Source organism: Raphanus sativus, chromosome 9 (assembly GCF_000801105.2).
Source record: "Raphanus sativus cultivar WK10039 chromosome 9, ASM80110v3, whole genome shotgun sequence".
Classification (NCBI taxonomy): domain Eukaryota; kingdom Viridiplantae; phylum Streptophyta; class Magnoliopsida; order Brassicales; family Brassicaceae; genus Raphanus; species Raphanus sativus.
Genome location: NC_079519.1, coordinates 866,203 through 971,791, shown reverse-complemented (window position 1 = coordinate 971,791; position 105,589 = coordinate 866,203). Strand labels below are relative to the sequence as shown.

The following is a 105,589-nucleotide window of genomic DNA, read 5'->3' as shown; positions in this document are numbered from 1 at the left end:
TACATTAATTCAAATGTAGAATGTGGTTTGAAATTTTTAAACTAAAGGAAAGAGTATAAACTTCAGTATATAGAGCACTTACCGAAAACTCATTATTTTAGAAAGGGGTTAACCCACGGATTTTGGAAAAATTTCAAAAATTTTTAAAATCTGGTTTTAGTGTATAGTTTCATCGAGCACTAACATAAGATGATGGTCAAAGAGTTTAGAACCTCTGTTGTCTCCGTTTCTCTAGATAATGAAGATTTTATAATGCTAATTCCACTAATCTAGGCAGTATATGAAATTTTAGTAAACTAAATATTAAAAAATTAGAATGATTCCTATACCATGAAAGATAGTTTAGAATACATTAATTCAAATGTCGAATGTGGTTTGAAATTTTTTAAACTAAAGAAAGAGTATAAACTTCAGTATATAGAGCATTTACCGAAAACTCATTATTTTAGAAGGGGTTAACCCACGGATTTTGGAAAATTTTTAAAAATATGAAAATCTGGTTTTAGTGTATAGTTTCATCGAGCACTAACATAAGATGATGTTCAAAGAGTTTAGAACCTCTGTTGTCTTCATTTCTCTAGATAATGAAGATTTTATAATGTTAATTCCACTAATCTAGGCAGTATATGAAATTTTAGTAAACTAAATATTAAAAAATTAGAATGATTCATATATACCATGAAAGATAGTTTAGAATACATTAATTCAAATGTAGAATGTGGTTTGAATTTTGTAAACTTAAAGGAAAGAGTATAAACTTCATATTATAGATCACTTTACCAAAACTCATTATTTTAAGAGGGGTTAACCCACGGATTTTGGAAAAATTTTCAAAAATATGAAAATCTTGTTTTAGTGTATAGTTTCATCGAGCACTAACATAAGATGATGTTCAAAGAGTTTAGAACCTCTGTTGTCTCCGTTTCTCTAGATAATGAAGATTTTATAATTCTAATTCCACTAATCTAGGCAATATAAGAAATTTTAGTAAACTAAATATTAAAAAATTAGAATAATTCCTATATACCATGAAAGATAGTTTAGATTACATTAATTCAAATGTAGAATGTGGTTTGAACTTTTAAACTAAAAGAAGAGTATAAACTTCAGTATATAGAGAACTTACCGAAATCTCATTATTTTAGAAAGGGGTTAACCCACGGATTTTGGAAAAATTTCAAAAATTTAAAATCTGGTTTTAGTGTATAGTTTCATCGAGCACTAACATAAGATGATGGACAAATAGTTTAGAACCTCTGTTTTCTCCGTTTCTCTAGATAATGAAGATTTTATAATGCTAATTCCACTAATCTATGCAGTATATGAAATTTTAGTAAACTAAATATTAAAAAATTAGAATGATTCCTATATACCATGAAAGATAGTTTAGAATACAATTAATTCAAATGTCGAATGTGGTTTGAAATTTTTTAAACTAAAGAGAAAGAGTATAAACTTCAGTATATAGAGCATTACCGAAAAACTCATTATTTTAGAAGGGTTAACCCACGGATTTTGGAAAATTTTAAAAAAATATGAAAATCTGGTTTTAGTGTATAGTTTCATCGAGCACTAACATAAGATGATGTTCAAAGAGTTTAGAACCTCTGTTGTCTTCATTTCTCTAGATAATGAAGATTTTATAATGTTAATTCCACTAATCTAGGCAGTATATGAAATTTTAGTAAACTAAATATTAAAAAATTAGAATGATTCCTATATACCATGAAAGATAGTTTAGAATACATTAATTCAAATGTAGAATGTGGTTTGAATTTTTTAAACAAAGGAAAGAGTATAAACTTCAGTATATAGAGCACTTACCGAAAACTCATTATTTTAGAAGGGGTTAACCCACGGATTTTGGAAAAATTTTCAAAAATATGAAAATCTTGTTTTAGTGTATAGTTTCATCGAGCACTAACATAAGATGATATTTCAAAGAGTTTAGAACCTCTGTTGTCTCCGTTTCTCTAGATAATGAAGATTTTATAATGCTAATTCCACTAATCTAGGCAGTATATGAATTTTAGTAAACTAAATATTAAAAAATTAGAATGATTCCTATATACCATGAAAGATAGTTTAGAATACATTAATTCAAATGTAGAATGTGGTTTGAATTTTTTAAACTAAAGGAAAGAGTATAAACTTCAGTATATAGAGCACTTACCGAAAACTCTTTATTGTATAGTTTCATTAGGCACTAACATAAGATGATGGTTCAAAGAGTTTATAACCTCTGTTGTCTCCGTTTTTCCGTTTCTAGATAATGAAGATTTTATAATGCTTATTCCACTAATCTAGGCAGTATATGAAATTTTGGTAAACTAAATATTAAAAAATTAGAATGATTCCTATATACCATGAAAGATAGTTTAGAATACATTAATTCAAATGTAGAATGTGGTTTAAAATTAAACAAAAGAAAGAGTATAAACTTCAGTATATAGAGCACTTACCGAAAACTCATTATTTTAGAAGGGGTTAACCCACGGATTTTGAAAAAAAATTTTCAAAAATATGAAAATCTGGTTTTAGTGTATAGTTTCATCGAGCACTAACATAAGATGATGTTCAAAGAGTTTAGAACCTCTGTTGTCTTCGTTTTTCTTGATTAATGAAGATTTTTTATTAATGATTAATTTAATGCTTATTTTTTTTAAAACAAAAAGCAGAAGAGTATAAACTTCAGTATATAGAGCACTTACCGAAAACTCATTATTTTAGAAAGGGTTAACCCACAGATTTTGGAAAATTTCAAAAATATAAAAATCTGGTTTTAGTATATAGTTTCATAGAGCACTAACATAAGATGATGTTCAAAGAGTTTAGAACCTCTGTTGTCTCTATTTCTCTAGATAATGAAGATTTTATAATGCTAATTCCACTAATCTAGGCAGTATATGAAATTTTTGTAAACTAAATATTAAAAAATTAGAATGATTCATATATACCATGAAATATAGTTTAGAATACATTAATTCAATGTAGAATGTGGTTTTAATTTTTTTAAACAAAAGGAAAGAGTATAAACTTCAGTATATAGAGCATTTACCGAAAACTCATTATTTTAGAAGGGTTATTAGCCCACGGATTTTGGAAAATTTTCAAAAATATGAAAATCTGGTTTTAGTGTATAGTTTCATAGAGCACTAACATAAGATGATGTTCAAAGAGTTTAGAACCTCTGTTGTCTCCGTTTCTCTAGATAATGAAGATTTTATAATGCTTATTCCACTAATCTAGGCAGTATATTAAATTTTAGTAAACTAATTATTAAAAAATTAGAATGATTCCTATATACCATGAAAGATAATTTAGAATACATTAATTCAAATGTGAATGGTTTAATATAGCAGTATATAGTTTAGAATACATTAGTTTTGGAAAAATTTCAAAAATTTGAAAAATCTAGTTTTAGTGTATAGTTTCATCGAGCACTAACATAAGATGATGTTCAAAGAGTTTAGAACCTCTGTTGTCTCCGTTTCTCTAGATAATGAAGAATTTATAATGCTTTTCCATTAATCTAGGCAGTATATTAAATTTTGGTAAACTAATTATTAAAAAATTAGAATGATTCCTATATACCATGAAAGATAATTTAGAATACATTAATTCAAATGTGGAATGTGGTTTTAATTATTTAGTTCAGTATATAGTTTAGAATGCATTAGTTTGGAAAAAATTTCAAAAATATGAAAATCTGGTTTTAGTGTATAGTTTCATAGAGCACTAACATAAGATGATGTTCAAAGAGTTTAGAACCTCTGTTGTCTCCGTTTCTCTAGATAATGAAGATTTTATAATGCTTATTCCACTAATCTAGGCAGTATATTAAATTTTAGTAAACTAATTATTAAAAATTAGAATGATTCCTATATACCATGAAAGATAGTTTAGAATACATTAATTCAAATGTGGAATGTGGTTTTAAATTTTTTAAACAAAAGCAAAGAGTATAAACTTCAGTATATAGAGCACTTACCGAAAACTCATTATTTTAGAAGGGGTTAACCCACGGATTTTGGAAAAATTTCAAAAATATAAAAAATCTGGTTTTAGTGTATAGTTTCATAGAGCACTAACATAAGATGATGTTCAAAGAGTTTAGAACCTCTGTTGTCTCCATTTCTCTAGATAATGAAGATTTTTTAATGCTAATTCCACTAATCTAGGCAGTATATGAAATTTTAGTAAACTAAATATTAAAAAATTAGAATAATTCATATATACCATGAAAGATAGTTTAGAATACATTAATTCAAATGTAGAATGTGGTTTGAATTTTTAAACTAAAGGAAAGAATATAAACTTCAATATAGAGCATTTACCAAAAACTCATTATTTTAGAAGGGGTTAACCCACGGATTTTGAAAAAATTTCAAAAATATGAAAGTCTGGTTATAGTGTATAGTTTCATCGAGCACTAACATAAGATGATGTTCAAAGAGTTTAGAACCTTTGTTGTCTCCATTTCTCTAGATAATGAAGATTTTATAATTCTAATTCCACTAATCTAGGCAATATAAGAAATTTTAGTAAACTTAATATTAAAAAATTAGAATAATTCCTATATACCATGAAAGATAGTTTAGATTACATTAATTCAAATGTAGAATGTGGTTTGCACTTTTTAAACTAAAAGCAAGAGTATAAACTTCAGTATATAGAGAACTTACCGAAATCTCATTATTTTAGAAGGGGTTAACCCACGGATTTTGGAAAAATTTCAAAATTTTTAAAATCTGGTTTAGTGAATAGTTTCATCGAGCACTAACATAAGATGATGGACAAATAGTTTAGAACCTCTGTTTTCTCCGTTTCTCTAGATAATGAAGATTTTATAATGCTAATTCCATTAATCTATGCAGTATATGAAATTTTGGTAAACTAAATATTAAAAAATTAGAATGATTCCTATATACCATGAAAGATAGTTTAGAATACAATAATTCAAATGTCGAATGTGGTTTGAAATTTTTTAAACTAAAGAGAAGAGTATAAACTTCAGTATATAGAGCATTTACCGAAAACTCATTATTTTAGAAGGGGTTAACCCACGGATTTTGGAAAAATTTTAAAAATATGAAAATCTGGTTTTAGTGTATAGTTTTCATCGAGCACTAAAATAAGATGATGTTCAAAGAGTTTAGAACCTCTGTTGTCTTCATTTCTCTAGATAATGAAGATTTTATAATGTTAATTCCACTAATCTAGGCAGTATATGAAATTTTAGTAAACTAAATATTAAAAACATTAGAATGATTCATATTTACCATGAAAGGTAGTTTAGAATACATTAATTCAAATGTAGAATGTGGTTTGAATTTTTGTAAACTTAAGGAAAGAGTATAAACTTCAGTATATAGATCACTTACCAAAAACTCATTATTTTAGAAGGGGTTAACCCACGGATTTTGGAAAATTTTCAAAAATATGAAAATCTTGTTTTAGTGTATAGTTTCATCGAGCACTAACATAAGATGATGTTCAAAGAGTTTAGAACCTCTGTTGTCTCCATTTCTCTAGATAATGAAGATTTTATAATTCTAATTCCACTAATCTAGGTAATATAAGAAATTTTAGTAAACTTAATATTAAAAAATTAGAATAATTCCTATATACCATGAAAGATAGTTTAGATTACATTAATTCAAATATAGAATGTGGTTTGCACTTTTTAAACTAAAAGAAAGAGTATAAACTTCAATATATAGAGAACTTACCGAAATCTCATTATTTTAGAAGGGGTTAACCCACGGATTTTGGAAAAATTTCAAAAATTTTAAAATCTGGTTTAGTGAATAGTTTCATCGAGCACTAACATAAGATGATGGACAAATAGTTTAGAACCTTTGTTTTCTCCGTTTCTCTAGATAATGAAGATTTTATAATGCTAATTCCATTAATCTATGCAGTATATGAAATTTTGGTAAACTAAATATTAAAAAATTAGAATGATTCCTATATACCATGAAAGATAGTTTAGAATACAATAATTCAAATGTCGAATGTGGTTTGAAATTTTTAAACTAAAGAGAAGAGTATAAACTTCAGTATATAGAGCATTTACCAAAAAACTCATTATTTTAGAAGGGGTTAACCCACGGATTTTGGAAAAATTTTAAAAATATGAAAATCTGGTTTTAGTGTATAGTTTCATCGAGCACTAAAATAAGATGATGTTCAAAGAGTTTAGAACCTCTGTTGTCTTCATTTCTCTAGATAATGAAGATTTTATAATGTTAATTCCACTAATCTAGGCAGTATATGAAATTTTAGTAAACTAAATATTAAAAACATTAGAATGATTCATATATACCATGAAAGATAGTTTAGAATACATTAATTCAAATGTAGAATGTGGTTTGAATTTTTTAAACTTAAGGAAAGAGTATAAACTTCAGTATATAGATCACTTACCAAAAACTCATTATTTTAGAAGGGGTTAACCCACGGATTTTGGAAAATTTTCAAAAATATGAAAATCTTGTTTTAGTGTATAGTTTCATCGAGCACTAACATAAGATGATATTTAAAGAGTTTAGCACATCTGTTGTCTCCGTTTCTCTAGATAATGAAGATTTTATAATGCTAATTCCATTAATCTAGGCAGTATATGAATTTTAGTAAACTAAATATTAAAAAATTAGAATCCTTCATATATACCATGAAAGATAGTTTAGAATACATTATTTCAAATGTAGAATGTGGTTTGAATTTTTTAAACTAAAGGAAAGAGTATAAACTTCAGTATATATAGCACTTACCGAAAACTCTTTATTTTAGAAAACTCTTTATTTTAGAAAGGGTTAACCCACGGATTTTGGAAAAAATTCCAAAATATGAAAATATGGTTTTAGTGTATAGTTTTATTGAGCACTAACATAAGATGATGGTCAAATAGTTTAGAAATTATGTTGTCTTCATTTCTCTAGATAATGAAGATTTTATAATGTTAATTCCACTAATCTAGGCAGTATATGAAATTATAGTAAACTAAATATTACAAAAATTAGAATGCTTCGTATATACCATGAAGGATAATTTAAAATACATTAATTCAAATGTATAATGTGGTTTTAATTTTTTAAACTTAAGGAAAGAGTATAAACTTCAGTATATAGAGCACTTACCGAAAACTCTTTATTTTAGAAGGGGGTTAACCCACAGATTTTGGAAAAAATTTAAAAATATGAAAATATTGTTTTAGTGTATAGTTTCATCGAGCACTAACATAAGATGATGTTCAAAGAGTTTAGAACCTCTGTTGTCTCTGTTTCTCTAGATAATGAAGATTTTATAATGCTTATTCCACTAATCTATGCGGTATATGAAATTTTAGTAAACTAAATATTAAAAAAATAGAATGATTCATATATACCATGAAATATAGTTTAGAATACATTAATTCAAATGTAGAATGTGGTTTGAATTTTTTAAACTTAAGGAAAGAGTATAAACTTTAGTGTATAGAGCATTTATCGAAAACTCATTATTTTACAAGGGTAACACCCACGGATTTTGGAAAATTTTCAAAAATATGAAAATCTAGTTGTAGTGTATAGTTTCATCGAGCAGTAACATAAATGATGGTCAAATAGTTTAGAACTTCAGTTGTCTCCATTTCTCTAGACAATGATGATTTTAAAGTGGATCCTCTTGCCAAGGTGGTCTCTGGCTCCGCCACCTCCATGGTGAAAACACCTTCTCTTCTTGACAAGATCCTCTCTTCTCTGTTTGAATGTTTTAACACCACATCTCTTGTGTACCTTGTTGTTTTGGCTTCTGGTGTTTAGAAGAGCCGCCAATCAGAGCCATATTATGAAACCCTTGAGACATATCAAGGCCTGCCTTGTCCTTATGGTGGCTACTGTGGATTCTACTATCCTGTGTAGGTTCTTTGATCAAAAGGGATCAATATAACCTGCCTAGCTTTCAGACCAAGTACGAAGAAGCAATGTTCTTTGTGATAAAATCTTATCGCGAAGACGACATTCACAAGAGCATCAAGTACAGTGTTTGGTCTAGTACTCTAAATGGGAACAAGAAGCTAGACAGTGCGTATCAAGAATCTCAAAAGAAGGTTGCAGAGAAAAGTGGAACGTGCCATGTCTTCCTTTTCTTCTCGGTAAATGAAGTATACAATTTTTCATTTTTGCTGACATCTCTTTGGTTTGGTCTCTGATGTGGTTTTATTGGGGAATGCAGGTGAATGCAAGTGGTCAGTTCTGCGGTGTAGCTGAGATGACTGGGAGAGTTGATTACGAGAAGAGCATGGACTTTTGGCAGCAAGACAAGTGGACTGGCTATTTTCCGGTCAAGTGGCACATAATCAAAGATGTTCCAAATCCGCAGTTAAGGCATGTAATACTAGAGAACAATGAGAACAAGCCTGTAACGAATAGCAGAGACACACAAGTTAAAAACAGTGTTTTAGTGAATGATCATTGTCACAAGAAACAATTAATTCTCATGCTGTTTAAACATTACATAGGTGAGGTTGCTACAAGGGAGTGAAGTGTTGAACATATTCAAGAACTATGTGGCAAAGACATCTATATTAGATGATTTCGAATTTTACGAAAATAGAGAGAAGGTTATGGTTCAGAAGAAGCTGAGGTTTCCCCCGGTTCAGATAAAGGTCCTATTTAGATCTTGTAGTCATCTTCACTTTGTTCTATGTATGTTTAATTCTGACTAGCCACTTTCTCCCTATACGCTTTTGATCACAGAAGAAAGAAGAAGACTTGGTTGCTGATTTCCAAACAGTGGAGATATCAAAGAGCGAAAAACATACAATGACAGAAACTGTGAAGTAACTAAAAGAAGCTGTTGTGTTTTTTGGTTTGGTTTTTTTCTTTAGTTCACCATAAAACGATTCCATTGTTTCGGATAGCTTTGATTTTTATAACAAGTGATTGTTTTTTTTGTTCATTACTAATATAAGTAGAAAAGATTGCAATAATTGGCAATGATAAAATTTGGTTTAATAGTCAAAAAGGCTTTAGACATGAAAATGAGTTCTCTACGATCTCTTCAAGGAGCCTGCATGGCTAACTCAGAACAAACCTAGAACAGATCACGGCTGGCTCGGCGGTGGTCCACGTCCACCACGTTGGGTTCGGCCACCACGAGTAAGTAGCACTCGATTGCCTCCTCGAGTGTTCACAATTCGACCACGACCTCTAGGAGCGGGTGGTGAAGGAGCACGGTTGGCTGGTGAAGGAGTTCGGGTCCCTCCTAGAGTAGCAGCTACTCCGGCTTGTCTTATAGCTGCTTTCTCCTTTGCTTTATCAGCTATATTAATAGTCCTACTTGGCGACGCTGCTCTTTTCGTTTCTTCAGTTTCTGGAGTTTCGCTCGCACCTGCAGATGCTGGAGTGGTAGATGCAGAGACAGTTGTAGCTACTTTGGTCTCTGCTACTTGAGATCGGTTTCTTTTCGTTTCTTCAGTTTCTGGAGTTTCGACCGGACTTGCAGATGCTGGAGTAGAGGAAGTGGGTGGAGTGGCAGATGCAGATGCAGATGCAGTTGTAACTACTGTGCTCTCGGGCTTGAGATCGGCTTCTGCTACTTGTTGATTCTTACCATCGTTGGGCTTATCAGAGGCTTCTTCAGCAGCTACATCACCTCCTTCATCGTCCTTAACATCATCTAGTGGTGGCTCAATGGTTGTTTCAGCTTCCTCCATAGTTGTCTCCATCCTAATAGGTGACTGCATGGGTGTAGTCGCTACATCAGTAGTCTCTTCGAGATCTTCCAGTGTATCTAGATCGAGCTCTCCTTCTTCTTTATCAAACTCCGCGTCTGTCGGAAGATCTTGATTCTCTTGTTCGGTCTGATCCTTCAACTCTTCTTCGGTCTGGGTTGGATTTTCTTCTACCGGTTCGTCATCAATTTTATCCTGCCCTTCTTCAGGTTCATTTTCTTGTTGTGCTTCCACAGTTTCCTCATCTGCAGTCTCAGCTTCTGTTTCTTCATTATCATCTTCGGCGGCAAGGGTAGCATCCATGGTTTCATCCACGTCTGGCTCTTTGGAGAGGTTTTCACCTTCGGCAGTATCAGGTTCATTCTCAGATCCTTTCGACTTCTTAGACGCAGGTGGTACAATCTCGGTACTAGCTTCCCCTTGAGTCGCTTGCGGTGGCTCAGAAGTCAACGAATCAGCTTGGCGTTTACGGACTTGTGTCTGAACAGGCGGTACAACGGTGGTTCCTTGACTCTCTGTGACATTGGAGGAAGGCTGTTTTCCTTCACCACCAGCTACTTCAGCTTCTGGCATCTCAGCATCAACTTGCGGAGGTTCCTCTAGTTTGCCAAGCTGGGGACGAATAATCCTCCCTCTGCGGAGTTCAGTGTTTGGTTTCTGCAAAGTCAATCTCTTCACTTTGGGTGGCTGCTGGGTAGTTGCCACCGGTGCTTTTGACGAAGAAGCTCTGGCAATGGCTGAAGACTCAACTATAGCAGGGGAAGCTTCAGTAACCATATCGGTAGAACTGGTGTTGCCTTGAGAATTGAGGACAAAAGTACGAGCCATGCGTTCAAAAGACTCAACAGCTGATACGTAGGCAGCGGCTTGGTCATTCAATACGCTTCCAGAGAGAACCTGGACAGCCGAAGTACCCTATTGAGAAAGAAAAAAGTTAAGAACACAGTTAATGAGTGAACATGATATAATATACGTGGATGCATATGTAAACATATTTACAAAATACGAAGTAAAAAAACGTAAACTATAATATATTATACACTCAAGAGAAATATATAAACTTGTTACCTCTGGAAGATTTCCATCTGCTTGCTTCAATTTGTCCAATTCTTCAGAGAGATTAGCCAATGCCGTCTGATACCTCTCGAGCTTAACAAGCTCTTCATCCACTTTTGTTTTCTCCTGAGAAACAGGTAGGGAACTGGGTAAGGATTTTTTATTTGGAAGAACCAAGTTTCTAAAAATGCCACAAGACGTGAGTGACAAGACACACTAGTGAGGCTGGAGAAAACCGAACCTCTTTAATTTTGGCCAAGGAGTCTCCAAGTATCTTCTCAACAGACTTGCGTTCTGTTTTCTCTTTTGTTAATTCGTCATCCTTCTTCTTCAGGTCATCTTTCAGTGAATGAAGATACTTATCCAATATCTGCAGCAAAAGTTCATACGCATTTAAGAAGACAAATAAACTCAGGGAGCTACAAACTGAATACGATTTGTCTAATAATACCTGAATTTTTTGTTCCTTTTCATCTCTCTCCTTGACGGCCTGCTCCACCGTAGCATCAGTTGCTGTTCTCTTTCCAGCTTTTGGCACCAACAGATAACATGAGCAAATACCAAATAGAAACTTGCCCAAATACTATCATTTGAAAAAGTAACGATAATTACCCTCTTTGGCTTCCCCTAACTGTTTAGAGAGTGACTGATTATCACTGTTCAAATCGTCCCTTTCTTTTTCGAGCTTTTTCTTCATGAAGGTGTAAGATTTCCTAATCCTTGTGATATCTGCTTTCAGCTTCTCAGTCTCTGACTGCATAGTCGCCTGACAAAAAGTACAGCGATAGGGTTAGCAGATCTACATGTACGGTATTTTTCATTCTACATGTAACAACTAAGTTTCCCTCAATAGAGATAGTTCTCATTCTACCTCTGCTTGCTGAGCAGCGTCTAATTTCTTCTCCCTCTCACTCACTTCTGCTTTGCATTTTGTTAGATCCTTCTCCCTCTCGCTCAGTTCGTTTTTACAGTTTGCTAGATCCTTCTCTAGTAGCGCTATCTTATTCTGCTTCTCTAACAGAAGCTTCTTGAAAACTTCAATATGGTCATCTTTCGCTTTCAGCTTATCCTGATCATATCAAAACAGTATCGCATCAGCGTCATTCGTACACTAACATATAGTTCACCAGAAAATCTCGCCAGTTACAAAGACAGTTATATCCTACACTAAAATTTGATAGGCGTTTGATGATCGAAATGCCATTGTTTAATCAGCGTCAAAGGTAAGAAACAAAAGGAGACAAAGAGACTTCCTAGACAGCTTCATAACCAGGAAAGACGATGATAACTAACTGTCTAGATATAGAATCCCTTAATAAACGACCTTTAGCAGACAAGATATCGTTTCATGAATTGACATAGCTAGGGTATCATTTCGTGAAACAGGGATATCCACACCGTGCACACCTCTGAAAAGGCCATGACTACTGCAGATTTCAACAATGCCAAATTAATTTAGAGGCATACCTCGAGTTGCCGCACTTCATCTTTGAGGCGATTGTAGTCAGCAACATCAATGTTTTTATACGTCTCCCTCAACTGCAAGAAACGGAAAACAGTTTTAAGTATGCATAAATAAATATAAAGCTTTTAATCTGAAAGGGCTTAGAGTTACAGACATTTTACAAAATTTCCTTTGAAAAATTTAACATTGTTTCAAAGAAAAAAAGAAATGGCTTACCTCATCAACCCTCTTCTTTTCAAGATCTGAGTCCTTCCTTAGCCTTTCCATCTCTCTTATACACAAGTCTAACTCGGTTTGCTTTTGCTTCAATAGATTTTCAAAGTTTTCGGAATCCGTCTTAGCCTTTTGAGCTACCTCACGCAATCTCTGAAGTTTCAAAAATGTTTTATCAGCTCTCTCTAAGACAGTTAGGAGGATCAGGTGGTGCAAGGGAGTTTAGTTACTCGAGCCATATAAAGCAGAAGAAATTTTCCTGAAAGTTCCACTACGAACCTGGCACTCCTCAAAATTGTGTTTGTTTTCTTCTCTGAGTTGCATGTTGCTTTCACGGAGCAAGTTCACCTCACTAACCTGCAAGGAGAACTTTGAAGTTAGCGAAGTTAAAAGTTTCACTCCAACCTTGGCTAGGGAACCAAAAAGACGAACTCCAAGCAGAAAGTATTGAATTGAGGAACTGAAGAAGTAAGTTTATTAGTTCGTATTCAACTTTACCTGGAGCTGAAGAGATTTGATTTCATCTTCACTCAATAATGAGGCCCTTGTACTGGCACGCTCAGCATTAAGTGAACCCCGGGCAGATTCCGCCATCTTCAAGGCACTCTCAAGCTAGACAATGACAGTGTTGCAAGAAAATTCATAATGCAGCCAAAACTATAAAAAAATATACAGGATTTTTCTCTTTGCATGTGTGCGTGTATTGAGAAGGGTGTTGCTTAAAAATAGATGTTTTAGCAAAATTAGGATAACGATAAAATACAACAACTTACTTGCGATTGCAACCGTAATTTTTCCTGTCTCATAAGTGATATTTCTGTTTCAGCCTGTCCACAAAGATGCACAAAATTTAGATTACGTCACAGTACGCAGACGAGCAAAAATGAAAAGAAAGAAATCCTAAATATGAAACTTCTCTTACTATTTCCTTTGTTTTGCGCAAATAATTAACTACACTTTGTAAACCAGAATCTCCAAGTTGATCCGAGTCAGTGCTTCCAGATGATAGGTTTCCAGAACGGCTATCTTTCTCAGCCGAGCGAAGATGCATAGCCTCAAGTCGGCTATGGAGTAATTTGTTCTGATGCAGAGAACGATTAAGATGAGTGGAAAATTCGTAACAAAAACATCAACTGAAACTCTAAATAATCCTCACAATATATGATAGGAATAGACAGAACACACTAAATAACACCAAATAGATACTCGACGAGAGGTGCCAAATTCGTATTGCTTATGTCATATGCAACGAAAGCAATAAAATTGCCAAAACGTAAAAGTCAGAGAGCAGTAGCTACCTGTTCATTAAGTTCATGATACATCTTCTCCGCTTGATTCTTTTGCTGCTCTAGCATACATTTCTCTTCACTCCACTTGGAGTTAAGCTCGGACTAAAAAATAAACATAAAAGATAATTAAATCGTTTCTGGAATCAGCACTTTAGTTTATGTTTCCCGACAATAACTGTGGAAGATTTAAAAGTAATAATGAAGTTTTAAAGAGTATTACAATTTCCGTTCCCCTCGAATCAGCCAATTTACGTAGTTCAGATGCCTCCTCTTGAAGGGAAGCCAAAGCCTGCGAAGTTTTCGTCAGCTCTTGAATAGTTTCAGACTGTAGAATAACCTGTGCGTTCAAGAGAGCAGAGAAACAAGATAGGTCATTAAAATGTATGGAATCAAAATCTAGAAGTTACCTAACAAGCATTTCATGAAAACATCTGAAATGTTATAATAAGACAGAGGTGCTATAAAATAGAGTTTTCAGAAACCACTGTTAATGAAATGGAGCAACAAGATGAGGTTGAAGTATTTCAGTTTCAAGAATTATCCAATAAAACCCAACGTTATAGCCAGCGACGTGAATATGCATGATGGTGAATATCTTTTTTAAAATAGAGAGAGCCTTCACAAACCTGTCTTTCATAATTTGTCTGAGCAACACGCCATTTCTCATGTTCCTTCTCCAAGTCATCCTTCAAAGTGGACATTTGGATATTCATTGCTTCGATTTGGGAACTGCATTCAATTTCATGATGTCAATTTAAAGACTATGTGTATGCAGGTGGGTCAAAAGATACGTTTGCCAAATAATAGAACATGTACCTTTTAACTAAGCTTTCTTCTCTCAGGCTTGCAATTTCAGCTGATGCTGATACAAGAGCATCTTCTTTTCCTGCAGCAGCATTGGCTATCTGCTCAGATTTTTGTAGACAGTCGTTTTCAAGTTCTGACACCCTTTCCCTAAGAGAAACAAGCTCTGCTTCCAATGTTTCCTGTCTCTTTTCAGCCTATAAATAGCCATCAGGTTAAAAACTAAACCATACAACAGATCTACTTCTATCACAAAGGAAATAGTTGCACAGCTAGATAAGATCATTGTTTCCGGACAATCATCAATACCTCAAGTCTGAAGTTCTCATGGGCAGATTCCATTTGCCTCAACGCAGTTTCGTTCACCTGTGCTATACTCTTGTACTGCAAGATAATCCACATCGTCAGTTGCTAGTGGTGAGGAATATCAAAACTAACAAAGCAAATTCAGCAATTACCTGAAGCATGTGGCTTTTGCTAGATTCTACATCTCCCCTCAGCTTTTCCATTTCTTCCTTTGCAGTACGCAGTTCTACGGACATCTAGCAACAAGTAAAAGGTAAACTAAAAATAATTGCTTAAGCGAAAGTCTCAAATCTGCTTATTCAACTCTCTGTTGGGTAATACATAATGCAAATCCTAACTTCTATCCGAGACGCATGTTCAACTTCAAGAAAGTTTTCACCTTATCGTACAAAAAATCAACATCTTCTACAGTTTTTACAAAAAGATTACAACCAATTACGTAATTTAATAACTCAAAACAAAATATTGCTGAAGGACTTCACTGACCTCATTATCAGAAAGAGAGACGACCCCACCACTGTCCATATCAAGGCCCTAGAGTGCGAAAACAGAATTCATTACAAAAGATATTACTAATTGCAAATTCCATTCAGGACTTGCCGTTTGAAGTAACCCCACAAGTCAATTATCAAGAAAATTATAACGTTTACCTTAGGATCTGAAGACCTTATCTTCTTCTCCAAATCAGAAAGTCTAGCCTAATTTTACACATTTAAACAAATAATCAACGACAATAACCAGCCAAAATTGCGCATGCCAATTGCCAATATAAGTATGGACTTAAAAGAGTACCTCAGCCACAGAAGCCCTTGACTCTGCTGCCGTGACAGCCTTCAAGGCATTAGCCAATTCTTTTCCCATTTCTTCGACCTGCATAACAGCATTGTTCAAAGTTTGATTGCGGTCCGAAGTGCTATTTCGCGAATTGCTCCTTTCTTCTTGCAATTCTTTTTTAGCTTCAGCCCATTCTTTCTGAGAAAACACCGTCCAAAAAATCAGTAAATTTTCTACATAGAGAAAGCGCCAGCAAAAGAATTATTAAATATGCTACAGACCTCAAGTTGCTTGATATGCTCCTCTTGTTTCCTTCTCTCGGCAGCTCTTGCTTCCTGAGATTTTTGGTAAAGATACCAAATTTCAATCAGTATTACCTCCTCGTAACAAATAAGTAAATTAAAACCAAAGGTGGTTTTGTTACCTCACGAACTTCCTCTGTACTCTGTATAGTATCCAAGGTAGCCTGCAGAAAATTAGGTTAGCAAAAAGAAAATGAACATGCACTATTTAAGAAAGAATTTGCACTACTCATGCTTCCAACCTGAAGACGATAAACTCTCTGAGATAGAGCAGAAACTTCATCAGAAGCTCGTTTTTCAGCACTGGATAACACCTCTTTTTCTTGTTTTAGAACCGAAACCTATAACACAGATTATTGTTAGTTTTAAAGCACAGAAGATCATAAAATTGACGTGTGTGATTGATAACTACCTCCATTGATAATTTTCGAGAAATCTCTTCCGCTGCATGCAGAGACTCAGAACTCTCACGTAACTTCCTTTGGTGGTCGATGATCAGCTGCGAGAACTCTATGTTTCTTGCCAAAACACCGTTCATTTCTTCTCTCTGATACAAGATATATAAGATGAAGAAAGCACAATCCACACAAGCAGGTTGATGATATAAATTTGAGACAAATATTAAAGATCACCTTGCGTTCAGATTCTTTCATGATGCCTTCTAGTTTTTCCCTAACAAAATTTGCCTCCATGGCCAACTTATCCCGTTCAGACCTTATCGCTATTATCTCACTCCTAGCCTTCGCTAAATCTTCTTCCAGATTTCGGATGCGTTCAAAAGTTTTTTCTTGGGCTCTTTTCGTAGCTTCCTAGAACACGCAATCCAGTCAACAAGTGAGTCTCAAACAACTACATTGATGCGCCGAAAGAGATAATAATAAATAAAGGTAAAGAACCAAAATACCTGTGAATCCTCAAGCAGGTGTAAAAAGTTATTCCTTCCTGGCACTACAGCAAACAAAATAATAGTCAAGCCATTTTGAAGCTTATACAACCGAGCTACAAGGTAAAGCATCGTGAGCACACTTAAATTCCAGATGCTTCCTAACCTAGTTTTTAATTTCAGAGTTGTGCCGACTATATCAATATTTCTTGCCTACCTACTCAACCATTTGTAATAAGATTTTGGTAAGGATTATAGTTCAAAGATCAACTAAAACCTCATTTAGTTAAACTTATAATTGAGGGTATGAGGAACACATAGTCACTATATAGAGCTCAAACCTGGAGGCAAATCTGAAGAACGAGAATTAGATGAATAACGTTTTTGTTCCTCTTCATATAGTCGTTTATACATTGCAACCTGAAAAGAACAAAATGTACAAGAAAAATCATTGATTTGAAATCCAACATCATTTAAGCAAGTGCAGTTGAGAAGGGAACCACCGTAACTGAAGAGTCGAAAGACTTACAGATGTGTGAAGTGCTTCAATCATTTGACCCTGCTCTTCAGCTCTTTTGAGCACGATGGCTACTTTGGAAGAAGCTTCATCAGTCTTTTTCTTTAGTTCTGTCTCAAACATTTCCTGAGATTCCAAAAATACTTATTAAAACGTCACTGAACTGAAGGAAAAACCAGAAAAAAATCCGTCATACCTTGAGCTCCATTTCCCTACTTTCAATCTGCTCTGAGAGACTACGAACAAGGTTTCGGAGCTTAACATTCTGCTCAACTAGTCCATTTATATCTTTAAACTTCAACTGAAAATTCATCCCAACAAGTGTACAAGCATTAGTCATCCACAAATTATTTCACAAGTGAATTCTACATGAAAAAGAAATAAACTTACAAGATGCTCTGAAATAATTTTATCAGCTTCAGATTCCATATCCATCTCAACATCAGAAAGCTGAGTATCATCTTCTTCATCATCCCTGGCAGCTCCACAGCGGAGTTGGACATCACGGCACTCCTTCAGTAGTATCGTTACCTAAATCATGTATACAAACACAAAGTAGGAATTAATAAGGCAACCAAGTAATATAACTGTGAGCTAAGGTATACCTATTAATATTGCAAATCATCTAAGCCAAGAAACTGAAGACAACAACAAACATGCAGAAAAAAAAGCATCGCATGCTGAACAAAGGAGAATAGATTGTCAAGTAACCTGCTTCTGTAAGTCAGATATATCTTTCTGAGATAGAATATTTTCACGTTCCCGTCTCCTCAAGTCAGCCTATCAATAAAATAAATATATGAGAACGGCACAAATATGCATACTAAACAGCCATTATGATAATACCAAGTACCTTTAGCTCCATGATGTACTTCTCCATATTTGATTGCTCAGATACAGAATCCTGAAGTTTTTGATTGACTAGTGAATAAGCTTCAACCAAACGCTCATGCTCACCTGGAAACAGATAAATAAATTTTCTGCACCGATGAAAGAAATCTTGGGAAGCACATAAATGAATCATACCTCTTTCATCTTGGATAAATTCAGCTTTCTCTTCTAATTCGGATAAAACCTAAAACGCAGGATTCAAGGCCAACATTCTAGTTAAAAGATCAAATTCAGACACAGCTCTGGCGAGAAGGAAACTTTTAATGTATCCATCAGGTATTGACCTGTCAAGCCCACGAGTCTAGCATAATTTGAAAGGAAAAGAAAAGAAAAAGGAACTGCAGTTGGAAAAGTAGTAGCCAAATAAAGACAAAAAGAGACAAAACAAGAGTTAACATCTAAATAAATACGGTTAAGTAGTTCATACCCGTTGTAGTATCAACTCAGCTTCCTTTCGACCTAATTGCTCATGTCTCATTGCATCAACAGCCTCTTGATACTTCTCATAAATTTTGGCCAACTACAGAAACCAAAAAAAAATGATATTTACGCACTAATAGAGTTGAAATACTGATAAAATGGACTAATATAGTAAAACTGAAACTCACACTCCACCCATCACGTAAGAGTGAAGCTGCCAGTGCCGTTCCTGACACACCAGCAGGAACCTTGGAAATTATTGCATGGCTTTCCTCTATCATGTTGCTGGTCCCTGAATCGTCTGCCCCTCTAGAAAAAAAAAGAATTTCAAAAGAAACATCATAAAATTTTCTCGTTACATGAACGCCAGGGTCTAAGCTCTAGGGCAATCAAAAACCATATTTTAATGCCGTTATAACCAACTTACATGGATCAAACACTCTTAAGAAAATCACTTCACTGTAAACCCCGTAAAGTCTTCAAGCAACTATAATTTTCTACCAACAGCTAGGAATTTAAAAACTTCCTTACGTTTTGGTCAAAAGATCTACAGGTCGGTAGTACCAGGGATCATAGGCGAGATCTATATAATTCTTAATGAAAGTACATCTCTTGAAGCAACCAATATCACTAATCCCTACTTCTACATGTTTTGGCTCTATTTCATAAGCAAATATAGCAAAAAAATGGCAGGAACACACAAAAAACGTCACTTTAAGCCTTTGCGTGGCTGTACAAAGGTTCATAAAAAATGAGCAATATCTTGTTCCCAGAAAGGTGAATTATACCTTGTGAAACTGCTGAAAGGTAAAAGCGTTAGCTCATTTGTTTTCCTAGTTTTCTCAATCTCTGCTTCAAGCTTCTCATGTTTTTGTTTAAGGTCTTGGTTCTCCTGAAAATGAAGATAACAAAAAGTAATTATCTGTCTAGAAAATAAATAAAAATACACAAAAGGTGAGAACTCGTAGATCCAAAGGGTATACCAATTATTGAAGAAAGAACTTCTCAAAAAACATATTAAAATTAAGATTATAGGAAACTACTCCTGCTATTTGAAGACAGAACTAACTAATTGATTTTAGACAACAATGGTTCAAGTTACCATATCTGATTACAAAGTTAACTGAAGCAGTACCGTAACAGCCATGTTTTCCTACAGGCAACACTCTCAATACAAGTTGAAAAGAATGCCACCACTTAACTAGTTACCGGAGCACGTAACAGATGTTATAAATAATAGAAAAAAATGTCTCAGTACCTTCTCTAGCTGCTGGTTTGTAGACATTTCTTTCTCAAGACTATCTTTGTACCCACTCTCGACTTGGTTCAAGCGTGCCTGATTAGTCATGATTTAAACTCAGATGGCGAGCATACAGACACAAAAGCTACAATCAATTCCCTCTAAATTGTTACAGCTAACTTACCTCTAAGGCCTTAACGACACCTTCAAGTTCGCCCGCCTTTCTGGACCATTCCTCCGAACTTTCCTTGTACAGCTCAACAAGCTTGTTCGCCTAGGTCAACAGCCAAGTAATCGATTAGATTGAACTAAACAACAACTAGGGATATTTACATTTAAAACATGAAATGCCTGAAAAGGATTTATATAGTTAGCTCTCCTTCAAGGTTTGAAAACAAAAGAATTTGAAAACTCACAGTAGAAAGTTCAGCATTGTATTGCTCTTCAGTGGCCGCTGCTGCAACTCTGCACGAGCTGAGCTCCTTTGAACACGAAGAAAAACAAGTAAATGTCATAAAGCACGAAATGATAAGTTAACAAGTGATTTTATCCCATGCTTGCATACCTCTTGTAATGAAGTAACCTTAGCTTCCAGCTCTCTCAGTCTTTCCTTATGCCAATTTAACGAACTAGAGCACTCATTGTAATTTTTCTCAACCTGATAATCGATGATAATGAAATTGAAGTAAAGGAACAGAACTTTAAGAAAATCAAAGCAGAGCATTAGAAATAAGCTCTCACATCCACAAGCTTCGCTGACATTTCAGCCTCGAGATCAGAATGCCTCCTACGGAGTTCAGCATAACTATCAACTTTGGCTGTTAACTCCTCATCAAGCCATTTAGTATGCCTCTCCATGAGCTCTTTCTCCTGAGATAAACGACTGCACATAGCTTGTGAACGCGCCAACTCTGCGCCTGCTTCAGCATATCTGGACTCCTTCTCCGAACTAGCGTCAGTCAACTTAACCTGATAATTACAATAAAAAAATATTAATTAGGGTTGAAACTAAATGTCAGCAAATAAGCAGCCTCACTCACAATTTTATCCAAATAGCTTTTGATATTCGAATTCTTCTCGCTAATCTCGGAATCTTTCTGCTCTAGCAACTCCATCAGCTGCCTCTTGGACTTGTGTAGCTCAGACATCTCCGTAGTCATCCTCTCTAACTCTCCATCCTTCTCAATCTGCATCAAACAAAGCATCTCCCTCAAAATCACACAAAAAAGCTCAAAAAAAAACACCACACGAAATCACAAGAACTGTACCGATTGCAAATGAAGCTGGTGCTTCTCCGCCTGAGACTGCGCGAGCTCAGCCAATCTACCATCGAGATCAGACTGAAGCTTCGCGTTCTGAGATTCGAGCGACGCGAAATCGTGAGAGAGCGAGAGGTACTTCTGCTCGAGAAGCGAGCACGTCTGCTCCGCGGTGATGGAAGCAGCATCAGCCTTGGCGCGGACGCTGTCAAGCTCGGCGTAGAGCTTGCGGATGTACTCGTCGGCTCTCTCGGCGACCACCACCGAGGCGGCGTCGCTGCTAGAGAGCCGCGCGAGCTCGTCGTCGGGCATAAACAAGGGCATAGTTTCGTGCCCTAGTTTCTAGAAATAACCGAGGCTGTATATAATATATATCTAACGTTGGAGACGAGACGACACTTACGAACACTCTCTTTTTTTTGTTCTTCTCCCTGGCGATTTTGAGAGAGAACGCAACGAAATCGATTCGGGAAAGCGATGAATGATGAAATGCTCGAGAAACCTCAAGGGGTGTTTATACGTCGTGTTAAATAAACGACGTCGGTTACTGTGTTGAGCCCAATACTCGTCATTGTTTGGGCTGATTTGATACTAGCTCACTTGCTGGGCTTATAGATACCTGTATTTAGTTTTTGGTCTTGTGTTTTACTATGAACTAATCCGCCTAAACTTGAGGATATTTATATTTAATTTTTAATTTTTATTTGTATTACATAGTTTCTTTTTTTTAAACTTGATCCAAATCATAGATTATTCTAATATAAATTCAGTTATCGTAATTAAAATAGTACTAGGTTTTGACCCGCACTTTAAAAGTGCGGGACCTTTTGTTATAATTTAGTACAAAAAAATTCAAAGATGATTTTTATAAACATTTTTATTACTATATTGAAACTGTGATATGGATTGTCGATATCAAAATCAAAATGAGTTTTTCCTACCATATATCTTAAAAGTGGGCACTTTGGTTATCTTCTCAGTTCAGTTCGGGTTGGTTTGTTTAGTTTGGTTCTAGTAATTTCCAACCGAAAGAAATCATAGTTAGTTTGGTTCGGTTTCTCGGTTCGGCTCGGTTTCAAACCGAACCATCCAGGTTGGAAAAATCTTCAGTCGAATTATTTGAAAAAGATTTCGGTTCGGTTTGAAATGGTATCGGTTCAGTTTGACTCGGTTCAGTTTGACTTTTTTGTCCACCCTTAATATATCTAAACCGAGTATTTCTTGAAATATCTTATCGTGGTAACCGATGATCCGTACTTTAAAAGCAATGTTATTTTGTTTGTACATTTTAATTTGAAAATATAAATATAAAAATAAATATATCGCATATTCAAATTTTATTAAAGATACAAAGTTTGAACTCACTGAAAAATAATTCCAATATTCAAATTTTATATTTTAATTATTTTTCAGTGAGTTCAAACTTTGTATCTTTAATAAAATTTGAATATGCGATATATTCATTTTTTCCAGCTTAAAGTTGGATGAGTAATCATTTATTAGAAATGTTATTTTCTGTCTTATTATAATTATAAAATATTGTTTTCAATTTTTACTTAAAAATAGAATGGAACACTTATTTTGGAATTTGTAAAAATAAATATAATAGTATAATATATAGTATCGAATACAATTTGAAAGTTATTTCATATAATAAAATGTATATGTATCGTTCTTTTGTTTGAATTTAACTAATTGGGTATGTGCATTAAAGTGTCATCACTAAGTTATGTTATAATCATATTAAACCCCACCTATCTATGTTAGTTATGATAATAATATATAATCGTAGGAAAAATGTAAGTTAACGTAGGAAAAAAACGTCTATGTACTATCACATATACAAATAAAAATGTAACTATTTAATTCAAATTCTATGTGAAACTATATTAGGCTAAATATTGTTTGTTCAGATTTTCTAAAGATCTCTCCAATATATTTTAGGTAATTTAAATATTAAATATTTAATATATTTCAATGGCATTCCTGTAAATAGTTTAAAAACTAAGGGAATGTCTGAAAAATGTCTGTTGTTTTAATTGTATTGATAGGAGTGGATCATGATGTTTTCGAATTCCAAATATTTAAAATTTCTATATAATCACGGATCAAGTTCTACCAATAAACAAACAATAACAACGTGAGATTTTTTTTTAACAATTCTATTTAAATAGAAATTTTAAATATTTACCACACATAGCCATAAGACATTTGTTGTCAAAGTGATGAACACAAACAAACTTGGTATATCTCTTTACTTACCTCCAATGATGTTGATGTTGTAATTCTCAAGCCCGAGCTCAGTTCCATTTCCGCACTATCAAAAAATGAAGTTAATGCCTTTGACACATGTGGTCTTGTCCAGTCTTGTAGTTTTACTAAAAAAAAAGAAAAACAGAATGAGTTTTTCAACTTTGGGACAAAGAAAAGGTTTCTCCTCAGTCCTCACCTAGGTGGCTTAAGAGCCAGTGAAATACATGTAACTCCAGAGGAAGGAACAAGCTCAGAAAGCCTTAGCCATTATGGCTTAAGCAATGCACAATCACACGTTCTTGGTTACCCGCAAGGAGCTAAGCTAAGCTGTGATGAGATGATTCCTTTGCTGTTGGAGGAGGTGGGTGTGGTGGACCAGGGTTCTGCTGATCATACACAAATATGAAAGAAAACCATTCAAGAATAAGGACAGCAAGCAAAACTTCTACATTGATGCGCCGAAAGAGAGAATAATAAATAAATGTAAGGGAAAAAAAACCTGTGAATCATCAAGCAGATGTAAGAAGTTATTCCTTCCTGGCACTACTACAGCAAACAAAATACATCTCAGTCAAGCCATTTTAAAGCTTATACAGCCGAACCTATCTATACTATTAAAGTACAAGCATGTTTTTGATTTTTACTCTTTTTACCCCTACCGAAGAACCTTTCCTTTGTATTCATTAAGGGTATTCTGGACATTCTACGCCAATTTCTTCTTAATTAATTTTTGATTTGTCATTAATCACCGGTTTCCTAATTTAATTTCGGCCTGCGATTATTTCTTTGTTTGATACTGCATCGATTATTTCCATGTTTGATACTTTTATTAACCACCGGTTTTTTAATTCTAAAATTATTAATTTTGACAACAATCATTATCATTTAGAACGATTTTGAAAAATATAAATATATTTTAAACAAATTTCCAACTTATGATCACCGAATTTGTCTTATCATTAGAAAAATCACAATATTAAAAATACCGGGTTACAAACCGGTAATTCGTTCAACCGCAGGTCCGAGTCGGGTTTCAAAACACCGATCAAAACTATAAAATTCTTATATTGATTTATATTTAAAATATCTAATTCAAAATTAAAAACCTAAAAATACATGTACAATATAGTTTTAACCGAACATAAACCTGGATATAAAACACATATATGAGACGGGTTATATAAATGCATATATAAGACGGATTATATAAATGTGATTATATAAAATTTTCACCAAATATAAACCCGCGCTTTGAAAGCGCGGGTCAAAATCTAGTGTATCTATTATATTAAAAGAGAAGTCATGACTTCTCATTTATGTGTGATTTTAAGTAAATGGACTCTTACTAGAAAATAAAATTTCATTTAACTCTAACTAACATTTTGGTATCATTAAAATATCACATCTTATATACTCAACATATATAACAACTTCACCTATAAAACTGTTTTAATTTTATTTTTAATTATAGCAAGTTTATTGACAAAAAATCTAACAAAATCCTACTAAAAATTAAATATTTTGATATAACAATGCATCAGTTAATTTCGTAATTAGCAGCATAATATTATTCAAATTAGTTTTAATTAAGATTTTAACAAAATTTTAAAATTTGTATGCTATTTTCATAAACTTTATAATCATAGTCTATACTATATTAAAATATAAGTACTATATGAACTAAATAGAAAACTATATAGAATTAATAGATTAACTTATTTATTTTTTAAAAAAATCTTTCATTTAGAATATCATAAGGTATTTATATTCGTAAACCATGTATAAAATTTAATGAAATAATAACTTCAATTATTTAAACATAAAAATATATTTACTTATAAAATCCTGATATACACTAAAAATATACATGCTAAAGTGTACATATGTGTTTTTCCGAAAAAAATCAGTTCCTATACTTTTGGACACAAGAATTGAACACTAATTAATAATGATCCATTTGATATATTAGATTACTATATTGACCCATTTATAAGATGTATATTGTTTTAATAGATAAGAAGATTTCAATATTTATGTAAATCCCAATTTAAATTTACATATGTTTGAATTATATTAAAACTTATGTTCTAATATATACCTTCAAATCTAACATATTAAAAAGTATCAAATTTTATTTAATACTCAATATTTTATTTTATCATATCTATAGATATCTAATACTAAATGCTTAAAGATTAGTGTATCTAAATATTTTAAAATTATTATAAATTTCAAATAAAAATACAAAATAATAATTATTTTTATTATTACTTAAATTTAAATTGAGAAATACATGTAATATTATTTTTAATAATATATAAAAAGTATAAAATAATTAATAAATTGTTGAACTTTGCATATATTAGTTTATTAAAAACAAATCCAACAAAACATATATAAAATAAGAAACAACACATACGTGTGAGTTTTAATTAAAAAAACAGAAAAACTATACAATTTATTGTATTTGAAAAAATATATAAATAATTAAATAAAAACATAAAATGAAAATAAAAACCCGCACGGTTGTGCGGATCCATATCTAGTTTCAAATTATGAGCAAAGCAAAAAAAACCTGTGAAGCTTCTTTACTTTTCAGGAAACTCATGAGATTTTCAGGAAAAGCTAATTTATGTTTAAAAGCCAAAATTATTTTTTTTGCTAAATGGTAAATATCATTAATGAAAATGATGGTTCGGTTACAAACTATGTTGAGACCACAATCTGCTTAGAAGCTGATCTGATCTTAGAGGTCGCAAAAAAAAAAAAAACCCCCTAAGATACACAAGATTGATTTCAAACTTCTAACAAGAGAAAGCTTGAAAGCAATAGGAAATAAGATCAATATAGCAACAATTTAACACCCTTAACAAAGCCTTCTCGCTGCATCTGAATGAATCAAAAGAGCAAGAGAATAGCCGGGATAAGTTCAGTCGAGAACTCACCGAAGTGGCTCCGAGCAGGCATCGACGGAAGCGCCTGGCTTACGCCCCGGAGCTCCGCTGGAGGAGGACTTCAACCAACAATTATTGATCCAAAATTATTGATCCATAAGTTTCTTTTATCATTTGACACTTTTTGTGAATCGAAAATAATGAAAAGTTGTACTGTCTCTTGATTCCCACTTGCTCGGATTTATACTTGAAGTGCCTAGACTTGCAACACGTTCTCACTTGATCACCTCGTCTCTTCATCAAGATTTTCACATCTATCAATCCATGCAACACGTTTGTATTGTCAAAACTTGAGCATTAACAAGTTCATCTTATTTCGTTCTCTCCAAACAAAACGACCATACACATTTCGATCAAAACGACCAAACACATTTTGATCACACTTTTCTCTCATGTGCTATTCATCTCACCAAACAAAACAACCAAACACATTTTCATCTAATAAACAAGTTCATGTTCTCTCCTTCTCTTGATCACAAATTTTTATCACAAAACAATCAAAAACAATTTCTATATGGCTCGGATGCTTCTTTCAAAATTTTGTCGTTTTTTTACTAATTTTTGTTTTTAAGTTTTTCCATATTAATCTATGTTTTAAATGTTATCTTTTTATAATGTTTTATTTAATAAATAATTTTTATCTTTATTTAAACATTTTAAGAAAAAAAACCTAAATAAGAAATTTGCATTGAAGGACATAAATATTCGGATCTCTTAAATATGTCTCTTAACCTCACATTTACTACTAATATTATTAAAAAAAATATTAGGGCATCTTCATCCCAACTCCAAACAAAAAATAAATGCATTACTCCATTTATAGAGTAATGCTTTTATTTTTTGTTCATTACTCAATTTCTCACACAATTTATTCTATAAATGGAATAGAATATGGAGTGGAGATGGAGATGCTCTTAAGAGACTCATTAAGAGATTCATTTTGAGTCTTTGGGATAAAAATGCTCTAAGGGGATTTCCACATAATAAATCGATTAATCTCGCACATGTTTTGTTCTCTGTTACGAGAAGAACACCCAACTACAGCGTGGCTACCAATATATAAATAAGACTCTTGATTATAAACAGAGGATGTAATCATACAATGTAGATTGTAAAACACTAATCAAAATGTCCAATAAGAACACCTAATAACGCTAAAATAATAATTAAAGAATCAAAATCATTATTAGTTTTAACAACAAACATGGCTATAAAACAATGAAGGACGCACCATCTATGAACATCATACAATAAATTACCAAAACACAAGAGAATATTTTAATCAATTCATCAGAATCAATGGTGAAGAAAGCTGTATTGATAGGGATCAATTATCCTGGAACCGAAGGAGAGCTGTTGGGCTGCATCAATGACGTCAAGAGGATGCACAAATCACTCATCGAACTGTACGGGTTCTTGGAGGAGAACATCGTTGAGATGATTGATACAGACACGTCAAAAACCCAACCCACCGGCAAGAACATTCGACAGGCGTTGTGGGGTCTTGTTGGGTCGGCAAAGTCAGGTGATGTTCTCGTTGTTCATTACAGTGGACACGGGACTAGGTTGCCACCGGAGACAGGAGAAGACGATGATACTGGCTTTGACGAGTGTATAGTTCCCTCCGATATCAACTACATCACCGGTAAAACTATTATATATTTTTCCTTTTGCGTTATTTTGTTTATCTTGTGAGAGAATTCAAAACCAAGTTATCTCCCCCCCCCCCCCCTTTTTTATAATAAGTTCATTCTAAAGTAAGATTGGTATAAGCTGAACCAAATAAAAGAAATGTAATAAGAAATCTTCAGTTATTTTTTTATTTTTTCACTATCGAAAAAAACAAAACTTCGATCCAATTTATCATATTATTTATCAACTGTTTAAAAGTCAAAAGAATCATGTAGTTTAAAACGAAACTAATAATACATGTTGTGGTTCTAATATAAGGGACTACCAATCTCGTCAGGCCTTTATGGAACTAAAAACAAAATAATAGAGTTAAAGAAAAATTATGCTAATCAAATCCATTTTAGATTATTATACTCATACTTAGAAGTCTTTTTTTTCAAGCTTGTCTAATTATTTGTTGTGTGTGGGGGTTGGTTATGTTACAGATGATGATATCAAAGAAATTGTGAGTCATGTGCCCAAGGACTGTTCCTTTACATTCGTCTCCGACTCTTGTCATAGTGGTGGTCTTATTGACTCAGCCAAGGAGCAAATAGGAGAGAGCTTTAAAAAGAAGTCCAATAAAAAGTTCAAATGCCTTTTTGGACTCTTTTGTTCCAAAGGTACAACAAGTAAGGCTGCATCAAAAGAAGAAACATCCATCGAGATTGAACAAGAAGGTGGTGAAAACAATGTCAATGGCAGAAACAGATTTCTACCACTACAGACTTCGATCAATATGTTGAAGCAAGCTACAGGAATAGATGATATCAAAGAGGGGAATATCAGGACGACCCTTTTCGATTTGTTTGGAGAAGATGCATCCCCAAAGGTGAAGAAGTTCATGAAGGTGATACTGAGCAATATGCAAGAGAGTACTGGTGAGGGTTTGATGTTGGGGACACTTGGGAAACAAGCAATAATTTTTCTGAAGGATAAGTTAAATGATGAAGACTATTTGAAACCTGCGATGGAGACACAAGTCAAGAGCAAGAAAGAGGTCTATGGAGGGGCTATTAATGGAGGACTTAGAAGCAATGGTATTCTGCTTAGTGGGTGCCAAACTAATCAAGTTTCTGCTGACGTTGGCTCTAAAGACAAGGCCTATGGAGCATTCACGAATTCATTACAGATCATACTTGCTGAGACAAAAGGTAAGATCGGTTACAAAGAGTTGGTTTTAAAGTCCAGGAAGTATCTTGAAAAACAGGGTTATCCTCAACGACCAGGGTTGTATTGTAGCGACAGTTACGTGAATGCTCAGTTCATATGTTGAGAAAAACTTTGACATGTTTGTAATTTTCTTCAGATACATTTGGTTTGATGTTGAACAAGTATTCATGTGATTTATATTTTGTTTGTTATAAACTCGAGTTTAATACAGGTACAAGCAACTCTTAGGATTAGTCTCATCTTCTCTCGTTATGCTGAAAAAAATAAGCACCAGGTTTAATGACTGGGTACGTAAAAGGCTAATTCGAAAACTCTTAACGCCTCTGGTAATCAAAATTATTAATCTTAATAGTTACTTAGGTTGTTTAATTGTCAAGCCGTCTTAGCTCAGTGGTAGAGCGCGTGACTTTTAATCCCGTGGCCGTGGGTTCGATCCCCACAGACGGCGTTTTCGTATTTACCGTTTTGTGAGTGCTCCATTTATATGTTAACTCTCACTACAAAAAAAAGACTGTATTACATCACTTAAATTGTATCACAAAAACAATTGATATAAGTTTGAATTACTTATTAAAAAATGATGTAGAATATTTGTTTCAGTATCAGTTATAGTAACCGATGTGTTTTTAAATCTATATAACATCATTTTCACTGCAACTGATACAAATCTATACTAGTTTACGTCATTTCAAACAATTGATACAGAATAAAAGTTTACATCACTTAAATAACTGATGCATGTATTAATTTGTGTTAATATCAGTTAGAGAAATGATTTAAAGCAACATTGTTTATAATAAATGATGCAACTTTGATATTAAAAATAAGTTTGTTTACAGTATATATATATATGTATATTTAAAGCTTATTTTGACGATTTTTTTTGTTTGGATACATTTGACGATTCTAAAGCTTATTTTTATAAATTAGAATATTCAATATTGATTGTATAAAAATATAAAATTTATATATTTTCTGGCTATCTTTTAAAAAATTTTGATTAACCAATCAACCTGAAAATTAAATTATGTAAAACATATATAACTGATTTTTTACATCCAAGTATATGTAACTGATTATAAATACATAATTATTCAAAAAAAAAAAACTAGAAAAAAGAGTTTACGAGGGATATGCTAAAATTTTACCTGAAATAAATGCTAATAGTTAATTAACATTTATGGTTTTGTTTTTAGTTTGTTAAGAAAATTGATCTCCTTTTTTATCTCACCCACAAACTCACATTCCTCTTATCACGTCAAGAACTTCTCTCACACTCACAACACTTCGAAAACTTTCAACCACTTTTTCCAAAGTTAAAATTCTGATTACTGATCATCTTCTACTCATCTTCTAAAATCTTCAAAGACTTTATTATTTTGTATTACTACATGTTTTGTTTTCATTTCTTCACCTATTGGTTTCTGTTTGCTATTTGGAATGATATTTACGTTCCTAACAATTATTAATAGATTAAAATGAAGATATGGTAAACTTCATCTCCAAAAGTTTTCTACAGGAGAAACAGTACAGGTATTTTAAAAATATATGCTATTCACATTTATAGATAATTATTTTCTCTCAAACAGAAATCATCAAAGGTCTCTATTAAATTTAATTTTGATTTTCTTTAAGTTTTACAGGACAAAAGTATCTATTCAAATATGATGATACTCAAAGAATCTTCACCATGAACAGTTTACAATCCATCGCAGAAATAGAGCATGTGACCTGTACAAGAAGGAACTAAGAACAAGGAACAATGTTTTGATGAAGCTATCATCAGTAGATGCGTTTGATATGTGTTGTTTTATCTTTTTTTTTGTAAATTATTTTTCAATCGTGATGTAGATTCTGAAAAAAAAATATAATGAAAGTTTTTAATTTTAGTTCTGTTATTGAAATCTTAACTGATATTGAAAAAAAGATATTGTTGTTTTGTAATATATCATTAATTAATAAAAAATTATTTATTAAATCAAATAATTTTTTATATTGTCGTAATTATTATAATAATTTAATTTAATTTTAACATCATTTATTTATAAACTGAAATAAATATTTAACATCAATTATAATTTATGATGTAAATGGTAACATCATTTCTAACAATTGACACATACTAACATCACTTAAATAATTGATAGAAATATTTACTATTTTTACATCAGTTTTCAACAAAATGATACAAATTATTTGCATCACCAAAAACTAAGTCATTTATTTAAGTGATGTAAAATGTTTTTGCATCATTTATAAGTAATACAAATATATAAAATAAATGATTTAAACTAGCCATTTTTTTGTAGTGTCTGGTGATACACTGATACTAATTGAGTAGAGCCACTTTCATTCATGACTTTTCTGGCATCAATGTTTGTGAGTTTTTGTGTATGGTAATATGAATGTAATTTTATATGAGGTAATAAATTTGATTTGTTGAAGTGGATTTAATAAAATACTAGATTTTGACCCGCGCTTTCAAAGCGCGGGTTTATGTTAGGTGAAAATTTTATATAATCACATTTATATAATTCGTTTTGTATATGTGTTTATATAATTCGTCTCATATATGTATTTTATATCCAGATTTATGTTTGATAAAACTATATTATACATGTATTTTTAGGTTTTTAATTTTGAATTAGATATTTTAAATATAAACCAATATAACAGTTTTATAGTTTTGATCGGTGTTTTGAAATTCGACTTAGACCTGCGGTTGAACGGATTACCGGTTGATCAAAGATAAATTCAGTTCGGGTTTGAAAAAAAAAAAATTAAAAAATCCAATAAAAACTATTAAAATCGAAATCCGGTTACCGGTTGAACCACTGGTTGAACCAATAAACAATTTTTATTTTTTATAAATAATTTTTGTTAGATAGTTGGGATTATATTTAGGAAAAAGCAGTTTAAAACCAAACCATTAAATAGTTTGAGAAAAAACGATGCAGTTTCAAACATGTCCGGTTGGAAAAATATTAAAATGATGCAGTATCAAACACGGAATAATCACATACCAAAATTGAATTAGGAAACCGGTGGTTAATAACAAACCAAAAACAATTAAAAAAGAAACCAATACAGAATGTCCAAAATATCATTAATGAATACAAAAGAAAGCTTCTTTAATAGGGGTAAACTGAGTAAAAATCCAAATGTGCTTGTACTTTAATAGTATAGATATATGATTTACTCGAGTAGACTAAGGTTTATCATCAAAATTTAATCATCCACTACAGCCACTAGGCCCACTACATATACTTTAATATTATAGATATATGATTTACTCGAGTAGACTAAGGTTTATCATCAAAATTTAATCATCCACTACAGCCACTAGGCCCACTACATATACTTTAATCATCCACATGCTTTCGTGGCTGTCATTTTGATGATAAACCTTAATTTAAAGATTGAGTAAACTCTAGTACTAAGAGCATCTCCAAGATTTCACTCTATTTTTTACTCTAAAATAGAGTGACTCTATAATAGAGATGGAGTTTGCTCTAATGATACTCTATTTTAGAGTAAAAAATAGAGTGATGAATAAAAAAAACAATTTACTCTATATTTGGAGTAAACCTATTTTTCACTCTATTATAGAGTAAAAAATAGAGTACCATTGGAGCATTTCTTACACTAAATTCTATTTTAGAGTAAAAAATAGAGTGGGGTTGAAGATGCTCTAAGAGCATCTCCAACAACCCTTCATCCCTTCATTTTTTAAAGGTTTTTGCTCTCCAACAGCCCTTTATCCCTTCAAATTTTAAAGGGGTGAACAGTACACCTCCAAATATGAAGGGGCACTGTACAGGCCTTTAAAACACTGTTTACTTTTCACTTTAGTCCTCCTTCTATTTATATATGTTTAATGATTGTGTACTTATTGTTTCTTATTTGGCATTCTACTATTATAATTATATTGACACTTAAATATTATGATTTTGGTCTTATAAAATTATTTTTAAATAATAATAATATTACACATTAAATATATCTTACAATACTAATATTCAGATAAATCCATAAGCTGAAAAGTTATTACTAATATTAAGGTAAATTTGGTCTTGAACCTCCAAAATCACCAAAGTATTCTCGATATAAATTTTGAGCATTCTCTTCGGTTTGTTGTTGCTGAGTTCATTTTTGTATGATTCTTGCTTGTTCAGCTCAGATAAACTCGCGAGTGTTAATATCATCAATGGAGTTTAGATTTTTCAATAGGATTTTATTTTCAGCCTCCATTTCTTTCAATAGGATTTTATTATTTGGCTGATGGTATATATCCTAAAAAATAAGGATGCTCATTTAGCACTTAAAAATGCTTTGATTGAGCATATTTGGGAGCATTACGGAAATAATTATATTGATTAGTTTTGTATTTTTAATATATATATATATATATATATATATATATAGTAATTTGAATTGTTTATGTTTATTATTATGTGTAATTTTATGTTATTATGTTTTTTATCTTTTATTATAAGTAATTTGATGTTATAATTAAATATTTTTACTAATTATGTCAATAATAAATATTAATATGTGTTTACTGTTAAGTTATAAAATTTTAGTGACTATAATGAACTATTACTGAAATTGAGGACTAAAGTGTAAAATATAAGTTTTCAAGAAAAAAAATTTGAAGGTCACCATTGGAGAATCACCCCTTCAACCCTTTATTTTAAAGGTGGACCTTACAAAAAATGAAGGGGCTTGTTGGAGATGCTCTAAGGTTCTGTTTTTTGTTCGTTGTAATGTGAACATCAACTGTATATTTATACCAATGATAATTTTATCAGCAAGTGGGGTTTAATTATTATTATTATATACATAGAATGATGTTTGAACTCTTCAGCTTAATAAAATTAAATATAGAGATATCTTCTACTTTTTATAATTTTTATATGTGCATTATATAAAAATCTAATTTATTTGTTTTCTCATAGAATAAAATGTTAGAGAAATAAAAACTAGTTTAAGAAAATTGTAAAATATTCAAATTTGTTTGTTTAAAATAGATTCCACCTTTTCGTTTGTGTGCAAAGACTATAAAGTTCCATTGACTTCGGATACAAGGAATCAAATAGACTTAGTCTTATTGGCTTGTACGACAGAAGAAAAAAACTCATAATAATTGGTTTCACAAAAGCGACGTGCTTATAACGTGCCATTGCTTGCCCTATCACGAAAGGGATTCAACTAGTAATAATAGAGTTTTTTCTTCTGTCGTACAAGCCAATAAGACTAAGTCTAAGACCTAAATATAAAATTATTGGACTAGTTCTTACAAGCGATCTAAGTCTTGTACGTTTTAGTTATTAACTCCACTTGACCGGGGAAAAGAGTACTCTCATCTTTCATACACACATTATAGTAGAAAACAATGTTATGTTTGTGTTAAAAAGACGTGAGCTTATAGTTCATTTATTGTAATTTTCCTCAAGTCATACAAAAATGTGACATAGGCAAGGTCCCGGAAAAGAAACAATAGGTTTCATTAGTTTAATAATAATACGATGATTATATAAACCATCAAAGATGGATCACTACAGGATCATAAAATTTATCAAAGTGAGTTTGAAAATATCATATCATCAATGGCTAAGAGAGCAGTACTGATAGGGATCAACTACGTAGGCACGAAGGCTGAGCTACGAGGCTGCGTCAACGACGTCCGTCGTATGCATGTAAGCCTCGTCGAACGTTACGGATTCTCCGACAAGAATATCAAACTGTTGATCGATACTGATAGCTCTACGATCAAACCGACCGGCAAGAACATCCGACAGGCGTTGTTGGATCTGGTTCAGCCAGCTAAACCGGGCGATGTTCTCTTCGTCCATTACAGTGGACATGGGACGAGGTTGCCGGCTGAAACTGGAGAAGACGATGATACTGGTTACGATGAGTGTATTGTTCCTTCTGATATGAATCTTATCACCGGTAAGTAAAAAAAGATAAGAAGCTTATATGCAGGCGATTGTGAGAGTTATAAATAATTTAATAAACAAGATTGATAAATGTTTCACTTAGCTAACCGGCCATGAATTATGTGGAATTTTTAAAAGGGTTATTATGTTACGGTTCTGAATTAATCAAGTTATTCGTATAAGGAAAACTTTGCATATCATGAGATCGTTATGAATATATTTGGATACCTTTATGTTGAAATATAAATTTTCTTGTGTGACGACTATGTTTACAGATGATGATTTTAGGGATCTTGTGGATATGGCACCAAAGGACTGTCCCATTACAATAGTTTCAGACTCTTGTCACAGTGGTGGTCTCATAGATGAAGCCAAAGAGCAGATTGGTGAGAGCACAAAGAAGAAGAAAAAAGACTCTGGAGAATCTTCGAGAACCAACAAGGAGACAGGAGTAGAAGAGACAGAGAGCAAGGATATTACTGATTTGGGGAGCAGATCTCTCCCAATAGAGACTTTGATCGATATGTTGAAGCAAGAAACAGGAAAAGATGATATCGAAGTAGGAAAAATCAGAACAACTCTATTCGATATGTTTGGAGAAGATTCAAGCCCAAAGGTGCAGAAGTTCATGAATGTAATTCTAAGCAACCTACAAGAGACTACTACTACTGGTCAAACTAGTCAAGGTGATATATTGGGATCAATTGAAAACCTAACTCAAGAGTTTCTTGAGCAGAAGATAAATGATGTTGTGATACCTGCGATCCAAGAGGTCTATGCTGGTGCAATCAGTGGTGCACTTCCTGATAACGGTATACTGATCAGTGGTTGCCAAACTGATCAAACTTCTGCTGATGCTAGCCCACCAGGTCATCCAGAACAGGCTTATGGAGCACTAACCAATGCTATACAGATCATACTTAAAGAGACTAATGGTAAGATTAGTAACAAGGATCTTGTTTTGAAGGTTAGGAAACTTCTTAGGAAACAGGGGTTTGAACAACGACCTGGACTGTATTGCAGCGATGATTATGTGAATAATCAGTTTACATGTTGAAAGAAGTTTCGAGGGTTTTGTTGTTTGTTGGTTTGGTTTCGTGTGGAACACGTTTTCTGCTTTGATGCTGTGTTGTATTGTAACTTTGAATTTGAATAAAGTGTAACTTTTGTGTTGTTTAATATTGGTTGTTGGTTGAAATTTCTCATTTATTTTCGTAAGTTATTGGTTTATTAGAGGATCTCCAATAATGCTTCATTTTTTTCACATTTTCATTAACTTTTTGTTTTAGTGGTACTTCATTTTTTCTCCGTTTCTTCATTGTAGAAATACTGTTCAATTCTCTTTTCTCGATGGTGAGGAGGAAGAAGCTGAGGAAGGGTCTCTCCTGAAGAACCTCTTAACATGGAGATACACCTGGTTTCCTATATCCAAAAAAATCCACAAAATTTCCCTCACTTGAGATAATCCTTTTAGCTGCAGTCTACGTAGACTAACCATTTTATGATGATTAAACAAAGTGGACAAAAGGTGTCAGAAACTACTGACGAACCGAAGTGGTTACAAAAATGGTCAGTAATTTCTGACGAAGTCTTCACTACTTTAATGTCGTCAAAAAAATGATCAGAAAATGATTAGAAAATGGTCAGCTATTTTTGATAAAACTTAAACCATTTTTCCATTTTTTTGTGGTGGTCGGAAAATGGTCAAAAACGGTGTAGTAGATATGGTTAATAAAGTCAAATATCTTAATCTAATTTACACTTTCTTTAATGTCTTCTTCTCACCTCAGCGGCGGAAATCTCTCTATCCACACTGAATCTCAGAAGATGACTACTCAAGCGCAACAGGTAATGTTTCTTTTATATAATTAGTTGATTTGCAATGACTTATAGGTTTAACTATTATATAGAATTTTTCAAGTAAATTTTCATTGAGTTTGCTTCTTTCTTACCCAGACAGAGATCAACACTTCTAGTTTTCATGGTAAGTTAGTTTTCATAGTTATCAATTTTTTTTCTTATATACTTCTGATTTACAGGAAACTATGACATTAAAGATCACCATTTTGGATTGGAATAATACCAGATCCAGGACAAGTGCGTTCAGCTAGTTTCATGTCTAAGACAAGAAGCACAATTAAGGATTACAAACAGAAGACAACAATAGTAGATTAGAAGATTGTTATGGCACATAAGGTTGTGACTAAAATTTCAGAATTGCTTGGTGTAGTTGAAGACAGTATTATATATGCTTGCGTTTTGTAGCTTTCTTTGTTTGTTTTAAAACTTTTTGTAAGTATTATGTTAAACTATTTCAGTGTTAATGATTTAGATTTCAACTTTAAACGATATTTGATTTAGTCATTTGTATTTTAAATACAGATTATTGATTAATAAATTTAATTGAAAAAATTAGATAAAATTATTAATAAATGGTTAGAATTAACATAAATTGGTCAGGAAATGGTCAGGAACATTGTGACCACTTTTTGACAACATTTCCGACGAATCTCCTGACCACTTATATGGTCAAGAATTAATGACCACTTTCTGACCAAAAGTCATTTCTGATGGAGCTTTTTTGACGACTATAAATGGTTAGAAATTGGAAAAAACAGAGTGTTTCTGACCACTTCCAGACGAATATAGTAGTCAAAATTTGAAGTTTTTCTTGTCAAAACAAACAAAATTATTCATGATACATTACGATAAAGGATAATGTATTCATCTGATATATTTTGAGGAATTGTCAAAACTACCACATTTCTAATACCACTTTTCATGTTTACTTTAACCATATTTATTTTTTATTTTAAAGAGGTAATATACACTTATTATCTTAGGGTTACCTAAAAATTTTTAAAAATACATTCAAAAAAAAATCAAATTTCTAAACGAAAATTTGCAAACAAAAATCAAAAGAAAATATTTATAAAAAAATTTCAAATTCGAAAAATTTATGATTCGAAAGCTATGAACATTCTTTTATCTTTTTATTTTTAAATAATAATTTATATTTCTATATTTATAAGAATGATATAAGAACTTTTTGCCTCTTTAATGATAAAGATATTTTTAAAATATCACTTTAATAAATGTAAAAGTGTTTAATGGTACTAATAATGTGGTAAAAAATAATTTTTCTTTACATTTGAGTCTTTTGTTAGAGCATCTCTATCAATTGGTTTTCATTGAGTATCTTAACAATAAAATTAAGAAAATCAATGTAAAACCAGATTTATACCGATTTTGTAAATCACATTAATGATTCTGCATTCATGTGAACGACACGACGAGAGACGGTTAATCAGTTAATTCCTGATATTTTGTGCTAGACCATTAATTTTGATTGGATAATTAAATTAATGTTTAAAGAATGATACTTTTAGTTTAAATCTCCTATTTGAGAAACTTACCAATAATATTGCTTTTTTGCATCTCGCCGTTTAAAACGCCGAACTCAGTTTACCAAATTCCAAACAAAATTTTACAAGGTCACTAAACAAGTGATCGACGAATCAGATTTGATCTGAAATCATAAACACGGTTATAGTGATCAAAACATGTGTGTCATGAAGTTGTCTTGTAAAGATATCAGCATCAGTGAACCTGCAAGAGAGATTTTAAAATGTATTTTTTTTCTGTTTGATTATCTTTTTTTTAGAAAAAAATAATCAAACCAATCGTGGACCGCCACGTATCGTGGAATCCACGAAACAGTGTTGATATCGTCTCTTCTCAGTGACCTTCAGCAACACAGGTTCATCAGATCTGTATTTTTTTAATATTTTTTTGGGGGGATTTGTGTGATCCCCACATCAACCTTCAATGTGGGTGTGGGTGCTCTAATAGGTAGTTTTAATTGTTGATTTATATTCCACAATACAAAGACTCGACTAAATATGTCGTTTAGTGAAAAAGGAAATGAACGAGGGGCTTATATAAAAAATGGTACTAAATCCAAGGTAAGCGGAAAAAAGTTTCACAATAAGAGAGAATAATTGTCCGTAGAATAATTTGAGAATGTCTATCTACTTTAAAAATATTGTATACTGTAAACACTCTATAAATTAATATTTAATAATTAACAAATACCATAAATTAATATGTTTCATAAATTAATATATTTTTCGATCGGTCGATTCAAAATTTAACATAGATAAAATAATGAAGATAATATTTTTTCAGAAATTATGTGTAAATATATAGTCTCATTAAAATTATAAATTAGTAATATATATCTGTAGATACTTTTTATAAGTGAAAACCAACCATTACATTGTTAGTTTTATATTCACAATAAAATTATTATATTTTTAGCATTTAATATATTCTAATGATATTTAGTATAGTTATATGTAAAAATACATTTAAATTCTATGAAACATATTTTATACACACCAAATAATTTAATAAAACTAATAAGAATGTAGAATTTCAAAATGTTAATTAATGTATATACATTAAAATCAAAATATTTTACTTACTTTAGAAAATATCCAGAGATTTGGTTTTGTACATTAACCCAATAGAGGATAATCGATCACATCTGATTTGCTAAGGAAAGAAAAAAAATACGTTGCGAGTGGATATGGTAAAAGAACAAGATTTTTCATCTATTTTTGGATTTTCCGAAAAAGGTAAATATATATTAAAATAGAAAAATCTATTCTTTTTAAAAAAAATAACTCTACAAATTAATAAAATATTAAAATATTAATATTATTAATTTATAGAATTTCTACTGTATTTCATTAAATGAAACTCGATTATGTATTGAATGAATATTGCTGGCGTTTTGGATATATTTGGATAATTAGAACATAGTTTTCTCTTAATTTCTTAAATATTCTGTAATTAATTGCATTAAGATAAGATTAATTTACAAAATATACATGGAATGGAATTATGATTGAAGAAAACAAGTTTTTATAATTAAGAGTTGTTTTTGTTTTTGGCAACATTATCAAATGCTTCTTTCATGTGAAAAAAAAAAATCCAATGCTTCTTTCATTTAATGGTAATAAATCTTGGTATCTTTTTTTTCTCTGAGAAAAAAATCTTGGTATCTTTGACCAGAACATTTGTATAAAAGTGTGAAGAGGGACAAGGTGTGACGTCTCACGATAAAAATAAAAGAAGAAGAATTTTAAAGCAAAACTTTTGAGGTAACATCAATGGCTAAGAAAGCGGTATTGATAGGAATCAACTATCCTGGAACTAAGGCGGAGTTACGAGGCTGCGTCAACGATGTTCGGAGGATGCACAGATGTCTAGTCCATCGGTTCGGATTCTCCGAGTGTAACATCACTGAGCTGATTGATACTGACGACTCTTACACCAAACCTACCGGTAAGAACATTAGACGGGCGTTGTTGAATTTAGTTGAGACGGCTAGATCAGGCGATGTTCTCGTCGTTCATTACAGTGGACACGGGACGAGGTTGCCTGCGGAGACCGGTGAAGATGATGAAACTGGTTACGATGAGTGTATCGTTCCATGCGATATGAATCTTATCACCGGTACGTAAAACATTATACGTTGAAAACTGACTTGTAATTTGTTCCTTGATTTTGTTCTGTTAAGTCCCTTGATTTTGTTCTGGTTTAGACTCACAGGAGGTAGGTGGTAGCCTTGTAATTTGGTTTTTTGAATAAATAAAGGAAATTTAAAGGAAAAAAAAAAATTTGACTTTTACTTTGTGTTGCTTTGGTGAGAAGTTGAGCTTGTTGTTTATCACTTTGATCGATTTTAAATTGGTGAGAAAGATTGGGACTGGAGGAGTAGAATCTCCTATGGTCAGGGTCCAATCTCATGTTGGAATCTTATGAACTTAAGCATGCAGGGCTTAGTGTTTTTATGTGGTCTAAGTCAAATGAAATTTCTCATCAATATTCATTTCAAAGAAAGTTATACTCTTTCGTTTAAGTGTGGTTTTAGTTTTATTACAAACTTCTTTTACATTTCTAATATCTAACTTACTAATTAATAGAATCAAACAAAATAATATTTTTTCTTGATTAACCTGGACTATCCAAATCCATGGAAAAGACCAGACTAAAATAATATATTAAACGAAAAAATAAAATAGAAAATCTAAGGCAACCACATCAGTTAGAACTATCTTAAAACTAATGTTTAGTAATTTAATTAAAAATATAGTAACCAGTAAGAACTTAGCCAAATGGTAGAAGATCTTCTGATCTTAAGAGTAAAGTATCTTTGCAGAGGTACAGACAGATACCTTGGCTCTTTTTCTTTCATTTTTTATATACTGGTGAAAAACTAGCGTTATGAAAGTGGTCTAATAATTTTCTTAGTCTATGTAGAAAATCTTAAAAACATTTATTATAAAATGAAGACAACCATGATAATTCTTACTATTACAATATATAGTTTTTTCATATAGGTTTTAGCTTCACTCTTTTTCGTCTAAATATTATTTTCTGTTGTGGTTATATTCTCAGATGATGAATTTAGGGAACTTGTGGAGAAGGTTCCAAAAGACGCACACATTACAATCATCTCAGACTCTTGTCATAGTGGTGGTCTCATCGATGAAGCTAAGGAGCAGATAGGAGAGAGCACAAAGAAGAAGAAGAAGAAGCCAAAGAAAGAATCTGGAGGCTCTTCAAGACTTGGAATCAAAGACTTCGTGCTTGAAACTGTGGAAGAAGAAGAAGAAGAAGAAGAAACCAATATTAAAGAGAATATTGAGCTAGAAAATGGGGAGAAAGTCCATGTCGGAAACAAATCTCTACCTATACAGACCCTAATTGATATCCTCAAGCACGACATGGGTAACGATGATATCGAAGTTGGTAAAATAAGACCAACACTTTTCAACATGTTTGGAGAAGATGCATCTTCAAAGGTGAAGAAGTTCATGAAAGTGCTTCTAACAAATCTGCAAGAAGGTGAAAATGATCAAGGTGGTCTAATGGGAATGATTGGGAAACTAGCACAAGATTTTATTGAACACAAGCTCAACGACAATGAAGAGTACGTTGGGAGAAAGCAAGAGGTCTACGCAGGTGCAACCAATGATTCTATTGCGGGTAACGGTATTTTGATTAGTGGTTGTCAAACTGATCAAACTTCAGCAGACGCAAGTCCTGTAGGTCAACCTGAACTGGCGTATGGAGCATTCACCAATGCTGTACAGATCATACTCGAGGAGACTAATGGTAAGATTACATATAAAGAACTTGTTATGAAGGCAAGAAAGCTTCTTAAGAAACAGGGCTTTACGCAACGACCTGGGCTGTACTGTAGCGATGGTTACGTGAATGCTCCGTTTATTTGTTGATCATTGTAATATTCTCAAAATGTATTTGGAGTTCCGTGTTGGATAAGTTATGTGATTTCTTTGTTGTTTTGTTGTTGTAACTTGGATTAGAATGCCAAGTGTGCAAGTGTTACAAAAAAAAAAGAATGCCAAGTGTTATTTTGGTTATTATCTTTTGTATTCAAAATGTTTAAACACACCTAATGCAAATGTTAGTTGGTCATTGGCTATGCATTTATCGTACCTTTTTAGTTGTTGACTTGGTGACCTGTTAATATTTACTTCCGATTTTCTTAGGATGTGTAATAAATATTTATCAACCTTCCCTTTATAATCTACCTAATAACCAACTATTACCCGATTTTTACAGTCGATTTGTAGCATCTAATACTATAAAACATGGAGTATCCCTCCTGCTGTGACAGCTAGGATGCCATGTCACAAATTCATTTGTTGTCAGGGTGACATGTGTCCTGGCCACCAAAATAATGCGTTTCATTTAAATTGCATCGTGATGGGCTTATGTTCCCTTTATCAAAAAACAAATGTGTTTCATGTATTGACTATTTTTAATGGGCCACATTTTGTGAGCTTTCTTTTTTTATTCAACCCGATATCGATGCACGCTTATCGTCTTCACCGAAGTTGAATCTGAAATTTAGGTTCGTGTTCTTCTTCATTTCTGACACATTCTTTTTCTTACACCAACAATGGAGTTTCGAGATATTTAGTGAGTCAAATCAATGTGAAGAATCTATGTGTTACTTTCCAATCGTGTTGTTTTGTTTCCTGTTTTAAATTCTGACCCTCCGAACCGTTCCGAGTTGATGATCAGTGCCGGCTTAAAACTATTTTGGACCTATGTACAAATTTTTTTTATGTATTATAGTTAGTTAAGCATAAATTTATGGACCCAAATATCTCCACAGGGGAAGAAGCTATAGTCAAAATATGGTGAGACGTAAACTGTTTGGCTCATCACCTTTTTTTCCAACCTCTAACTCTCACCGTCTTAGGCTCTACAAATTCTCCCTTCGGAACGGCTACTCTGAGCTTTTACACCAACTAATTATTCTCTCATTTATGTCTTTCAAACCTGAGTACCCACTACGTATTCATTAATTAACCTTACACCTTCTCTGTGATTCTCAAATTCTAATACTATAAATAGTGATGCAGAATACACCCAAATCTCATCTCTCTCCTCACTTCTTTGCTTACTATTTTTTTTATTTAGCTTTTAGTCACATGTTACTAGAATCGTAGCCATTTCGTTAAAAATACCAACTGTAGCAAAGTTTTTAGTTTCAGTGACTTCTAGCCTTAGCTTTTGCGTACGACTAAGGATTTTCGATTCTATTGGATCAGTTTTGGATTCAGTTTCATCTTCTCCATATAAACTTTTTAATTTATTTTCTACTCAGCTTGAGATGAAGCAGTGATTTTGTTTTAGTATCTTTTCTAATATCAAGTACTCGCAAAAGGTGTTGCTGATGGGTGGGGCGAAGCTGTGATCTATCTCTCTGGGTTCAATAAGGTCGATGATCTTATGGAAATTTTCTTTGAGATTAGGAAGCAAAGGTATCTTGATTCTCCAGATCAGAATGATTATTCTTTTAATTTCTTTCTTGATTGAATGATTTGGCTATGTTCTTCTCTGAATTAATGATATTGTTTGTATGTTTATTTCAGATACGACAAAGCAAAAGCTACTGAAATATTAGCCAAAGATCTAAAAGTTTTGGTACGTTTAATGAAATACTTTACAAAGAGATCACTCAACAGACACGAGAGAAATTTAGATAAATTTTGCTTTTGCTTTAATATAATTGAACTTTCTAAATTGCAGACAGAAGTGTTAAAGTGTGTGTGTGTTTCATATCTCCACAGGGGAAGAAGCTATAGTCAAAATATGGTGAGACAAAATCAACTCAGGTTCATTGGTTAAAGAAGCTGGTTCATTGGTTAATGAAGTTAAAGGGAAATTTTTTGGTAGTAATTTTCTGTCCTAGATTTGAGATGGGTGCTCCTTCTCAAAGAACTCGAGTAAGAAGACAGTAAAACCAACTCAAAAGTTTCAAGAAATATAATATACACACTATTTTGTTTTATTATTTGAATGTTTTGAAGTTTAGCGTATATCTTATTCATTAATTAATGTAAACCATATATTTTAATACAGCACTTTTATAGTCCACAAACCTTTAATAATCAGTGACATTTTTTAATCAACCTCAGTTATAACCATTTGAATAAAAAAATTAATTTCATAAGAAGTAATAATTTGAATAATTTTGGTACTACAGTGATATATATTAAATTCAAATAGTATTTTTAATCTTAAGCATATTTTATAGCAAATAATATAATTAATAAGTTAAATTATATTTTAAAATATTCTTTCTATAAATTAAAACAATAATATCTGTAAATAGTGTAAAATTATTATATCCAGCATATAATTTGGTTTAAAATGAATTAGAATATTATTTATTATTTTATTATATATATAATAACAAAACATCAATTGTGTTTATTATAAGCCAGAAAAATTCACAATAATTACTTAAAATATTATAATTAATAAATTGAATTGTACTAATATATTGATAATAAACGCTAGGTTCGGTCCCGTATAATTTGGTTTGAAATGAATCTGAAATTTATTTATTATTTTATAATATTTATAATAACAAAACATCAATTGTGTTTCTTATAAGCCAAAGAAATTCACAATAATTATTTAAAATATTATAATTAATAAATTAAATTGTACTAATATATTGATAATAAAAGTTAGGGTCGGTCCCATAGGAGGGCGGGATGTGATTTTTAAAATAATTTCAACAGTTAGAATATACGTTTAATAAACATTGTTTGTTTTTTTTTTTATATTTTTACATTTTTTTCTTGTGAGGTATGTATTTTAGTCTGATTTATCGTTTGATTGTGAGGCTGTATAACGGAAAATTGAAACAGGGGAAAAAGATTCTAGATACCATGGAATGGGAACACACAATATCTACATTTAACAGTTGCTGGGTAAAGATTAAGAAAACACTGAGTGTTTACAGTATTCCTCTGAAGGACATGTACTTAAGCAACATGGCCAGACTCGAACCCACAAGAAATTGCGACCTCCAAAACATGAATCATCTACTACTTTCTAAGAGTTGAGATGTTATATTGCTCACGGTTAGCAAATTGTATTATTGTCTGCTTTACTTTTCAAGTAACAAAAAGAAATCACATTATTTCCATCCAGAAAAACATAAAAAATGTTCAAAGTATCGATTACTTTATTTTTACCAAAATAATTATTACTCCTTTACGAATTTATTCCTCCTACCAAATTTGTATTTAGAAAGAAAAACATAAAGCGCAAAGTAATATATATTCATCAATACATAAGAAATATGAAATAGTTATTATTTAAGTTTATTAAAGAACTATTAAACAGAAACAAAATTGCTTTGACATGTCGAAAAAATCCAAGTAACTCACAACACAAAAAATGGTAAACTATTTTTCGGAAAGAGAATGTGAAAACTGCGGTGACCATGCTGTGAAAATCTGATGTAGTGTAAATTCGAACTCGGATTCTTTGGATATCCACGGAACGCCTTGATCACCCGACCACAGACGTGTGGTTAACTCACAACACAATCACAACCGAACCATTATTTTACCGAGATATCAGTTTTAAAATGTGTTCAGAGTTCCAGAATTCTAATTGTAATGTAACTATCACTTACTTATCATATTTTAAATAAAATCAAATGATAAATCATGCTAGAATACATGCTTCACAAGAAAAAAATTGTAAAGAATAAAATAAATAATGTTTATTAAATGTATACTCTAACTGTTGAAATTATTTTTAAAATAACATCCCGTAGGGCGGGCCGACCCTAATTAATTGTAAAACAAGCTGACCCCAATTTTTCATCAAGCTCAATTTGATGGCATTGATGTGCTTGACAACTTGACAAACAAAAATAATACAATTCTTAAAAGAAAAGAAGAAGATAAACCAAAAAAAAAGTGTGAAACAATAAGGTTTATGGAGTATAAAAGTAAAGTTAAAATTATCAAATCAATTTTAATTATACTTCGTTTATAATATTAAATTTCTAGCTAGAATTTGGATTTAAAAACATATGTTAAAAATTTAAATATAATTTGATTAATTATGAAAAATTTCTAATGTATAATTGGTTATACTTTGTCTAATAAATGTTAAAAGTGACATGGATATAGAAAAAATAATTTATATTTAACACAAAGTACATCTAAAATCATTTATATTATGTAACAGATACATGGCTACATTTTCAGGAATTATATTTCACGAAAATTCTCAAAATGAAAAAAAGTGACTTTCGGGTAGAGAAATGATTTTTGCATTAATCGTGCAATTACGTGACAAAATAAAAACGAAAAAAAGAAAAGAAATCAAAGCCACGTCAGATCGTACATTCTTATTCATGGAAACGCGGATAATAACCAATCAATGAATAAAGAAATAGTATTTTAACCAAAAAAAATAAACCTAATAAATCACTTTTTGTCGGAGACACTCTCTCATCAATCATCATCCATCTCTACCGATCACAAAGACAGAGAGACTTTACCGATTCCACCAGATTCAAACTTTATTTCCTTCCATCAATGGCGAAAAAGGCGGTGCTGATCGGGATCAACTACCCAGGAACCAAGGCGGAGCTACGCGGCTGCGTCAACGACGTTCGTCGTATGTACAAATGTCTCGTCGAACGGTACGGATTCTCCGAAGAGAACATCACGGTGCTGATCGACACCGATGACTCCTATACCAAACCCACGGGAAAGAACATCCGTAAGGCGCTCTCGGATCTCGTCGGATCGGCTGATTCTGGGGATGTTCTCGTCGTTCATTACAGTGGACACGGTACGAGGTTGCCGGCTGAGACAGGGGAGGATGATGACACTGGTTATGATGAATGTATTGTTCCTTGCGACATGAATCTGATTACTGGTGAGTTAGCTCTCTTTTGTAATTGATGTGGAGATGATGATGATGCTCTGTTTTGTTAATCAAACCGATGACGTTGCTCTGTTTTGTGGTTGAGGATCTGCTTAGATTATAGTATTTGATGTTCTCATCTTGGATCTGATCGGATAATGATAAAGAAGATGACTTTTGGTGAAAAAAAATCATTTTTGATTGTGTTTAAATAAAAAAAAAATAGCTAAGCTGTAATTATGAGTTTTATATGAAATTATTGACTAGGCGGATGTCTATACCAATTTTTTAAAAAAAAAAAAATAAAAAAAAATGTTTTCTTTAGGTCCGATTTGATCATATAGAGGAGCTTGTGTGATGATTCTTGGGTATTGTTGTTTTTGCAGATGATGACTTCAGAGATCTAGTGGACAGAGTTCCACAAGGTTGTAGGATGACAATCATCTCAGACTCGTGTCACAGTGGTGGCTTGATCGATGAAGCCAAGGAGCAGATTGGTGAGAGCCATAAGAAAGACGATGAGGAGGAAGAGGAAGAAGAGTCTTCTTCCAGGTTCGGGTTCAGGAAGTTCTTGCGCAGCAAGGTGGAAAGCGCGATTAGAGGGAACAAGAAGGAGGGAGATGAGGCGGATGAGGTCGAGACCAAAGAGATAGAGTTGGAAGACGGAGAAATGATCCTCGCCAAAGACAAGTCTCTGCCTCTGCAGACACTTATCGACATCCTCAAGCAGCAGACAGGGAACGATGATATCGAAGTTGGGAAAATCAGGCCGAGTCTCTTCGATGCCTTTGGTGATGACTCGAGCCCTAAAGTGAAGAAGTTCATGAAAGTGATATTAGGTAAGCTCAAAGCAGGAGAAGGAGAAGGTGGGCTGATGGGGATGCTTGGGAAGCTAGCTTCAGGGTTTCTCGAAGGGAAACTAAACGATGATGACTATGTGAAACCCGCGATGCAGACGGAAGTTGGGAGGAAAGAAGAGGTTTACGCTGGTGGGTCTAGAGGTTCGGTTCCGCTTCCAGACAGTGGGATATTGATCAGTGGTTGTCAGACTGATCAGACCTCTGCTGATGCGACGCCACCGGGGAAACCGAGCGAAGCTTATGGAGCGATGAGTAACTCGATACAGAAGATATTGGAGGAGACGGACGGGGAGATATCGAACAGGGAGATGGTGACGAGGGCAAGGAAGGCGTTGAAGAAGCAAGGTTTTACTCAGCAGCCAGGTTTGTATTGCCATGATGGTTATGCAAATGCTCCTTTTATCTGTTGAGAAAAACTATTTGATGCTTTTTTATTTTATAACGACCGTTGATGATGATTCTGGTCGGGAAAATAAGTCTTTGTTTGAGGGCATTTGTGTATGTTAAAATTGTGTGTGTTGTGTTTTTGTGATACACTGATTTCATCTTGTTTTTATTGAGGACTATGTTTTGTTTAATTTTTTTTTTAAAAACATTCTAAGTTATGTTTATTTTGGACATCCAAATAATATTAGGACTACAAACGAATCGTTTTAGCCAAAACGTTAGATAATAATAGTAGTAATACATCTATTGCCATGTGATAGATATACACAAAAATGGAAGTCATAGTGTTTTCTCCTTTGAAATTTAAATAAATAAAAATACGAATAGGCATGGGGGGAACTTGAGGGTTGTGTCGTTTTTCTTCTTAAATAAGACGGACAATGTTTGTTTTTGTCTCAATCATCGATCTCTTGAACCCATGCTAAATCTGCAAGGTAACAAAGCGACAATAATCATTCTCCCAAGTACTGACTGTCGGACTTAGAACCAAAATAACTAGGATCTCAAGATGAAACTACATGTGAAAAGCTTTTGTTGTGATACCTTGTAAGACAGTTTCTACAGCTGCATTAGGGATAGAGAGGCCCACTATTCGCTGATTATCCGTCGTAGTCTCTATGCGTATAACTCTAATCCTCTTGTGGCTTTGACGGGCCTGCAAACAAACCGAATACACTTGTAAGTATCCAAAGAGAGGGTATTAGAGAAGTTCTGCAAAAGGATTACTTGTTTGGAAAGAGCTTTCTCAATGGTTCCCCAGATGGGAAGAATAAGGCCACCCACAACATTTACTTCCTGTATTCTTCTTCCTACTGTGCAGTACTCTCCCAGCTTACACTTCGGTCCGTGCATACACTGTACCTCAGATACAAACTCAATATTACTACTGCACAATGCTATATCAATGTTTATGTCGTAATAAGGCTTAAAATTTGAATCACACCACGATGGTCCTGTGCTAATCTATTTTTTCTGTCTGAAGGAAAGCTTCCAGACTATATTTTTTTGATTGAGAAAGTATACCTGTTTAGAAGAAACTTCGTACTCGTCTTCCCAACCGGTACGAGCCTTCTCCAGAGATGAGAGTTTTCGGTACTTAGTTTTCAACTCTGAAAGAGACATCTCTCTGCAAAAAAAATAACATGACTTATACCAGTTTCTCAGTTAGAAATATGAAATGTAGTGGCAATGGTGTGTAGATATACCTGATCGACTCTCCTACCGCAGGACGGACGGTCTTAAACAAACCTGAGGCCGTACTGGAAATCCAAGAAAAAAACTCAGCAATGAGATTTATTATTAATATTTGCTAAGGACCACAGTTGATGCAGAAGCTTATAAAAAATTAGAGGGGAGAATAAGTCACCTCTCAAATGCTAATATGAAGTGCCGTCTTCCTAACCATTCCCTCTTAGATTCATAAAAGCCATCACTAGCCGAGCCAAGCCCATCCCTTCTCTTCCCCTCTAGCATTGAACTTGCAGACTGGGAACACAGATTAATTCAAGATTTTGATTCAATGTAGTTAAGTTAAATTCGACTTATTTACAGAGAGAGAGAGATATTGAACTACCTCCCATGTAATACCACGATCTAGGGTGAAAGTAAAGAGCATAGTTGATGCACCAGACATTTGATCGACATGGACGGTCTGAAAAAATTAAAAATATTAGTAGGCACAAATAAGCTAAGAGAACCAAATCAAGCACGAGATGTCAACCTTTGGAGTGGTCAGCAGTTCAACGCTATTAGCTTTCATATCCACGATTCCCGAATCAAAAGTTCCTTCAATTCGAGCATTATGTACAAGCACATCTAATATACTCGTAAACAATTCAAACAGCCTGCATAGCACATGAGAATAAAGCATCAAAGCGAATTGAAACAGCTTCTAGTATTGCAATGCGTGAAAATCCATTTGACGTATGATACCTATTCTGAATATCAGGTGGCAATCCCAAGAGGCGATTCAAAAATCGTCCAACATCATGCATGTCAGAATCAATAATACGTCCTGATAACTTTCCAGTGTCTTTCCCATTAGCTGTATTATCATTCATGAAGTAAGGTAAAAAGGAGGTTACTACAGATAGAATTTAAGCCCCAGTACGAAAAGAAGTGAAAACTAGCAAAGCTTACCCAACACACTGTCCCTAACTATTCCTACCGCAATAAGCGCAGCCCTTGCCTTGGTTAAAAACTCTTTAATTGTTTCTGGTTCATCGGTCGAGCACCCAGGTGGAACAACGGGTAATTTCTCCTGAAAAGTAAGCCATACTATATTTTACGCTCTATCCATTATCATCAGTCCTAAGAACTGAAGAAGCAACAAAGGGTTTTATGAGGAAGACCTGCTCCATTATCCCTCTATACATCACCATCAAGGATTTTTTACCAAAGTTACTATCATAATTGTAGGCACTCAAAGAAGGCCCCGCCCTGCAATAATACACCGCACCATATTTTGAGACAGTATACTTGGCAAGGTTTTAAGTAATGACAAGCCACAGGAAAAACAACTAGGAAATGGTTTAGAGAGGTGCATGACTTTCCTGCGATCTCCCTGTGTTAAAGCACCAAGAGTTTCTAGTCTCTTTGCAACAATAGAGGCAAAGCGGCGTTCCCCACCAAGATTTGTAAAAAGTAGCCTAACAGTGCCAATAACAGAGAACGTATCAACTTCAGCAACTGATCTCAGACCTTCTAAATTAAAAAGGTAGCAAGTACTTTTGCAATTGGACAGATACAAAATCAACTACACAAACGTTGCCCTACCGACCTGTATTCAGGTGCAGATGTCTGATTTGACCGGTGAGTTCTTCCAAATTGCTGAATTGCACGATCAGCACTCCAAGGAAGCTCTAACGTCAAATGAACCCTTCTTCTCTGCAGATACAAATATAAAATATTTCCAAATTAGTTAATACCCCAAAAAGCCAACCGTGAGGCCACTGTTCATAGCGTCATTAGATCTTCAGAGCACTAGGGATATGCAAAGAGACAACAACAAAAAATAGTAGCTATTACTGGACACACCTGATTTGCTGCCCTTCTATCTGCTTGCAACGAAACACCAGCTGAACCCGCTTCAGAAATAATGGCAACAAACTTTTTACCATCCATAAATAGTTGTTTCTCGTGCATGTTGACCATTTCCATTGTTATATCCTTTCTAGAGCCAATAAATACAAGGATGAAAAGTAAATTGCTGGTGCGTTATAACAAAAACTACTATGAAGGAATTATAGGCATTAAAGATGAGGAAATAGAGAATGAGAGAGAGAAAGAGTTTAAAAGTTTACGTGTTTCTTGCTTGATATGTAACACCTTTCCCATTAGACGCTCTTACAAGCATACCTCGTCTGCCTGTTATTTCTGCGACTTTGTCAGGGCCCCCAAGCTGTATTAAGCATTAAAACAGCAATAGTAATTTAGGAACATTCTTTAGTTTCCAGAATTTAAATTTAACCACACAACTAAAACCTTTGGGTACTACAAATACTACAATCAACGCACCCTAACTGCCATAACTTGGATAAAGGATTCACCTATACCACTCAACACCATCCACATAAAGCTTTATTCCATAAAATAAAGGAGATTCACCTATTACCACGAGCTGCTTCATAGCTAAAAAAAAAATCAGAGACGCTAAGATAGTTACCTGATCGACGATATCATCTAAGGGATTGTTTGGAAGATTTAGAGACCGGATAATCTCTAAAATCTTTAGTTTTCGTTCCAAGGCAGCTTCATACCTAATAAAATGGGTAACCACTCTTAGAAAAAAGAAATAAATACTTTGCTTCAATTATACGAGCAGGAAATTATCAAGACACATGTTGCTATTCAAGATTACAGACCTTTTCTGCAATTCCGCAATGTAGATACGCCTTGCTTGAATGTACTCCTCTGTTTTTTCTTTGCAAGAATAGCATATCCATGCTTCAGATGGTATGTCTGTAACTGGAGGAACTACACAATCTGGATGAAAAAGCTTGTCACATTCTGAACAATGGAGTAACTTCTTCCTTTCCTAGTTTCATCACAAGACATGTTATTAAAAACTCGTAAGCACAGCGGAGATCAAGTTATCCAAGTTAAAGTAAAGTACATCTTCCCCACTGCATATCTGACATATCTGGAACTCATCATCAGAATCATTAGAATCATCAGCAGACTCAGCTGCATTGAAAACACCACTGATTAGGAGAATGTATAGACCTTGAATACTTAAGGCTCGATTAAAAACAGATCAAGAGGATGCATATAAAAAAGTAGGGACATCCCTTTAGCAATTTCCTATATTGACGATCTATAATAATACATTGCTACATCGATTTAAGGTTTAATAGATTGCAGTGCGTAGAGAAGCATATCAACACTTCCTATCTTATAATTTTGTCCCTAGTCCCTACAGCCTAAGCATCACGATTGTGTCTGTTCACTATGAAACCCACCTTCAGACTCCAAATAACTTTCATCATCGCTATCTGGTTTCCACTTTGCCATCTTTCTTACTCTCCCCCTAACTGAGACACCAGGTGAAGCCGAATGCCTCTTCCTATGAAGTTCTTTAACACTATCATCCTCTGTAAAGTCAAAAACAGGAAAACTATGAACATGAGATAAACGCCACCATAGATTGAAAGCAACATTTTTGACAGAGCAGTAAGTTACCTGAGAGAGGTTCGGGCTGCTCTGGCAGGGGATAATTCTCTTCCACGAATTTCAACAGGAGCTCTCGAGGTCCAGAGACAAAATCATCAAGCTCAACACCCTATTGCAAGAAAAAGAGGGGCAACATACAGTAATCAATCACGTAGAAATTAGGTAGATGGCATCATAAAAGGATACTCAATATATTTCCAAAAGCAGAATAAGGAGAAACGCACATATTTAGTTACAGCCTCTTCAGTTCGAGCCTCTCCAGTACTCTGAAGGCCAATAACCACACACTTGTTTGCTGATAAGGCTTTCTTAGCTAACCTTACAGTTACAGGAACTTTAGCTGACATACACAAGTGTCTAAAGAAACGCTGCAGTAACATTACATAGAGGAAATAGATCGTTTAACCTCTGGGATAAGATGGCAACCATCAACTGTAATAACACTGTCTATCTGCTATTTCTGGAAGATTATACCTGATGGCTTGACCAGTATAGTCTCCACAATTGACTAGAATTTGGTTTCTCGCTAGGGAGAAAAGCATTTGCTGATAACATCTCTATCCGTAGTTCTGCCCAAAATTCTGCAGACTTATTGTACATTGCCTACAGAAGAAAGCAAGTAATTCAACACAAACAGCCTACTTTTAAATTTATTGACAGGGATCTCTGAATAAAAACAGGAGATAATAGAAATAATGAACTTGCTTGCCAAAAGTATCAAAGCACCAAAGACCACAGGATTGGAAATTTCATAAACACAATAAAGCCTGCTAAACTTTTGTAAGAGCTTGGTTTCAAACTTCATCAGAGACGGCTTAATCTTCATATTATACCACTTTGTTGAGCTTACATGCCCTTACTTGATGATAGAGCTAGATAGTCAATTGAGATATGTGCAGCTTTCAAGTAAAATAATATATATATATAAAGAAGAATGATTTTTACCTCCATTCCTGCTTCTAAAGGAGCTTCAACAATCTCAAACTCAGCCCCTTTGTAGCTCAGGGTACGGCATACATACATCCCCCTATTACGAATAAGGGATGTTAGAATGAATATGCGCAAATGTGAATGGCTTAAAAGAATGTCACAGGCTTCTTAAACCTCGCTTTCATGTCCATGGCAACCAATTCCAAAGCTCCTACTCCACCTTTATCAAGCGCACCTGCACAAACATTTTTATGGAATCATTTGTATTTGTATGTCCTCTAGACAGAAGCTTAAAACTGACACTAGATGAATTCGTCTTTGTCCAATTTAGCTTTAAAATAAAGCTTTTTGTCTACAAGGCAAATAGGATAGAAAATAGAAATCGAAATGCTACCAAATAATTATCAAAAAATAGAGAGAATAGAATACAGACCTAGAAATTTACTAAAATCACTGAAACTTGTTCCAGCTCCCCAAAGACCAAGCCTGACCATATAGCCCATGTTTCGTGGTTCAGATGCACCAGTAGCAGAGCAATAAAGAACACGTGCTTGGGGGATCTTATCCTGCTTTTCAAAAAATCATAACCTCTAGTCAACTAGGGGAAATTAACTATATTATATGTAACTGAGAAGAAGTTATCCAAAACAAAACCAAATGAGAGTATCTAATATCACTCTTCAGATTCAGGCATTCAGTTTCCAGTAGCAGACCTGAATGTCAACAACTGCCTGCCCGATGCGTGTAGGCTGACTCCCAGCTTCAGGTACCAAATTTTTTGCTTTGTGGCACTACATCAAAGGAAAACTTAAGTAGATGAAGCTGCATAACGTACTAATAACTAGAGTTCTTCTCAAAATGATAAAACCAGTGATCAAGCAGTTTAACACGGCAGTTTAGCACGACAGGGCATGCTTGAACACTATTCAATTCACCAAAGAGAGCAGAAATTTTAACACTAATGAATTAAATATACATCATTCGTGGATTTGCTACCTCATCAAAGATCAAGAGCCCATCAAAATCTGGTCCACACCACTGAACAAGTTGCTGCAAACGAGAACGCCCCTTCTCAGAGGAAGCAATGAGACTATTGTATGTCAAGAATACCACTCCGTCTTTAACACCAACATTCTTTGAGTCAAGCTTAGAATAGGGCAGCTTGTTCAAAGGATTCACTGCACGTAAAACACATATCGTTACTTAGTACCAGACGGAACACAATTGGTAATCAGACAAGACATTCTAATGTTCATTTGACTGAAAGTTTCCAGGCTCAAGAATTATAAAATTCAACGAGACTAAGAATCATAAATCCAATTGGAATACAGTCCAACTTTGATTTATCTGAAATCATTATGAACCGCACAAATATCAGCTATCCATAACAGCCTCTAGGTATGACGCCACCATAGGCGGAGTTCAGAAACCCATTACCAAAGAGATTAAGTTCTTTAATATCCCAAACTAATACGTAATCTAATAGTACAGCATGAGCGGAATTAAAGCATTCAGCTAAAACAAAATCAATTCTGATCCAGATAACTCTAATATCATACACTATAAAAAACATGAGCCAGGAAATGTATCTAGCATAAGCTTTATGGATAACATACGAGCATTTTGGACCCAATAAAATAAGTGAATTACAAATTCAAACTGATAGCCAAGTCAAGATAGTACCTCCAACGCATGTGGCACCCACATCATCCAAGTCCCTTCTTGCATCGTACTTCAAGTCTGAGCCAACAGAAATCCACCTACATAAATCATAGTGAAAATGAGACACAGATAATTAGAACTCATCCAATCCCGCTTTAAGTCATCTACTAGACCAAACAAAGGGGACACTGAAGGCTATATAGTATACTCATAAGCCAGATTAAATTGAGTTCTCAACATCCAATCAAAGATGTAAATGACTCAGTAAAATCCTTCCTACAAGACTTACAAAGCTTTTCTCCTTCCATGTTTCCAATTCTCCCAAATCAACCCAGCAATTGTCCGCCCTTTCCCCACACCAGCCCCATCTCCAACAAAAAATCCCGCTCTGGTACCATCAGCAAGGTGCTGAAGATGCCTCTATAGTAAAAAAAAAATATGTCATACAAGAACGAGCACATCAGAGACCATTAACCAAACTTGCTGCCATTCAAAACCAACCTGACAAGCGTAAACTAATGTCTCAATCTGCAAGCACGACAACGCCTTTGACTCTTCGAGCTCTTCCTTGATTCTCAGATCATAAGTGGGCTCTGGAGGCTGCACTGCAGACAGAGATGATGTTTCCACAATCGGATCAGGATGAGGAGGTCCAATTGAAAGCTTTGGTGGACGCTGCAAACAAAACAAAAAACCATTAAAACTGACGAAACGATAACCAAAAAAAAAAGAAACCACATGTCAAGATGTGACCACTCACATAATCCATAAACGTTTCTCCCGCAGTTCCACCTTCATCCTCTTCCCTCTCAACTTCAATAGCTTCCTGGTTTAAAACCAACAATACAGTGAAGCTAGTTCAGAAACATAACAACCAACAACAATTGGGATTGAATTGATGAATTAAAATAGGCATAGACCTCGTTGACTTCTTCGGGAGGAGGAACCGAGGGAGGAGCAGGAGCAGATTGAGGAGCAGTTAGAGATCGATTAAGCTTAGAGACATCAACCGCGAGCTCCACGTGGCACTGAGGACAAGAGAACCTCGTGAGCCCATGCGGAACATTCAGAATCGCCTGGCAGTTAGCGCAGGGCAATTGCATCTTCGTCGGATCGATCCCGTGCGCCGGAACCGGAGGCCTGGGCTGCTGCTGCTGCTGCTGCTGCTGCTGCTGCAAATTCATAGGTTTCAGCTGCTGCGGCGGAGGAGGAAGCGGCTGAATCGGCGGAGGCTGCTGCTGCTGTTGCCGTGCCCTAGAAAGAAGCTCCGGCGGCAACATTTGGGGGAGCTGGCAAGTGGGACACGAGAACTCCACGACGCCGGTCTTCACCCTCAGAATCACGCGGCATCCCGCGCATCTGACCTGAACGTCGCCTCTCGGAACGCCTCCGCCGCTGGGGTGCGGCGGAGCGGGAAGCGGCGGAGGAGGTTGGACCGGCGGTTGCGACATTGATTGTTTTTTTCTAGGGATCCGCCGAGCGCAAGGATCCTGTTTGAGGAGGAGATTGAGATTTGAGAGAGAGAGGAGTATGTATGTATGAGTGTAAGTAATGAATTTTTTTTTTTTTCGTCGAGAGCGCGAAAGGTTCTTCTTCTCTTCGTCTCCTTTTTGTGCCTTCCCTTCTCTCTTTCTCTCTCTCTCTCTCTCTTTTTTGGTTTCAGATTTTTTTCCCCTTCTTCTAATTCTCTCTTTGGTTTATCTCTAGAGTGCTGTAACAAGAAAGAAAACCACCTCTGTACCGGTGAGGGGCCGATGGAGCAGCACGTGTTGTCACGTGACCTACCAGCTCATTGTTGGTTTGGGCCTTTTTAATCACAAAACCATATAAACATTATCTATCTATAGGGTTTGTTATGTAAGCATGGTGTTTGGGCTTTGTAGAATATGAAGCCTTTTATTTGGGTCTTTACTGTAGTTTAAAGGGCTCTGATTTCATTCAAATATTCAATTTTTATAAATCTTTGTTATTTGTTGGTGTGCTCTGCTTTGTTGGTAGAACATCTTCAATCCCACTTCAAAATCCACTCAAAACTCTATTTTGCAGTAAAATCATCTCTAACCCTACTCCAAAACCTACTCCAAAATAGAATAATAGACATGATTACTCCAAATATGGAGTAAACCAACTCATTACTTTAAAATGGAGTTGAACTTTTTTATTTATAAAATGGTCATTCACATTTAAATATTTTTCTTTTTAATAAAATATTATTATAAATAAATATAGTAATATATTTTACTATATATATTATAAATTTTATTATTAATATTTATTAATTATATAAACAGTCATCTAATGAAATATTTTATGCAACAAAAAAGATTTGTAGTAAATAATTATGATAGTTCTAATGAACAATTTAAATTGATGTATTATTGTGTTTAAACAATGTAATATAAAGTGTATTAAATATTTCCTTTCTGAACCTTGTTGAGTAATTTTAATTATATAATAAAAATTTAATTGTGGTTAATATTGTATTTAATAGAAATGTTACAAAGTGAAAATAGACTATTTTGCAAATAGTATAAATGAAAGGTGATATTACTAATTTCAAAATAAATATAAAACATAAAATATTAAAAATATTCAATTTTGTAGTAAAAATAGAATAATACATTAGAGTAAAACCCTATTTTATTTTAGAGTTACTCTATTTTAGAGTAATACATTGGAGATGCTCTTAGGATGCAAGTGGATGATTTGTTGAAATGCATGAACAATCTAACACTTTAGTTTTTCTGTATCTGATAAAATTGTCAGTTCTTTTATGTAATTATTTTGCAAAACGATAACTAACAAAAAAAATTGACAGATATGAGAGTCATATCTTAGCCAAAAAATGTAAAAAAAATGTCAAATCATGAGTCAAAAACTCTGGTTAGGACACTAGGGTTAATCATGTTTTTGCAGTATAAAAAATGTTTAGTATGTCGAAATGATATGATAAAATATAATATGATATAATATAATATAATATAATATAATATAATATAATATAATATAAATATAATTTTTCTTGGTGATGTTTTAATTTATATCAACTACAACAATACTCATTCGGTTTAATTAGCCAAATTTGATGCCTTAAAGATACTTATAGGATAAATGCATATAGTGGAATTTTCACGTTATATATGTGCGTTTTTTAAAAAAGTTAAACATTTTTGTATTTGGAGCTTGAGAATATACAATGTCATGTTATCTAGTGGTCTTCGTTTTGCTATACAACGAATTAGTGGTTTGAAATCACGAGACACGTGTGCGTAAGAAGCTATACCAGACTTGGACTCGGATCGATACAAAGTACAAAATTATCATGACAGTTTTTTTGGTAGATTTTCTACAACATAAACTTCCGACATCTTTTACAAAAAAAAAAACATAAACTTCCGACAGTTGATTATTTTACGTCATGTTTTCATTACGTGAATTCATTTAGAACTATTCTAATACTATATAAGTAAAAGAAAAAAGAAACACAACCTCACTCGATTATCAAAAAGGTCACATGATAGTCTATATAATTCGTTTTCTCTGTGTTCTAGTCAAGTAGTTTTAAAATCAAAATATGTTCGCATAAGTGATATGGGAACACACCCCATTCCAAACGTTGCTGGCCTGGCATATCCCGTTCTGATCCTTAATACTTTTGGGCCATCATGGAATTTGTGGACAGAAAACTAAGTTTGTCTGAGCTCATATTGAATCAAATGAAGTATATAGAAGACGTTTCTAAATCGACCGTGTATGTATAACTATAAACTAATAAGAGTTAGTCTCCCACATGTCTCTCAAAAAATTAAGTACAGTAGTAGTTAACTGATAAGTATGTTATGATTAAGATTAAGACATCTCTTTTTTCGGTCGATTAAGATATTTTAAAAATTTTAAGGAGACTGGATTACGTTGGAACTTTGTAACTATTTCTAATCCAATTCTATTTTTTCCCTTTATATAAAAAATATATTATAGAAACTGATTGCTACAATATAATGTTACTAGAAACCAAAATTATTTTCTTCTATAATAAAATAACTTTTTATAGATGTATACACGAAAACAAATCCACATCTATAATAAAATTCTTCTATTTTACATGAAAATATAAAGAAAAAAATTGAATTAAAATGTTCCTATGTGCATAACAGGATAATTAATTTTCTCTTTATTTTAAGCTAAGACTAGATACTGACCCGCCCGGTCGGATGGATATTATTTGAACAAATTTTCTTAGTAATTATTTCATTTTATTTGATTTTTTGGTTAATAATATACTTTTTCCTTATAATTCACCTTATTTTTGGAGAACTCTTTATTATTTACTCTTCTTTTTTTCTTCGTTGAGACTTGTATGGAATATATGGACACATTTGGTTGTTTTTTTAACGACGGTTGTTGTTTTTTATACCCAATCAAACACATTTTTTGGTTTACACGATTAAATAAACACATTTGGACCATATAATCTAATGTAATGGACCCATTAATTTGGAAGGAAATAATCTTTGAGTCTAATGAAACTGGCTCATTAGTTACAAAGGGATTGAAAAAAAAAAAACCAATCTTATTTTTCCGGGAAGGTCAACAACTTTAACGTGTTGGAATAAAAAACTTAACAACTTTATTTTTTGTCTTGTATGTCGCTGGTCATCTATATCTTTAGTTTTAGTTTGTTTGCAAGACAAATTAGTTTAGATTTGAATAAATTTATTCTTAATGTGGTTAGAATATTCGTTTGCATCTGATTTTATTTGTTTCGATAATGAATAGATATTTAACAAATAAAAGTACAAAATTAATATGAACGTAAAGTCCTGAATTATATATTTGGCTTCAATAGATAAAGAACAAAACAAAACATATGCAATGTAATTGGTTTACAGTGATCAAATTTTGTAATTTCTATGATCAAAACTTATATGCAGTTAATATTGTGTTCATGATAGAATTTTATAACTGGGAATGCTTGGTACGGTGAATAATGATCATAGTATACAACAATTTGATTTCTTCCTGTGACAGGTATTGATCGGAAGAGAAGCAAATATCATACCCAGTTAGAGTTATCAAGTCAGTTTCTTATACTAACATGGTCCAATTATAGTTATTGTATTTTTATCCTAATAGTAAAGAACATATCGGTTTAGTTGTTATAATTTCGGATGGCATTAGTAGATTAGATTTTGGTTTAGTTTAAGTACTCTGGTTATATTATTTAAAACAGCTGAAAAATATTACTACGTAACAAACATATGTAACGTACTATCCAAACTGAAAGAGTTCAAAATTTAAAATGAACTTTTTAAGTAGATTTAAAATAGAACTGTGTTTTAATATAGTAGATTTAAGAAGCGGGTGGAGCGCAACAAATAACTTGGGACCCGAGATAACACAAATGCATCTAATTCCATCTTTTTTTTGAAAAAATCTAATTCCATCTTGATAGCAAAGTCATTCTTTATCCTATTCCATCCTGGTCACAACGTCATTCTATTGTTTTTGTTTTACTAGTGGTGTTTTTTTGGGTCAACTGGTACTTTATTTACTAGTGATGTGTATTGTATCCATCACATAAAATATTAATTCACTGTATATAATACTAAAATGTTTTAATTTATTTTCAAAGTTTTGGTTAACTCATGTGGGTCAGTAAAAATGAATATGACCTACCTGACCGCGTAAGATAAAGATAAAACATTAAGTGGTTTCCGCGTTAAGTAATTAAATAATTTTGAACGGTGAAGAAAGGTGCCTTCCTTCATAAACATTCCAGCGAAGAATCGTATCTCCATGTGGCAAAAATAATCTCGTTGTCATATTTCAGTTCCAAGAAGACGAAGCAAAAGAGATGTCTACCGGTATGGGGAACTTCTTTCGGAAGTTGGGAAGTGGTAAAAGCAAGAGCAGTAGAAGTTTTAAGGGAGAGAGGACGACGTCGTCGTCGTCAATATCTAATGAACCATCACCCTCTGATGCTCCAGTCTCTGTTTCCGACAAGATCAACGCTGCCAAGAAGAAGTACGCACTCATCCCTGACCGCTTCTCTTCCCTGGACCAGGTTCTTTCTTTCTTTCTTTCTTTCTTTTCTGATATTGACTTAAGACTTTTGATCACCATGGTTTCCGCTACTTGCATGTTCTTTGGGTTCTTCAAATTTGAAGTTATTTGCTGTTAAAAAAATTGAGATGGTTATTTTATTTTCTCCACTACCTCGTTGACATTAGGATATAAAATGGGTTATTAAGGATAGTGAGCTAAAATCACGGTGTACTGCTAAAAAACAAATGTGAATGGTGTTTTATTATCTGTAAATTTTATGGTTGTAAATTATTCATTCATTAAAAAAAAAATATATATATATATATATAAACATTAAAATGGATAATTACTCATCTTTATAAAAGTTTAGCATTAGAAAATAATGATTTACTGAGTTTCACAATAAAATGATTTGATATCTTCTAACCGAGGAAAAATAAATGTATGAAAAAGTGACTAGAGAGGAAGTGTGGTTGATGAGCTAATAAATGGTGTTTGTTTAACCACGTGTCTGTGGTCGGGTGGTCAAGACGTTCCGTGGATCCTTAAGGGACCCGAGTTCTAATCCGCACCACACCAGATTTCCACAACACGTGACCACTGGAGCTTTCACATTCTCTTTCTGGGGAATGGTTTACCATTTTTTTTTTTAAATGGTGTTTGTTTTTTTTAAAAGGTATCAAAAGCTCTAAGAGAAGCTGGTCTTGAATCATCTAATCTCATTCTCGGAATTGATTTCACAAAGAGCAACGAATGGACTGGTAAACTATATAAAAAGAAACACAACTTATTATAAAACTATACCATATACATAATGTAACAGAGTGATCATCATTCTGTTTTTTCAGGAAAAACATCTTTCGATGGAAAATGTCTGCATGCGCTCGGAGAAACTCCAAATCCATATGAAAAGGCAATATTTGTAATAGGCCAAACGTTAGCTCCTTTCGATGAAGACAACCTCATCCCTTGTTTCGGCTTTGGTGATTGTGAGTTATGTTTTCTATTTGCTTCGCCAAGAAAAAACATCTTCAAGCTTTGTTACTAAGACTGTGTGTTTCTTTCTTGCGTTGTCTAGCAACGACACATGACGAGGAAGTGTTCGGTTTCCACAGCGATAACTCTCCATGTCATGGCTTTGAAGAGGTCCTAGCATGTTACAGAAGAATCGCACCTAACTTGCGTTTATCAGGTCAGTAAAATCTCTACCTACGTTACCAAAACATAAGCTTCTGAATAACTTTTGTTTCAAAAGGGCCAACGTCGTATGGACCACTCATCGATGCTGCGGTTGACATTGTTGAAAAGAACAACGGACAGTTTCATGTTTTGGTCATTGTCGCTGATGGGCAGGTAAAGCTACAAAGCTTTTCAAAAACAAATAGAGTACGAACACTAAATAACAATGTTCTAAATGAACAATAAACTTCTTCTTTTGTTTATATGATTTTTATATTTCATCAAATAATTTTATAATTAAATTTAAAATTAAGATATCTAATATAAATGTAAAAATCTTTAACAACTAGACCCCACTTGAGTTCCGAATAATTCGTGTATGGTCGTTGGTATTCTAGTAAGCACCTAATTAAGCATTGGTAAATAACAAGATCATGTTCTGAATGTGAAGGTAACTAGAGGTTTGGATATGCCCGAGGGAGAACTCAGTCAACAAGAGAAAACAACTATAGACGCCATTGTAAACGCAAGGTGAGAAATAAACACAACATGCAATAGTTTGACGACGTGATCCCTAAGCTCCTATCACCTTGCAGCTCATATGCATTGTCGATTATTTTAATCGGCGTTGGAGACGGTCCATGGGAAGACATGAGGAAGTTTGATGACAAGATCCCTAAGCGTGAGTTCGACAACTTTCAGGTATCATCCCATTTTTCAACTCCTCTTCCATCTATACTCCGAGCTTCTTCTTGAATCTTGACCTTGCTGCTCTCTGCAAAGTTTGTGAACTTTACTGAGATAATGAAGAGAGATACACCAGAGTCTGCTAAAGAAACTGCATTTGCTCTTGCTGCTCTGATGGAGATTCCTTTCCAGTATCAAGCAGCAATCGAACTCGGCTTACTCGGGTACTTCCTCTTTAATATCCTCATTGTCTCAAACTGCTTCTGATGTTCTTTTCTATAAAAGGAAAACGACGGGCTTAGCCAAGAAAATAAACCCGAGGCCACCACCTATTCCTTACACGCCTCCAGCTCGCACTGGACAACCATCATCTGACTCAGACGAACAAACACAGGTCTCAGAAACTGCTTACTTTCTTCTTCTTTTGCTTCCCCTTGTCTCATCACATCTCATCTCATATTGTTTCTTGTAAAAACAGAACTGCCCTATTTGTCTGACTAACCGTAAAGACGTGGCTTTTGGCTGTGGTCACATGGTAAGTTTCACCCCAAGAAGCCTAAACTGTTTACTTATTACAGAATCACTCAAACCCATTCATGAACAAAAACCGGTTTATTTAGATCTGTAAGCTTTCTTGTTTGCAGACTTGTGGAGATTGCGGATCCAGAATATCAAACTGCCCCATCTGCAGAGTACTGATCACAAGCCGGTTAAGACTTTACACGTAATCTCAGTGCCTTGGGACATAATGAATCCCTTGCACATACAGTCTCCGGTTTACCAAGTGTCTCTGACATTTGTTCCATAATCAGCTTGTATCTTTTTAATTTCCTTATGTAATATAAATCTTAACTTGCCAACAAGAATGAAGAAGAAATGTACAAAACATGGGTTTTACATCTTTATTCACTGTGTGTCACAAAATGTTTGAAGTGACTGAAACTTGCACCAGTTTCATAACCACAAAGCATGCAGAATTCAAAATAAAATATTGCTTGCCAAGAAACATGTGAGAGGCATCCATTACAATAGCTCTTCTAAGAAGTGATCATTCATTACTGAGGTTTGGTTGTGACCGTGTCATTTGGCTTTGGCACTGGTTGAATTCTTTGGTAAGGCTTCCTGGTAAGAGTCTCTCCCCTTAGAGCAGCCACGTATCTGTCGTTGGTATCCTGCTTCTGTTTCAACTCCCCGAGGTACTCAGCTAGCCTCTCTTGGTTTACTTTACCCATCATCTGACCAAATACATTGCAGAAATATGTTATCCATCACCAGAAAATGACACAAAAAGTTTAAAAATTGCACTATGACAAGCAAATACAACAGAGCATAAGCTTTAGTGCTTAACAGATTAGGCTTAGATTATTAAGCTACGGCTACGCAGATGGATAAAGTTCCTAGTTAACACAGAACAATGAGTTGGTGTTATTAGCAACAGATTCTACACAAGCCTAAAGACTAAAAATCCTCCCCAATAGATCTAAGCCTCAACAACTATGGAAGAACTCAATCAATGCCATTCAATTTCTCAGGCAGTATAAGCACAAGACACAACAAGTATCATGTTGCTAGTCATCCTTCAAGACAAGCCCATACAGCAGCAAGCTTCTCTAGTGACTATGTATCTAAAAAAACTGTAACCATGAAGCTCAATAAAGTAACTTCCGCAACAGATTTAAGCCTCGACAAATAAGGAAGGGACTCAATACCATGAGGCTTTGCAAATATTTTAATTTCTCAGGCAGCATGAGACACAACAAACATTAGGTTGTTGTTCTAGTCAGCTTTGAAGATAAAGTCCACAGAGCAGCAAGGCTTCTCTAGAAACTTATGTATAAACAAAACGTAGCCTTTAATAGAGCTCAATAGAGCTAGCTTTCAGACAAGTAACAATAGAAGACAAGTTACATGTTTCTATCACAGAACAGCTATCATTGATCAGATAAGCCCTAGACACAACAATCATCAAGCTGTTCTAGCTCAATAAACTAGCTTTCCGACAAGTATCAATAGAATACAAGCTAACAGCTATCATGATCAGTGGAAAGAAACCCTAAATGAAGTAACTTGCGCCGACAAAATCAGACGAAATGCATAGTTTTTTCAAGTAAAGAAAACATTTTTTCAAATAAGATCCGATGATTCACAGATACATACGACGGTTTCGGGTCGGGCGGATTGTCGGAGCCGGGCCTCCAGCTCCGGATTAGTGGAATTGGTGGCCTGCATAACTCCATAGCCGATTATCCCTGGAATGACACCGCATACGGTAGCGAACGTGAAGAAGAAGGATCTCGAATCTCTCGTCTTCCTCACTAGCCATCTCCATGTATCGCTCTTCTCATACAAAAACGACATCGTTTCCCTCTCTCTCTCTCTCTCTCCCTCCCTCCCTCGCCGGAGTTTCTTTCTAGTGTTCTTTAAAAGGTTCACACTTTAGCGTAAATGCAAATAAACCCCTACTTTCTATTATATTTTATATTACGCCCCTAGATATTCTTAAGTTTTAACTTTTACCCCTAACAGTTTATAAATCACATTTTGGCCCCTTTAGTTTGTTTTCTGATGACAACAACGCTAGTTAATCCGCTTTCAAAGGGAGAAATAGAGGTCTCGAGTGATTAAAGGACGTTCAAGTAGTTGTAAACTCTTATCAATTCCAACCAAAACGAAATATAATTCTGAAAATTATATGTTCTTGATCTAAAACAACTTTTTTTTTTCAATTAATTGCTTGAAGAATATGCTCATGATCATTATTGAATCAAGAACAAGATGGATCCAAAGCTGTTGTTCTGTTTGCCACAAGGAGATGCATTGTTTAATCCTCTTAACACTATGTTTATTCAAATGGCTTGCATTCTCGTCTTCTCTCAGTTGTTCTTTCTCCTGCTCAAACCATGTGGTCAAGCTGGTCCCGTTGCACAGATTCTTGTAGGAAAAAATACATTTCCTTGTGTTACACGCAACACCTTATTTTTGGGGCTTTTTTAAAAAATAATGTGATTGTATTTTTTTTACAGGCTGGGATCGTGTTGAGCCCTGCTCTGCTCTCAAGAATCCCTAAAGTTAAAGAATTCTTCCTCCAGAAAGATGCAGCAGATTACTACTCATTCTTCTCATTCGCTTTGCGAACATCTTTCATGTTCTTGATAGGTCTTGAGTTCGATCTACATTTCATGAGAAGAAATTTCAAGAAAGTCACCGTGATAACCATTAGCTCTATGGTGTCTTGCGGTCTCCTCAGCCTCGCATTCTTCTATCTCCTCAAACCTTTATTACACATCAAAGAGGACTACTTCACTTTCTTCTTGGTTCTGTTCATTACCTTGTCCAACACGGCGTCTCCTGTCGTCCTCCGTTCAATAGCTGATTGGAAACTCGACACATCTGAGATCGGACGGTTGACTATCTCCTGTGCATTGCTCAATGAATTAACCAACGTGGTGGTCTATACTATAATCATAGCGGTCGTATCTGGTGGTTCCTTGATTGGTGATTTCTTCCTATTTATTTTCATGACAGGAGCCCTAATCTTGCTCAATAGGTTTCTAGCTTCATGGCTCCCAAAGAGAAACCCTAAAGAAAAATACCTATCAAAAGCTGAAACTTTGGTCTTCTTCATCTTCCTTCTCATCATAGGCATAACAATTGAATCATACGATGTTAACTCATCGGTTTCGGTTTTCATCATAGGCATTAACTTTCCAAGGCAAGGAAAAACTCATAGAACGTTGATAAACCGGCTTAGTTACCCGATCCATGAGTTTGTTCTTCCGGTTTACTTTGGTTACATTGGATTCAGATTCAGCATCATTGCATTAACCAGACGATACTACATTTGTCTTGTTATTATATTGATTCTAACCTTAGTTGGGAAATTTATTGGTGTGATAAGCGCTTGTATGTACCTGAAGATCCCTAAGAAATATTGGCTTTTCTTACCAACCATACTCTCTGTTAAAGGTCATGTGGGTCTTCTTCTTCTTGACGCAAACTACGACCAAAAGGTATTTTCTTCACCTACATATATAGTTTTGAATCTACTGCTACCTTTTAAAACTCTCATCATATTATTTCACCCTTCACAGTATACTTGATTTTATAGTATATATATTGTTTCACATGAGTACCGGTCATGGCCCAAACCTGATTAAACATTCGTTTGAAGTCCGCGAATTTTTTTGAACAAATTTATATATATGTAAGTCCACAAGTTTGTAAAAAAAATATTTTGGACTTCCAAACTTTTGAAATCTTTACTAAATCGTCTACGACCCCTAAAATCTCAGGAGCATCCTTCGTGAATACTACCAAATAACAAATAAAACAAATAAAATAGATATAATATACTTGTTAAAGATGACATACAATACCATACTAGGTATTTTGCCCATAAATGCGGACTTAATCTTCTTAAGAATATTTATAGTTTATATCTATTAAAACAAATATCAACATTATAAATTATTATCTATGTTCCCAAAAATTTAAATTAAACATCAAATTATTTTTATATATGAATAGGTTTTGCATAGAAATATATTGATTAGTATTTTGTTGAAATTTAAGAAAAAACACTAACATGTTAGGAATATCTTACTAAATATATTGTTAGATTTTTTTTTAAATTATAAATATTTTAATATCTTAATTTTTTAACTTTATAATAGAAAATATTATTTTCAGGTAATAAGAATATAATTTTCAGGTAATAAAAATATATAATAAATTATCAAATATATTATAGAAATCCAATATTATTAACATAGATTCATTTTTGATTATTTAATAAATTTAATATTATTTATTAAAGTATCAACAACTTTAATCACTCTAACTTTGTTTTGTGATATTCTATAGGCACAGATAGATTCAACAATTTCATGGTTATATTCTATAGGTCTTATTTTGGTTGCCATAATATATTTGTTGTCATGATTTACTAAGTGAATAATTATACTTGCATTGAAAAATATCCCACGAACTAATTTATAAAATATATGTGAAACCGTAAAAAAATTAAGAAACTGAAAAGATATCCAATTAATATATATACTAATAGATAATAACAAAGTATATGTCAAAACAATCTATACAATAAAAAGGAAATACACCTCTTTCTTGAACTATATGATTTTTCCACTTTCTTATTCATCTTAATTCAACAATTTTATGGTCATATGTTAGTCTAAGAGAATTTGGTTGCTATTATGGTTCTTAAGTGAGTAAATTGCATAGAGATTTTTCAATAACGTGGGATTTTTTATAATTAAAAAAAACATATTATTGAAAAACATGGTTGTTCTTCCCATGAATTAATTTAAAAATCAGATAACTACAACAGCAAAAGTTAAATCTTTTAACGTTTGAATATTTATTATATAATTATCATTTATTAAATGATAGTAATAAATATACTTATAGGGTTGTCAAAAAAATATACTTATTGGGGATTTCAATTAGAATAGAAAAACCCTAAATTTTGAACTAAAACTGAATCAATAATCATTGAAAACTACACTATGCATATTACGATAATATGAGAATAATGTGCCAGAAAACGGACAAAAACATCAGAACAATCTCTGCAAGAGTATATGAACGTAAATCCATGTTACAATCACATAACCGATAAAAGCATACTGTATCTAGAATTGTTTTTTTTTTCTTAGAAAGAGTAATCTAGAACTGTTGTTAATTTAAGACTAAAAGTTAGTTCAAAAAATCTAATAATGTATGGGTAGGAAAACGCACTACACAAATAATAATCGAGATGATATCTTTTCAAATACTTAATAACATGTTTTCCATATTTTCCCCCAAAAGTACAAGTCATATTTGAAGGATTGTAAAAAATAGAACAAACCATCAAACCTAATTAATAAGATCGAGTAAGGTAATTATCTTTTCATCGAGTTTGGTTGCTAATAATATATTTAAAGATTTGAAAATTAAGTATAAATATTTTGTTAGAGAAAAACATGTATATATATTAAAATTATGAAAAATATAAAAAGTAATTACTTATTAAGGGTAATATAGATATTAACCAGTCTAACTTTTAACGTGGGAGTTTCGTTGCGAAAATTTACTTCGCAAATAATAGTATAGATAGATAGATTGGTATTATTGAATTGTTAATTTTCACAACATCCATCTATTTAGAAAAAAACATTCATGAGTTTTTAAAAGTATTTCAGACATGATTTGGCTATATTTAAGTATTTGTTAGAGCATCATAATCGGTGAGAAATCCATCTTTCAATAATATATTTTAATATTCAAAATTATTTAACCATTAAAATAGTGCCAAGCGTTGAGAAAATCTTTCATAAATACTAACTTTCACATCTTTTTATTTTTACTGGTAAGAAATTTATTGAGAGTTTTACTAATGTTGATGTATTTATATTCGATTTTTATATTTTCACTTTTTTTTCTTTTTTTCTATTTACTTTTTTGTGAGAGATTCAATAATGTGGATGCTTTATGGTCGATTTTTCTTTATGTTTTTTTTTTTCACTTTCTTTGTGTGAATATGGTTGTAGAAATGGTGGACCACAACTATTCATGATATGGTGATAGCGGCTTTGGTGATCACAACGCTACTAAGCGGTGTCCTTGCATCTTTCTTGCTTAAAGCAAGAGACAAAGACTTCGCTCACGAGAAAACTTCTCTTGAATCCCTCGACACCAACGAGGAGCTACGCGTCTTATCTTGCGTCTACGGAGCCCGCTGCGCTCGTGGTGAACTCTCTCTTATCTCGTCCTTGAGCGGCTCTCATGGAGCCTCCAAGCCGTTCACGCCTCTTCTCATGCACCTCGTACCACTCCCGAAGAAACGAAAGTCAGAGCTCTTGTACCACGAGCACGGTGAAGATGTGCATGTAGAAGAAGACTTTGGGACTAACGAGAGTTTAATGATCAACGACTCTATCGACTCGTTTGCTAAAGACAGTAAAATCTTGATCCAACAAGTGAAGCTCGTGACGCAGATGGTTAGCATGCACGAAGAGATATGTAACGCAACGGAAGATCTACGCGTTAATATTGTGTTTCTTCCGTTTCATAAACACCAGAGGATCGATGGGAAGACAACAAACGATGGAGAACATTTCAGGCAGATGAACCGTAACGTTCTAAGACACGCACCATGTTCGGTTGGAATATTCGTGGACAGGAACATAACCGGGTTTCAACAACCGCATGGGTTTGGTTCGGTACAAGAGGTTGCGGTATTGTTCTTTGGTGGTCCGGATGATCGTGAGGCGTTATCTCTGTGCAAATGGTTTGCGAATAACACGTTGATCCATCTTACGATCATACAGTTCGTTCCCGAGGATTCACAGCCAGAGTCTCCAATAAGGAATGCGACAACACCAGATAGTGGTGACCTTCTTATCGAGGTTCGGGGACGAAATCAAACTGAACACGAAGCAGACCGAAGTTTATTAGAAGAGTTCCATAACAGGTACCTTACTAACACTATGTTCTAGTAATAGAGCCGGTTATAAGCACGGTCGGATAAACATATTCGCTTTAACTCCAAAATTTTAAAGAACTACTATACATAAGTGTTGCTTGGTTTCTAAACTGCCAAACAAAAATTTATTAAGAATAAATTTAAAATATCTATAACCTCGTAAATCTGAGATTCGGCTTTAGTGCAACTCACACCTCTATATGCAACAGGTTTGTGTCAATAGGACAAGTAGGGTTCATAGAGAAGCGTGTGGCCAACGGACCACATACGCTGACGGTTCTAAGAGAGATTGGAGAGATGTATCAACTGTTTGTGGTAGGGAAGAGTAGAGGAGACTGTCCTATGACGGTGAGGATGAAAGATTGGGAAGAGTGTCCGGAGCTGGGAACTGTCGGAGATTTCTTCGCTTCGTCTTTAGATGTAAATGCTTCTGTATTAGTTGTTCAAAAACAAAGACATTCACATGATAACTTTATAGATGATTAGCAAACATTTCTTCTTTATTTAATCTCTTTTGTATTTTATTTAGAGTTTATTAAGATAGGTTTCATGTATGGAACAAAGGGTTCGGAGCTAAACCCTAAACCAGGACTAAACAGTTTGGTCTCTCCGCTCTTGTGCCCTAGTCTAACGGTACAGAGAAAAACAGAGTTTTTTTATGAAACTAAATTTCAACAACTAGGGATAATCTTCAAGGCTTGATCTCTCAGCTCTTGTGCTTCCATTGTATCACAAAGACTTGACCCTTTGGTCTCAGGAAGAAGCAAAACAAATAACCCGAAACCCGACATTGCAAACCCGAAAACCGCGAAAGAGAGTGAAGGAACATGTCTTCCAATAGAAGCAATGAGCGGACAACAAGCTCCTCCAACCACAAGTGCTTGTCTAAGCATCGTCATAGTGCAGTTTCTCACGCATGTAGGGAACATCTCAACGATATAAACCGCCATCAAGTTGAATCCAATCCTCGCACAGAGGAAGGAGACAAGTTCTAAAGCGAAAGCAATCTTTGTTCTACCTAGAAGGCTTAGGACGAAACAGAGCACCCCTGACGCTCCTCCCACTAAGGCATTGACTAGCACAGAGCTTCTTCTGGTGAACCTCTCCAGCAAGATCGGTGTTATGACAAAGGAAGGCAGCTCCACCATTGCGTTTAGGGCTTTGCTTAAGTAGATGTTGAGTTTTATGTATCTGACGGCTAATGGAACTCCGTAGTAAGACATACCTAATCCAAACATTATGATCATAACAAGTACGATTCGTTTGAAAGCCCAGTTTCTGATGAACAAGTCCTTTATCGTGTACCTTGGAGCCTGCTCTAGGGTTTGTTGTTGTTGAGGTAACCGAGAAGAGACCGACTCCAAGTAAGGTCTAGTTTCAGGTGAGATTCTTTTGAGTACTTCAATGGCTTCTTGGTTCCTTCCTTGCAGATGAAGCCAACGAGGAGACTCTAAGGCGAAGAAACAGAGGAAAACACTGTGAACTGCAGCCGGGACCGATGTGCAGAGATAAAGAACTCTCCAAGAAACGTGGCGAGCAAGGTAAGCAATTCCAGAGAGAGACATAAACCCTAGCACAAACAGAGTAAACGGAATCATAGTAGATCTAGGTCTCCACCTTGTGGAAACTCGCTCGCATATCAAAACTAACGCGTATGTACATGTCTGAGAACGCGCGAAACCAACCAAGAACTTCAAGAAAACGTAGCTCCATATGTTGGAGGAGAAGAAGATCGAGATTCCAGTCACTGACATTGTCAAAGTTGATAAGAAAAGCAGTTGCTTGCGTCCCAAGAAACCATCTGGGATCGTGGAAAGCAAAACCCCTCCGACGATGGAACCCATATAGAAAGCAGAGGTGGGGAGAACTCTGAGGAAGGAGCTCGAACACTCAAGATCGAACTCTGAAATGACGGATTTACCCTTGAATCCTTTGTCCCAGTCCCAAGCTGACCTAGGTAGTCCACACATGGTTGTAGTTGTCGGATCGGAGATCGTGTGGTCGAGACAATGCCATGTAGGGTATGCGTCTGTGAAGACGGTGATGAATATCTGCATGGAGTCGAACGTAAAGGCAAGCCCGATAAACATTATCTGTAGAATCTGCCGGAGCCCAAAGTCAGATAAGCTTTGTTCGATGATGGTATCAAACGTCAAAGGCGAAGAAGTATTTTCAGCTTCAAGATGGGTCAACAATGGAGCTGAAGAACTCGACATTGCTGTAGATCTATTCAAGTGAGAGTTGTTATATCAGTATCACATACAATTTGTAAAATTAAAGTCAAGTATATATTTATAGCAAACTTTACCTATCACTATTATTTATCAGTTATGTTTATTTTTCATCACGTCACTAGCAGGGTCTCGTACTGTCACCACCATTGAAAATAACCCCTCCCTGCAATTTTATATTGTAATCATCATGAAATACATCAGCACCAATGAAAATAGTTTCAATAATAAAAGATAACTAGATATTTGACCCGCCCAACCGGGCGGATATTTATTTTATGTTTTTAGTTATTTATTTATTTATAAATGATATATTTATAATATTTAAACATAAATTTAGATTGAAAATTAACATTTGTAGTTATAATAAAAATTAAAAGTTTAAGAAAATATTTTGATATAAATTTTAAATTCCGAATTAAAATAATATAGAGATGGGTCATAATTTTTTCAAATTCTAAAATCTTAGCATTATTAATAAAAAATAAAATAATTTATAAATAAATAAAATATGTAAACATATTTGAAATTAAAATAAATTTGTTAAATAAAAATCGTACGCCATTATTGTTTATTTCTATAGTTTGACTCGTGGCTGTATAAATATTTGCTTTCACTTCAATTTTTTTTCTTTGTTCTAATGATAATATCTATATATATATATATATAAATTAATATGTATTACATAATTGTTAGTATAACATTTTAAAACAAAAAAATTATTTATTACTTTAAATAATTATATTATATGATTTTAGTCGTCTATTATATCACAGTGTATCATATAAAAATCTAATATTTATAACTAATTGGACTTATATTATAAAAGTGTTATACTAACAATTTATAAATAAAATATTTTATATTTTATTTATATGATATATAAATTGATTTTGATGTGTGATTTTTATTTTATTATTTTTATTAATAAGTATTGAAAAATATTTAATGTTAACAAAAAAAATTATAAGGAAATTTATTTTGGTTAAGATTCATTCTATTAAAGAAATCTATTATTTAAATTAGGAAAATACATTAAATACTTAAATCTATCATTTAAATAAGGAAAATACAAAATTCTCTACTATCTTTGTTACCAAACAAAATTTAATTTTTTTAAACTCCTATCCCTATTACCAAACAAAAGCTTAAAGTACTTCTACTTTAATAAGATAGACTAGATCTTAACCCGCCCAACCGGACGGGTATTTATTTTATGTTTTTAGTTTTAATTTATAAATGATATATTTGTAATATTTAAACATAAATTTAGATTAAAAATTAACATTTGTAGTTATAACAAAAATTAAAAGTTTAAAAAAATATTTTGATATAAATTTTAAATTCCTAATTAAAATAATATAGAGATGAGTCATAATTTTTTCCAATTCCAAAATCTTAGCATTCTTAATAACAAATAAAATAATTTATAAATACATAAAATATATAAACATATCTGAAACTAAAATAAATTTGTTAAAAAAAAAATCTTACGCCATTGTTGTTTATTTCTATAGTTTGACCCGTGGCCGTATAAATATTTGCTTTCACTTCAATTTTTTCTTTGTTCTAATGATAATATCTATATATATATGTGTAAATTTTTAATATATATTACATAATTGTTAGTATAACATTTTAAAACAAAATTTTTATTTATTACTTTAAATAATTATTATGTGATTTTAATCGTCTATTATATCACAGTGTATCATATAAAAATCTAATAATTATAACTAATTGGACTTATATTATAAAAGTGTTATACTAACAATTTATAAATAAAATATTTTATATTTTATTTATATGATATATAAATTGATTTTGATGTGTGATTTTTATTTTATTATTTTTATTAATAAATATTGAAAATATTAAATGTTAACAAAAAATCTATTAGGAAATTTATTTTGGTTAAGATTCATTCTATTAAAGAAATCTATTATTTAAATTAGGAAAAAATATTAAATAATTAAATCTATCATTTAAATAAGGAAAAGACAAAATTCTCTACTATCTTTGTTACCAAACAAAATTTTATTTTTTTTAAGACTCCTATCTATGTTACCAAACAAAAGCTTAAACTACTTCTACTTTAATAAGACAGATGCTTTCACTTCAATTGTTTTCTTTGTTCTAATGATAATCTTAACTAATAAAGTAGACTTTTTTTCTCCTTGGGGGAAATTAATACACGTGTCCCCTTGTTATTTAAATGATACGTTTTGGTTTTAATGGTTTTGGTTGGGTTTTCATACATATTACAGGCCCAGCGTTGAAATAAGTTTTTTGATCTCTTTGCCTTCTTCAGACGTTGGAACATCAGCCGATAAAAGTTCCAGAAATCCTAAACGCCGATCATCTCAACATTGCACTCAGATGATGCTCTCTGTTCCTATTTCTTGCCTTTTCAAATACTGTAATAAGTATGTTTTCTACAATTCTCCTCCCAGAATTTACTATTCGATAATAGTTTTTCGTCATCCCTTCTCAATTATAAAGGCAAACAAGGTTTTTTTTTTCTTTATGTAATTTCAGACATAATAGATAATGATTACGAGAGATAAAATCGCCCTCAGTCTCCGAACCTACAGCAAAAGCGAGTTCAATCACCCAAGGATGAAACTCCATCGCTCCAATTGAGTCCGGAAGAGGCTGGAAAAGGAGCAAGGCCCAGCTTTCCCACGGTGAAGCTGAAGGAAACGGTGTAAAGGAGAAAATGATTAAGAAATAAAAAATGGAAGATGAAGCTGAACACGTGGCATTGCAAAGAAAATGGGACCGAAGATTTTACATGATGCCTAGGTACTTATCTCATGATAAAGTCTATGTCTTTTGGTTCTCTGATGATTGTCTTACAAATTTTATGCAAGTAGTATTAGGAAATAGTGAATAAAAAGGAAACAAGATCATTAATACTAATTCGTGATATGGATCTGGTGGCCTTAAGTGTTCAAGTGTATGCCTGCATGATTCTCAGATTTATAATAACCTCTGAGGTTTTTCGGTCTTATATTGTTAACTTGGTCTTTCAGCAAAAGGAAAGACGGAGATAGTTCTCTTTTTTTTGCTGTTTGGCCTTGCATGGAAACGGATGTTATTGAGTTTCTAAGTATTCTCTCTTTGCTTTGTAGATTGAGGGTGAGACATCATATTTGATGTCTGACTTTGGATCGAACACTTTTAACTAATAAACAGTGATGAGCATCTAGATCTTATTGACGACTAAAGTCATCGACAGAATTGGTAAATTTTAAGCTAGATTTGCTACTAAACGGTGATCTTTAATATTTTTTAAGGGTCGAAATTAGGATACTATTTTCTGCAACCTTACACCAACTTGACAGTTTTTTTGCGTTTCAGCTGGAGTTACACTTTGTCGTGTACATAGATGGCTGAGCTGAAACGCAAAAAAACTGATTGACCTAAACCAGTTGATGATATCTCTGCACTTGAGAAGTTTCTTCAGGAACAAATCAAAGTCGGCGGCAAACCCGGAGCTCTTGGTGACTCTGTTCCATTACGCGAGACAAAGGCAAGATCACGTTAACGTCACCACCGAGTTCAACTTCTCCAAACGTTAACATGATGTTCATTTCGAGTTAATTCAAGTATCTGACCAGAAAGTTATTGAGAAAGTAAAATTTCCGTGATTGGCTTTCCGTGATTGCGTTGAACAAAGACAAGGATCGGTAAGACCTACGATACTTAAACATGTACGAGCTAAATATTTAAACCTACATAATGAGTTTCCTTTCTTAGTTTTCTTGCAGTGATCAGGAACAAGTGCAGAACGTTCTTTCTCTGTTTACTTAAAAGAATAAGCTAGATCTGTTTGAGAAGTTGCAGAAGAAAAAAAAGTTTTCCATGATGCATAAAGAGAGAAGAGCAGCAACTACTAGCTTACCAATCTCCATGTATTGTCACAAGAACTATAAAATCAGCGCAGTCTAGGACGCTTGCTTGGTTCCGTAAGCGGATGTTAGTCTCAGGTTCCGGCCCTGTAGGGATTGATATGCAACCAGTTGGGGTAGCCATTTTTGTAGAGTTACTGCTACATAAATTGTGAGGCAAGCGGTTGAAGAGCTGCTCTTCATCTTTGACTCAGTGTTTGTCATGGAGAATGAAAACTCATGTTTAGTTGGATGTGGTGAGTCTCTGGTTGCTTCAGTCTTATGTTGAGAGGAAGCATTGGTCTGAGTTTTGTTTGTTTCACATTTTTTACTTTACTTTAAATATTATCTTTGGCTGATTGAATAAAGTGTATAAAAGTATCATATAACATTAATTTCTGGTTTGAGGTGAAAATATAATAGAAAACTTATGGATTCAGGCAAATATATCATAGAAAACTTATGGATTTCCAGAACAACTTCTCACTGGGAGCAGGATGTAAGTATGTAACACAAATTTGTCCTCACCATTCTTACTAATGATGATATATCTCTCGATTTGGTTAATTATATGTGCTACATGTTGTTACAATGCGTTTTTAAGTTATCTGTAGCAGTTTGACTTTCCATGACCATAATTCGTACACTTCCTTTATCTTTATTGACATGTATGCTATTCATTATGATCTCTTTTTTCTTCTCAAAACAATTTGATCATTTTTGACATATGAATTCATTTTGATCGTATAGATTGTAATATCAGTGGAGTTAGCTTTTACCAACGAACTCTTTCTAAACCAAATTAAACGATAGGAATTAAATCAAATCTACATTCATAGATACAATAATCATTTTTAAAACCATTAAAGTCCAGATATTTTCTCTTTTTGAGCAGAAGCAAATCGAGTTGTAAAGAACAGAAGATTTTTTTTTTTTTTGAAAAAAGAGTTTTTTTTTCGTTGTTGCTAAAACAGAGCAAAAGAAGAAATATTAATAATAAAATAAGTTTTAAGCTAAGATTAGCAAATCGAAAGTAAAATGCATTATTCTTAGCACATTACTAGATTACATTCACTTCACTTCACAATAAGAAATTATTACTTTTAATAACATCCTCTTCACAATAAAATTCAAAATGAGTTATGGTTTGTTTTATGCGTTGGAACATCTATGAATGCCGCAGCAAATTTTGAACCAATAAAATTAATATGTTACTAATATATTATACGAAAATCTTGATATATAAAGACTAGAGGGGGTAGAAAATGGTCACTGACTTTAAATAGAAAACTGGTTAATAACCTGAAAATAACAACTAAAATCATCTGATTTTAAATAATGATGCAAAATAAACGATAAATAAAGAAGACATGTTATCTAACTAACAATAATTTATCAAATTTAAGACTTTAGGTATGTTAAATATCATATCTCGATATTATATGTAAAAATTATATACAACATGTAAAAATATTTAAGTTTTTTAAAGTTTATAAAACTACATAAATTATGTATCAAAGTAATCAAATAATATCAAAAAACCGGCGCGTAGCGCCGGCAAACCCCTAGTATCTATATATATATATGTGTGTAAATTTTTAATATGTATTACATAATTGTTAGTATAACATTTTAAAATAAAATTTTTATTTATTACTTTAAATAATTATATTATGTGATTTTAATCGTCTATTATATCACAGTGTATCATATAAAAATCTAATATTTATAACTAATAGGACTTATATTATAAAAGTGTTATACTAACAATTTATAAATAAAATATTTTATATTTTATTTATATGATATATAAATTGATTTTGATGTGTGATTTTTATTTTATTATTTTATTAATAAATATTGAAAAATATTAAATGTTAACAAAAAAATCTATTAGGAAATTTATTTTGGTTAAGATTCATTCTATTAAAGAAATCTATTATTTAAATTATGAAAATAAATTAAATAATTAAATCTATCATTTAAATAAAGAAAATACAAAATTCTCTAATATCTTTGTTACCAAACAAAATTTAATTTTTTTAAAGACTCCTAATTTCTGTTACCAAACAAAAGCTTAAAGTAATTCTAATTTAATAAGATAGATAGATCTTCTTATTTTTAACGCAAAGATAATAGATCTTTTAACAGGAAGATAGTGTTATTATTTCACTTAATCTTCTTCAAACTCATTAGCCTAATCACCAAAATGTACACACACAATACTAATCAGCTCAAGAGATTGTGTGATCTGTGATGGTTGTCTGAATCAGAGATCACAAGAATCTCAAATGTCGCATTTAATGATCCGTTACCTACAAGGCTAGAGTGCTAGACAAATCAAGTGAAGCATATTAATGCAGGTAACAATCACACCGACCGATTCACATGTATATATGAATACGTATTTATGTATATGACCCCCATAATGGCTTGTTAAGCCCATTGACAGTTACCTCAAATTTAAAGCAACAAAGCACGTTACTCATTACTGTGTTACGTCGATGCTCTCTCTGTTTTGGCCGATGTTTATCTCTGTTTTTTTTTTGTGATAGTCCATTTTATTTTCTGAAATAATGATCGAAATGGTTCGATTTATTAAGATATAATATTTTTAGGTTTCACTTTCACATATAAAAATACACACAAAAACTATACTTTTAGCAACTACTACTGCTAGTCTCCATGGCTTGTTCCCTCTGCTCTTGTGCTTCCATTGTATCACAAAGACTTGCACCTTTGGTCTCAGGAAGAAACAAAGTAAAAAGTCCGAGGCCCAACACCGTAAAACCAAAAACCGCAAAAGAGAGCGACGGAACATTTCTTCCGACAGAAGCAATGATTGGACAAGCAGCTCCTCCGAGTACAAGGGATAGTCTAAGCATCGTTGTCGCAAAGTTCCTCACGGATGTTGGATACATCTCAATCATATAAACCGCCATCAAGTTGAACCCGATCCTAGCGCAGAAGAAAGAACCAAGTTCAAATACAAAAGCAATGTTCGTTAGGCCTAAAAGCGTCAGGACGAAACAGAACACTGCTAATGCTCCTCCGACCAAGCAGTTGGCGAGCACAGAGCTTCTCCTGTTGAACTTCTCTAGCAAGATTGGTGCGATGACAAAGGTTGGTAACTCCACCGCTGCGTTTAGGGCTTCGCTTAAAGGTCTGTTCGTTTGGTAGCCGCAGGTATCTGCGTCTGCGGCTGCGGCATTCTTTTTCAAAAAATGTTGTCCGTTTGATTGACGCAGGTGCCAGCGTCTAAACGCCGCGTTTGACGCCGTGTTCTGCGTCTAACGCCATAAAATTCAGCGGTCGCGACATAAACTCTGCGTCTATTTAACCTAATTACAATTTTGCCCTTAACATAATTCAGTATTTACAAGAAATGCCAAACCTAATAGCCGCAGACGCAGGTTTCCATTTTGACGTTGACGCAGCTCCTCTCCATCTCTCTCGATCTCGATCTCTCTCTACACGAGCCCTCTATCGAGCTCTCTCATCTCCGGCTCGAGCTCTCTCTTCGCCGATACAGACCATGAGCTCTCTCATCTCTGGCTCGAGCTCTTTAGTTTCAGACGAAGAATACGAGCTCTCTCATCTCCGCCGCAAACCTTGAGCTCTCTCATCTCTGGGCTGATAACGAGTTCTCTCTCATCTTCTCCGATTTGGGTTTCAAGCATTGTTGAGGTAACTAAGCCAAGAAGAAGCTGTTTTTGTGTTTCATGAGTTTTTGAGAATGGGTTTTGGATCGGTTGGGGATCCAAGAGAATGCTTTTGTTCTTTGTGAAATTTATTGGTCTATGAGTTTGTTTGATGTGCATCAGTAGCTATTTGTATTAAGAGTTGTGACTAATCTTCACCTCAAGTTTCTGGTGATTATCATCTGTTTTAATACGTTTCCTGTGATTACTTTGGTCTATAGTTCCGATGAGTATCTGTAGCTGTTTGAGGTTTAGACTGATGCGAGTATTTTTGCAATTTAGGTATCTGGTGATGCTATAATGCGACTTAAGTTTTGATTCTGTGGTTCACTCTTTGCAGACACAAATGTAGACATGTATGTTTTGATTGTGGTTTTCTGTCTAATGAACGTTCTGACTTTGTTGAAAGTTCTCTGAAACAATCTGTCTGAAGCATTAGTTCTTGATACTTGTAATTAGTTAATTGTTGCCTCATTCTTGTTATATAACATTCTCGGTTTTCTTGTTTATAGCTGGACAGTAACGGCGCCCAAGGAATCGTCTCTCAGTTCTTGTCTCAGGCTCTCTCAGGCTTCTCTATAGCATCTCCGGCTCTGTCTGTGTGTCTCAAGCTCTCCTAAGCTTTGTCTGTCTTTCACTCTCTCGTAAGTTCCTCTTTGAGTTATATGTGCTGTGTTTTTTATCCTTGTAACATAGGTTTCTCTAGCTTTGTGGGTTTCATTTGTGTACATCTACTTGTGTTTGTGTTTGCGGTAGTGTTGAGTAAAAAGTATCAGACTTTTCATGACTCTTCTCTTTCCTCTTGTTATCATATTCCACAGGTCTTCAGTTTACTCAAGTGTATATCATACACAAGCGCTCGCTCTCTCTCCCGATCTCCCGATCTCTCATTCAAGCTCTCCCAAGCTCTCCCAGTGTAGGAAAAAAATGGAGACTTTGAGAAACCCTTTAAGCTTAAAAGCAAAAGTGAAGAAGGAGAAGAAACTCACTGTCTGATGCATCAGTGGCTCCATGGATGAAGCTAAGCTCGAATCCTACAATGCAGACTGTAAACAGAGACACCACAACCACCCACTTCTCCATCATCTTCTTCTTCCCCTTTCTCTTTCTCTCTACTTGCCAAAACTCTATGGTCTCGTGACAAAGAAAGGAAAAAGAAATTTAGAAACGTTTGTGTTTGTTTGTTTTTTATTTAAAATATAATATTTTTTGGAAAGTAAAGTTTTTCTTGACTGGATTCTACAAAGAAAAGCTGTCGAGCATACTTGAAAATCCAAAAAATATTATTACTTTCATTTCACAAATACAAAAAATTGACATATTTTTTTTTGTTTATTACGTAAAATGTTGTTTTAGAATTTTAATACACAATTTAAATATTATATCTATGTTTAAATTTAAATTTAATATTATTCTAATATTGCAACTATACTTAATTATTAGAGGGATTAATGATTTTTTTTAAATAATCAACTGTAAGATAAAGAAATATAATTATTAATAGTCAAATTTAATTTGTTTTTAATAAAGTAAATAATATTTTTTTTATCAACCAACTTAATTTCATGTTTCTTTTATCTGTAACACATATTTGCCTTATTTGTTTGAAGTGCTAATTTCGAAAATTAAATGTATGATTTTATCATATTTACTTCAATATAATTTTTTTAATATGATTGATTATGATTATAAAATATTTTGATGTATTATTTTTATTTTTATTTAGCTTATGATTTATGACATCAAATATTTTTATATTTGACCAAAAATTTATTACCAATTAAACATAATATTCTTATGGATGTAAATATATTTAAACTACATTTTATTTATTTAAAATACAATTTTACAAATTTTTAAAAATAAAAAATGAATAAATGAAAATAGTCGCAGCGTCAATCAAACGAACAACCCAAAACAGTGTCATGCGTCTGCGTCATGCGGCTGCGTCAATTTCCTGCGTCTTCGAAACGAACAACAATCAGCGTCGGCGTCGGCGTCGGCGTCAGCGTCGGCGGCAACCAAACGAACATCAGATAAACGAGTTTGACGCAGCCGCTGACGCTGACGCCGACGCCGATACTGACGCTGAAACCGACGGCAACCAAACGAACAGGGCTTAAGTAGATATTCACGTCTATGTCTCTAACCGCTAAGGGAACTCCGTAATACATCATTCCTAACCCGAACATTATGGTCATAACGACCAAGATTCTTCTAAAAGCCCATTTTCTGATGAACAAGTCCTTGATCGAGCTGCTTGGAGTGTTTTCCACGTCATCTTTTGAAGGTAACCTAGAAGACACTGATTCCAAGTAACCTATGTTTGCAGGTGAAATCTTTTTGAGCACTTCGATGGCTTCCTCGTTGTTTCCTTGCACATGAAGCCAACGAGGAGACTCTAGGGCGAAGAAATAGATGAAAACACTGTGGATAGCTGCTGGAACGGATGTGCAGAGATAGAGGACTCTCCAAGAAACGTGTCTAACAAGGTAGGCTATTCCAGACAAGGACATGAACCCTAACACAAAGAGAGTAAAAGGAATCATAGCAACTCGCGGTCTCCATCTGGTGGAAACTCGCTCGCCTATTAGATTGAACGCGTACGTACAAATCTGTGAACGCGCAAATCCGATGATGAACTTTAAGGAAACGTAGATCCGTATGTTGGTTGAGAAGAAGATTGAGATTCCAGTGAATGACATCGCTAGAGCTGTGAATAAAAGTAGTTGCTTCCTACCCAAGAAACTGTCTGGGATCATAGCCATGAAAACCCCTCCAGCGATAGAACCCATGTAGAAAGCAGACGTGGGGAGACCTCTGAGGAAAGAGCTCGAGCACTCGAGTTCGAACTCTGAGATGACGGTTTTACCCTTGAACCCGCCGTCCCATTCCCAGGCTGACCGGGGAAGTTGACAGATGTCGGTGGTTGCCGGAGTGCAAACCGTGTGGTCGAGACAGTGCCAGGTGGGATATGCGTCTGTGAAGACTGTGATGAATACCTGCTGCGCATCGAAGCTGAAGGCAAGCCCCACAAGAAGTATCTGTAGGAACTGAGAGAACCCTAAATCAGATAAGCTCTGTTCGAAAATCTTGTCGAAGGTCAAAGGTTGAGAAGTGTCTTCGTCTTCGATGTGGGTCAACAGTGCTGATGAATCCTCCATTGTTTTTCTCTCTTCAGTTGACTTTTCTCTATGAGGCTGTGAGAATTATTACACGAATGACAGACAATCAACCACTACCTGGCCGTTAATTATATAATCTTGGAATTATAAGGTTTGTTTGGTCATATCTGTAATAGATTGTTTGGTCAAAGACTCAAAAGATCGTGTGATTTTTAGTGATTTGTATGTGTATTATCTTTTTAATAGTTTTTCAGACCAATAATTGAAGCATGTGGGTGAAAAATACTCCCTCTATTTTCAAAAGATAGATTTTCTACACAAAATGATTAAAAAATTAGTAATTAAAATTAATAAATTATATACTTTAAAAAAGATTAGTTGGTAACATTAAAATTGATTGAATATCAATGGCTGATAGTTAATAAAAATGTATAATAAAAAATAAATAATAAATTTAATTATAAACATTTATTATATTTTCATCTTGACTAGTTATGCATGTGTGCTCTCTTTACTTAGACAATGATTAACCTCGGTTTTTTAGTTGAGATTCTTAGTTTCGGTTAAAAGACGTTTCTTAGTTTTTTAGATTTATCCAAGAAAAATGAAAAATCGTCTCTTAAATAAGAGCCGTCTTTTAACCAAAAAGTGTAAAATATATATATCAAATCATGAGTTAAGGAGACTGGGGTTAATATGCTCTTAAGTCCACACGACATACTTATTCATCAATATGTAAATGTACGTGTTTATAATAAATTCATATCCGGGCCTAGTCCTGGGCATTCGGGTGTTCGGTTCGATTTCTGGTAGAAACCATTCGGTTTCGGGTATATCGGATATATCATTACTATACACAATCGATACTTATGAGATTTCGGTTCGGTTCTACTTCGGTTTCAGGTCGGTTTCGGATATCCGTTTAATATGTGAATCAAATATTTATAGATAAAATATTTTAGTTAACATGTTAATCTAAGTGGTCTACTGGTTACATACTTGTATAATCGTCACTCCAAACAAAGTTCGAGTTTTTTTTTAACGCTGTGTTTTCATTCAATCAAATAAAGTTTCAGAGTTTACAACCCATAATGGGAGCAAACAAACCAGACGAAATGCCGGTTAAGACACTGCTGCCATGAAAAAAAAAACAGAATGAAAACAACATAGGAAAGAAAAAAAACAAAACTAGACACCACCAATAGGCAGCATTCCAAGACGTCTCATCCAAATAGGGAGAAAAGGATAATAGGTCATCCCACTGCAGACTGTGGCAAAGAGTAAGACAATGATACCACATACCCCTTCGAGCTGAGAAGAGGTTAGGTCGTTGCTGCTTCTTGAACAAGCAAGTGGACGAGTCAAAAGGATTTCCTGAATCAACAGACTACTACGACTTCTGTGAAAGTCCTTGATAATTTATAAGGCAAACAGATGATGCAGTCATATTCTTTTCACACCTAACATGTTCCACTCTCCAGTCTTCGAAGTCCGTAAAACTCTGGAGGTCCTGAAGAGCGAGAGTATCAATGGAAGGGAGGGTAAAAGACGTTTGATTTGAACTTAAGGGATGAATGAAAATTCATGAGTTAAAATCATGAAAGCTGCAAACTCTGCTTTTATCCACATTAGTGGCTTGAGAAGAGCGCAACAGGGTTGGAGTCCAAGTGATGAATCCTCTAAAACACCGACTTAGGAAGCATATAGCACAGAGGATAAACAAGAAGCCACTGTGAAGAAATTAGCTCCCCCACCGTCAAACCCGAAAAGAGATCTGACGAACAAGTGAACAAACCGAGAAAAAAACGCTGCAGTAACCAGCATGACGAACCATCGAACTAACCAAAGGATAGAGAAACAGAACAGCAACACCATCTCCACTTGAAACACACATAATCAGAGAGGAACAAAAACCTACCGTCGATTTAAAAGATCCGGATCTCCAACAGTAGTTCAAGATAGAAGATGAACGGTTCAGAGCCGGTCTCAGACAAGCTTTGACGAAGAATAACAAATAACAAGAAGAATGGAGACCAGCTCCGATGCTATCGAAGCCACCGGAGCTGGTCTCAGACAAGCTTTGACGCGCTCTAGGGTTTTCAACGTAGTTTTAGAGTTTCTTTAGAGTCGATAAGTTCGAGTTTTTAAGATGTCAATTTTATAAGTATTTACTCTATTTTAATATAAAATACCATATATATTTATAATATAAGAGAGTAGATGAAAGATAATGTGATCTCGTGGTAACAATGTTCTCACCTTTCCTATCCAATTCAGGTTCGAGTAGTATTGATGGCATTTTAACTTATAGCAGAAAAGTTAAACTATATTCGGATATCCATTCGGTCTTTGGTTTGATTTTGGTTCGATTCCGGTTTTTCGGATATAAAAATATAGGAACCATTCGGGTATTTTCAGATTTCGGTCCGGTTTCGGTTCGGTTTTGGTTCGGTTTTTCGGATCCGTTTTTTTTGCCCAGGGCTATCTTGGCCGCTAAGGAGATTAACGCCCAGTAAGAAGTTTAGGTCAAACTTAAAATGAAATCACACGTGGTTCACGACATTTTCTGCTTCCACTTGGTGTATAAAATAGGTGAAACTTGACCTCTAACGTCTCGCCAAGAAAAGAATAATGAAAGGTGACAATCAAAATGAATAATGAAATCAATCTTGGCTTATAAGATTATCCATCTACATCTACCGCCACCATTTTCACTAGCTAGTGACGTGCCACCTTGTGTTGAATGCAATGTATATTCTTCTCTTTTTTTATAATGTAATTATGCAATGTATATTCAATACACATGAAATTATGACATGTAATTAATTTATTTATTGGGGTTTCTATAGTTATTTATTTAATTTCTAGGTCATGAATCTGTTGATTACTAAATTATAATGCATTTCCAAATATTTTTGTACAATTATATAAATATTCTAGGGAAATATATATTGTGGTCACTATTTTTGTTTCTCATTATGAATTTAAGCATGATGGAATGAATCCCAAGACATCCAGACAATAAAAGGAGAAAGAAAAAGGATTAAAACTTGTATGCGACTATCTTTTTTACATGAGACCTTTATCAAAAGACACAACCTTATCTGATATAAAAACACTAAATTTCCATTAATCAACAGTAATATCACTGGGGTGTGGTGTCATTTTCCAAGAAAGATTACACCTAGAGATCATACTTACAATTAAATTAAAGGATTAGCATAGAAATCGTTGAAAGAACAAGGCAAAGATCATATGTTAAAATGATTATAACAATTCAAATTGAAAGGACCAAAAAAGTGTGTGATCAAAAGACTCAAAAGGAGAGCCCATAGTGTACAAAAAGAAGCTGCACGGATCGGATCTATTCACATGACATACTGATTTTATTCCATGTTATTAGTCGCTGTTCTACATTCCTTTCCACGTATATATATTTGTAACTGGTTATCTCTTCAAGGTAGAAAAGTATTTGATGAAAAAATAAAATTTTTTTTTGACAAAATGAAAAAAGATTTTATAGAACTATTTTGAAGCATAATGAACTCTTACTGTATACACTTATACCATAACGGGGAAAAATGTAGAATTAATAATGAAAAGAATACTTCATGAATTCTTCAATGATTAGTTAAATAATTAGAGAGTTAGAAAATTTTCCAAAATAATTTTGTGATTGTCGTCAATATTCGAGGAATTTAAATGGTTAAGCGTCTGGGACCCGCTGGACTGATACAATGTCCCTTTTGTCTATCCATCTCTCTCTCTCTACAAGCTACATACTTATATATAAATATACCAATAATTTTCTCTTTGTAGTACAAAAACCATTCTAATAGATATTCGAACCCAAAAAAACAGCTGAAACAACCACACTCATCATTATCATCATCACTCTTTGGTATCATTAGATCATAATGAGCAACTCAAAATCATACTGGAGGAAGCAAAGATGGGGAACGCCTCCACAAATGCTAACGCCATTGATGGAAGGACCAGATCCAGACATGCAAGATGAAAGAGCCAAAAAGGAGAGCTCATGGGAAGCCATCAGAGAATGGTTTAAGGTTCACAAAGGTATTTCTGGCAACATGTCTTCTCCCTCCGTACAACCACATTGCAACAGTTATGACGTCGCGGCCAAGGGACAAGATGTGAGGCTCTTGCTCGGCGTCTTAGGCTGTCCTCTTGCTCCAATCTCCGTTGTCGGCTCCGATCTACTACCCGATGACCCTCTTCTTGGCTGTTTCCAAATCAAGAATGTCCCATTTGTGAGTATTATTACTATCTAATTTTTCTTTTAGACCTTTTTTGTTGGGTTATATATATGAATAATGTCTTGACTTTGATTTTAACTGCAAATTTTTTTGTCTGTTTCTTGATTTATTATTTTTCTTAAAAGAAATTATAACACAAACTGTTATAAGTCAATTGATCGATTGATATAACTCTTGTTAATCATAGTTATAAGTTTTTGGAACAGCTGGATAATGGATTACATTTAAGTTATCATTTAAATTTGAAAGTCGTTTAAGTTGTTAATCTTCAGATAACAAGATTGATTAGTTAAAAAGATTTGCTACTTTTTTTTTTGTTTTTAGATCCCAGACCAAAGTCCAAACTAATACCCAAGTTATCAAATAAATCATTCACAATAATAATTTTTTTTTTGAGAAAGAACAGTAATTATTTTGGTCGTTGATTATGAAAATTAGTAAGTATAACGTTAGGTATCAAATAAATCATTCACAATATTTGTTTACTAATTATCCGTATTATTATATAGGAGACGTCGACGGCGCATTACATAATACAACAATACTTAGCGGCAACGGGATGTCTAAAGCGAGCTAAGGCGGCCAAAAACATGTACGCAACGGGGATAATGAAAATGAGTTGCTGCGAGACGGAGATCGCCGCTGGAAAAAGTGTTAAGACACTCGGTGGCGGCGGAAATGGTCGGAGCGGAGACAGTGGTTGCTTTGTACTGTGGCAGATGCACCCTGGGATGTGGTCTCTGGAGCTTGTTCTCGGTGGAACTAAACTCATATCCGGCTCCGATGGTAAAACCGTGTGGCGCCATACGCCATGGCTAGGTACTCACGCCGCTAAAGGCCCTCAACGTCCACTTCGTCGACTCATCCAGGTAATGTATTTACTTTTGATAATACAATTTCATACTCAAGTATATATGACGTCATAAAGATTGTTGAAGAGATAAAGAAGTGGAAGGAAAAGAGTAGTCATTGTCCAATAAGAAACGAAAGCTAACAAAAATATACTATAAACCTGACAAGTGATGGAGAAGCTGTCTCCTTCTTTACTTGCTTTCTTTTGAAACTTCAAAATCAAACATAGCCCCACAACATTACCCACTCTTGACTCTCCCACCACCACACGTGCTTTGTACTTTTCTGTCACGTGACGTCATTTGTTTTGATTGCTTGTATCTAAGGCTTGCTTACTATATATCTATATGGTGAAATGTTTTGCTAATGGTTTCGGATTTAGTTCCATTTTTAGTAAGTATGAGGTTTATTTCCCATATTATGGTTGGAGTTATATACATAACTACATTCTCTTTTTTCTTTTTCTATACGCGCGTAAAGAAAGTAATGAACTACAGTTGTGTCAGTAAGGACGCTTTGCTAGGTAGCTGTGTACAATTATTGGTTAGAGATGTATAGAGTGTACTATTATGCATGTGTATGCTCCATATCTATGTATATATATTTAATCATTGTGCTTCATCATGAATACGATCTTTCACTAATTTAATTTCAAAGTGGAGAACTTCTTGGGATTATCAAAGTTTGTCTTTCGACTTTATCTTTTCTCTTTTCTTTAAAATCTTTTGCTTTATAGTTCTTGTCGTTCAGACTCCAACGAATATGTGTCGGAAGCATTTTTCCTTTGGTGTAAGAAATTGAGAGTTTTTTATTCTGTCTTAATATATAAAATATTAAGATTTGCATTTCATTTTACTTAATAATTTAACTGGGTTACAGGGCTTGGACCCAAAAACAACAGCAGGCCTATTCGCAAAGGCCCAATGCTTAGGCGAGAGAAGGATCGGAGACGATGACTGTTTCGTACTCAAAGTATCCGCCGATCGCGACTCACTGATCGAGCGTAACGACGCCGGAGCTCCGGCGGAGGTTATACGCCACGCGCTGTACGGATACTTCTGCCAGAAGAGCGGTCTGCTGATCTATCTGGAGGATTCGCACCTCACCAGAGTCACGACGATCTCGCCGGAAGACGAGGCGGTTTACTGGGAGACGACGATCGGAAGCAGCATCGGAGATTACCGCGACGTTGACGGAGTCGCCGTGGCTCACTGCGGACGTGCCGTCGCGACGGTGTTTAGATTCGGAGAGACGTCGTTGCAGTATAGTAGGACGAGGATGGAGGAGGTGTGGAGGATAGACGACGTCGTATTCGATGTGCCTGGACTTTCGTTGGATTCGTTTATTCCTCCCGCCGATATATTTGAAGACGATAACAATAATTCTCCTGTTTACAGCAATGTGAATTCCCGATAAAATGTGAGACTAATTTAATAACTAAAGACTATTTATTGGCGGGTTAATTAGTTGATGGTATAATGTGACTTTTGTTTTTGTATATTTATCGAGAAGTTTAATGTTTGGTTTGGGCTTTATATGAAACTAGATCATCACCCGCTCGGTCGACCGAGCGGAAGTAAATTGTTTTTTATCTTTGTTTTTACTAAATGTTATACATGATCGCAATGTGTATTAATATAAATTTTGATAAATAACAATGTGTACTAATGTGTTTAAATAAGCAATATGTTTAATTACTAAATTTGATTTTTAAAATTTATGATAACGTAAAGTAGATTTTTTTCTATATTATTTAAAATATATAGTGCTATATATTTTGTATTTTCAACATTTATCATACAAAATTTACATTGGGATATTATTTATATGAAAATATGTGTAACATAATATATTTATATATTATATAAACATATGCACATCCGCACGGGTTTCATTTTTAAAATGTATTCTATATTGTTTAGTTTTATGTAGTATCAAGTTTGTATAATTCAATTTTGTGTTTAAAGAACAATATCAAAACTGTCTTTCGTATGTAAAAATAACACTTTGCAAGCGCGAATTGTGTCTTTTTATTGTAACACAAAATTTTATATAAAACACGTTTTTTTGTACATTACGAAATTTAATTTTTCAAAATAATTATTATGTAATTTCAAAGTGAATTTTATCTCCCGAGGTCTAATATATTTTGTGCGTAATGGTTCAAAGCATTTTCGATATATATTATATTTCAGTTTGGTTTGTTTTTAGTATTATTGTATAAGTATAATACTATACAATATTACTATATTCTAAACAATATACGAAGCTATGTGTTATTTGTTTTAGAAAGTAGATTAGGCCCAACGTAGTTATAAGAATAGTCATATCTTTATGTATGTGTCTATGACTTATCTACCTAATATTATTCGTACTAATAAAATTAATATGGCCAATGAAAGTATACTGATCAATTTAAAATGAATTGTATAGGGTAATTATAGAACGATTAATATTTTTAGTATTCTTAGTATATATCTTATTTAAATCGACATGTAATAAATGTAAAAATCATATATGGAATATGGACAAAAAGAAGAACTGTATTTAAAGAAATAAACCAATGCAAAGTTAGACTATGGTACGTATTATATATAAAGAATGAGATATTTAATTTAAATATATGAGGTCCACTTTTAAAAATCCACATAGAAAAAGTTGTAATGTTCATATTTTAATAAGATAGACTAGAGTAATTTTCTTTTTGTCAACAACTAGAGTAATATTATATGAAAATATGTATTTTGTTTATAATATTATAAATATTGAATAATAATTAGAATTATTAAAATTTAACTTTTAACTTCATAGTTTGATAATCAAATTTTTTTTATTTATTGTTTAGAGGAGCTGTGAGATTTAAGATAATTCAACACTATAAATCTAAGTCACTATTAATTTTTTCTACATGAAATCAATATTATAATTGGTTCAGGTAATTGATTGTACAATTAATTTTTAATTTATTTTAAATAGTGAAAAATGTAAATACTCTGATTTTCACAGAGAATAAACAAAGTAGTTTTTTATTTGTAACTCCATGATGAGGATCATAGGTTTTTATAACTCCGACATCAAATTTGCTGATTTTTTATTTGTTTGATTATATTAAATATATTTTAAATTTACGAAAATTGAATTGTTCTTTTATGTGTGTTTTTAAAATATTTTTCGAAAACAAAGTTTTGGCTATGATTAAAAATAATGACATTTTATTTTAGATTTATTAAAATCCAAAAACTGCAAATAATTGATTGTAGAATCACTTTTCATTTTGGGATTTCATTTTATCACTAACAAAAACAAATAAAAATCTAAAATCATTAACTATTGAAATTGTAACAATTGTTAAGATTTCAGTTATTAACTACATGTAACCAAAAATCTTTTAAATCTTTTATTTTTTCTTTAATAATGCAATAAAAAGTGTGGCATAATTTTATATGATTTACAAAACCTTATAAATATACATTTGTACAATTATAAATACATTTAAAAAAATTTACAAACAATTACTTATAAATTATATAAGTTTTTGTGGTTCACCTTGTTACAACTCTTTAATCAAATGACTTAATAATACAATAGATCATTACAAAAAGATTTTTGTACTTCAATCTAAAGTTTGATGATAGTTGATTTTATAATTAATTTTTATTTTAGAATCGATAAAAATAAATCAAATCTAAAATCCCATCAAAATTATAATAATCTGTAAAAAGTTTCACCTATAAACAAAGTAACCAAAAGTCAATTAAATGACTTTTGTTTAATATATAATAATAAGTGTGAAAAAACAAAGGTTAAGTTTGTGCGATTGTAAAGGGTTAAAAAGATGACCATGTACCATGAAATATAATTTATGATACAATAATAAAAATTTAAAATGTAGTTAGAAATTTTTTTCAAAATTAAAAAGTATTAACTTAACATATAGAGAATTTACCTAAAAAATCAATATTTTCGTAGTGTAATCTACAAAATTTGAGAAAAATTCAAAAATAACAATATTGTTCAAAGAGGATAATGTTCAAAATTTGAGAAAAATTCAAAAAACTCAATATCTAAATATATGCATTTGTACACTGACATAGGATAATGTTCAAAGAGGTTTGGAACCGTTATTGTTTCCGTTTATCCAAAAGAATGGAGATTTCATAGTGGTTAGTCCACTAATTTAAGCAACATATAGAGTTTTATTAAAAGAATTGTTAAAACAATTAGAACGATGCCCATGTACCATGGAAGAAAGTTTATAATAGATTAAAACAAATTTATAATGCATTTAGAAAAATTTAAACAACTTTAATGAGTATAATTTTCAGTATATAGAGAAATTAACAAAAAATTATATTGAAAAAACAATAAATATGATAATCTTGTTTAAGTAAATAGTTGCATCATGTATTGACATATGATGATGGACAAAGAGGTTTGAAACTTTTATTGTCTCAGTTTCTCTCAAAAATAAAAATTTCATATTGGTAAGTCCAACGATTTAGGCAGCATATGAAGTTTTACTAACTTAATTGTTAAAAAATTATAACGATCCCTCTGTACCATGAAAGAGAGTTTATCATACATTAATAAAAATATATAAAGTGATTAGAGAATTTTAAACAACATTAATGAGTATAAGCTTAAAAATATAGAGCATTTAAGCTAAAACTCAATATTTTCGTAGGGGTTAATCCACATATTTTAAGAAAAAATAAAAATATGACAATATTATTTTAATGCATATTTGCATCATAAACTAACATAGGATAATGGTTAAGGAGTTTAGGAACCTTCGTTGTTTGCGTTTCACCAAAGAATGAAATCATCCACTAAATTAAGAAGTATATTGAGTTTTATTAAAAAAAATTGTTAAGAAATTAAAACGATGATCATGTACCATGAAAGATAATTTATGATACAATAACAAAAATTTAGAATGTAGTTAGAATTGTTTTTAAAAAATTAAAGAGTATTAACTCAGTATATAGGGAATTTACCTAAAAACTCAATATTTTCGTAGTGTAACCTACAAAATTTGAGAAAAATTCAAAAAATATGACAATATTGTTTTAATAAATATATGCATTGTACACTGAAATATGATAATGTTCAAAGAGGTTTGGAACCTTTATTGTTTCCGTTTATCCAAAAGAATAGAGATTTCATAGTGGTTAGTCCACTAATTTAAGCAAAATATAAAGTTTTATTAAAAAAATTGTTAAAAAACTTGAACGCTGGCCATGAACCATGGAATAAAGTTTATAGTATATTAATAAAAATATATCATGCATTTATGAAATTTTAAACAACTTTCATGAGTATAAACTTAGTATATAGAGAAATTAACGAAAATTATTTTGAAAAAATTTCAAAAATATGAAAATATTGTTTTAGTGTATAGATTCAACGAGACTGTCATAATATGATGGTCAAAGAGGTTTAGAACATTTAGTCTCCGTTTCTCAAGATAATGAAGATTTTATAATGGTAATTCCACTAATCTAGGCAGTATATGAAATTTTAGTAAACGAAATATTTAAAAATTAGAATGATTCCTATATACCATGAAAAAAAATTCAGAATACATTAATTCAAATGTAGAATGTGGTTTGAAATTTTTAAAACAAAAGTGAAGAGTATAAAATTCAGTATATAGAGGATTTACCGAAAACTTATTTTAAAAGGGGTTAACCCACGGATTTTGATTTTTTTTTCAAAAATATGAAAATCTTGTTTAGTGTATAGTTTCTTAGAGCACTGACATGAGATGATGGTCAAAGAGGTTTAGAACTTTTGTTGTCTCCGTTTCTCTAGATAATAAAGATTTTAGAATGGTAATTCCACTATTCTACGCAGTATATGAAATTTTACTAAACTAAATATTAAAAAATTAGAATGATTACTATATACCATGAAAGATAGTTTAGAATACATTAATTCAAATGTCGAATGTGGTTTGAATTTTTTTTAAAAAGTGAAGAGTATAAACTTCAGTACATAAAGCATTTACCAAAAACTCATTATTTTAGAAGGGGTTTTAGTGTATAGTTTCATCGATCACTAACATAAGATGATGGTCAAAGAGTTTAGAACCTCTGTTGTCTCCGTTTCTCTAGATAATGAAGATTTTATAATGCTGATTCCACTAATCTAGTCAGTATATGAAATTTTAGTCAACTAAATATTAAAAAATTAGAATGATTCCTATATACCATGAAAGATAGTTTAGAATGCATTAATTCAAATGTAGAATGTAGTTTGAAAATTTTAAACTAAAGTGAAGAGTATAAACTTCATTATGTAGAGCATTTACCAAAAACTCATTATTTTAAAAGGGGTTAACCCACAGATATAGAAGATTTACCGAAAACTCATTATTTTAAAAGGGGTTACCCACGGATTTTGAAAATTTTGAAAAATATGAAAATCTTGTTTTACTGTATAGTTTCTTAGAGCACTGACATGAGATGATGGTCAAAGAGGTTTAGAACCCCTGTTGTCTCCGTTTCTCTAGATAATGAAGATTTTATAAAGGTAATTCCACTACTCTAGACAGTATATGAAATTTTAGTAAAGGAAATATTAAAAAATAGAATGATTCCTATATACCATGAAAGATAGTTTAGAATACATTAATTCAAATGTAGAATGTGGTTTAATATTTTTTTAAACTAAAGTGAAGAGTATAAACTTTTGTATAAAGATCATTTACCGAAAATTCAATATTTTTGAAGGGGTTAGTCCAAAGATTTTTTAAAAAATTCAAAAATTTTAAATCTGTTTTTAATGTATAGTTTCATCGAGAACAAACATAAGATGATGGTCAGAAAGGTTTATAACAGTTTTGTCTCAGTTTCTCTTGATAATGATGATTTTATAATGGTAATTCCACTAATCTAGGAAGTATATGAAATTTAAGAAAATGAAATATTAAAAAAATAGAATGATTCTTATATACCATGAAAAAGACTTCAGAATGAATTAATTCAAATATAGAATGTGGTTTGAAATTTTTAAAACAAAACTGAAGAGTATAAACTTCAATATATAAATGATTTACCGAAAATTCATTATTTTAAAAGGGGTTAACCCACAGATTTTGAATTTTTTTTCAAAAATATGAAAATCTTGTTTTAGTGTATAGTTTTTTAGAGCACTGACATAAAATGATGGTCAAAGAGTTTAGAACCTCTGTTGTCTACGTTTATGTAGATAATGATGATTTGATAATGGTAATTCCACTATTCTAGGCTATATATGAAATTTCTTAAACTAAATTTTAAAAATTAGAATGATTCCTATACACCATGAAATATAGTTTATAATACACTAATTCAAATGTTGAATGTGGTTTGAAATTTTTAAAAACCAAAGTGAAGAGAATAAACTTCAGTATATAGAGTATTTACCGAAAATTCATTATTTTTGAAATTTTCAAAAATATGAAAATCTTATTTTAGTTGATAGTTACATCGAGAATGACATAATATGATGGTCAAAGAGGTTTAGAACATTTTTTGTCACCGTTTCTCTAGATAATGAAGATTTTATAATGGTAAATCCACTAATCTAGGCAGTATATGAAATTTTAGTAAACGAAATATTAAAAAGTTAGAATGATTCATATATACCATGAAAAAGGCTTCAGAATACCTTAATTAAAATGTAGAATGTGGTTTGAAAATTTTAAAACCAAAGTGAAGAGTATAAACTTCAGTATATAGAGGATTTACCGTTAACCCACGGATTTTGAAAATTTTACAAAAATATAAAATCTTGTTTTAGTGTATAGTTTCATCGATACTGGCATAATATGATGGTCAAAGAGGTTTAGAACATTTTTTGTCTCCATTTCTCTAGGTAATGAAGATTTAATAAATGTAATTCCACTATTCTAGGCAGTATATGAAATTTTAGTAAACAAAATATTAAAAAATTAGAATGATTTCTATATACCATTAAAAAAATTCAGAATACATTAGATAAAATGTAGAATGTGGTTTGAAAATTTTAAAACAAAAGTGAGGAGTATATACTTCAGTATATAGAGGATTTACCGAAAACTCATTATTTTAAAAGGGGTTAACCCACGGATTTTGAAAATTTTACAAAAATATGAATATCTTGTTTTAGTGTATAGTTTCATCGAGACTGACATAATATGATGGTCAAAGAGGTTTAGAACATTTTTTGTCTCCGTTTCTCTAGATAATGAATATTTTATAATGGTAATTCCACTAATCTAGGCAGTATATGCAATTTTAGCAAATGAAATATTAAAAAGTTAGAATGATTCATATATACCATGAAAAAGACTTCATAATACCTTAATTAAAATGTATAATGTGGTTTGAAATTTTTAAAACCAAAATGAAGAGTATAAATTTCAGCATATAGAGGATTTACCGAAAACTCATTATTTTAAAAGGGGGTAATCCTTAACCCACAAATTTTGATAATTTTACAAAAATATGAAAATCTTGTTTTAGTGTATAGTTTCATCGAGACTGACATAATATGATGGTCAAAGAGGTTTAGAACATTTTTTGTCTCCGTTTCTCTAGATAGTGAAGATTTTATAATGGTAATTCCACTAATCTAGGCAGTATATGAAATTTTAGCAAACGAAATATTAAGTAGTTAGAATGATTCATATATACCATGAAAAAGGCTTCAGAATACCTTAATTAAAATGTAGAATGTGGTTTGAAAATTTAAAACCAAAGTGAAGAGTATAAACTTCAGTATATAGAGGATTTACCGTTAACCCACGGATTTTGAAAATTTTACAAAAATATGAAAATCTTGTTTTAGTGTATAGTTTCATCGAGACTGACATAATATGATGGTCAAAGAGGTTTAGAACATTTTTTGTCTCCGTTTCTCTAGATAATGAAGATTTTATAAAGGTAATTCCACTATTCAAGGCAGTATATGTTATTTTAGTAAACAAAATTTTAAAAATTAGAATGATCCTATATACCATGATAAAAGAATTCAGAATACATTAATTCAAATGTAGAATGTGGTTTGAAATTTTTAAAACAAAAGTGAAGAGTATAAACTTCAGTATATAGAGGATTTACCTAAAACTCATTACTTTAGAAGGGGTTAACCCACAGATTTTGAATTTTTTTCAAAAATATGAAAATCTTTTTTTAGTGTATATTTTCATCGAGACTGACATAATATGATGGTCGAAGAGGTTTAGAACATTTTTTGTCTCCGTTTCTCTAGATAATGAAGATTTTATAATGGTAATTCCACTAATATAGGCAGTATATGAAATTTTAGCAAACGAAATATTAAAAAGTTAGAATGATTCATATATAACATGAAAAAACTTCAGAATACCTTAATTAAAATGTAGAATGTGGTTTGAAAATTTTAAAACAAAAGTGAGGAGTATAAACTTCAGTATGTAGAGGATTTACCGAAAACTCAATATTTTAAAAGGGGTTAACCCATGGATTTTGAAAATTTTACAAAAATATGAAAATCTTGTTTTAGTGTATAGTTTCATCGAGAATGACATAATATGATGGTCAAAGAGGTTTAGAACATCTTTTGTCTCAGTTTTTCTAGATAATGAAGATTTTATCAAGATAATTCCACTATTCTAGGGTGTATATGAAATTTTAGTAAACAAAATATTAAAAAATTAGAGTGATTCTTATATACCATGAAAAATCTTCCGAATACATTAATTCAAATGTAGAATATGGTTTGAAATTTTTAAAACAAAAGTGAGGAGTATAAACTTCATTATATAGAGGATTTAATGAAAACTCATTATTTTAAAAGGGGTTAACCCACGGATTTTAAAATTTTACAAAAATATGAAAATCTTGTTTTAGTGTATAGTTTCATCGAGACTGGCATAATATGATGGTCAAAGAGGTTAGAACATTTTTTGTGTCCGTTTCTCTATATAATGAAGATTTTATAATGGTAGTTTCAATAATCTAGGCTGTATATGAAATTTTAGGAAACAAAATATTAAAAAATTAGACTGATTCTTATATACCATGAAAAAGACTTCAGAATACATTATTTCAAATGTAGAATGTGGTTTGAAATTTTTAAAACAAAAGTGAAGAGTATAAACTTCAGTATATAGAGAATTTACCGAAAACTCATTATTTTAAAAGGAGCTAGCCCACGGATTTTGATTTTTTTTCAAAAATATGAAAATCTTATTTTAGTGTATATTTTCATCAAGAATGACATAATATGATGGTCAAAGAGGTTTAGAACATTTTTTGACTCCGTTTCTCTATATAATGAAGATTTTATAATGGTAAATCCACTAATCTAGGCAGTATATGAAATTTTAGTAAACAAAATATTAAAAAATTAGACTGATTCCTATATACCATGAAAAAGACTTCAGAATACATTAATTCATATGTAGAATTTGGTTTGAAAATTTTAAATAAAAAAGTGAGGAGTATAAACTTCAGTATATAGAAGATTTACCGAAAACTCATTATTTTAAAAGGGGTTAACCCACGGATTTTGAAAATTTTACAAAAATATGAAAATCTTGTTTTAGTGTATAGTTTCATCGAGACTGACATAATATTATGGTCAAAGTGGGTTAGATCATTTTTTTGTCTCTGTTTCTCCAGATAATGAAGATTTTATAATGGTAAATCCACTAATCTAGGCAGTATATGAAATTTTGGTAAACAAAATATTAAAAAATTAGACTGATTCCTATATACCATGAAAAAGACTTCAGAATGCATTATTTCTAATGTAGAATTTGGTTTGAAATTTTTAAAACAAAAGTGAGGAGCATAAACTTCAGTATATAGAGGATTTACCGAAAACTCATTACTGGGGAACCCACGGATTTTGAAAATTTTACAAAAATATGAAAATATTTTTTTTAGTGTATAGTTTCATCGAGACTGACATAATATGATGGTCAAAGAGGTTTAGAACATTTTTTGTCTCCGTTTCTCTAGATAATGAAGATTTTATAAAGGTAATTCCACTATTCAAGGCAGTATATGTTATTTTAGTAAACAAAATTTTTAAAAATTAGAATGATCCTATATACCATGATAAAAGAATTCAGAATACATTAATTCAAATGTAGAATGTGGTTTGAAATTTTTAAAACAAAAGTGAAGAGTATAAACTTCAGTATATAGAGGATTTACCTAAAACTCATTACTTTAGAAGGGTTTAACCCACAGATTTTGAATTTTTTTCAAAAATATGAAAATCTTTTTTTAGTGTATATTTCATCGAGACTGACATAATATGATGGTCGAAGAGGTTTAGAACATTTTTGTCTCCGTTTCTCTAGATAATGAAGATTTTATAATGGTAATTCCACTAATATAGGCAGTATATGAAATTTTAGCAAACGAAATATTAAAAAGTTAGAATGATTCATATATAACATGAAAAAACTTCAGAATACCTTAATTAAAATGTAGAATGTGGTTTGAAAATTTTAAAACAAAAGTGAGGAGTATAAACTTCAGTATGTAGATGATTTACCGAAAACTCAATATTTTAAAAGGGGTTAACCCATGGATTTTGAAAATTTTTACAAAAATATGAAAATCTTGTTTTAGTGTATAGTTTCATCGAGAATGACATAATATGATGGTCAAAGAGGTTTAGAACATCTTTTGTCTCAGTTTTTTCTAGATAATGAAGATTTATCAAGATAATTCCACTATTCTAGGGTGTATATGAAATTTTAGTAAACAAAATATTAAAAAATTAGAGTGATTCTTATATACCATGAAAAATCTTCCGAATACATTAATTCAAATGTAGAATATGGTTTGAAATTTTTAAAACAAAAGTGAGGAGTATAAACTTCAGTATATAGAGGATTTAATGAAAACTCATTATTTTAAAAGGGGTTAACCCACGGATTTTAAAATTTTACAAAAATATGAAAATCTTGTTTTAGTGTATAGTTTCATCGAGACTGGCATAATATGATGGTCAAAGAGGTTAGAACATTTTTTGTGTCCGTTTCTCTATATAATGAAGATTTATAATGGTAGTTTCAATAATCTAGGCTGTATATGAAATTTTAGGAAACAAAATATTAAAAAATTAGACTGATTCTTATATACCATGAAAAAGACTTCAGAATACATTATTTCAAATGTAGAATGTGGTTTGAAATTTTTAAAACAAAAGTGAAGAGTATAAACTTCAATATATAGAGAATTTACCGAAAACTCATTATTTTAAAAGGAGCTAGCCCACGGATTTTGATTTTTTTTCAAAAATATGAAAATCTTATTTTAGTGTATATTTTCATCAAGAATGACATAATATGATGGTCAAAGAGGTTTAGAACATTTTTGACTCCGTTTCTCTATATAATGAAGATTTTATAATGGTAAATCCACTAATCTAGGCAGTATATGAAATTTTAGTAAACAAAATATTAAAAAATTAGACTGATTCCTATATACCATGAAAAAGACTTCAGAATACATTAATTCAAATGTAGAATGTGGTTTGAAATGTTTTAAACAATAGTGAAGAGTATAAACTTCAGTATGTAGAGGATTTATCGAAAACTCAGTATTTTAAAAGGGGTAACCCAAGAATTTTGAAAATTTTACAAAAATATGAAAATCTTGTTTTAGTATATAGTTTCATCGAGAATGACATAATATGATGGTCAAAGAGGTTTAAAACATCTTTTGTCTCCGTTTCTCTAGATAATGAAGATTTTATAAAGATAATCCACTATTCTAGGGAGTATATGAAATTTTAGTAAACGAAATATTAAAAAATAAGATGATTTCTATATACCATGAAAAAGACTTCAGAATACAATAATTCAAATGTATAATGTGGTTTGAAATTTTTAAAACAAAAGTGAGGAGTATAAACTTCAGTATGTAGAGGATTTACCGAAAACTAATTATTTTAAAAGGGGTTAACCCACGGATTTTGATCTTTTTTTTAAAAATATGAAAATCTTGTTTTAGTGTATATTTTCACCGAGACTAACATAATATGATGGTCAAAGAGGTTTAGAACATTTTTTGTCTCTGTTTCTCTAGAAAATGAAGATTTTATAATGGTAATTCCACTAATCTAGGTAGTATATGAAATTTTAGCAAACGAAAATATTAAAAAGTTAGAATGATTCCTATATACCATGAAAAGACTTCAGAATACCTTAATTAAAATGTATAATGTGGTTTGAATTTTTAAAACCAGAGTTAAGAATATAAACTTCAGTATGTAGAGGATTTACCGAAAACTCTTTATTTTAAAAGGGGTTAACCTACGGATTTTGAAAATTTTACAAAAATATGAAAATATTGTATTAGTGTATAGTTTCTTCGAGACTGGCATAATATGATGGTAAAAGAGGTTTAGAACATTTATTGTTTCCGTTTCTCTATATAATGAATATTTTATAAAGGTAATTCCCCTATTCTAGGCAGTATATGAAATTTTAGTAAACGAAATATTAAAAAATTAGAATGATTTATATATACCATGAAAAAGACTTCAGAATACATTAATTCAAATGTAGAATGTGGTTTGAAATTTTTAAAACAAAAGTGAGGAGTATAAACTTCAGATATATGGGATTTACCGAAAACTCATTATTTTAAAAGGGGTTGTTAACCCACGGATTTTGAAAATTTTACAAAAATATGAAAATCTTGTTTTAGTGTATAGTTTCATCGAGAATGATATAATATGATGGTCAAAGAGGTTTAGAACATCTTTTGTCTCCGTTTCTCTTGATAATAAAGTTTATAAAGGTAATTCCACTATTATAAGGAGTATATGAAATTTTAGTAAACAAAATATTAAAAATTAGAATGATTCATATATACCATGATAAAGAATTCAGAATACATTAATTCAAATGTAGAATGTGGTTTGAAATTTTAAAACAAAAGTCAAGAGTATAAACTTCAGTATATAGAGGATTTACAGAAAACTCATTATTTTAAAGGGGTTGTTAGCCCACGGATTTTTGAAATTTTTTCAAAAATATGAAAATCTTATTTTAGTTTGATAGTTACATCGAGAAGACATAATATGATGGTCAAGAGGTTTAGATTATTTTTCATCGTTTCTCTAGATAATGAAGATTTTATAATGGTAAATCCACTAATTTAGGCAGTATAATGAAATTTAGTAAACGAAATATTAAAAATTAGAATTTATATATACCATGAAAAAGACTTCCGAATACATTAATTTAAATGTAGAATGTGGTTTGAAATTTTTAAAACAAAAGTGAAGAGTATAAACTTCAGTATATAGAGGATTTACCTAAAACTCAGTACTTTTAGAAGGGTTAACCCACGGATTTGAATTTTTTTTCAAAAAATATGAAAATCTTGTTTTAGTGTATAGTTTCATCGAGACTGACATAATATGATGGTCAAAGAGGTTTAGAACATTTTTTTGTCTCTGTTTCTCTAGATAATAAATATTTTATAATGGTAATCTACTAATCTAGGCAGTATATGAAATTTCAGCAAAGTTAGAATGATTCCTATATACCATGAAAAAGACTTCAGAAAACCTTAATTAAAATGTAGAATGTGGTTTGAAATTTTTAAAACCAAAGTGAAGAGTATAAACTTCAGTATATAGAGATTTACCGAAAACTCATTATTTTAAAAGGGGTAACCCACGGATTTTGAATTTTTTTCAAAAATATCAAAAATCTGGTTTAATGTATAGTATCATCGAGACTGACATAATATGATGGTCAAAGAGGTTTAAAACATTTTTTTGTCTCCGTTTCTCTAGATAATGAAGATTTTAATGATTCCTATATACCATGAAAGATAGTTTATCATACATTAATTCAAATGTAGAATGTGTTTTGAAATTTTCAAACAAAAAATTGAAGAGTATAAACTTCAATATATAGAGGATTTACCGAAAACTCATTATTTTAAAAGGTGTTAACCCACGGATTTTGAATTTTTTCAAAAATATGAAAATCTTGTTTTAATGTATAGTTCATCGAGACTGACATCATAGGATGGCCAAAGAGGTTTAGAAATTTTTTGTCTCTGTTTCTCCAGATAATAAAGTTTTTATAAAGGTAATTCCACTATTCTAAGCAGTATATAAATTTTTAGTAAACAAAATATTAAAAAATTAGAATGATTCTTATATACCATGAAAAAGACTTCAGAATACATTAATTCAAATGTAGATGGTGGTTTGATTTTTTTTTTTTTAAAGTGAAGAGTATAAACTTCAGTATATAGAGAAATTACCGAAAACTCATTACTTGAAAGGGGGTTAGCCCACAGATTTCGATTTTTTTTCAAAATATGAAAATTCTTGTTTTAGTGTATAGTTTCATGGAGACTGACATAATATGATGGTCAAAGAGGTTTAAAACATTTTTTGTCTCTTTTTTTAGATAATGAAGATTTTTTTTAATGTAAATCCACTAATATAGGCAGTATATGAAATTTTAGTAAACGAAATATTAAAAAATTAGAATGATTCTATAAACCATGAAAAAGACTTCAGAATACATTAATTCAAATGTAGAATGTGGTTTGAAATGTTTTAAACAATAGAAGAGTATAAACTTCAGTGTATAGAGGATTTACCGAAAACTCATTTTTTTTAAAGGGGTTAACCCACGGATTTTGATTTTTTTTCAAAAATATGAAAATCTTGTTTTAGTGTATAGTTTCATCGAGACTGACATAATATGATGGTCAAAGAGGTTTAGAACATTTTTTGTCTCCTTTTCTCTAGATAATGAAGATCTTTTAATGGTAATTCCACTAATCTATGCAGTATATGAAATTTTAGCAAACAAAATATTAAAAACTTAGAAATGATTCCTGTATACCATGAAAAAGACTTCATAATACCTTAATTAAAATGTATAAATGTGGTTTGAAAATTTTAACCAAAGTGGAGAGTATAAACTTTAGTATATAGAGGATTACCGAAAACTCATTCTTTTAAAGGGGTTAACCCACGGATTTTGATAATTTTTTTAAAATATGAAAATCTTGTTTTAGTGTATAGTATCATCGAGACTGACATAATATGATGGTCAAAGAGGTTTAGAACATTTTTTTGTCTCTGTACTCTAGATAATGAAGATTTTAT

At 32.6% G+C, this 105,589-nt stretch overlaps 14 protein-coding genes, 2 long non-coding RNA genes and 1 other non-coding gene across 19 annotated transcripts; 12 read left to right on the top strand and 5 right to left on the bottom strand.

Moving 5' to 3' along the window:
* Positions 1–7,595: 7,595 nt before the first annotated feature.
* Positions 7,596–8,828, top strand: LOC108830294 (YTH domain-containing protein ECT3). The gene is given in 6 exon segments (XM_056994157.1): positions 7,596–7,601; positions 7,806–7,895; positions 7,898–8,137; positions 8,218–8,427; positions 8,504–8,650; positions 8,742–8,828. Coding segments are annotated over 6 exon segments (780 nt in total).
* A 119-nt stretch (positions 8,829–8,947) lies between these two features.
* On the bottom strand, positions 8,948–21,622 carry LOC108830293 (nuclear-pore anchor). Its single transcript, XM_056995129.1, has 44 exons — positions 21,147–21,622; positions 20,919–21,065; positions 20,620–20,847; positions 20,444–20,536; positions 20,295–20,360; positions 20,063–20,152; positions 19,897–19,974; positions 19,427–19,530; positions 18,827–18,947; positions 18,646–18,738; positions 18,354–18,402; positions 18,181–18,284; positions 18,039–18,107; positions 17,718–17,858; positions 17,524–17,628; positions 17,340–17,453; positions 17,152–17,230; positions 16,832–16,875; positions 16,560–16,736; positions 16,340–16,474; positions 16,170–16,268; positions 16,050–16,091; positions 15,907–15,960; positions 15,644–15,823; positions 15,502–15,549; positions 15,338–15,385; positions 15,004–15,087; positions 14,855–14,929; positions 14,558–14,742; positions 14,368–14,470; positions 13,962–14,078; positions 13,751–13,843; positions 13,375–13,533; positions 13,226–13,279; positions 12,951–13,064; positions 12,732–12,809; positions 12,456–12,605; positions 12,242–12,313; positions 11,646–11,843; positions 11,387–11,540; positions 11,226–11,302; positions 11,016–11,144; positions 10,787–10,900; positions 8,948–10,633 (listed from the first exon to the last, which is right to left on the bottom strand). Exons 1-44 carry the CDS (start codon positions 21,459–21,461, stop codon positions 9,089–9,091), a joined length of 6,324 nt encoding a protein of 2,107 aa, XP_056851109.1. The 5' UTR covers positions 21,462–21,622; the 3' UTR covers positions 8,948–9,088.
* A 5,987-nt stretch (positions 21,623–27,609) lies between these two features.
* Positions 27,610–29,361, top strand: LOC108826450 (metacaspase-5-like). The gene is made up of 2 exons (XM_018599832.2): positions 27,610–27,989; positions 28,462–29,361. The coding sequence occupies exons 1-2, from the start codon at positions 27,644–27,646 to the stop codon at positions 29,289–29,291; spliced, it is 1,176 nt and encodes a 391-aa protein (XP_018455334.1). The 5' UTR covers positions 27,610–27,643; the 3' UTR covers positions 29,292–29,361.
* Positions 29,362–29,564: 203 nt separating this feature from the next.
* Positions 29,565–29,636, top strand: TRNAK-UUU (transfer RNA lysine (anticodon UUU)). Its single transcript has one exon. It is a non-coding gene; the product is annotated as a tRNA-Lys (tRNA).
* A 5,018-nt stretch (positions 29,637–34,654) lies between these two features.
* On the top strand, positions 34,655–36,335 carry LOC108825834 (metacaspase-6). Its single transcript, XM_018599187.2, has 2 exons — positions 34,655–35,143; positions 35,406–36,335. Exons 1-2 carry the CDS (start codon positions 34,798–34,800, stop codon positions 36,185–36,187), a joined length of 1,128 nt encoding a protein of 375 aa, XP_018454689.1. The 5' UTR covers positions 34,655–34,797; the 3' UTR covers positions 36,188–36,335.
* Positions 36,336–36,815: 480 nt separating this feature from the next.
* LOC130499685 (uncharacterized) lies at positions 36,816–37,422 on the top strand. The gene is made up of 2 exons (XR_008938570.1): positions 36,816–36,978; positions 37,170–37,422. It is a non-coding gene; the product is annotated as an uncharacterized LOC130499685 (long non-coding RNA).
* A 2,885-nt stretch (positions 37,423–40,307) lies between these two features.
* Positions 40,308–42,482, top strand: LOC108826524 (metacaspase-5-like). Its single transcript, XM_018599900.2, has 2 exons — positions 40,308–40,653; positions 41,599–42,482. The coding sequence occupies exons 1-2, from the start codon at positions 40,308–40,310 to the stop codon at positions 42,438–42,440; spliced, it is 1,188 nt and encodes a 395-aa protein (XP_018455402.1). The 3' UTR covers positions 42,441–42,482.
* A 4,490-nt stretch (positions 42,483–46,972) lies between these two features.
* LOC108827585 (metacaspase-4) lies at positions 46,973–48,895 on the top strand. The gene is made up of 2 exons (XM_018601016.2): positions 46,973–47,436; positions 47,811–48,895. The coding sequence occupies exons 1-2, from the start codon at positions 47,091–47,093 to the stop codon at positions 48,692–48,694; spliced, it is 1,230 nt and encodes a 409-aa protein (XP_018456518.2). The 5' UTR covers positions 46,973–47,090; the 3' UTR covers positions 48,695–48,895.
* Positions 48,896–48,915: 20 nt separating this feature from the next.
* Positions 48,916–57,685, bottom strand: LOC108827582 (protein FORGETTER 1). The gene is made up of 32 exons (XM_056993752.1): positions 56,915–57,685; positions 56,755–56,820; positions 56,496–56,669; positions 56,284–56,414; positions 56,016–56,092; positions 55,329–55,510; positions 55,046–55,123; positions 54,766–54,898; positions 54,507–54,567; positions 54,348–54,429; positions 53,877–54,005; positions 53,627–53,770; positions 53,412–53,511; positions 53,192–53,323; positions 52,846–52,916; positions 52,595–52,767; positions 52,396–52,489; positions 52,034–52,131; positions 51,768–51,903; positions 51,511–51,617; positions 51,288–51,379; positions 51,083–51,174; positions 50,871–50,991; positions 50,664–50,775; positions 50,452–50,575; positions 50,305–50,382; positions 50,098–50,216; positions 49,937–49,990; positions 49,755–49,857; positions 49,458–49,586; positions 49,275–49,386; positions 48,916–49,158 (listed from the first exon to the last, which is right to left on the bottom strand). The coding sequence occupies exons 1-32, from the start codon at positions 57,443–57,445 to the stop codon at positions 49,127–49,129; spliced, it is 3,867 nt and encodes a 1,288-aa protein (XP_056849732.1). The 5' UTR covers positions 57,446–57,685; the 3' UTR covers positions 48,916–49,126.
* A 4,046-nt stretch (positions 57,686–61,731) lies between these two features.
* On the top strand, positions 61,732–64,810 carry LOC108828259 (E3 ubiquitin-protein ligase RGLG4). The gene is made up of 11 exons (XM_018601890.2): positions 61,732–62,058; positions 62,716–62,800; positions 62,888–63,028; positions 63,118–63,231; positions 63,295–63,392; positions 63,670–63,749; positions 63,815–63,920; positions 64,002–64,129; positions 64,191–64,299; positions 64,384–64,440; positions 64,550–64,810. The coding sequence occupies exons 1-11, from the start codon at positions 61,849–61,851 to the stop codon at positions 64,631–64,633; spliced, it is 1,212 nt and encodes a 403-aa protein (XP_018457392.2). The 5' UTR covers positions 61,732–61,848; the 3' UTR covers positions 64,634–64,810.
* On the bottom strand, positions 64,783–66,307 carry LOC108824468 (uncharacterized). Its single transcript, XM_018597903.2, has 2 exons — positions 66,063–66,307; positions 64,783–65,140 (listed from the first exon to the last, which is right to left on the bottom strand). The coding sequence occupies exons 1-2, from the start codon at positions 66,261–66,263 to the stop codon at positions 64,961–64,963; spliced, it is 381 nt and encodes a 126-aa protein (XP_018453405.2). The 5' UTR covers positions 66,264–66,307; the 3' UTR covers positions 64,783–64,960.
* A 373-nt stretch (positions 66,308–66,680) lies between these two features.
* LOC130499773 (cation/H(+) antiporter 2-like) lies at positions 66,681–68,005 on the top strand. Its single transcript, XM_056994156.1, has 3 exons — positions 66,681–66,839; positions 66,929–67,915; positions 67,997–68,005. The coding sequence occupies exons 1-3, from the start codon at positions 66,681–66,683 to the stop codon at positions 68,003–68,005; spliced, it is 1,155 nt and encodes a 384-aa protein (XP_056850136.1).
* Positions 68,006–70,448: 2,443 nt separating this feature from the next.
* On the top strand, positions 70,449–71,889 carry LOC108824467 (cation/H(+) antiporter 2). The gene is made up of 2 exons (XM_018597901.2): positions 70,449–71,379; positions 71,601–71,889. Exons 1-2 carry the CDS (start codon positions 70,484–70,486, stop codon positions 71,875–71,877), a joined length of 1,173 nt encoding a protein of 390 aa, XP_018453403.1. The 5' UTR covers positions 70,449–70,483; the 3' UTR covers positions 71,878–71,889.
* Positions 71,890–72,060: 171 nt separating this feature from the next.
* On the bottom strand, positions 72,061–73,782 carry LOC108828258 (organic cation/carnitine transporter 5). Its single transcript, XM_018601888.2, has 2 exons — positions 73,700–73,782; positions 72,061–73,617 (listed from the first exon to the last, which is right to left on the bottom strand). Exon 2 carries the CDS (start codon positions 73,605–73,607, stop codon positions 72,063–72,065), a length of 1,545 nt encoding a protein of 514 aa, XP_018457390.1. The 5' UTR covers positions 73,608–73,617; positions 73,700–73,782; the 3' UTR covers positions 72,061–72,062.
* A 2,108-nt stretch (positions 73,783–75,890) lies between these two features.
* LOC108825709 (uncharacterized) lies at positions 75,891–77,950 on the top strand. 3 transcript variants are annotated; one of them, XR_001945277.2, is made up of 5 exons: positions 75,891–76,048; positions 76,161–76,427; positions 76,757–76,868; positions 76,986–77,314; positions 77,385–77,950. It is a non-coding gene; the product is annotated as an uncharacterized LOC108825709 (long non-coding RNA). The 3 variants fall into 3 exon arrangements; XR_001945278.2 differs by having other exon boundaries at positions 76,970–77,314; XR_001945276.2 differs by having other exon boundaries at positions 76,757–77,314.
* A 4,153-nt stretch (positions 77,951–82,103) lies between these two features.
* On the bottom strand, positions 82,104–84,380 carry LOC108824466 (organic cation/carnitine transporter 5-like). The gene is made up of 2 exons (XM_056994152.1): positions 83,280–84,380; positions 82,104–82,250 (listed from the first exon to the last, which is right to left on the bottom strand). The coding sequence occupies exons 1-2, from the start codon at positions 84,378–84,380 to the stop codon at positions 82,104–82,106; spliced, it is 1,248 nt and encodes a 415-aa protein (XP_056850132.1).
* Positions 84,381–88,152: 3,772 nt separating this feature from the next.
* Positions 88,153–91,012, top strand: LOC108823761 (uncharacterized). Its single transcript, XM_018597041.2, has 3 exons — positions 88,153–88,612; positions 89,128–89,487; positions 90,350–91,012. The coding sequence occupies exons 1-3, from the start codon at positions 88,259–88,261 to the stop codon at positions 90,884–90,886; spliced, it is 1,251 nt and encodes a 416-aa protein (XP_018452543.1). The 5' UTR covers positions 88,153–88,258; the 3' UTR covers positions 90,887–91,012.
* Positions 91,013–105,589: the final 14,577 nt, after the last annotated feature.

Bases quoted from the DNA above. Each gene is read 5' to 3' on its own strand.
- LOC108827585 (XM_018601016.2), top strand. From the start codon at position 47,091: ATGGCGAAAAAGGCGGTGCTGATCGGGATCAACTACCCAGGAACCAAG. The intron at 47,437-47,810 runs GTGAGTTAGCTC...TTGTTTTTGCAG, and splicing joins CGACATGAATCTGATTACTG to ATGATGACTTCAGAGATCTA.
- LOC108827582 (XM_056993752.1), bottom strand. From the start codon at position 57,445: ATGTCGCAACCGCCGGTCCAACCTCCTCCGCCGCTTCCCGCTCCGCCG. The intron at 51,380-51,510 runs GTCGGTAGGGCA...TGGCACTGTTAG, and splicing joins ACATCTGCACCTGAATACAG to GCTACTTTTTACAAATCTTG. The intron at 50,776-50,870 runs GTAAGCTTTGCT...ATGATAATACAG, and splicing joins AGTTAGGGACAGTGTGTTGG to CTAATGGGAAAGACACTGGA.
- LOC108826524 (XM_018599900.2), top strand. From the start codon at position 40,308: ATGGCTAAGAAAGCGGTATTGATAGGAATCAACTATCCTGGAACTAAG. The intron at 40,654-41,598 runs GTACGTAAAACA...TTATATTCTCAG, and splicing joins CGATATGAATCTTATCACCG to ATGATGAATTTAGGGAACTT.
- LOC108825834 (XM_018599187.2), top strand. From the start codon at position 34,798: ATGGCTAAGAGAGCAGTACTGATAGGGATCAACTACGTAGGCACGAAG. The intron at 35,144-35,405 runs GTAAGTAAAAAA...CTATGTTTACAG, and splicing joins TGATATGAATCTTATCACCG to ATGATGATTTTAGGGATCTT.
- LOC108826450 (XM_018599832.2), top strand. From the start codon at position 27,644: ATGGTGAAGAAAGCTGTATTGATAGGGATCAATTATCCTGGAACCGAA. The intron at 27,990-28,461 runs GTAAAACTATTA...GTTATGTTACAG, and splicing joins CGATATCAACTACATCACCG to ATGATGATATCAAAGAAATT.
- LOC108824467 (XM_018597901.2), top strand. From the start codon at position 70,484: ATGGTGATAGCGGCTTTGGTGATCACAACGCTACTAAGCGGTGTCCTT. The intron at 71,380-71,600 runs GTACCTTACTAA...TATATGCAACAG, and splicing joins TTAGAAGAGTTCCATAACAG to GTTTGTGTCAATAGGACAAG.
- LOC108830293 (XM_056995129.1), bottom strand. From the start codon at position 21,461: ATGCCCTTGTTTATGCCCGACGACGAGCTCGCGCGGCTCTCTAGCAGC. The intron at 20,537-20,619 runs GTGAGAGCTTAT...ATCGATTATCAG, and splicing joins TGTCAGCGAAGCTTGTGGAT to GTTGAGAAAAATTACAATGA. The intron at 17,859-18,038 runs GTTACTTGACAA...TACATGATTTAG, and splicing joins TATCTGACTTACAGAAGCAG to GTAACGATACTACTGAAGGA.
- LOC108824466 (XM_056994152.1), bottom strand. From the start codon at position 84,380: ATGGAGGATTCATCAGCACTGTTGACCCACATCGAAGACGAAGACACT. The intron at 82,251-83,279 runs GTCAGCGGCTGC...TCTGCATTGTAG, and splicing joins GTATCGGCGTCGGCGTCAGC to GATTCGAGCTTAGCTTCATC.
- LOC108828258 (XM_018601888.2), bottom strand. From the start codon at position 73,607: ATGTCGAGTTCTTCAGCTCCATTGTTGACCCATCTTGAAGCTGAAAAT.
- LOC108824468 (XM_018597903.2), bottom strand. From the start codon at position 66,263: ATGTCGTTTTTGTATGAGAAGAGCGATACATGGAGATGGCTAGTGAGG. The intron at 65,141-66,062 runs GTATGTATCTGT...GTATTTGGTCAG, and splicing joins CCGCCCGACCCGAAACCGTC to ATGATGGGTAAAGTAAACCA.
- LOC108823761 (XM_018597041.2), top strand. From the start codon at position 88,259: ATGAGCAACTCAAAATCATACTGGAGGAAGCAAAGATGGGGAACGCCT. The intron at 88,613-89,127 runs GTGAGTATTATT...ATTATTATATAG, and splicing joins AAATCAAGAATGTCCCATTT to GAGACGTCGACGGCGCATTA. The intron at 89,488-90,349 runs GTAATGTATTTA...ACTGGGTTACAG, and splicing joins CACTTCGTCGACTCATCCAG to GGCTTGGACCCAAAAACAAC.
- LOC130499773 (XM_056994156.1), top strand. From the start codon at position 66,681: ATGGATCCAAAGCTGTTGTTCTGTTTGCCACAAGGAGATGCATTGTTT. The intron at 66,840-66,928 runs GTAGGAAAAAAT...TTTTTTTTACAG, and splicing joins GTCCCGTTGCACAGATTCTT to GCTGGGATCGTGTTGAGCCC.
- LOC108828259 (XM_018601890.2), top strand. From the start codon at position 61,849: ATGTCTACCGGTATGGGGAACTTCTTTCGGAAGTTGGGAAGTGGTAAA. The intron at 63,921-64,001 runs GTATCATCCCAT...CTCTCTGCAAAG, and splicing joins GTGAGTTCGACAACTTTCAG to TTTGTGAACTTTACTGAGAT. The intron at 64,300-64,383 runs GTCTCAGAAACT...TTGTAAAAACAG, and splicing joins ACTCAGACGAACAAACACAG to AACTGCCCTATTTGTCTGAC.